The sequence below is a fragment of the Hyla sarda genome, unplaced genomic scaffold (genome assembly GCF_029499605.1).
Source record: "Hyla sarda isolate aHylSar1 unplaced genomic scaffold, aHylSar1.hap1 scaffold_930, whole genome shotgun sequence".
NCBI classification, from domain to species: domain Eukaryota; kingdom Metazoa; phylum Chordata; class Amphibia; order Anura; family Hylidae; genus Hyla; species Hyla sarda.
In genome coordinates, this window is record NW_026610960.1 from 1 (window position 1) to 142,577 (window position 142,577).

At 40.9% G+C, this 142,577-nt stretch overlaps 1 protein-coding gene across 2 annotated transcripts; it reads right to left on the bottom strand.

Annotated features, from left to right (window-relative positions):
• Positions 1-41,345: 41,345 nt before the first annotated feature.
• Positions 41,346-110,911, bottom strand: LOC130350004 (arf-GAP with coiled-coil, ANK repeat and PH domain-containing protein 1-like). 2 transcript variants are annotated; one of them, XM_056554860.1, is made up of 5 exons: positions 110,714-110,911; positions 110,519-110,595; positions 110,333-110,443; positions 108,878-108,927; positions 41,346-42,073 (listed from the first exon to the last, which is right to left on the bottom strand). In XM_056554860.1, the coding sequence occupies exons 1-5, from the start codon at positions 110,882-110,884 to the stop codon at positions 41,967-41,969; spliced, it is 516 nt and encodes a 171-aa protein (XP_056410835.1). In that variant the 5' UTR covers positions 110,885-110,911; the 3' UTR covers positions 41,346-41,966. The 2 variants fall into 2 exon arrangements, with proteins under 2 accessions (XP_056410835.1, XP_056410834.1); XM_056554859.1 differs by having other exon boundaries at positions 110,519-110,628.
• Positions 110,912-142,577: the final 31,666 nt, after the last annotated feature.

The window sequence follows — 142,577 nt, forward strand, 5'->3', positions numbered from 1 at the left end:
CTTCACCCCCAGTCACTATATACAATGTATCCAGAAAGTCTTCACCTCCGGTCACTATATACAATGTATCCAGAAAGTCTTCACCCCCAGTCACTATATACAATGTATCCAGAAAGTCTTCACCCCCGGTCACTATATACAATGTATCCAGAAAGTCTTCACCCCCGGTCACTATATACATTGTATCCAGAAAGTCTTCACCCCCAGTCACTATATACAATGTATCCAGAAAGTCTTCACCCCCGGTCACTATATACATTGTATCCAGAAAGTCTTCACCCCCAGTCACTATATACAATGTATCCAGAAAGTCTTCACCCCCAGGTCACTATATACAATGTATCCAGAAAGTCTTCACCCCCAGTCACTATATACAATGTATCCAGAAAGTCTTCACCCCCGGTCACTATATACAATGTATCCAGAAAGTCTTCACCCCCGGTCACTATATACAATGTATCCAGAAAGTCTTCACCCCCGGTCACTATATACAATGTATCCAGAAAGTCTTCACCCCCGGTCACTATATACAATGTATCCAGAAAGTCTTCACCCCCGGTCACTATATACAATGTATCCAGAAAGTCTTCACCCCCGGTCACTATATACAATGTATCCAGAAAGTCTTCACCCCCAGTCACTATATACAATGTATCCAGAAAGTCTTCATCCCCGGGTCACTATATACAATGTATCCAGAAAGTCTTCTCCCCCGGTCACTATATACAATGTATCCAGAAAGTCTTCACCCCCGATCACTATATACAATGTATCTAGAAAGTCTTCATCCCCAGTCACTATATACAATGTATCCAGAAAGTCTTCACCCCCGGTCACTATATACAATGTATCCAGAAAGTCTTCACCCTCGATCACTATATACAATGTATCCAGAAAGTCTTCACCCCCTGTCACTATATACAATGTATCCAGAAAGTCTTCACCCCCTGTCACTATATACAATGTATCCAGAAAGTCTTCACCCCCGGTCACTATATACAATGTATCCAGAAAGTCTTCACCCCCAGTCACTATATACAATGTATCCAGAAAGTCTTCACCCCCTGTCACTATATACAATGTATCCAGAAAGTCTCACCCCCGGTCACTATATACAATGTATCCAGAAAGTCTTCACCCCCAGTCACTATATACAATGTATCCAGAAAGTCTTCACCCCCGGTCACTATATACAATGTATCCAGAAAGTCTTCACCCCCTGTCACTATATACAATGTATCCAGAAAGTCTTCACACCCGGTCACTATATACAATGTATCCAGAAAGTCTTCACACCCGGTCACTATATACAATGTATCCAGAAAGTCTTCACCCCCGGTCACTATATACATTGTATCCAGAAAGTCTTCACCCCCAGTCACTATATACAATGTATCCAGAAAGTCTTCACCCCCAGTCACTATATACAATGTATCCAGAAAGTCTTCACCCCCGGTCACTATATACAATGTATCCAGAAAGTCTTCACCCCCTGTCACTATATACAATGTATCCAGAAAGTCTTCACCCCCTGTCACTATATACAATGTATCCAGAAAGTCTTCACCCCCCCACAATCACTATATACATTGTATCCAGAAAGTCTTCACCCCCGGTCACTATATACAATGTATCCAGAAAGTCTTCACCCCCGGTCATTATATACAATGTATCCAGAAAGTCTTCACCCCCTGTCACTATATACAATGTATCCGAAAGTCTTCACACCCGGTCACTATATACAATGTATCCAGAAAGTCTTCACCCCGGTCACTATATACATTGTATCCAGAAAGTCTTCACCCCCAGTAACTATATACAATGTATCCAGAAAGTCTTCACCCCCAGTCACTATATACAATGTATCCAGAAAGTCTTCACCCCCCGGTCACTATATACAATGTATCCAGAAAGTCTTCACCCCAGTCACTATATACAATGTATCCAGAAAGTCTTCACCCCCGGTCACTATATACAATGTATCCAGAAAGTCTTCACCCCCGGTCACTATATACAATGTATCCAGAAAGTCTTCACCCCCAGTCACTATATACAATGTATCCAGAAAGTCTTCACCCCCGGTCACTATATACAATGTATCCAGAAAGTCTTCACCCCCAGTCACTATATACAATGTATCCAGAAAGTCTTCACCCCCGGTCACTATATACAATGTATCCAGAAAGTCTTCACCCCCGGTCACTATATACAATGTATCCAGAAAGTCTTCACCCCCGGTCACTATATACAATGTATCCAGAAAGTCTTCACCCCCTGTCACTATATACAATGTATCCAGAAAGTCTTCACCCCCGGTCACTATATACAATGTATCCAGAAAGTCTTCACCCCCAGTCACTATATACAATGTATCCAGAAAGTCTTCACCCCCTGTCACTATATACAATGTATCCAGAAAGTCTCCACCCCCGGTCACTATATACAATGTATCCAGAAAGTCTTCACCCCCAGTCACTATATACAATGTATCCAGAAAGTCTTCACCCCCTGTCACTATATACAATGTATCCAGAAAGTCTTCACCCCCGGTCACTATATACAATGTATCCAGAAAGTCTTCACCCTCGATCACTATATACAATGTATCCAGAAAGTCTTCACCCCCTGTCACTATATACAATGTATCCAGAAAGTCTTCACCCCCTGTCACTATATACAATGTATCCAGAAAGTCTTCACCCCCGGTCACTATATACAATGTATCCAGAAAGTCTTCACCCCCAGTCACTATATACAATGTATCCAGAAAGTCTTCACCCCCTGTCACTATATACAATGTATCCAGAAAGTCTCCACCCCCCGGTCACTATATACAATGTATCCAGAAAGTCTTCACCCCCAGTCACTATATACAATGTATCCAGAAAGTCTTCACCCCCGGTCACTATATACAATGTATCCAGAAAGTCTTCACCCCCTGTCACTATATACAATGTATCCAGAAAGTCTTCACACCCGGTCACTATATACAATGTATCCAGAAAGTCTTCACACCCGGTCACTATATACAATGTATCCAGAAAGTCTTCACCCCCGGTCACTATATACATTGTATCCAGAAAGTCTTCACCCCCAGTCACTATATACAATGTATCCAGAAAGTCTTCACCCCCAGTCACTATATACAATGTATCCAGAAAGTCTTCACCCCCGGTCACTATATACAATGTATCCAGAAAGTCTTCACCCCCTGTCACTATATACAATGTATCCAGAAAGTCTTCACCCCCTGTCACTATATACAATGTATCCAGAAAGTCTTCACCCCCCCACAATCACTATATACATTGTATCCAGAAAGTCTTCACCCCCGGTCACTATATACAATGTATCCAGAAAGTCTTCACCCCCGGTCATTATATACAATGTATCCAGAAAGTCTTCACCCCCTGTCACTATATACAATGTATCCGAAAGTCTTCACACCCGGTCACTATATACAATGTATCCAGAAAGTCTTCACCCCCGGTCACTATATACATTGTATCCAGAAAGTCTTCACCCCCAGTAACTATATACAATGTATCCAGAAAGTCTTCACCCCCAGTCACTATATACAATGTATCCAGAAAGTCTTCACCCCCAGTCACTATATACAATGTATCCAGAAAGTCTTCACCTCCGGTCACTATATACAATGTATCCAGAAAGTCTTCACCCCCAGTCACTATATACAATGTATCCAGAAAGTCTTCACCTCCGGTCACTATATACAATGTATCCAGAAAGTCTTCACCCCCAGTCACTATATACAATGTATCCAGAAAGTCTTCACCCCCGGTCACTATATACATTGTATCCAGAAAGTCTTCACCCCCGGGCACAATATACAATGTATCCAGAAAGTCTTCACCCCCGGTCACTATATACAATGTATCCAGAAAGTCTTCACCCCCGGCCACTATATACAATGTATCCAGAAAGTCTTCACCCCCGGTCACTATATACAATGTATCCAGAAAGTCTTCACCCCCGGTCACTATATACAATGTATCCAGAAAGTCTTCACCCCCGGTCACTATATACAATGTATCCAGAAAGTCTTCACCCCCAGTCACTATATACAATGTATCCAGAAAGTCTTCACCCCCGGTCACTATATACAATGTATCCAGAAAGTCTTCAACCCCAATCACTATAAACAATGTATCCAGAAAGTCTTCACCCCCGGTCACTATATACAATGTATCCAGAAAGTCTTTACCCCCGGTCACTATATACAATGTATCCAGAAAGTCTTCACCCCGATCACTATATACAATGTATCTAGAAACTCTTCATCCCCAGTCACTATATACAATGTATCCAGAAAGTCTTCACCCCCTATCACTATATACAATGTATCCAGAAAGTCTTCACCCCCCGGTCACTATATACAATGTATCCAGAAAGTCTTCACCCCCAGTCACTATATACAATGTATCCAGAAAGTCTTCACCCCCGGTCACTATATACAATGTATCCAGAAAGTCTTCACCCCCGGTCACTATATACAATGTATCCAGAAAGTCTTCACCCCCAGTCACTATATACAATGTATCCAGAAAGTCTTCACCCCCGGTCACTATATACAATGTATCCAGAAAGTCTTCACCCCCAGTCACTATATACAATGTATCCAGAAAGTCTTCACCCCCGGTCACTATATACAATGTATCCAGAAAGTCTTCACCCCCGTCACTATATACAATGTATCCAGAAAGTCTTCACCCCCCGGTCACTATATACAATGTATCCAGAAAGTCTTCACCCCCGGTCACTATATACAATGTATCCAGAAAGTCTTCACCCCAGTCACTATATACAATGTATCCAGAAAGTCTTCACCCCCCGTCACTATATACAATGTATCCAGAAAGTCTTCACCCCCGGTCACTATATACAATGTATCCAGAAAGTCTTCACCCCCGGTCACTATATACAATGTATCCAGAAAGTCTTCACCTCCAATCACTATATACAATGTATCCAGAAAGTCTTCACCCCCCCCAGTCACTATATACAATGTATCCAGAAAGTCTTCACCCCCGGTCACTATATACAATGTATCCAGAAAGTCTTCACCCCCGGTCACTATATACAATGTATCCAGAAAGTCTTCACCCCCTGTCACTATATACAATGTATCCAGAAAGTCTTCACCCCCTGTCACTATATACAATGTATCCAGAAAGTCTTCACCCCCGATCACTATATACAATGTATCCAGAAAGTCTTCACCCCCGGTCACTATATACAATGTATCCAGAAAGTCTTCACCCCCTGTCACTATATACAATGTATCCAGAAAGTCTTCACCCCCTGTCACTATATACAATGTATCCAGAAAGTCTTCACACCCGGTCACTATATACAATGTATCCAGAAAGTCTTCACCCCCGGTCACTATATACATTGTATCCAGAAAGTCTTCACCCCGGTCACTATATACAATGTATCCAGAAAGTCTTCACCCCCGGTCACTATATACAATGTATCCAGAAAGCCTTCACCCCCAATCACTATATACAATGTATCCAGAAAATCTTCACCCCCGGTCACTATATACAATGTATCCAGAAAGTCTTCACCCCCGGTCACTATATACAATGTATCCAGAAAGTCTTCACCCCCGGTCACTATATACAATGTATCCAGAAAGTCTTCACCCCCAGTCACTATATACAATGTATCCAGTAAGTCTTCACCTCCGGTCACTATATACAATGTATCCAGAAAGTCTTCACCCCCAGTCACTATATACAATGTATCCAGAAAGTCTTCACCCCCAGTCACTATATACAATGTATCCAGAAAGTCTTCACCTCCGGTCACTATATACAATGTATCCAGAAAGTCTTCACCCCCAGTCACTATATACAATGTATCCAGAAAGTCTTCACCCCCGGTCACTATATACAATGTATCCAGAAAGTCTTCACCCCCGGTCACTATATACATTGTATCCAGAAAGTCTTCACCCCCAGTCACTATATACAATGTATCCAGAAAGTCTTCACCCCCGGTCACTATATACATTGTATCCAGAAAGTCTTCACCCCCAGTCACTATATACAATGTATCCAGAAAGTCTTCACCCCCAGTCACTATATACAATGTATCCAGAAAGTCTTCACCCCCAGTCACTATATACAATGTATCCAGAAAGTCTTCACCCCCGGTCACTATATACAATGTATCCAGAAAGTCTTCACCCCCGGTCACTATATACAATGTATCCAGAAAGTCTTCACCCCCGGTCACTATATACAATGTATCCAGAAAGTCTTCACCCCCGGTCACTATATACAATGTATCCAGAAAGTCTTCACCCCCGGTCACTATATACAATGTATCCAGAAAGTCTTCACCCCCGGTCACTATATACAATGTATCCAGAAAGTCTTCACCCCCAGTCACTATATACAATGTATCCAGAAAGTCTTCATCCCGGGTCACTATATACAATGTATCCAGAAAGTCTTCTCCCCCGGTCACTATATACAATGTATCCAGAAAGTCTTCACCCCCGATCACTATATACAATGTATCTAGAAACTCTTCATCCCCAGTCACTATATACAATGTATCCAGAAAGTCTTCACCCCCGGTCACTATATACAATGTATCCAGAAAGTCTTCACCCTCGATCACTATATACAATGTATCCAGAAAGTCTTCACCCCCCTGTCACTATATACAATGTATCCAGAAAGTCTTCACCCCCTGTCACTATATACAATGTATCCAGAAAGTCTTCACCCCCGGTCACTATATACAATGTATCCAGAAAGTCTTCACCCCCAGTCACTATATACAATGTATCCAGAAAGTCTTCACCCCCTGTCACTATATACAATGTATCCAGAAAGTCTCCACCCCCCGGTCACTATATACAATGTATCCAGAAAGTCTTCACCCCCAGTCACTATATACAATGTATCCAGAAAGTCTTCACCCCCGGTCACTATATACAATGTATCCAGAAAGTCTTCACCCCCTGTCACTATATACAATGTATCCAGAAAGTCTTCACACCCGGTCACTATATACAATGTATCCAGAAAGTCTTCACACCCGGTCACTATATACAATGTATCCAGAAAGTCTTCACCCCCGGTCACTATATACATTGTATCCAGAAAGTCTTCACCCCCAGTCACTATATACAATGTATCCAGAAAGTCTTCACCCCCAGTCACTATATACAATGTATCCAGAAAGTCTTCACCCCCGGTCACTATATACAATGTATCCAGAAAGTCTTCACCCCCTGTCACTATATACAATGTATCCAGAAAGTCTTCACCCCCTGTCACTATATACAATGTATCCAGAAAGTCTTCACCCCCCCACAATCACTATATACATTGTATCCAGAAAGTCTTCACCCCCGGTCACTATATACAATGTATCCAGAAAGTCTTCACCCCCGGTCATTATATACAATGTATCCAGAAAGTCTTCACCCCCTGTCACTATATACAATGTATCCGAAAGTCTTCACACCCGGTCACTATATACAATGTATCCAGAAAGTCTTCACCCCCGGTCACTATATACATTGTATCCAGAAAGTCTTCACCCCCAGTAACTATATACAATGTATCCAGAAAGTCTTCACCCCCAGTCACTATATACAATGTATCCAGAAAGTCTTCACCTCCGGTCACTATATACAATGTATCCAGAAAGTCTTCACCCCCAGTCACTATATACAATGTATCCAGAAAGTCTTCACCCCCAGTCACTATATACAATGTATCCAGAAAGTCTTCACCTCCGGTCACTATATACAATGTATCCAGAAAGTCTTCACCCCCAGTCACTATATACAATGTATCCAGAAAGTCTTCACCTCCGGTCACTATATACAATGTATCCAGAAAGTCTTCACCCCCAGTCACTATATACAATGTATCCAGAAAGTCTTCACCCCCGGTCACTATATACATTGTATCCAGAAAGTCTTCACCCCCGGGCACAATATACAATGTATCCAGAAAGTCTTCACCCCCCGGTCACTATATACAATGTATCCAGAAAGTCTTCACCCCCGGCCACTATATACAATGTATCCAGAAAGTCTTCACCCCCGGTCACTATATACAATGTATCCAGAAAGTCTTCACCCCCGGTCACTATATACAATGTATCCAGAAAGTCTTCACCCCCGGTCACTATATACAATGTATCCAGAAAGTCTTCACCCCCAGTCACTATATACAATGTATCCAGAAAGTCTTCACCCCCGGTCACTATATACAATGTATCCAGAAAGTCTTCAACCCCAATCACTATAAACAATGTATCCAGAAAGTCTTCACCCCCGGTCACTATATACAATGTATCCAGAAAGTCTTTACCCCCGGTCACTATATACAATGTATCCAGAAAGTCTTCACCCCCGATCACTATATACAATGTATCTAGAAACTCTTCATCCCCAGTCACTATATACAATGTATCCAGAAAGTCTTCACCCCCTATCACTATATACAATGTATCCAGAAAGTCTTCACCCCCCGGTCACTATATACAATGTATCCAGAAAGTCTTCACCCCCAGTCACTATATACAATGTATCCAGAAAGTCTTCACCCCCGGTCACTATATACAATGTATCCAGAAAGTCTTCACCCCCGGTCACTATATACAATGTATCCAGAAAGTCTTCACCCCCAGTCACTATATACAATGTATCCAGAAAGTCTTCACCCCCGGTCACTATATACAATGTATCCAGAAAGTCTTCACCCCCAGTCACTATATACAATGTATCCAGAAAGTCTTCACCCCCGGTCACTATATACAATGTATCCAGAAAGTCTTCACCCCCCGTCACTATATACAATGTATCCAGAAAGTCTTCACCCCCCGGTCACTATATACAATGTATCCAGAAAGTCTTCACCCCCGGTCACTATATACAATGTATCCAGAAAGTCTTCACCCCAGTCACTATATACAATGTATCCAGAAAGTCTTCACCCCCCGTCACTATATACAATGTATCCAGAAAGTCTTCACCCCCGGTCACTATATACAATGTATCCAGAAAGTCTTCACCCCCGGTCACTATATACAATGTATCCAGAAAGTCTTCACCTCCAATCACTATATACAATGTATCCAGAAAGTCTTCACCCCCCCCCAGTCACTATATACAATGTATCCAGAAAGTCTTCACCCCCGGTCACTATATACAATGTATCCAGAAAGTCTTCACCCCCGGTCACTATATACAATGTATCCAGAAAGTCTTCACCCCCTGTCACTATATACAATGTATCCAGAAAGTCTTCACCCCCTGTCACTATATACAATGTATCCAGAAAGTCTTCACCCCCGATCACTATATACAATGTATCCAGAAAGTCTTCACCCCCGGTCACTATATACAATGTATCCAGAAAGTCTTCACCCCCTGTCACTATATACAATGTATCCAGAAAGTCTTCACCCCCTGTCACTATATACAATGTATCCAGAAAGTCTTCACACCCGGTCACTATATACAATGTATCCAGAAAGTCTTCACCCCCGGTCACTATATACATTGTATCCAGAAAGTCTTCACCCCCGGTCACTATATACAATGTATCCAGAAAGTCTTCACCCCCGGTCACTATATACAATGTATCCAGAAAGCCTTCACCCCCAATCACTATATACAATGTATCCAGAAAATCTTCACCCCCGGTCACTATATACAATGTATCCAGAAAGTCTTCACCCCCGGTCACTATATACAATGTATCCAGAAAGTCTTCACCCCCGGTCACTATATACAATGTATCCAGAAAGTCTTCACCCCCAGTCACTATATACAATGTATCCAGAAAGTCTTCACCTCCGGTCACTATATACAATGTATCCAGAAAGTCTTCACCCCCAGTCACTATATACAATGTATCCAGAAAGTCTTCACCCCCAGTCACTATATACAATGTATCCAGAAAGTCTTCACCTCCGGTCACTATATACAATGTATCCAGAAAGTCTTCACCCCCAGTCACTATATACAATGTATCCAGAAAGTCTTCACCCCCGGTCACTATATACAATGTATCCAGAAAGTCTTCACCCCCGGTCACTATATACATTGTATCCAGAAAGTCTTCACCCCCAGTCACTATATACAATGTATCCAGAAAGTCTTCACCCCCGGTCACTATATACATTGTATCCAGAAAGTCTTCACCCCCAGTCACTATATACAATGTATCCAGAAAGTCTTCACCCCCAGTCACTATATACAATGTATCCAGAAAGTCTTCACCCCCAGTCACTATATACAATGTATCCAGAAAGTCTTCACCCCCGGTCACTATATACAATGTATCCAGAAAGTCTTCACCCCCGGTCACTATATACAATGTATCCAGAAAGTCTTCACCCCCGGTCACTATATACAATGTATCCAGAAAGTCTTCACCCCCGGTCACTATATACAATGTATCCAGAAAGTCTTCACCCCCGGTCACTATATACAATGTATCCAGAAAGTCTTCACCCCCGGTCACTATATACAATGTATCCAGAAAGTCTTCACCCCGAGTCACTATATACAATGTATCCAGAAAGTCTTCATCCCGGGTCACTATATACAATGTATCCAGAAAGTCTTCTCCCCCGGTCACTATATACAATGTATCCAGAAAGTCTTCACCCCCGGTCACTATATACAATGTATCCAGAAAGTCTTCACCCCCGGTCACTATATACAATGTATCCAGAAAGTCTTCACCCCCGGTCACTATATACAATGTATCCAGAAAGTCTTCACCCCCGGTCACTATATACAATGTATCCAGAAAGTCTTCACCCCCGATCACTATATACAATGTATCTAGAAACTCTTCATCCCCAGTCACTATATACAATGTATCCAGAAAGTCTTCACCCCCTATCACTATATACAATGTATCCAGAAAGTCTTCACCCCCCGGTCACTATATACAATGTATCCAGAAAGTCTTCACCCCCAGTCACTATATACAATGTATCCAGAAAGTCTTCACCCCCGGTCACTATATACAATGTATCCAGAAAGTCTTCACCCCCGGTCACTATATACAATGTATCCAGAAAGTCTTCACCCCCAGTCACTATATACAATGTATCCAGAAAGTCTTCACCCCCGGTCACTATATACAATGTATCCAGAAAGTCTTCACCCCCGGTCACTATATACAATGTATCCAGAAAGTCTTCACCCCCGGTCACTATATACAATGTATCCAGAAAGTCTTCACCCCCCGTCACTATATACAATGTATCCAGAAAGTCTTCACCCCCCGGTCACTATATACAATGTATCCAGAAAGTCTTCACCCCCGGTCACTATATACAATGTATCCAGAAAGTCTTCACCCCCGATCACTATATACAATATATCCAGAAAGTCTTCACCCCCAGTCACTATATACAATGTATCCAGAAAGTCTTCACCCCTGGTCACTATACACAATGTATCCAGAAAGTCTTCACCCCCGGTCACTATATACAATGTATCCAGAAAGTCTTCACCCCCGGTCACTATATACAATGTATCCAGAAAGTCTTCACCCCCGGTCACTACATACAATGTATCCAGAAAGTCTTCACCTCCAATCACTATATACAATGTATCCAGAAAGTCTTCACCCCCCCCCAGTCACTATATACAATGTATCCAGAAAGTCTTCACCCCCGGTCACTATATACAATGTATCCAGAAAGTCTTCACCCCCGGTCACTATATACAATGTATCCAGAAAGTCTTTACCCCCGGTCACTATATACAATGTATCCAGAAAGTCTTCACCCCCGATCACTATATACAATGTATCTAGAAACTCTTCATCCCCAGTCACTATATACAATGTATCCAGAAAGTCTTCACCCCCCGGTCACTATATACAATGTATCCAGAAAGTCTTCACCCCCAGTCACTATATACAATGTATCCAGAAAGTCTTCACCCCCTATCACTATATACAATGTATCCAGAAAGTCTTCACCCCCGGTCACTATATACAATGTATCCAGAAAGTCTTCACCCCAGTCACTATATACAATGTATCCAGAAAGTCTTCACCCCCAGTCACTATATACAATGTATCCAGAAAGTCTTCACCCCCGGTCCCTATATACAATGTATCCAGAAAGTCTTCACCTCCAATCACTATATACAATGTATCCAGAAAGTCTTCACCCCCCCCAGTCACTATATACAATGTATCCAGAAAGTCTTCACCCCCGGTCACTATATACAATGTATCCAGAAAGTCTTCACCCCCGGTCACTATATACAATGTATCCAGAAAGTCTTTACCCCCGGTCACTATATACAATGTATCCAGAAAGTCTTCACCCCCGATCACTATATACAATGTATCTAGAAACTCTTCATCCCCAGTCACTATATACAATGTATCCAGAAAGTCTTCACCCCCGGTCACTATATACAATGTATCCAGAAAGTCTTCACCCCCCGGTCACTATATACAATGTATCCAGAAAGTCTTCACCCCCCGGTCACTATATACAATGTATCCAGAAAGTCTTCACCCCCAGTCACTATATACAATGTATCCAGAAAGTCTTCACCCCCAGTCACTATATACAATGTATACAGAAAGTCTTCAGCCCCAGTCACTATAAACAATGTATCCAGAAAGTCTTCACCCCCGGTCACTATATACAATGTATCCAGAAAGTCTTCACCTCCAATCACTAATACAATGTATCCAGAAAGTCTTCACCCCCATTCACTATATACAATGTATCCAGAAAGTCTTCACCCCAGTCACTATATACAATGTATCCAGAAAGTCTTCACCCCCAGTCACTATATACAATGTATCCAGAAAGTCTTCACCCCCGATCACTATATACAATGTATCCAGAAAGTCTTCACCCCCTGGTCACTATATACAATGTATCCAGAAAGTCTTCACCCCCGGTCACTATATACAATGTATCCAGAAAGTCTTCACCCCCAGTCACTATATACAATGTATCCAGAAATTCTTCACCCCCAGTCACTATATACAATGTATCCAGAAAGTCTTCACCCCCTGGTCACTATATACAATGTATCCAGAAAGTCTTCACCCCCATCACTATATACAATGTATCCAGAAAGTCTTCACCCCCGGTCACTATATACAATGTATCCAGAAAGTCTTCACCCCCGATCACTATATACAATGTATCCAGAAAGTCTTCACCCCCGGTCACTATATACAATGTATCCAGAAAGTCTTCACCCCCGATCACTATATACAATGTATCCAGAAAGTCTTCACCCCCTGGTCACTATATACAATGTATCCAGAAAGTCTCCACCCCCGGTCACTATATACAATGTATCCAGAAAGTCTTCACCCCCGGTCACTATATACAATGTATCCAGAAAGTCTTCACCCCCAGTCACTATATACAATGTATCCAGAAAGTCTTCACCCCCGGTCACTATATACAATGTATCCAGAAAGTCTTCACCCCCAGTCACTATATACAATGTATCCAGAAAGTCTTCACCCCCGGTCACTATATACAATGTATCCAGAAAGTCTTCACCCCCGGTCACTATATACAATGTATCCAGAAAGTCTTTACCCCCGGTCACTATATACAATGTATCCAGAAAGTCTTCACCCCCGATCACTATATACAATGTATCTAGAAAGTCTTCACCCCCAGTCACTATATACAATGTATCCAGAAAGTCTTCACCCCCTATCACTATATACAATGTATCCAGAAAGTCTTCACACCCGGTCCCTATATACAATGTATCCAGAAAGTCTTCACCCCCGGTCACTATATACAATGTATCCAGAAAGTCTTCACCCCCGGTCCCTATATACAATGTATCCAGAAAGTCTTCACCCCCGGTCACTATATACAATGTATCCAGAAAGTCTTCACCCCCGGACACTATATACAATGTATCCAGAAAGTCTTCACCCCCGGTCACTATATACAATGTATCCAGAAAGTCTTCACCCCCGGTCACTATATACAATGTATCCAGAAAGTCTTCACCCCCGGTCACTATATACAATGTATCCAGAAAGTCTTCACCCCCGGTCACTATATACAATGTATCCAGAAAGTCTTCACCCCCGGTCACTATATACAATGTATCCAGAAAGTCTTCACCCCCGGTCACTATATACAATGTATCCAGAAAGTCTTCACCCCCGGTCACTATATACAATGTATCCAGAAAGTCTTCACCCCCTGGTCACTATATACAATGTATCCAGAAAGTCTCCACCCCCGGTCACTATATACAATGTATCCAGAAAGTCTTCACCCCCGGTCACTATATACAATGTATCCAGAAAGTCTTCACCCCCGGTCACTAAATACAATGTATCCAGAAAGTCTTCACCCCCGGTCACTATATACAATGTATCCAGAAAGTCTTCACCCCCAGTCACTATATACAATGTATCCAGAAAGTCTTCACCCCCGGTCACTATATACAATGTATTCAGAAAGTCTTCACCCCCGGTCACTATATACAATGTATCCAGAAAGTCTTCACCCCCGGTCACTATATACAATGTATCCAGAAAGTCTTCACCCCCGGTCACTATATACAATGTATCCAGAAAGTCTTCACCCCCGATCACTATATACAATGTATCTAGAAACTCTTCATCCCCAGTCACTATATACAATGTATCCAGAAAGTCTTCACCCCCTATCACTATATACAATGTATCCAGAAAGTCTTCACCCCCCGGTCACTATATACAATGTATCCAGAAAGTCTTCACCCCCAGTCACTATATACAATGTATCCAGAAAGTCTTCACCCCCGGTCACTATATACAATGTATCCAGAAAGCCTTCACCCCCGGTCACTATATACAATGTATCCAGAAAGTCTTCACCCCCAGTCACTATATACAATGTATCCAGAAAGTCTTCACCCCCGGTCACTATATACAATGTATCCAGAAAGTCTTCACCCCCGGTCACTATATACAATGTATCCAGAAAGTCTTCACCCCCGGTCACTATATACAATGTATCCAGAAAGTCTTCACCCCCCGTCACTATTTACAATGTATCCAGAAAGTCTTCACCCCCCGGTCACTATATACAATGTATCCAGAAAGTCTTCACCCCCGGTCACTATATACAATGTATCCAGAAAGTCTTCACCCCCGATCACTATATACAATATATCCAGAAAGTCTTCACCCCCAGTCACTATATACAATGTATCCAGAAAGTCTTCACCCCTGGTCACTATACACAATGTATCCAGAAAGTCTTCACCCCCGGTCACTATATACAATGTATCCAGAAAGTCTTCACCCCCGGTCACTATATACAATGTATCCAGAAAGTCTTCACCCCCGGTCACTACATACAATGTATCCAGAAAGTCTTCACCTCCAATCACTATATACAATGTATCCAGAAAGTCTTCACCCCCCCCCCAGTCACTATATACAATGTATCCAGAAAGTCTTCACCCCCGGTCACTATATACAATGTATCCAGAAAGTCTTCACCCCCGGTCACTATATACAATGTATCCAGAAAGTCTTTACCCCCGGTCACTATATACAATGTATCCAGAAAGTCTTCACCCCCGATCACTATATACAATGTATCTAGAAACTCTTCATCCCCAGTCACTATATACAATGTATCCAGAAAGTCTTCACCCCCTATCACTATATACAATGTATCCAGAAGGTCTTCACCCACCGGTCACTATATACAATGTATCCAGAAAGTCTTCACCCCCAGTCACTATATACAATGTATCCAGAAAGTCTTCACCCCCTATCACTATATACAATGTATCCAGAAAGTCTTCACCCCCGGTCACTATATACAATGTATCCAGAAAGTCTTCACCCCAGTCACTATATACAATGTATCCAGAAAGTCTTCACCCCCAGTCACTATATACAATGTATCCAGAAAGTCTTCACCCCCGGTCCCTATATACAATGTATCCAGAAAGTCTTCACCTCCAATCACTATATACAATGTATCCAGAAAGTCTTCACCCCCCCCCAGTCACTATATACAATGTATCCAGAAAGTCTTCACCCCCGGTCACTATATACAATGTATCCAGAAAGTCTTCACCCCCGGTCACTATATACAATGTATCCAGAAAGTCTTTACCCCCGGTCACTATATACAATGTATCCAGAAAGTCTTCACCCCCGATCACTATATACAATGTATCTAGAAACTCTTCATCCCCAGTCACTATATACAATGTATCCAGAAAGTCTTCACCCCCGGTCACTATATACAATGTATCCAGAAAGTCTTCACCCCCCGGTCACTATATACAATGTATCCAGAAAGTCTTCACCCCCCGGTCACTATATACAATGTATCCAGAAAGTCTTCACCCCCAGTCACTATATACAATGTATCCAGAAAGTCTTCACCCCCAGTCACTATATACAATGTATACAGAAAGTCTTCAGCCCCAGTCACTATATACAATGTATCCAGAAAGTCTTCACCCCCAGTCACTATATACAATGTATCCAGAAAGTCTTCACCTCCAATCACTAATACAATGTATCCAGAAAGTCTTCACCCCCAGTCACTATATACAATGTATCCAGAAAGTCTTCACCCCAGTCACTATATACAATGTATCCAGAAAGTCTTCACCCCCAGTCACTATATACAATGTATCCAGAAAGTCTTCACCCCCGATCACTATATACAATGTATCCAGAAAGTCTTCACCCCCTGGTCACTATATACAATGTATCCAGAAAGTCTTCACCCCCGGTCACTATATACAATGTATCCAGAAAGTCTTCACCCCCAGTCACTATATACAATGTATCCAGAAAGTCTTCACCCCCGGTCACTATATACAATGTATCCAGAAAGTCTTCACCCCCGATCACTATATACAATGTATCCAGAAAGTCTTCACCCCCCAGTCACTATATACAATGTATCCAGAAAGTCTTCACCCCCTGGTCACTATATACAATGTATCCAGAAAGTCTTCACCCCCGGTCACTATATACAATGTATCCAGAAAGTCTTCACCCCCGGTCACTATATACAATGTATCCAGAAAGTCTTCACCCCCGGTCACTATATACAATGTATCCAGAAAGTCTTCACCCCAGTCACTATATACAATGTATCCAGAAAGTCTTCACCCCCGGTCACTATATACAATGTATCCAGAAAGTCTTCACCCCCAGTCACTATATACAATGTATCCAGAAAGTCTTCACCCCCGGTCACTATATACAATGTATCCAGAAAGTCTTCACCCCCTATCACTATATACAATGTATCCAGAAAGTCTTCACCCCCGGTCACTATATACAATGTATCCAGAAAGTCTTCACCCCCGGTCACTATATACAATGTATCCAGAAAGTCTTCACCCCCCGGTCACTATATACAATGTATCCAGAAAGTCTTCACCCCCAGTCACTATATACAATGTATCCAGAAAGTCTTCACCCCCGGTCACTATATACAATGTATCCAGAAAGTCTCCACCCCCGGTCACTATATACAATGTATCCAGAAAGTCTTCACCCCCGGTCACTATATACAATGTATCTAGAAACTCTTCATCCCCAGTCACTATATACAATGTATCCAGAAAGTCTTCACCCCCTATCACTATATACAATGTATCCAGAAAGTCTTCACCCCCCGGTCACTATATACAATGTATCCAGAAAGTCTTCACCCCCAGTCACTATATACAATGTATCCAGAAAGTCTTCACCCCCTATCACTATATACAATGTATCCAGAAAGTCTTCACTCCCAGTCACTATATACAATGTATCCAGAAAGTCTTCACCCCAGTCACTATATACAATGTATCCAGAAAGTCTTCACCCCCGGTCACTATATACAATGTATCCAGAAAGTCTTCACCCCAGTCACTATATACAATGTATCCAGAAAGTCTTCACCCCCAGTCACTATATACAATGTATCCAGAAAGTCTTCACCCCCAGTCACTATATACAATGTATCCAGAAAGTCTTCACCCCCAGTCACTATATACAATGTATCCAGAAAGTCTTCACCCCCGGTCCCTATATACATGTATCCAGAAAGTCTTCACCCCCGGTCACTATATACAATGTATTCAGAAAGTCTTCACCCCCGGTCCCTATATACAATGTATCCAGAAAGTCTTCACCCCCGGTCACTATATACAATGTATCCAGAAGTCTTCACCCCCGGTCACTATATACAATGTATCCAGAGAGTCTCACCCCCGGTCACTATATACAATGTATCCAGAAAGTCTTCACCCCTGGTCACTATACACAATGTATCCAGAAAGTCTTCACCCCCGGTCACTATATACAATGTATCCAGAAAGTCTTCACCCCCGGTCACTATATACAATGTATCCAGAAAGTCTTCACCCCGGTCACTCTATACAATGTTTCCAGAAAGTCTTCACCTCCAATCACTATATACAATGTATCGAGAAAGTCTTCACCCCCCCAGTCACTATATACAATGTATCCAGAAAGTCTTCACCCCGGTCACTATATACAATGTATCCAGAAAGTCTTCACCCCCGGTCACTATATACAATGTATCCAGAAAGTCTTCACCCCCGGTCACTATATACAATGTATCCAGAAAGTCTTTACCCCCGGTCACTATATACAATGTATCCAGAAAGTCTTCACCCCCGATCACTATATACAATGTATCTAGAAACTCTTCATCCCCAGTCACTATATACAATGTATTCAGAAAGTCTTCACCCCCTATCACTATATACAATGCATCCAGAAAGTCTTCACCCCCCGGTCACTATATACAATGTATCCAGAAAGTCTTCACCCCCTATCACTATATACAATGTATCCAGAAAGTCTTCACCCCCGGTCACTATATACAATGTATCCAGAAAGTCTTCACCCCAGTCACTATATACAATGTATCCAGAAAGTCTTCACCCCCAGTCACTATATACAATGTATCCAGAAAGTCTTCACCCCCAGTCACTATATACAATGTATCCAGAAAGTCTTCACCCCCAGTCACTATATACAATGTATCCAGAAAGTCTTCACCCCCGATCACTATATACAATGTATCCATAAAGTCTTCACCCCCGGTCCCTATATACAATGTATCCAGAAAGTCTTCACCCCCGGTCACTATATACAATGTATTCAGAAAGTCTTCACCCCCGGTCCCTATATACAATGTATCCAGAAAGTCTTCACCCCCGGTCACTATATACAATGTATCCAGAAAGTCTTCACCCCCGGTCACTATATACAATGTATCCAGAAAGTCTTCACCCCCTGGTCACTATATACAATGTATCCAGAAAGTCTTCACCCCCGGTCACTATATACAATGTATCCAGAAAGTCTTCACCCCCAGTCACTATATACAATGTATCCAGAAAGTCTTCACCCCCGGTCACTATATACAATGTATCCAGAAAGTCTTCACCCCCGATCACTATATACAATGTATCCAGAAAGTCTTCACCCCCAGTCACTATATACAATGTATCCAGAAAGTCTTCACCCCCTGGTCACTATATACAATGTATCCAGAAAGTCTTCACCCCCGGTCATTATATACAATGTATCCAGAAAGTCTCCACCCCCGGTCACTATATACAATGTATCCAGAAAGTCTTCACCCCCGGTCACTATATACAATGTATACAGAAAGTCTTCACCCCCAGTCACTATATACAATGTATCCAGAAAGTCTTCACCCCCGGTCACTATATACAATGTATCCAGAAAGTCTTCTCCCCCAGTCACTATATACAATGTATCCAGAAAGTCTTCAACCCCTGGTCACTATATACAATGTATCCAGAAAGTCTTCACCCCCCAGTCACTATATACAATGTATCCAGAAAGTCTTCACCCCCGATCACTATATGCAATGTATCCAGAAAGTCTTCACCCCCGATCACTATATACAATGTATCCAGAAAGTTTTCACCCCCGATCACTATATGCAATGTATCCAGAAAGTCTTCACCCCCTGGTCACTATATACAATGTATCCAGAAAGTCTTAACCCCCGGTCACTATATACAATGTATCCAGAAAGTCTTCACCCCCCTGGTCACTATATACAATGTATCATGAAAGTCTTCACCCCCATCACTATATACAATGTATCCAGAAAGTCTTCACCCCCGATCACTATATACAATGTATCCAGAAAGTCTTCACCCCCAGTCACTATATACAATGTATCCAGAAAGTCTTCACCCTCGATCCCTATATACAATGTATCCAGAAAGTCTTCACCCCCGGTCACTATATACAATGTATCCAGAAAGTCTTCACCCCCAGTCACTATATACAATGTATCCAGAAAGTCTTCACCCCCGGTCACTATATACAATGTATCCAGAAATTCTTCACCCCCAGTCACTATATACAATGTATCCAGAAAGTCTTCACCCCCTGGTCACTATATACAATGTATCCAGAAAGTCTTCACCCCCATCACTATATACAATGTATCCAGAAAGTCTTCACCCCCGGTCACTATATACAATGTATCCAGAAAGTCTTCACCCCCGATCACTATATACAATGTATCCAGAAAGTCTTCACCCCCGGTCACTATATACAATGTATCCAGAAAGTCTTCACCCCCGATCACTATATAAAATGTATCCAGAAAGTCTTCACCCCCTGGTCACTATATACAATGTATCCAGAAAGTCTCCACCCCCGGTCACTATATACAATGTATCCAGAAAGTCTTCACCCCCGGTCACTATATACAATGTATCCAGAAAGTCTTCACCCCCAGTCACTATATACAATGTATCCAGAAAGTCTTCACCCCCGGTCACTATATACAATGTATCCAGAAAGTCTTCACCCCCGGTCACTATATACAATGTATCCAGAAAGTCTTCACCCCCGGTCACTATATACAATGTATCCAGAAAGTCTTCACCCCCGATCACTATATACAATGTATCTAGAAAGTCTTCACCCCCAGTCACTATATACAATGTATCCAGAAAGTCTTCACCCCCTATCACTATATACAATGTATCCAGAAAGTCTTCACCCCCGGTCCCTATATACAATGTATCCAGAAAGTCTTCACCCCCGGTCACTATATACAATGTATCCAGAAAGTCTTCACCCCCGGTCCCTATATACAATGTATCCAGAAAGTCTTCACCCCCGGTCACTATATACAATGTATCCAGAAAGTCTTCACCCCCGGTCACTATATACAATGTATCCAGAAAGTCTTCACCCCCGGTCACTATATACAATGTATCCAGAAAGTCTTCACCCCCGGTCACTATATACAATGTATCCAGAAAGTCTTCACCCCCGGTCACTATATACAATGTATCCAGAAAGTCTTCACCCCCGGTCACTATATACAATGTATCCAGAAAGTCTTCACCCCCAGTCACTATATACAATGTATCCAGAAAGTCTTCACCCCCGGTCACTATATACAATGTATCCAGAAAGTCTTCACCCCCGGTCACTATATACATTGTATCCAGAAAGTCTTCACCCCCAGTCACTATATACAATGTATCCAGAAAGTCTTCACCCCCGGTCACTATATACATTGTATCCAGAAAGTCTTCACCCCCAGTCACTATATACAATGTATCCAGAAAGTCTTCACCCCCAGTCACTATATACAATGTATCCAGAAAGTCTTCACCCCCAGTCACTATATACAATGTATCCAGAAAGTCTTCACCCCCGGTCACTATATACAATGTATCCAGAAAGTCTTCACCCCCGGTCACTATATACAATGTATCCAGAAAGTCTTCACCCCCGATCACTATATACAATGTATCTAGAAACTCTTCATCCCCAGTCACTATATACAATGTATCCAGAAAGTCTTCACCCCCTATCACTATATACAATGTATCCAGAAAGTCTTCACCCCCCGGTCACTATATACAATGTATCCAGAAAGTCTTCACCCCCAGTCACTATATACAATGTATCCAGAAAGTCTTCACCCCCGGTCACTATATACAATGTATCCAGAAAGCCTTCACCCCCGGTCACTATATACAATGTATCCAGAAAGTCTTCACCCCCAGTCACTATATACAATGTATCCAGAAAGTCTTCACCCCCGGTCACTATATACAATGTATCCCGAAAGTCTTCACCCCCGGTCACTATATACAATGTATCCAGAAAGTCTTCACCCCCGGTCACTATATACAATGTATCCAGAAAGTCTTCACCCCCCGTCACTATATACAATGTATCCAGAAAGTCTTCACCCCCCGGTCACTATATACAATGTATCCAGAAAGTCTTCACCCCCGGTCACTATATACAATGTATCCAGAAAGTCTTCACCCCCGATCACTATATACAATATATCCAGAAAGTCTTCACCCCCAGTCACTATATACAATGTATCCAGAAAGTCTTCACCCCTGGTCACTATACACAATGTATCCAGAAAGTCTTCACCCCCGGTCACTATATACAATGTATCCAGAAAGTCTTCACCCCCGGTCACTATATACAATGTATCCAGAAAGTCTTCACCCCCGGTCACTACATACAATGTATCCAGAAAGTCTTCACCTCCAATCACTATATACAATGTATCCAGAAAGTCTTCACCCCCCCCCAGTCACTATATACAATGTATCCAGAAAGTCTTCACCCCCGGTCACTATATACAATGTATCCAGAAAGTCTTCACCCCCGATCACTATATACAATGTATCTAGAAACTCTTCATCCCCAGTCACTATATACAATGTATCCAGAAAGTCTTCACCCCCTATCACTATATACAATGTATCCAGAAAGTCTTCACCCCCCGGTCACTATATACAATGTATCCAGAAAGTCTTCACCCCCAGTCACTATATACAATGTATCCAGAAAGTCTTCACCCCCTATCACTATATACAATGTATCCAGAAAGTCTTCACCCCCGATCACTTTATACAATATATTCAGAAAGTCTTCACCCCCAGTCACTATATACAATGTATCCAGAAAGTCTTCACCCCTGGTCACTATACACAATGTATCCAGAAAGTCTTCACCCCCGGTCACTATATACAATGTATCCAGAAAGTCTTCACCCCCGGTCACTATATACAATGTATCCAGAAAGTCTTCACCCCCGGTCACTACATACAATGTATCCAGAAAGTCTTCACCTCCAATCACTATATACAATGTATCCAGAAAGTCTTCACCCCCCCCCAGTCACTATATACAATGTATCCAGAAAGTCTTCACCCCCGGTCACTATATACAATGTATCCAGAAAGTCTTCACCCCCGGTCACTATATACAATGTATCCAGAAAGTCTTTACCCCCGGTCACTATATACAATGTATCCAGAAAGTCTTCACCCCCGATCACTATATACAATGTATCTAGAAACTCTTCATCCCCAGTCACTATATACAATGTATCCAGAAAGTCTTCACCCCCTATCACTATATACAATGTATCCAGAAAGTCTTCACCCCCCGGTCACTATATACAATGTATCCAGAAAGTCTTCACCCCCAGTCACTATATACAATGTATCCAGAAAGTCTTCACCCCCTATCACTATATACAATGTATCCAGAAAGTCTTCACCCCCGGTCACTATATACAATGTATCCAGAAAGTCTTCACCCCAGTCACTATATACAATGTATCCAGAAAGTCTTCACCCCCAGTCACTATATACAATGTATCCAGAAAGTCTTCACCCCCCCCCCAGTCACTATATACAATGTATCCAGAAAGTCTTCACCCCCGGTCACTATATACAATGTATCCAGAAAGTCTTCACCCCCGGTCACTATATACAATGTATCCAGAAAGTCTTTACCCCCGGTCACTATATACAATGTATCCAGAAAGTCTTCACCCCCGATCACTATATACAATGTATCTAGAAACTCTTCATCCCCAGTCACTATATACAATGTATCCAGAAAGTCTTCACCCCCGGTCACTATATACAATGTATCCAGAAAGTCTTCACCCCCCGGTCACTATATACAATGTATCCAGAAAGTCTTCACCCCCCGGTCACTATATACAATGTATCCAGAAAGTCTTCACCCCCAGTCACTATATACAATGTATCCAGAAAGTCTTCACCCCCAGTCACTATATACAATGTATACAGAAAGTCTTCAGCCCCAGTCACTATATACAATGTATCCAGAAAGTCTTCACCCCCGGTCACTATATACAATGTATCCAGAAAGTCTTCACCCCCGATCACTATATACAATGTATCCAGAAAGTCTTCACCCCCGGTCACTATATACAATGTATCCAGAAAGTCTTCACCCCCGGTCACTATATACAATGTATCCAGAAAGTCTTCACCTCCAATCACTGATACAATGTATCCAGAAAGTCTTCACCCCCAGTCACTATATACAATGTATCCAGAAAGTCTTCACCCCAGTCACTATATACAATGTATCCAGAAAGTCTTCACCCCCAGTCACTATATACAATGTATCCAGAAAGTCTTCACCCCCGATCACTATATACAATGTATCCAGAAAGTCTTCACCCCCTGGTCACTATATACAATGTATCCAGAAAGTCTTCACCCCCGGTCACTATATACAATGTATCCAGAAAGTCTTCACCCCCAGTCACTATATACAATGTATCCAGAAAGTCTTCACCCCCGGTCACTATATACAATGTATCCAGAAAGTCTTCACCCCCGATCACTATATACAATGTATCCAGAAAGTCTTCACCCCCAGTCACTATATACAATGTATCCAGAAAGTCTTCACCCCCTGGTCACTATATACAATGTATCCAGAAAGTCTTCACCCCCGGTCACTATATACAATGTATCCAGAAAGTCTTCACCCCCGGTCACTATATACAATGTATTCAGAAAGTCTTCACCCCCGGTCACTATATACAATGTATCCAGAAAGTCTTCACCCCAGTCACTATATACAATGTATCCAGAAAGTCTTCACCCCCGGTCACTATATACAATGTATCCAGAAAGTCTTCACCCCCAGTCACTGTATACAATGTATCCAGAAAGTCTTCACCCCCGGTCACTATATACAATGTATCCAGAAAGTCTTCACCCCCTATCACTATATACAATGTATCCAGAAAGTCTTCACCCCCGGTCACTATATACAATGTATCCAGAAAGTCTTCACCCCCGGTCACTATATACAATGTATCCAGAAAGTCTTCACCCCCCGGTCACTATATACAATGTATCCAGAAAGTCTTCACCCCCAGTCACTATATACAATGTATCCAGAAAGTCTTCACCCCCGGTCACTATATACAATGTATCCAGAAAGTCTCCACCCCCGGTCACTATATACAATGTATCCAGAAAGTCTTCACCCCCGGTCACTATATACAATGTATCTAGAAACTCTTCATCCCCAGTCACTATACACAATGTATCCAGAAAGTCTTCACCCCCTATCACTATATACAATGTATCCAGAAAGTCTTCACCCCCCGGTCACTATATACAATGTATCCAGAAAGTCTTCACCCCCAGTCACTATATACAATGTATCCAGAAAGTCTTCACCCCCTATCACTATATACAATGTATCCAGAAAGTCTTCACCCCCGGTCACTATATACAATGTATCCAGAAAGTCTTCACCCCAGTCACTATATACAATGTATCCAGAAAGTCTTCACCCCCAGTCACTATATACAATGTATCCAGAAAGTCTTCACCCCCAGTCACTATATACAATGTATCCAGAAAGTCTTCACCCCCGGTCACTATATACAATGTATCCAGAAAGTCTTCACCCCAGTCACTATATACAATGTATCCAGAAAGTCTTCACCCCCAGTCACTATATACAATGTATCCAGAAAGTCTTCACCCCCGGTCACTATATACAATGTATCCAGAAAGTCTTCACCCCTGGTCACTATACACAATGTATCCAGAAAGTCTTCACCCCCGGTCACTATATACAATGTATCCAGAAAGTCTTCACCCCCGGTCACTATATACAATGTATCCAGAAAGTCTTCACCCCCGGTCACTATATACAATGTTTCCAGAAAGTCTTCACCTCCAATCACTATATACAATGTATCCAGAAAGTCTTCACCCCCCCCAGTCACTATATACAATGTATCCAGAAAGTCTTCACCCCCGGTCACTATATACAATGTATCCAGAAAGTCTTCACCCCCGGTCACTATATACAATGTATCCAGAAATTCTTCACCCCCGGTCACTATATACAATGTATCCAGAAAGTCTTTACCCCCGGTCACTATATACAATGTATCCAGAAAGTCTTCACCCCCGATCACTATATACAATGTATCCAGAAAGTCTTCACCCCCGGTCACTATATACAATGTATCCAGAAAGTCTTCACCCCCTATCACTATATACAATGTATCCAGAAAGTCTTCACCCCCCGGTCACTATATACAATGTATCCAGAAAGTCTTCACCCCCTATCACTATATACAATGTATCCAGAAAGTCTTCACCCCCGGTCACTATATACAATGTATCCAGAAAGTCTTCACCCCAGTCACTATATACAATGTATCCAGAAAGTCTTCACCCCCAGTCACTATATACAATGTATCCAGAAAGTCTTCACCCCCAGTCACTATATACAATGTATCCAGAAAGTCTTCACCCCCAGTCACTATATACAATGTATCCAGAAAGTCTTCACCCCCGATCACTATATACAATGTATCCATAAAGTCTTCACCCCCGGTCCCTATATACAATGTATCCAGAAAGTCTTCACCCCCGGTCACTATATACAATGTATTCAGAAAGTCTTCACCCCCGGTCCCTATATACAATGTATCCAGAAAGTCTTCACCCCCGGTCACTATATACAATGTATCCAGAAAGTCTTCACCCCCGGTCACTATATACAATGTATCCAGAAAGTCTTCACCCCCTGGTCACTATATACAATGTATCCAGAAAGTCTTCACCCCCGGTCACTATATACAATGTATCCAGAAAGTCTTCACCCCCAGTCACTATATACAATGTATCCAGAAAGTCTTCACCCCCGGTCACTATATACAATGTATCCAGAAAGTCTTCACCCCCGATCACTATATACAATGTATCCAGAAAGTCTTCACCCCCAGTCACTATATACAATGTATCCAGAAAGTCTTCACCCCCTGGTCACTATATACAATGTATCCAGAAAGTCTTCACCCCCGGTCACTATATACAATGTATCCAGAAAGTCTTCACCCCCGATCACTATATACAATGTATCCAGAAAGTCTTCACCCCCAGTGACTTCTGTCACATGTTGTTCTGTTGCTCCTTGGATTTCCCATTATTCTGCCCTCAATAATGACAAAGATCACAGAATGTTACAAATAATGAATCATTTATTGAAAATTCCTGCAGTGACAGAAGTATTCATACCCTTTACTATAACGTGACATAAGTATTCATACCCTTTACTATAACACGTGACATAAGTATTCATACCCTTTACTATAACACGTGACATAAGTATTCATACCCTTTACTATAACACGTGACATAAGTATTCATACCCTTTACTATTATATGTGACATAAGTATTCATACCCTTTACTATAACATGTGACATAAGTATTCATACCCTTTACTATAACACGTGACATAAGTAATCATACCCTTTACTATTATATGTGACATAAGTATTCATACCCTTTACTAGAACATGTGCCATAAGTATTCATACCCTTTACTATAACATGTGACATAAGTATTCATACCCTTTACTGTAACACGTGACATAAGTATTCATACCCTTTACTATTATATGTGACATAAGTATTCATACCCTTTACTATAACATGTGACATAAGTATTCATACCCTTTACTATAACACGTGACATAAGTATTCATACCCTTTACTATAACACGTGACATAAGTATTCATACCCTTTACTATAACACGTGACATAAGTATTCATACCCTTTACTATAACGTGACATAAGTATTCATACCCTTTACTATAACACGTGACATAAGTATTCATACCCTTTACTATAACACGTGACATAAGTATTCATACCCTTTACTATAACATGTGACATAAGTATTCATACCCTTTACTATAACACGTGACATAAGTATTCATACCCTTTACTATTATATGTGACATAAGTATTCATACCCTTTACTATAACATGTGACATAAGTATTCATACCCTTTACTATAACACGTGACATAAGTAATCATACCCTTTACTATTATATGTGACATAAGTATTCATACCCTTTACTAGAACATGTGCCATAAGTATTCATACCCTTTACTATAACATGTGACATAAGTATTCATACCCTTTACTGTAACACGTGACATAAGTATTCATACCCTTTACTATTATATGTGACATAAGTATTCATACCCTTTACTATAACATGTGACATAAGTATTCATACCCTTTACTATAACATGTGACATAAGTATTCATACCCTTTACTATAACATGTGACATAAGTATTCATACCCTTTACTATAACATGTGACATAAGTATTCATACCCTTTACTATAACATGTGACATAAGTATTCATACCCTTTACTATAACATGTGACATAATTATTCATACCCTTTACTATAACATGTGACATAAGTATTCATACCCTTTACTATTATACGTGACATAAGTATTCATTCCCTTTACTATAACATGTGACATAAGTATTCATACCCTTTACTAGAACATGTGCCATAAGTATTCATACCCTTTACTGTAACACGTGACATAAGTATTCATACCCTTTACTATTATATGTGACATAAGTATTCATACCCTTTACTATAACGTGACATAAGTATTCATACCCTTTACTATAACATGTGACGTAAGTATTCATACCCTTTACTATAACATGTGACATAAGTATTCATACCCTTTACTATAACATGTGACATAAGTATTCATACCCTTTACTATTATATGTGACATAAGTATTCATACCCTTTACTATAACATGTGACGTAAGTATTCATACACTTTCTTCAGGACTTAGGTGAAGCCCCTTTGGTCCCTGTGTTGGACTGTGGGGACTGTGTTGGACTGTGGGGACTGTGTTGGACTGTGGGGACTGTGTTGGACTGTGTTGGACTGTGGGGACTGTGTTGGACTGTGTTGGACTGTGGGGACTGTGTTGGACTGTGGGGACTGTGTTGGACTGTGGGGACTGTGTTGGACTGTGGGGACTGTGTTGGAATGTGTTGGACTGTGGGGACTGTGTTGGACTGTGGGGACTGTGTTGGACTGTGTTGGACTGTGGGGACTGTGTTGGACTGTGGGGACTGTGTTGGACTGTGGGGACTGTGTTGGATTGTGGGGACTGGGAATGTCGTAGGAAGCCATATTTAGGTCTCCAGAGAGGTTCCATTGGGTTGGGGCTGAGTTGTCCCTCACGTGCTCCGGTGTTGTCTTGGCCGTGTTTAGGGCCATTGTGGTAAGATGAACCTTCACTCCTATCCCACAGCAACATAACAAAATGTCTAGTGAAGGGTCTGAATACTTTCCTAATGCTTTTGAGAGGCCTTTATCCTATCAGGGAATCAGACATTTTGCTTAGGTTAAATATAGTAAAACATGGGAAATCTCCTGGTGGTCCCTGTGGGGCCGAGCTGTATCCGGAGGGTCCCCATATAAGGACCAAGAGACTCCAAAGAACAGGTTTTATTATAAGGACTATGAGAGTTAGAGGTGGGTTCAGGATATGCTGGGTCCTCTGACCGGTCACGGCTGCCCCCATATATACCGTATGATGCAGATTGTTAGTTCTTGGGTTCAGGATATACTGGGTCCTCTGACCGGTCACGGCTGCCCCCATATATACCGTATGATGCAGATTGTTAGTTCTTGGGTTCAGGATATACTGGGTCCTCTGACCGGTCACGTCCGCCCCCATATATACCGTATGACGCAGATTGTTAGTTCTTGGGTTCAGGATATGCTGGGTCCTCTGACCGGTCACGGCTGCCCCCATATATACTGTATGATGCAGATTGTTAGTTCTTGGGTTCAGGATATACTGGGTCCTCTGACCGGTCACGTCCGCCCCCATATATACCGTATGACGCAGATTGTTAGTTCTTGGGTTCAGGATATACTGGGTCCTCTGACCGGTCACGTCCGCCCCATATATACCGTATGACGCAGATTGTTAGTTCTTGGGTTCAGGATATACTGGGTCCTCTGACCGGTCACGGCTGCCCCCATATATACCGTATGATGCAGATTGTTAGTTCTTGGGTTCAGGATATGCTGGGTCCTCTGACCGGTCACGTCCGCCCCCATATATACCGTATGATGCAGATTGTTAGTTCTTGGGTTCAGGATATGCTGGGTCCTCTGACCGGTCACGGCTGCCCCCATATATACCGTATGATGCAGATTGTTAGTTCTTGGGTTCAGGATATGCTGGGTCCTCTGACCGGTCACGGCTGCCCCCATATATACCGTATGACGCAGATTGTTAGTTCTTGGGTTCAGGATATACTGGGTCCTCTGACCGGTCACGTCCGCCCCCATATATACCGTATGACGCAGATTGTTAGTTCTTGGGTTCAGGATATACTGGGTCCTCAGATGGTCACGTCCGCCCCATATATACCGTATGACGCAGATTGTTAGTTCTTGGGTTCAGGATATGCTGGGTCCTCTGACCGGTCACGTCCGCCCCCATATATACCGTATGACGCAGATTGTTAGTTCTTGGGTTCAGGATATGCTGGGTCCTCTGATGGTCACGTCCGCCCCATATATACCGTATGACGCAGATTGTTAGTTCTTGGGTTCAGGATATACTGGGTCCTCAGATGGTCACGTCCGCCCCCATATATACCGTATGACGCAGATTGTTAGTTCTTGGGTTCAGGATATGCTGGGTCCTCTGACCGGTCACGTCCGCCCCCATATATACCGTATGACGCAGATTGTTAGTTCTTGGGTTCAGGATATGCTGGGTCCTCAGATGGTCACGGCTGCCCCCATATATACCGTATGACGCAGATTGTTAGTTCTTGGGTTCAGGATATACTGGGTCCTCTGACCGGTCACGGCTGCCCCCATATATACCGTATGACGCAGATTGTTAGTTCTTGGGTTCAGGATATGCTGGGTCCTCTGACCGGTCACGTCCGCCCCCATATATACCGTATGATGCAGATTGTTAGTTCTTGGGTTCAGGATATGCTGGGTCCTCTGATGGTCACGTCCGCCCCATATATACCGTATGACGCAGATTGTTAGTTCTTGGGTTCAGGATATGCTGGGTCCTCTGACCGGTCACGGCTGCCCCCATATATACCGTATGATGCAGATTGTTAGTTCTTGGGTTCAGGATATGCTGGGTCCTCTGACCGGTCACGGCTGCCCCCATATATACCGTATGACGCAGATTGTTAGTTCTTGGGTTCAGGATATGCTGGGTCCTCTGACCGGTCACGTCCGCCCCCATATATACCGTATGATGCAGATTGTTAGTTCTTGGGTTCAGGATATGCTGGGTCCTCTGACCGGTCACGTCCGCCCCCATATATACCGTATGACGCAGATTGTTAGTTCTTGGGTTCAGGATATGCTGGGTCCTCTGATGGTCACGTCCGCCCCATATATACCGTATGACGCAGATTGTTAGTTCTTGGGTTCAGGATATGCTGGGTCCTCTGACCGGTCACGTCCGCCCCCATATATACCGTATGACGCAGATTGTTAGTTCTTGGGTTCAGGATATGCTGGGTCCTCTGATGGTCACGTCCGCCCCATATATACCGTATGACGCAGATTGTTAGTTCTTGGGTTCAGGATATGCTGGGTCCTCTGACCGGTCACGGCTGCCCCCATATATACCGTATGACGCAGATTGTTAGTTCTTGGGTTCAGGATATGCTGGGTCCTCTGATGGTCACGTCCGCCCCCATATATACCGTATGACGCAGATTGTTAGTTCTTGGGTTCAGGATATACTGGGTCCTCAGATGGTCACGTCCGCCCCCATATATACCGTATGACGCAGATTGTTAGTTCTTGGGTTCAGGATATGCTGGGTCCTCTGACCGGTCACGTCCGCCCCCATATATACCGTATGACGCAGATTGTTAGTTCTTGGGTTCAGGATATGCTGGGTCCTCTGACCGGTCACGTCCGCCCCCATATATACCGTATGACGCAGATTGTTAGTTCTTGGGTTCAGGATATGCTGGGTCCTCTGACCGGTCACGGCTGCCCCCATATATACCGTATGACGCAGATTGTTAGTTCTTGGGTTCAGGATATACTGGGTCCTCTGACCGGTCACGGCTGCCCCCATATATACCGTATGACGCAGATTGTTAGTTCTTGGGTTCAGGATATACTGGGTCCTCTGACCGGTCACGGCTGCCCCCATATATACCGTATGATGCAGATTGTTAGTTCTTGGGTTCAGGATATACTGGGTCCACTGACCGGTCACGTCCGCCCCCATATATACCGTATGATGCAGATTGTTAGTTCTTGGGTTCAGGATATGCTGGGTCCTCTGACTGGTCACGTCCGCCCCCATATATACCGTATGACGCAGATTGTTAGTTCTTGGGTTCAGGATATACTGGGTCCTCTGACCGGTCACGTCCGCTCCATATATACCGTATGACGCAGATTGTTAGTTCTTGGGTTCAGGATATACTGGGTCCTCTGACCGGTCACGGCTGCCCCCATATATACCGTATGACGCAGATTGTTAGTTCTTGGGTTCAGGATATGCTGGGTCCTCTGACCGGTCACGGCTGCCCCCATATATACCGTATGACGCAGATTGTTAGTTCTTGGGTTCAGGATATGCTGGGTCCTCTGACCGGTCACGTCCGCCCCCATATATACCGTATGACGCAGATTGTTAGTTCTTGGGTTCAGGATATGCTGGGTCCTCTGACCGGTCACGGCTGCCCCCCATATATACCGTATGATGCAGATTGTTAGTTCTTGGGTTCAGGATATGCTGGGTCCTCTGACCGGTCACGGCTGCCCCCATATATACCGTATGACGCAGATTGTTAGTTCTTGGGTTCAGGATATGCTGGGTCCTCTGACCGGTCACGTCCGCCCCCATATATACCGTATGACGCAGATTGTTAGTTCTTGGGTTCAGGATATGCTGGGTCCTCTGACCGGTCACGTCCGCCCCCATATATACCGTATGATGCAGATTGTTAGTTCTTGGGTTCAGGATATGCTGGGTCCTCTGACCGGTCACGTCCGCCCCATATATACCGTATGACGCAGATTGTTAGTTCTTGGGTTCAGGATATACTGGGTCCTCAGATGGTCACGTCCGCCCCCATATATACCGTATGACGCAGATTGTTAGTTCTTGGGTTCAGGATATGCTGGGTCCTCTGACCGGTCACGTCCGCCCCCATATATACCGTATGACGCAGATTGTTAGTTCTTGGGTTCAGGATATGCTGGGTCCTCAGATGGTCACGGCTGCCCCCATATATACCGTATGACGCAGATTGTTAGTTCTTGGGTTCAGGATATACTGGGTCCTCTGACCGGTCACGGCTGCCCCCATATATACCGTATGACGCAGATTGTTAGTTCTTGGGTTCAGGATATGCTGGGTCCTCTGATGGTCACGTCCGCCCCATATATACCGTATGACGCAGATTGTTAGTTCTTGGGTTCAGGATATACTGGGTCCTCTGACCGGTCACGTCCGCCCCCATATATACCGTATGACGCAGATTGTTAGTTCTTGGGTTCAGGATATGCTGGGTCCTCTGACCGGTCACGTCCGCCCCCATATATACCGTATGACGCAGATTGTTAGTTCTTGGGTTCAGGATATGCTGGGTCCTCTGATGGTCACGTCCGCCCCATATATACCGTATGACGCAGATTGTTAGTTCTTGGGTTCAGGATATACTGGGTCCTCAGATGGTCACGTCCGCCCCCATATATACCGTATGACGCAGATTGTTAGTTCTTGGGTTTAGGATATGCTGGGTCCTCTGACCGGTCACGTCCGCCCCCATATATACCGTATGACGCAGATTGTTAGTTCTTGGGTTCAGGATATGCTGGGTCCTCTGACCGGTCACGTCCGCCCCCATATATACCGTATGACGCAGATTGTTAGTTCTTGGGTTCAGGATATACTGGGTCCTCAGATGGTCACGTCCGCCCCATATATACCGTATGACGCAGATTGTTAGTTCTTGGGTTCAGGATATACTGGGTCCTCTGACCGGTCACGTCCGCCCCCATATATACCGTATGACGCAGATTGTTAGTTCTTGGGTTCAGGATATACTGGGTCCTCTGACCGGTCACGGCTGCCCCCATATATACCGTATGACGCAGATTGTTAGTTCTTGGGTTCAGGATATACTGGGTCCTCTGACCGGTCACGTCCGCCCCCATATATACCGTATGACGCAGATTGTTAGTTCTTGGGTTCAGGATATGCTGGGTCCTCTGACCGGTCACGGCTGCCCCCATATATACCGTATGATGCAGATTGTTAGTTCTTGGGTTCAGGATATACTGGGTCCTCTGACCGGTCACGTCCGCCCCCATATATACCGTATGATGCAGATTGTTAGTTCTTGGGTTCAGGATATGCTGGGTCCTCTGACTGGTCACGTCCGCCCCCATATATACCGTATGACGCAGATTGTTAGTTCTTGGGTTCAGGATATGCTGGGTCCTCTGACCGGTCACGGCTGCCCCCATATATACCGTATGACGCAGATTGTTAGTTCTTGGGTTCAGGATATGCTGGGTCCTCTGACCGGTCACGTCCGCTCCATATATACCGTATGACGCAGATTGTTAGTTCTTGGGTTCAGGATATACTGGGTCCTCTGACCGGTCACGGCTGCCCCCATATATACCGTATGACGCAGATTGTTAGTTCTTGGGTTCAGGATATGCTGGGTCCTCTGACCGGTCACGGCTGCCCCCATATATACCGTATGACGCAGATTGTTAGTTCTTGGGTTCAGGATATGCTGGGTCCTCTGACCGGTCACGTCCGCCCCCATATATACCGTATGACGCAGATTGTTAGTTCTTGGGTTCAGGATATGCTGGGTCCTCTGACCGGTCACGTCCGCCCCATATATACCGTATGACGCAGATTGTTAGTTCTTGGGTTCAGGATATGCTGGGTCCTCAGATGGTCACGTCCGCCCCCATATATACCGTATGACGCAGATTGTTAGTTCTTGGGTTCAGGATATGCTGGGTCCTCAGATGGTCACGGCTGCCCCCATATATACCGTATGACGCAGATTGTTAGTTCTTGGGTTCAGGATATACTGGGTCCTCTGACCGGTCACGTCCGCCCCATATATACCGTATGACGCAGATTGTTAGTTCTTGGGTTCAGGATATACTGGGTCCTCTGACCGGTCACGTCCGCCCCAATATATACCGTATGACGCAGATTGTTAGTTCTTGGGTTCAGGATATGCTGGGTCCTCAGATGGTCACGGCTGCCCCCATATATACCGTATGACGCAGATTGTTAGTTCTTGGGTTCAGGATATGCTGGGTCCTCAGATGGTCACGTCCGCCCCCATATATACCGTATGACGCAGATTGTTAGTTCTTGGGTTCAGGATATACTGGGTCCTCTGACCGGTCACGGCTGCCCCCATATATACCGTATGACGCAGATTGTTAGTTCTTGGGTTCAGGATATGCTGGGTCCTCTGACCGGTCACGTCCGCCCCCATATATACCGTATGATGCAGATTGTTAGTTCTTGGGTTCAGGATATGCTGGGTCCTCTGACCGGTCACGTCCGCCCCATATATACCGTATGACGCAGATTGTTAGTTCTTGGGTTCAGGATATGCTGGGTCCTCTGATGGTCACGTCCGCCCCATATATACCGTATGACGCAGATTGTTAGTTCTTGGGTTCAGGATATGCTGGGTCCTCTGACCGGTCACGTCCGCCCCCATATATACCGTATGACGCAGATTGTTAGTTCTTGGGTTCAGGATATGCTGGGTCCTCTGACCGGTCACGGCTGCCCCCATATATACCGTATGACGCAGATTGTTAGTTCTTGGGTTCAGGATATGCTGGGTCCTCAGATGGTCACGGCTGCCCCCATATATACCGTATGACGCAGATTGTTAGTTCTTGGGTTCAGGATATACTGGGTCCTCAGATGGTCACGTCCGCCCCATATATACCGTATGACGCAGATTGTTAGTTCTTGGGTTCAGGATATACTGGGTCCTCTGACCGGTCACGGCTGCCCCCATATATACCGTATGACGCAGATTGTTAGTTCTTGGGTTCAGGATATGCTGGGTCCTCTGACCGGTCACGGCTGCCCCCATATATACCGTATGACGCAGATTGTTAGTTCTTGGGTTCAGGATATGCTGGGTCCTCAGATGGTCACGTCCGCCCCCATATATACCGTATGACGCAGATTGTTAGTTCTTGGGTTCAGGATATGCTGGGTCCTCTGACCGGTCACGTCCGCCCCCATATATACCGTATGACGCAGATTGTTAGTTCTTGGGTTCAGGATATGCTGGGTCCTCTGATGGTCACGTCCGCCCCCATATATACCGTATGATGCAGATTGTTAGTTCTTGGGTTCAGGATATGCTGGGTCCTCTGATGGTCACGTCCGCCCCCATATATACCGTATGATGCAGATTGTTAGTTCTTGGGTTCAGGATATGCTGGGTCCTCTGATGGTCACGTCCGCCCCATATATACCGTATGACGCAGATTGTTAGTTCTTGGGTTCAGGATATGCTGGGTCCTCTGACCGGTCACGTCCGCCCCCATATATACCGTATGACGCAGATTGTTAGTTCTTGGGTTCAGGATATACTGGGTCCTCTGATGGTCATGTCCGCCCCCATATATACCGTATGACGCAGATTGTTAGTTCTTGGGTTCAGGATATGCTGGGTCCTCAGATGGTCACGTCCGCCCCCATATATACCGTATGACGCAGATTGTTAGTTCTTGGGTTCAGGATATGCTGGGTCCTCTGACCGGTCACGTCCGCCCCCATATATACCGTATGACGCAGATTGTTAGTTCTTGGGTTCAGGATATGCTGGGTCCTCTGACCGGTCACGGCTGCCCCCATATATACCGTATGACGCAGATTGTTAGTTCTTGGGTTCAGGATATGCTGGGTCCTCTGACCGGTCACGTCCGCCCCATATATACCGTATGACGCAGATTGTTAGTTCTTGGGTTCAGGATATGCTGGGTCCTCTGACCGGTCACGTCCGCCCCATATATACCGTATGACGCAGATTGTTAGTTCTTGGGTTCAGGATATGCTGGGTCCTCAGATGGTCACGGCTGCCCCCATATATACCGTATGACGCAGATTGTTAGTTCTTGGGTTCAGGATATACTGGGTCCTCTGACCGGTCACGTCCGCCCCCATATATACCGTATGACGCAGATTGTTAGTTCTTGAGTTCAGGATATGCTGGGTCCTCAGATGGTCACGTCCGCCCCCATATATACCGTATGATGCAGATTGTTAGTTCTTGGGTTCAGGATATGCTGGGTCCTCTGACCGGTCACGTCCGCCCCCATATATACCGTCAGTGGCGTTGCGACCCGGGTGCGGGGGGTGCGGCCCGCACCGGGTGACACCAACCTAATGGGGTGACACCAAGACGCTCCGCAGCACCCCCCCATCTGTGCCCGACCGGCCTCCCATCCGTCAGCACCCCCCCCCCCCCCCCCCTGCGCTGTGTGTGCGGTGCGCCCGTCCGTCATCACCACCCCCCCCTTTCACCTTCACTCTGCGCCCGTCCGTCATCACCCCCCCCCCCCTCACCTTCACCAGCACTGTGCCCGTCCTCCGCTCCCACGTCTGCGCCGGCCTGACGTCACACCGCATGGCCGCGCAGGAGGACGTGAGTTACGTCACTCGCACGGCGCCCGGTGAGAAGGATCGCTGCGCTGGATGGGTGAGTGTGTATGTCTGTCTCTCTGTCTGTCTGTCTCTATCTATGCTTGTGTGTGACTGTGTGTATGTGACTGTGTGTGTTTGTGTGACTCTCTGAGTGTGTGTGTGACTCTGTGTGTGTGTGACTGTGTGTGACTGTGTGTGTCTGTCTGTGAGTGTGTCTCTCTGACTGTGTGTGTGTGTGTGTTTGTCTCTCTGTGTTGTATGTGTTTTTTGTGTGTGTGTGTGTGTGGGGGGGGGGGGGGGGGTATAACCAGCGATCTATTGTGGGGAGACTTTGACCCATTATGGGGAACCTGCGGCCTAATGTGGGGAAACTACTACCAAATGTGCGGAGTCTATGCTACCTAATGTGGGGAATCTGTGCTACCAAATGTGGGAAGTCTATGCTACCTTATGTGGGGAATCTGTGCTACCTAATGTGGAGGAATTGCTACCTAATGTGGGGAAATTGCTACCTAATGTGGGATAACTGGTACCTACCTAATGTGGGGGAACTGGTACCAAATGTGGGGAATCTATGCTGCCTAATGTGGGGAATAGATGCTACCTAATGTGGGGAAACTGCGACCTACCTAATGTGGGGGCACTGCTGCCTACCTAATGCTCCCCCCCCTGGCAGTAGCACCCTCATCATCCACCAGCAACACCCCCCCAGCAGCACCTCCATCAACATATCCTGATGGTGGATGATGGAGGTGCTCCTGCCAGGAGGATGATCCTGCCGATGGACGATGGGGGTGATACTGCCAGGGGGGATGGCCAGTAGCACCCTCATCATTCTCCAGCAACACCCCCCCAGTAGTAGCACCCCTATCATCCACTAGCAACACCACCAATACCCCCCTCCCGTGGTAATAGCATCAGCTAACGGATGTTGAGGGGTGTTACTTTGGTTGTGGTATTATATTCAGAGGGGGCAGTGTATGGCAACGTTATATTCAGAGGGCGCAGTTTGTGGTAGTATTATATTCAGAGGGTGCAGTTTGTGGTAGTATTATATTCAGAGGGCGCAGTTTGTGGTAGTATTATATTCAGAGGGGGCAGTGTGTGGTAGTATTATATTCAGAGGGCACAGTGGGTGGTAGTATTATATTCAGAGGGCGCAGTTTGTGGTAGTATTATTAGAGATGAGCGAACTCACAGTAAATTCGATTCGTCACTAACTTCTCGGCTCGGCAGTTGATGACTTATCCTGCGTAAATTAGTTCAGCCTTCAGGTACTCCGGTGGGCTGAAAAAGGTGGATACAGTCCTAGGAAAGAGTCTCCTAGGTCTGTATCCACCTTTTTCAGCCCACCGGAGCACCTGAGAGCTGAACTAATTTATGCAGGATAAGTCATCAACTGCCGAGCAGAGAAGTTTGTGACGAGTTGAATTTACTGTAGTTTGCTCATCTCTAAGTATTATATTCAGAGGGTGCAGTGGGTGGTAGTATTATATTCCGAGGGTACAGTATGTGGCGGTATTATATTCAGGGGTACAGTATGTGGCAGATTTATATTCAGGGGTACAGTATGTGGCAGATTTATATTCAGAGGGTACAGTATGTGGCAGATTTATTTTCAGAGGGCGCAGTTTGTGGTAGTATTATATTCAGAGGGTATAGTGTGTGGCGGTATTATATTCAGGGGTACAGTATGTGGCAGATTTATATTCAGAGGGTACAGTATGTGTTGGTATTATATTCAGAATGTACAGTGTGTGGTAGTATTATATTCAGTGGGTACAGTGTGTGGCGGTATATTCAGGGGTACAGTATGTGGCAGATTTATATTCAGAGTGTACAGTATGTGTTGGTATTATATTCAGAATGTACAGTGTGTGGTAGTATTATATTCAGTGGGTATGGTGTATGGAAGGTTTATAATGAAAGAGTATAGTGTATAGTAGTATTATATTTAGAGGATACAGTGTCTGGCAGGTTTATAATAATTATTGTTTTCATATAGAGGATGAGAATGCGCTGACATAGTGAGGAGACGTCTGGGCGTCACATTCTACAGACAGAAGTTTTAGCTGGACCAGGCGGTATGTACCATCTGAATTAGATAAGGGAAGACTATAGAGAAGACGTTACCTGTAGTCACTGATATCATTGTGTACTCTCCTCTCTATGTCCTATCAGAGCTGTAGTCACTTGTCAGTTCTACAGTTATGGTCAGTGAAACTACAACTCCCAGCATAACCTCACCACTGCTCAAAGGGGTACTCTACTGGAAAAAAAAATTTTTAATCAGCTGGTGCTACAAAGTTAAACAGATTTGTAAATTACTTCTATTTAAAAATCTTAATCCTTCCAGTACGTATTAGCAGCTGTATAAGCGATTCACAGGAAGTTATTTTCTTTTTTAATTTATTTTCTGTCTGACCACAGTGCTCTGTGCTGACACCTCTGTCCATGTCAAGAAATGTCCATAGTAGGAGCAAATCCCCATAGCAAACCTATCCTGCTCTGGACAGTTCCTGACATGGACAGAGGTGTCAGCAAATAGCACTGTGGTCAGACTGGAAAGAACTACACAACTTCCTGTGGAGCATACACCAGCTTATAAGTACTGTAAGTATTAAGATTTTAAATAGAAGTAATTTAAAAATCTGTTTAACTTTCTGGCACCAGTTGATATAAAAGTAAATGTTTTCCAGTGGAGTACCCCTTTAAGTAATTCTGGGAGCTGTATATTTCAATGGTGAAAACTTCTTTAACACTTTCCTATTCTGTGGCAACTGGTATATCTGATTATTATACTGGAATTTCTCACAATGCGCTACAACAGTGGTGTCTGTCACAACAGGCTAAAAACTTACTGGGGGGAGGGGGTAGGTATGGGGGTGACACCATTTTCTACCGCACCGGGTGACACCAACCCTAGCAACGCCACTGTATACCGTATGACGCAGATTGTTAGTTCTTGGGTTCAGGATATGCTGGGTCCTCTGACCGGTCACGGCTGCCCCCATATATACCGTATGACGCAGATTGTTAGTTCTTGGGTTCAGGATATGCTGGGTCCTCTGACCGGTCACGTCCGCCCCATAAATACCGTATGACGCAGATTGTTAGTTCTTGGGTTCAGGATATACTGGGTCCTCAGATGATCACGGCTGCCCCCATATATACCGTATGACGCAGATTGTTAGTTCTTGGGTTCAGGATATACTGGGTCCTCAGATGATCACGTCCGCCCCCATATATACCGTATGACGCAGATTGTTAGTTCTTGGGTTCAGGATATACTGGGTCCTCTGACCGGTCACGTCCGCCCCCATATATACCGTATGACGCAGATTGTTAGTTCTTGGGTTCAGGATATGCTGGGTCCTCTGATGGTCACGTCCGCCCCCATATATACCGTATGACGCAGATTGTTAGTTCTTGGGTTCAGGATATACTGGGTCCTCAGATGATCACGGCTGCCCCCATATACACTGTATGATGCAGATTGTTTGCTTTTTCTTTGCAGGTTGGCTCCGTGATCTGACCGGAGACTTCTCCTTGTCTTTTCTCATCTCCGGCTCCTTCTTTCTTCTTGGAGCCCTCATCATCCTCACATTACCTGGAATCTGTTGCAAGAGAAGGACTGTCCGCTTAGAATTCAGGACACCAAGGGAGTCTCTTAATGGTGGACCACCAACAGCAGCCAGACATGGCGGGACTCTGGATAATGGCTGCTGTGAGTGCAGGGTAGAGCAGCCTTTGCCAGATACTCCTGTGGTATTAGACTATAGGACAGGGCTGGAGGTGCCATCTTGTTATCATTGGTCTCCACTAGAAGAAAGGGTGAAGGTCCTCACTGGTGAGGACAGGAGGAAACCTCAGGAGGCCAAGGCTGACACATTGGGAGAACTGCTGGACTATCAGCGCTCGGCCCCCGTCATCTCGCTGCAGATCTCCTCCACTGCGGATCTATGATGGCCTCAATAAAATGTCTATTTCTTAGTAAAGTCTCTGGTGCTTCCTTCACTCTGTCAGAGAGTACTCAGCCGGGGGTCACAGCTTCTCCGGGATAACTTCTCTGGAGCATCAGAAGCCATCAAAGAGAAGTCCCGAAATATATCCTGATAGGTCTCATCCCCTGTGTGGGAAAAGGAGGAGAAGGAGAGGAGTAATAATAATAATGTAGTAATAGTGAGGAGTATTATAAATGTAGTTATAGTGAGGAGTAATAATAATGTAGTTATAGTGAGGAGTAATAATAATGTAGTTATAGTGAGGAGTAATAATCATGTAGTAACAGCGAGAAGTAATAATGATGTAGTAATAGTGAGGAGTAATAATGTAGTAATCGTGAGGAGTAATAATAATGCAGTTATAGTGAGGAGTAATAATAATGTAGTTATAGTGAGGAGTGGTAATAATGCAGTTATAGTGAGGAGTAATAATCATGTAGTTATAGTGAGGAGTAATAATAATGCAGTTATAGTGAGGAGTAATAATCATGTAGTTATAGTGAGGAGTAATAATAATGTAGTTTTAGTGAGGAGTAATGATCATGTAGTAATAGTGAGGAGTAATAATAATGCAGTTATAGTGAGGAGTAATAATAATGTAGTTATAGTGAGGAGTAATAATAATGTAGTAATAGTGAGGAGTAATAATAATGTAGTTATAGTGAGGAGTAATAATAAAGTAGTAATAGTGAGGAGTAATAATAATGTAGTAATAGTGAGGAGTAATAATAATGAAGTAATAGTGAGGAGTAATAATAATGTAGTTATAGTGAGGAGTAATAATATTGTGGTAATAGTGAGGCGTAATAATATTGTAGTAATAGTGAGGAGTAATAATAATGTAGTATTAGTGAGGAGTAATAATAATGTAGTTATAATGAGGAGTAATAATTATGTAGCAATAGTTAGGAGTGATAATAATGTAGTTATAGTGAGGAGTAATAATGTAGTAATCGTGAGGAGTAATAATAATGCAGTTATAGTGAGGAGTAATAATAATGTAGTTATAGTGAGGAGTGGTAATAATGCAGTTATAGTGAGGAGTAATAATCATGTAGTTATAGTGAGGAGTAATAATAATGCAGTTATAGTGAGGAGTAATAATCATGTAGTTATAGTGAGGAGTAATAATAATGTAGTTTTAGTGAGGAGTAATGATCATGTAGTAATAGTGAGGAGTAATAATAATGCAGTTATAGTGAGGAGTAATAATAATGTAGTTATAGTGAGGAGTAATAATAATGTAGTAATAGTGAGGAGTAATAATAATGTAGTTATAGTGAGGAGTAATAATAAAGTAGTAATAGTGATGAGTAATAATAATGTAGTAATAGTGAGGAGTAATAATAATGTAGTAATAGTGAGGAGTAATAATAATGTAGTTATAGTGAGGAGTAATAATATTGTGGTAATAGTGAGGCGTAATAATATTGTAGTGATAGTGAGGAGTAATAATAATGTAGTATTAGTGAGGAGTAATAATAATGTAGTTATAATGAGGAGTAATAATTATGTAGCAATAGTTAGGAGTGATAATAATGTAGTTATAGTGAGGAGTAATAATGTAGTAATAGTGAGGAGTAATAATAATGTTGTTAAAGTGAGGAGTAATAATAATGTAGTAATAGTGAGGAGTAATAATAATGTAGTAAGAGTTAGGAGTAATAATAATGTAGTAATAGTTAGGAGTAAAAATAATGTAGTTATAGTGAGGAGTAATAATGTAGTAATAGTGAGGAGTAATAATAATGTAGTAATAGTGAGGAGTAATAATAATGTAGTAATAGTGAGGAGTAGTAATAATAATGTAGTTATAGTGAGGAGTAATAATAATAATGTAATTATAGTGAGGAGTAGTAATAATTATGTAATAATAGTGAGGAGTAATAATAATGTAGTTATAGTGAGGAGTAATAATAATGTAGTAATAGTGAGTAGTAATTATAATGTAGTTATAGTGAGGAGTAATAATAATGTAGTTATAGTGAGGAGTCATAATAATGTAGTAATAGTGAGGAGAAATAATAATGTAGTTATAGTGAGGAGTAATAATAATGTAGTTATAGTGAGGAGTAATAATAATGTAGTAATAGTGAGTAGTAATAATAATGTAGTTATAGTGAGGAGTAATAATAATAATGTAATTATAGTGAGGAGTAGTAATAATTATGTAATTATAGTGAGGAGTAATTATAATGTAGTTATAGTGAGGAGTAATAATAATGTAGTTATAGTGAGGAGTAATAATAATGTAGTAATAGTGAGGAGAAATAATAATGTAGTAATAGTGAGGAGTAATAATAATGTAGTAATAGTGAGGAGTAATAATAATGTAGTAATAGTGAGGAGTAGTAATAATAATGTAGTTATAGTAAGGAGTAATAATAATAATGTAATTATAGTGAGGAGTAGTAATAATTATGTAATTATAGTGAGGAGTAATAATAATGTAGTTATAGTGAGGAGTAATAATAATGTAGTAATAGTGAGGAGTAATAATAATGTAGTAATAGTGAGGAGTAATAATAATGTAGTTATAGTGAGGAGTCATAATAATCTACTTATAGCGAGGAGTCATAATAATGTAGTTATAGTAAGGAGTAATAATAATGTAGTTATAGTGAGGAGTAATGATCATGTAGTTATAGTGAGGAGTAATAATAATGTAGTTATAGTGAGGAGTAATAATAATGTAGTTATAGTGAGGAGTAATAATAATGTAGTTATAGTGAGGAGTGGTAATAATGTAGTTATAGTGAGGAGTAATAATAATGTAGTTATAGTAAGGAGTCATAATAATGTAGTTATAGTGAGGAGTAATAATAATGTAGTTATAGTGAGGAGTGGTAATAATGTAGTAATAGTGAGCAATAATAGTATTGTAGTTATAGTGAGGAGTCATAATAATGTAGTTATAGTGAGGAGTAATAATAATGTAGTTATAGTGAGGAGTAATAATAATGCAGTTATAGTGAGGAGTAATAATAATGTAGTTATAGTGAGGAGTAATGATCATGTAGTTATAGTGAGGAGTAATAATAATGTAGTTATAGGGAGGAGTAATAATAATGTAGTTATAGTGAGGAGTAATATTAATGTAGTAATAGTGAGGAGTAAAAATAATGTAGTCATAGTGAGGAGAAATAATAATGCAGGTATAGTGAGGAGTAATAATAATGCAGAAATAGTGAGGAGTAATAATAATGTAGTTATAGTGAGGAGTAATAATAATGTGGTTATAGTGAGGAGTAATAATAATGTAGTTTTAGTGAGGAGTAATGATCATGTAGTTATAGTGAGGAGTAATAATAATGTAGTTATAGTGAGGAGTAATAATAATGTAGTTATAGTAAGGAGTCATAATAATGTAGTTATAGTGAGGAGTAATAATAATGTAGTTATAGTGAGGAGTGGTAATAATGTAGTAATAGTGAGCAATAATAGTATTGTAGTTATAGTGAGGAGTCATAATAATGTACTTATAGCGAGGAGTCATAATAATGTAGTTATAGTGAGGAGTAATAATAATGTAGTTATAGTGAGGAGTAATAATAATGCAGTTATAGTGAGGAGTAATAATAATGTAGTTATAGTGAGGAGTAATGATCATGTAGTTATAGTGAGGAGTAATAATAATGTAGTTATAGTGAGGAGTAATAATAATGCAGGTAGAGTGAGGAGTAATATTAATGTAGTAATAGTGAGGAGTAATAATAATGTAGTCATAGTGAGGAGTAATAATAATGCAGTAATAGTGAGGAGTAATAATAATGTAGTTATAGTGAGGAGTAATAATAATGTGGTTATAGTGAGGAGTAATAATAATGTAGTTATAGTGAGGAGTAATAATATTGTAGTTATAGTGAGGAGTAATAATAATGTAGTTATAATGAGGAGAAATAATAATGTAGTTATAGTGAGGAGTAATAATATTGTAGTTATAGTGAGGAATAATAATAATGCAGTTATAGTGAGGAGTAATAATAATGCAGGTATAGTGAGGAGTAATAATAATGCAGTAATAGTGAGGAGTAATAATAATGTAGTTATGGTGAGGAGTAATAATAATGTAGTTATTGTGAGGAGTAATAATAATGTAGTTATAGTGAGGAGTAATAATAATGTAGTTATAGTGAGGAGTAATGATCATGTAGTAATAGTGAGGAGCAATAATAATGCAGTTATAGTGAGGAGTAATAATAATGTAGTTATAGTGAGGAGTAATTATAATGTAGTTATAGTGAGGAGTAATACTAATGTAGTTATAGTGAGGAGTAATAATAATGCAGTTATAGTGAGGAGTAATAATAATGTAGTTACAGTGAGGAGTAATAATAATGCAGTAATAGTGAGGAGTAATAATAATGTAGTTATAGTGAGGAGTAATAATAATGTAGTTATAGTGAGGAGTAATAATAATGTAGTTATAGTGAGAAGTAATAATATTGTAGTAATAGTGAGGAGTAATAATGTAGTAATAGTGAGGAGTAATAATAATGTAGTAACAGTGAGGAGTAATAATAATGTAGTTATAGTGAGGAGTAATAATCATGTAGTTATAGTGAGGAGTAATAATAATGTAGTTATAGTGAGGAGTAATAATGTAGTTATAGTGAGGAGTAATAATATAGTTATAGTGAGGAGTAATAATACTGTAGTAATAGTGAGGAGTAATAATCATGTAATTATAGTGAGGAGTAGTAATAATAATGCAATTATAGTGAGGAGTAATAATAATGTAATTATAGTGAGGAGTAATAATAATGTAATTATAGTGAGAAGTAATAATATTGTAGTTATAGTGAAGAGTAATAATAATGTAGTAATAGTGAGGAGAAATAATAATGTAGTTGTAGTGAGGAGTAATAATAATGAAGTAATAGTGAGGAGTAATAATAATGTAGTTATAGTGAGGAGTAATAATAATGTAGTAATAGTGAGGAGAAATAATAATGTAGTCATAGTGAGGAGTAATAATAATGTAGTAATAGTGAGGAGTAATAATATTGTGGTAATATTGAGGAGTAATAATAATGTAATTATAGTGAGGAGTAGTAATAATAATCTAATTATAGTGAGGAGTAATAATAATGTAGTTATAGTAAGGAGTAATAATAATGTAGTAATAGTGAGGAGAAATAATAATGTAGTTATAGTGAGGAGTAATAATAATGTAGTTATAGTGAAAAGTAATAATAATGCAGTTATAGTGAGGGGTAATAATAATGCAGTTATAGTGAGGAGTAATAATGTAGTAATAGTGAGGAGAAATAATAATGTAGTTATAGTGAGGAGTAATAATAATGTAGTTATAGTGAGGAGTAATAATAATGTAGTAATAGTGAGAAGTAATAATAATGTAGTTATAGTGAGGAGTCATAATAATGTAGTTATAGTGAGGAGTAATAATAATGTAGTTATAGTGAGGAGTAATAATAATGTAGTTATAGTGAGGAGTAGTAATAATAATCTAATTATAGTGAGGAGTAATGATAATGTAGTTATAGTAAGGAGTAATAATAATGTAGTAATAGTGAGGAGAAATAATAATGTAGTTATAGTGAGGAGTAATAATAATGTAGTTATAGTGAAAAGTAATAATAATGCAGTTATAGTGAGGGGTAATAATAATGCAGTTATAGTGAGGAGTAATAATGTAGTAATAGTGAGGAGAAATAATAATGTAGTTATAGTGAGGAGTAATAATAATGTAGTTATAGTGAGGAGTAATAATAATGTAGTAATAGTGAGGAGTAATAATAATGTAGTTATAGTGAGGAGTCATAATAATGTAGTTATAGTGAGGAGTAATAATAATGTAGTTATAGTGAGGAGTAATAATAATGTAGTAATAGTGAGGAGTAATAATAATGTAGTTATAGTGAGGAGTCATAAAAATATAGTTATAGTGAGGAGTAATAATAATGTAGTTATAGTGAGGAGTAATAATAATGTAGTTATAGTGAGGAGTAATAATAATGTAGTAATAGTGAGGAGTAATAATAATGATGTTATAGTGAGGGGTAATACTAATGCAGTTATAGTGAGGAGAAATAATAATGTAGTTACAGTGAGGAGTAATAATAATGTAGTAATAGTGAGGAGTCATAATAATGTAGTTATAGTGAGGAGTAATAATAATGCAGTTATAGTGAGGAGTAATAATAATGCAGGTATAGTGAGGAATAATAATAATGCAGTAATAGTGAGGAGTAATAATAATGTAGTTATAGTAAGGAGTGGTAATAATGTAGTAATAGTGATGAATAATAGTATTGTAGTTATAGTTAGGAGTAATAATAATGTAGTTATAGTGAGGAGTAATAATAATATAGTTATAGTGAGGAGTAATAATAATGTAGTTATAGTGAGGAGTAATAATAATGTAGTTATAGTGAGGAGTAATAATAATGTAGTAATAGTGAGGAGTAATAATAATGATGTTATAGTGAGGGGTAATACTAATGCAGTTATAGTGAGGAGAAATAATAATGTAGTTACAGTGAGGAGTAATAATAATGTAGTAATAGTGAGGAGTCATAATAATGTAGTTATAGTGAGGAGTAATAATAATGCAGTTATAGTGAGGAGTAATAATAATGCAGGTAGAGTGAGGAATAATAATAATGCAGTAATAGTGAGGAGTAATAATAATGTAGTTATAGTAAGGAGTGGTAATAATGTAGTAATAGTGATGAATAATAGTATTGTAGTTATAGTGAGGAGTAATAATAATGTAGTTATAGTGAGGAGTAATAATAATGCAGTTATAGTGAGGGGTAATACTAATGCAGGTATAGTGAGGAGTAATAATAATGTAGTTATAGTGAGGAGTAATAATAATGAAGTTATAGTGAGGAGTAATAATAATGTAGTTATAGTGAGGAGTAATAATAATGAAGTTATAGTGAGGAGTAATAATAATGTAGTTAAAGTGAGGAGTAATAATAATGTAGTTATAGTGAGGAGTAATGATCATGTAGTTATAGTGAGGAGTAATAATAATGTAGTTATAGTGAGGAGTAATAATAATGCAGGTATAGTGAGGAGTAATAATAATGCAGTAATAGTGAGGAGTAAAAATAATGTAGTTATAGTAAGGAGTGGTAATAATGTAGTAATAGTGATGAATAATAGTATTGTAGTTATAGTGAGGAGTAATAATAATGTAGTTATAGTGAGGAGTAATAATAATGTAGTTATAGTGAGGAGTAATAATAATGTAGTTATAGTGAGGAGTAATAATGTAGTTATAGTGAGGAGTAATAATATAGTTATAGTGAGGAGTAATAATACTGTAGTAATAGTGAGGAGTAATAATCATGTAATTATAGTGAGGAGTAGTAATAATAATGTAATTATAGTGAGGAGTAATAATAATGTACTTATAGTGAGGAGTAATAATAATGTAATTATAGTGAGAAGTAATAATATTGTAGTTATAGTGAAGAGTAATAATAATGTAGTAATAGTGAGGAGAAATAATAATGTAGTTGTAGTGAGGAGTAATAATAATGAAGTAATAGTGAGGAGTAATAATAATGTAGTTACAGTGAGGAGTAATAATAATGTAGTAATAGTGAGGAGAAATAATAATGTAGTCATAGTGAGGAGTAATAATAATGTAGTAAAAGTGAGGAGTAATAATATTGTGGTAATATTGAGGAGTAATAATAATGTAATTATAGTGAGGAGTAGTAATAATAATCTAATTATAGTGAGGAGTAATAATAATGTAGTTATAGTAAGGAGTAATAATAATGTAGTAATAGTGAGGAGAAATAATAATGTAGTTATAGTGAGGAGTAATAATAATGTAGTTATAGTGAAAAGTAATAATAATGCAGTTATAGTGAGGGGTAATAATAATGCAGTTATAGTGAGGAGTAATAATGTAGTAATAGTGAGGAGAAATAATAATGTAGTTATAGTGAGGAGTAATAATAATAATGTAGTAATAGTGAGGAGTAATAATAATGTAGTTATAGTGAGGAGTCATAATAATGTAGTTATAGTGAGGAGTCATAATAATGTAGTTATAGTGAGGAGTAATAATAATGTAGTTATAGTGAGGAGTAATAATAATGTAGTAATAGTGAGGAGTAATAATAATGTAGTTATAGTGAGGAGTCATAATAATATAGTTATAGTGAGGAGTAATAATAATGTAGTTATAGTGAGGAGTAATAATAATGTAGTTATAGTGAGGAGTAATAATAATGTAGTAATAGTGAGGAGTAATAATAATGATGTTATAGTGAGGGGTAATACTAATGCAGTTATAGTGAGGAGAAATAATAATGTAGTTACAGTGAGGAGTAATAATAATGTAGTAATAGTGAGGAGTCATAATAATGTAGTTATAGTGAGGAGTAATAATAATGCAGTTATAGTGAGGAGTAATAATAATGCAGGTATAGTGAGGAATAATAATAATGCAGTAATAGTGAGGAGTAATAATAATGTAGTTATAGTAAGGAGTGGTAATAATGTAGTAATAGTGATGAATAATAGTATTGTAGTTATAGTGAGGAGTAATAATAATGTAGTTATAGTGAGGAGTAATAATAATATAGTTATAGTGAGGAGTAATAATAATGTAGTTATAGTGAGGAGTAATAATAATGTAGTTATAGTGAGGAGTAATAATAATGTAGTAATAGTGAGGAGTAATAATAATGATGTTATAGTGAGGGGTAATACTAATGCAGTTATAGTGAGGAGAAATAATAATGTAGTTACAGTGAGGAGTAATAATAATGTAGTAATATTGAGGAGTCATAATAATGTAATTATAGTGAGGAGTAATAATAATGCAGTTATAGTGAGGAGTAATAATAATGCAGGTAGAGTGAGGAATAATAATAATGCAGTAATAGTGAGGAGTAATAATAATGTAGTTATAGTAAGGAGTGGTAATAATGTAGTAATAGTCATGAATAATAGTATTGTAGTTATAGTGAGGAGTAATAATAATGTAGTTATAGTGAGGAGTAATAATAATGCAGTTATAGTGAGGGGTAATACTAATGCAGGTATAGTGAGGAGTAATAATAATGTAGTTATAGTGAGGAGTAATAATAATGAAGTTATAGTGAGGAGTAATAATAATGTAGTTATAGTGAGGAGTAATAATAATGCAGGTATAGTGAGGAGTAATAATAATGCAGTAATAGTGAGGAGTAAAAATAATGTAGTTATAGTAAGGAGTGGTAATAATGTAGTAATAGTGATGAATAATAGTATTGTAGTTATAGTGAGGAGTAATAATAATGTAGTTATAGTGAGGAGTAATAATAATGTAGTTATAGTGAGGAGTAATAATAATGTAGTAATAGTGAGGAGTAATAATAATGTAGTTATAGTGAGGAGTCATAATAATGTAGTTATAGTGAGGAGTCATAATAATGTAGTTATAGTGAGGAGTAATAATAATGTAGTTATAGTGAGGAGTAATAATAATGAAGTTATAGTGAGGAGTAATAATAATGAAGTTATAGTGAGGGGTAATACTAATGTAGTTATAGTGAGGAGTAATAATAATGCAGGTATAGTGAGGAGTAATAATAATGTAGTTATAGTGAGGAGAAATAATAATGTAGTTACAGTGAGGAGTAATAATAATGTAGTAATAGTGAGGAGTCATAATAATGTAGTTCTAGTGAGGAGTAATAATAATGTAGTTATATTGAGGAGTAATAATAATGCAGGTATAGTGAGGAATAATAATAATGCAGTAATAGTGAGGAGTAATAATAATGTAGTTATAGTAAGGAGTGGTAATAATGTAGTAATAGTGATGAATAATAGTATTGTAGTTATAGTGAGGAGTAATAATAATGTAGTTATAGTGAGGAGTAACAATAATGCAGTTATAGTGAGGGGTAATACTAATGCAGGTATAGTGAGGAGTAATAATAATGTAGTTATAGTGAGGAGTAATAATAATGAAGTTATAGTGAGGGGTAATACTAATGCAGTTATAGTGAGGAGAAATAATAATGTAGTTACAGTGAGGAGTAATAATAATGTAGTAATAGTGAGGAGTCATAATAATGTAGTTATAGTAATAATAATGTAGTTATAGTGAGGAGTAATAATAATGTAGTAATAGTGAGGAGTAATAATAATGTAGTTATAGTGAGGAGTAATAATAATGTAGTTATAGTGAGGAGTAAAAATAATGTAGTTATGGTAAGGAGTGGTAATAATGTAGTAATAGTGATGAATAATAGTATTGTAGTTATAGTGAGGAGTAATAATAATGTAGTTATAGTGAGGAGTAATAATAATGTAGTTATAGTGAGGAGTAATAATAATGTAGTAATAGTGAGGAGTAATAATAATGTAGTTATAGTGAGGAGTCATAATAATGTAGTTATAGTGAGGAGTCATAATAATGTAGTTATAGTGAGGAGTAGTAATTATGTAGTAATAGTTAGGAGTAGTAATAATGTAGTTATAGTGAGGAGTAAATATAATTTAGTTATAGTGAGGAGTAATAATAATGTAGTTATAGTGAGGAGTAATAATAATGCAGTTATAGTGAGGAGTAATAATAATGCAGGTATAATGAGGAGTAATAATAATGCAGTAATAGTGAGGAGTAATAATAATTTAGTTATAGTGAGGATTAATAATAATGTAGTTACAGTAAGAAGTAATAATATTGTAGTTATAGTGAAGAGTAATAATAATGCAGTTATAGTGAGGAGTAATTATAATGTAGTAATAGTGAGGAGAAATAATAATGTAGTTGTAGTGAGGAGTAATAATAATGTAGTAATAGTGAGGAGTAATAATAATGTAGTTATAGTGAGGGGTAATAATAATGTAGTTATAGTGAGGAGTAGTAATAATGTAGTAATAGTAAGGAGTAATAATAATGTAGTTATAGTGAGGAGTAATAATAATGTAATTATAGTGAGGAGTAGTAATAATAATGTAATTATAGTGAGAAGTAATAATATTGTAGTTATAGTGAAGAGTAATAATAATGTATTAATAGTGAGGAGAAATAATAATGTAGTTGTAGTGAGGAGTAATAATAATGAAGTAATAGTGAGGAGTAATAATAATGTAGTTATAGTAAGGAGTAATAATAATGTAGTAATAGTGAGGAGAAATAATAATGTAGTTATAGTGAGGAGTAATAATAATGTAGTAATAGTGAGGAGTAATAATATTGTGGTAATATTGAGGCGTAATAATATTGTAGTAATAGTGAGGAGTAATAATAATGTAGTAATAGTGAGGAGTAATAATAATGTAGTTATAGTGAGGAGTAGTAATAATAATGTAATTATAGTGAGGAGTAGTAATAATAATCTAATTATAGTGAGGAGTAGTAATAATAATCTAATTATAGTGAAGACTAATAATAATGTAGTTATAGTGAGGAGTAATGATAATGTAGTTATAGTAAGGAGTAATAATAATGTAGTAATAGTGAGGAGAAATAATAATGTAGTTATAGTGAGGAGTAATAATAATGTAGTACTAGTGAGGAGTAATAATATTGTGGTAATATTGAGGCGTAATAATATTGTAGTAATAGTGAGGAGTAATAATAATGTAGTAATAGTGAGGAGTAATAATAATGTAGTTATAGTGAGGAGTAGTAATAATAATGTAATTATAGTGAGGAGTAGTAATAATAATCTAATTATAGTGAGGAGTAGTAATAATAATCTAATTATAGTGAAGACTAATAATAATGTAGTTATAGTGAGGGGTAATAATAATGCAGTTATAGTGAGGAGTAATAATGTAGTAATAGTGAGGAGAAATAATAATGTAGTTATAGTGAGGAGTAATAATAATGTAGTTATAGTGAGGAGTAATAATAATGTAGTAATAGTGAGGAGTAATAATAATGTAGTTATAGTGAGGAGTCATAATAATGTAGTTATAGTGAGGAGTAATAATAATGTAGTTATAGTGAGGAGTAATAATAATGTAGTAATAGTGAGGAGTAATAATAATGTAGTTATAGTGAGGAGTCATAATAATGTAGTTATAGTGAGGAGTAATAATAATGTAGTTATAGTGAGGAGTAATAATAATGTAGTTATAGTGAGGAGTAATAATAATGTAGTAATAGTGAGGAGTAATAATAATGTAGTTATAGGGAGGAGTCATAATAATGTAGTTATAGTGAGGAGTCATAATAATGTAGTTATAGCGAGGAGTAATAATAATGTAGTTATAGTGAGGAATAATAATAATGTAGTTATAGTAAGGAGTGGTAATAATGTAGTTATAGTGAGGAGTAATAATCATGTAGTTATAGTGAGGAGTAATAATCATGTAGTAATAGTGAGGAGTAATAATCATGTAGTAATAGTGAGGAGTAATAATAATGTAGTTATAGTGAGGAGTAATAATAATGTAGTTATAGTGAGGAGTAATAATCATGTAGTAATAGTGAGGAGTAATAATAATGTAGTTATAGTGAGGAGTAATAATCATGTAGTAATAGTGAGGAGTAATAATAATGTAGTTATAGTGAGGAGTAATAATTATGTAGTAATAGTGAGGAGTAATAATAATGTAGTTATAGTGAGGAGTAATAATCATGTAGTAATAGTGAGGAGTAATAATCATGGAGTAATAGTGAGGAGAAATAATAATGTAGTTATAGTGAGGAGTAATAATAATGTAGTAATAGTGAGGAGTAATAATCATGTAGTAATAGTGAGGAGTAATAATCATGTAGTTATAGTGAGGAGTAATAATCATATAGTAATAGTGAGGAGTTATAATCATGTAGTAATAGTGAGGAGTAATTATAATGTAGTTATAGTGAGGAGTAATAATCATGTAGTAATAGTGAGGAGTGGTAATAATGCAGTTATAGTGAGGAGTAATAATCATGTAGTAATAGTGAGGAGTGGTAATAATGCAGTTATAGTGAGGAGTAATAATCATGTAGTTATAGTGAAGAGTAATAATCATGTAGTAATAGTGAGGACTAATAATCATGTAGTAATAGTGAGGAGTAATAATCATGTAGTTACAGTGAGGAGTAATAATCATGTAGTTATAGTGAGGAGTAATAATAATGTAGTTATAGTGAGGAGTAATAATCATGTAGTAATAGTGAGGAGTGGTAATAATGCAGTTATAGTGAGGAGTAATAATCATGTAGTAATAGTGAGGAGTGGTAATAATGCAGTTATAGTGAGGAGTAATAATCATGTAGTTATAGTGAGGAGTAATAATCATGTAGTAATAGTGAGGACTAATAATCATGTAGTAATAGTGAGGAGTAATAATCATGTAGTTACAGTGAGGAGTAATAATCATGTAGTTATAGTGAGGAGTAATAATATTGTAGTTATAGTGAGGAGTAATAATCATGTAGTTATAGTGAGGAGTAATAATCATGTAGTAATAGTGAGGAGTAATAATCATGTAGTAATAGTGAGGAGTGGTAATAATGCAGTTATAGTGAGGAGTAATAATCATGTAGTTATAGTGAGGAGTAATAATAATGTAGTTATAGTGAGGAGTAATGATCATGTAGTAATAGTGAGGAGTAATAATAATGTAGTTATAGTGAGGAGTAATAATCATGTAGTAATAGTGAGGAGTAATAATCATGTAGTAATAGTGAGGAGTAATAATAATGTAGTTATAGTGAGGAGTAATGATCATGTAGTAATAGTGAGGAGTAATAATAATGTAGTAATAGTGAGGAGTAATAATCATGTAGTAATAGTGAGGAGTAATAATCATGTAGTAATAGTGAGGAGTAATAATAATGTAGTTATAGTGAGGAGTAATAATCATGTAGTAATAGTGAGGAGTAATAATCATGTAGTTATAGTGAGGAGTAATAATCATGTAGTAATAGTGAGGAGTAATAATCATGTAGTAATAGTGAGGAGTAATAATCATGTAGTAATAGTGAGTAGTAATAATAATGTAGTTATAGTGAGGAGTAATAATAATGTAGTTATAGTGAGGAGTAATAATCATGTAGTAATAGTGAGGAGTAATAATCATGTAGTAATAGTGAGGAGTAATAATCATGTAGTAATAGTGAGTAGTAATAATAATGTAGTAACAGTGAGGAGTAATAATAATGTAGTTATAGTGAGGAGTAATAATAATGTAGTTATAGTGAGGAGTAATGATCATGTAGTAATAGTGAGGAGTAATAATCATGTAGTAATAGTGAGGAGTAATAATCATGTAGTTATAGTGAGGAGTAATAATCATGTAGTAATAGTGAGGAGTAATAATCATGTAGTAATAGTGAGGAGTAATAATCATGTAGTTATAGTGAGGAGTAATAATAATGTAGTTATAGTGAGGAGTAATAATCATGTAGTAATAGTGAGGAGTAATAATCATGTAGTTATAGTGAGGAGTAATAATCATGTAGTTATAGTGAGGAGTAATAATAATGTAGTTATAGTGAGGAGTAATAATAATGTAGTTATAGTGAGGAGTAATAATAATGTAGTTATAGTGAGGAGTTATAATAATGTAGTTATAGTGAGTAGTAATAAGCATGTAGTAATAGTGAGGAGTAATAATCATGTAGTAATAGTGAGGAGTAATAATCATGTAGTTATAGTGAGGAGTAATAATCATGTAGTAATAGTGAGGAGTAATAATCATGTAGTTATAGTGAGGAGTAATAATCATGTAGTTATAGTGAGGAGTAATAATAATGTAGTTATAGTGAGGAGTAATAATAATGTAGTTATAGTGAGGAGTAATAAGCATGTAGTAATAGTGAGGAGTAATAATCATGTAGTAATAGTGAGGAGTAATAATCATGTAGTAATAGTGAGGAGTAATAATAATGTAGTTATAGTGAGGAGTAATAATAATGTAGTTATAGTGAGGAGTAATAAGCATGTAGTAATAGTGAGGAGTAATAATCATGTAGTAATAGTGAGGAGTAATAATAATGCAGTTATAGTGAGGAGTAATAATCATGTAGTAATAGTGAGGAGTAATAATTATGTAGTAATAGTGAGGAGTAATAATCATGTAGTTATAGTGAGGAGTAATAATTATGAAATAATAATTATGTGGCAGTAGTGAGGAGTAATAAAGTAGTAATAATGAGGAGTAATTATGAAGTAATAATTATGTGACAATAGTATGGAGATCTGCTAGAGATATAATCATGTTAGATCTGTACTGAGGGATCTGACCATGTGATACTTGTATGGATCACAACCCAATCTCCCATAGGGTACCCAGGGGAAACGCCCCTCAGGTACAAATTCCCTCTACTAGGGATTCCCTTTAAAGGGGATCTTCTCATAGTATAGGAGCGATGGGATCTACTCATAGTACAGGAGCGATGGGATCTGCTCATAGTATAGAAGTGATGGGATCTGCTCATAGTACAGGAGCGATGGGATCTGCTCATAGCACAGGAGCGATGGGATCTGCTCATAGCACAGGAGCGATGGGATCTGCTCATAGTACAGGAGCGATGGGATCTGCTCATAGCACAGGAGCGATGGGATCTGCTCATAGTTCAGGAGCGATGGGATCTACTCGTAGTACAGGAGCGATGGGATCTGCTCATAGTGCAGGAGCGATGTGATCTGCTCATAGTACAGGAGCGATGGGATCTGCTCATAGCACAGGAGCGATGGGATCTGCTCATAGTACAGGAGCGATGGGATCTGCTCATAGCACAGGAGCGATGGGATCTGCTCATAGTTCAGGAGCGATTGGGTCTGCTCATAGTACAGGAGTGATGGATCTGCTCATGGAACAGGATTGATGGGATCTGCTCACAGTACAGGAGCGATGGGATCTGCTCATAGTACAGGATCGATGGAGGTATCTGGGGATCTGCTCATAGTACAGGATCGATGGAGGTATCTGGGGATCTGCTCATAGTACAGGATCGATGGAGGTATCATGGGATCTGCTCATAGTACAGGATCGATGGAGATATCTGGGGATCTGCTCATAGTACAGGATCGATGGAGGTTTCTGGGGATCCATAGTACAGGATCGATGGAGGTATCTGGGGATCTGCTCATAGTACAGGATCGATGGAGGTATCTGGGGATCTGCTCATAGTACAGGATCGATGGAGATATCTGGGGATCTGCTCATAGTACAGGATCGATGGAGGTTTCTGGGGATCCATAGTACAGGATCGATGGAGGTATCTGGGGATCTGCTCATAGTACAGGATCGATGGAGGTATCTGGGGATCTGCTCATAGTACAGGATCGATGGAGGTATCTGGGGATCTGCTCATAGGACAGGATCGAGGGAGATATCTGGGGATCTGCTCATAGTACAGGATCAATGGAGGTATCTGGGAATCTGCTTATAGTACAGGATCGATTTAGGTATCTGGGGATCTGCTCATAGTACAGGATCGATGGAGGTATCTGGGGATCTGCTCATAGTACAGGATCGATGGAGGTATCTGGGGATCTGCTCATAGTACAGGATCGATGGAGGTATCTGGGGATCTGCTCATAGTACAGGATCGATGGAGGTATCTGGGGATCTGCTCATAGTACAGGATCAATGGAGCTATCTGGGGATCTGCTCATAGCACAGGATCGATGGAGGTATCTGGGGATCTGCTCATAGTACAGGATCAATGGAGCTATCTGGGGATCTGCTCATAGTACAGGATAGATGGAGGTATCTGGGGATCTGCTCATAGTACAGGATCGATGGAGGTATCTGGTGATCTGCTCATAGTACAGGATCGATGGAGGTATCTGGGGATCTGCTCATAGTACAGGATCAATGGAGCTATCTGGGGATCTGCTCATAGTACAGGATAGACGGAAGTATCTGGGGATCTGCTCATAGTACAGGATCGATGGAGGGATCTGATCATGTTATATACAGTGAATATTGAGTGATCTTATATATTAGTATGGAGGGATCTGATCATGTTATATACAGTTAGTATGGAGGGATCTGCTCATGTTATATACAGTGAGTATTAAGTGATCTTATATATTAGTTTGGAGGGATCTGATCATGTTATATACAGTAAGTATTGAGTGATCTTATATATTAGTATGGAGGGATCTGATCATGTTATATACAGTGAGTATTGGGTGATCTTATATATTAGTATGGAGGGATCTGATCATGTTATATACAGTGAGTATTGGGTGATCTTATATATTAGTATGGAGGGATCTGATGATGTTATATACAGTGAGTATTGGGTGATCTTATATATTAGTATGGAGGGATCTGATCATGTTATATACAGTTAGTATTGAGTGATCTTATATATTAGTAGGGAGGGATCTGATCATGTTATATACAGTTAGTATTGAGTGATCTTATACATTAGTATGGAGGGATCTGATCATGTTATATACAGTGAGTATTGAGTGATCTTATATATTAGTATGGAGGGATCTGATCATGTTATATACAGTTAGTATTGGGTAATCTTATATATTAGAATGGAAGGATCTGATCATGTTATGTACAGTGAGTATTGGGTGATCTTATATATTAGTATGGAGGGATCTGATCATGTTATGTACAGTGAGTATTGGGTGATCTTATATATTAGTATGGAGGGATCTGATCATGTTATATACAGTGAGTATTGAGTGATCTTATATATTAGTATGGAGGGATCTGATCATGTTATATACAGTGAGTATTGGGTGATCTTATATATTAGTATGGAGGCATCTGATCATGTTATATACAGTGAGTATTGGGTGATCTTTTATATATTAGTATGGAGGGATCTGATCATGTTATATACAGTGAGTATTGGTTGATCTTATATTAGTAGGGAGGGATCTGATCATGTTATATACAGTTAGTATTGGGTGATCTTATATATTAGTATGGAGGGATCTGATCATGTTATATACAGTTAGTATTGGGTGATCTTTTATATTAGTATGGAGGGATCTGATCATGTTATATACAGTGAGTATTGGGTGATCTTTTATATTAGTATGGAGGGATCTGATCATGTTATATACAGTGAGTATTGAGTGATCTTCTATATTAGTATGGAGGGATCTGATCATGTTATATACAGTGAGTATTGAGTGATCTTTTATATTAGTATGGAGGGATCTGATCATGTTATATACAGTGAGTATTGGGTGATCTTATATATTAGTATGGAGGGATCTGATCATGTTATATACAGTAAGTATTGAGTGATCTTATATATTAGTAGGGAGGGATCTGATCATGTTATATACAGTGAGTATTGGGTGATCTTATATATTAGTATGGAGGGATCTGATCATGTTATATACAGTGAGTATTGAGTGATCTTATATATTAGTATGGAGGGATTTGATCATGTTATATACAGTGAGTATTGGGTGATCTTATATATTAGTATGGAGGGATCTGATCATGTTATATACAGTTAGTATTGAGTGATCTTATATATTAGTATGGAGGGATCTGATCATGTTATATACAGTGAGTATTGGGTGATCTTATATATTAGTATGGAGGGATCTGATCATGTTATATACAGTGAGTATTGGGTGATCTTTTATATATTAGTATGGAGGGATCTGATCATGTTATATACAGTGAGTATTGGTTGATCTTATATTAGTAGGGAGGGATCTGATCATGTTATATACAGTTAGTATTGGGTGATCTTATATATTAGTATGGAGGGATCTGATCATGTTATATACAGTTAGTATTGGGTGATCTTTTATATTAGTATGGAGGGATCTGATCATGTTATATACAGTGAGTATTGGGTGATCTTTTATATTAGTATGGAGGGATCTGATCATGTTATATACAGTGAGTATTGAGTGATCTTCTATATTAGTATGGAGGGATCTGATCATGTTATATACAGTGAGTATTGAGTGATCTTTTATATTAGTATGGAGGGATCTGATCATGTTATATACAGTGAGTATTGGGTGATCTTATATATTAGTATGGAGGGATCTGGTCATGTTATATACAGTGAGTATTGAGTGATCTTATATATTAGTATGGAGGGATCTGATCATGTTATATACAGTAAGTATTGAGTGAGCTTATATATTAGTATGGAGGGATCTGATCATGTTATATACAGTGAGTATTGAGTCATCTTATATATTAGTATGGAGGGATCTGATTATGTTATATACAGTGAGTATTGGGTGATCTTATATTAGTATGGAGGGATCTGATCATGGTATATACAGTTAGTATTGGGTGATCTTATATATTAGTATTGAGGGATCTGATCATGTTATATACAGTTAGTATTGGGTGATCTTATATTAGTAGGGAGGGATCTGATCATGTTATATACAGTGAGTATTGGGTGATCTTATATTAGTAGGGAGGGATCTGATCATGTTATATACAGTTAGTATTGGGTGATCTTATATATTAGTATGGAGGGATCTGGTCATGTTATATACAGTGAGTATTGGGTGATCTTTTATATATTAGTATGGAGGGATCTGATCATGTTATATACAGTGAGTATTGAGTGATCTTATATATTAGTATGGAGGGATCTGATCATGTTATATACAGTGAGTATTGAGTGATCTTATATATTAGTATGGAGGATCTGATCATGTTATATACAGTTAGTATTGGGTGATCTTATATATTAGTATGGAGGGATCTGATCATGTTATATACAGTGAGTATTGAGTGATCTTATATATTAGTATGGAGGATCTGATCATGTTATATACAGTTAGTATTGGGTGATCTTATATATTAGTATGGAGGGATCTGATCATGTTATATACAGTAAGTATTGGGTGATCTTATATATTAGTATGGAGGGATCTGATCATGTTATATACAGTTAGTATTGGGTGATCTTATATATTCTTATGGAGGGATCTGATCATGTTATATACAGTAAGTATTGAGTGATCTTATATATTAGTATGGAGGGATCTGATCATGTTATATACAGTGAGTATAGAGTGATCTTATATATGAGTATGGAGGGATCTGATCATGTTATATACAGTGAGTATAGAGTGATCTTATATATTAGTATGGAGGGATCTGATCATGTTATATACAGTGAGTATAGAGTGATCTTATATATTAGTATGGAGGGATCTGATCATGTTATATACAGTGAGTATAGAGTGATCTTATATATTAGTATGGAGGGATCTGATCATGTTATATACAGTGAGTATAGAGTGATCTTATATATTAGTATGGAGGGATCTGATCATGTTATATACAGAAAGTATTGAGTGATCTTTTATATTAGTATGGAGGGATCTGATCATGTTATATACAGTGAGTATTGAGTGATCTTATATATTAGTATGGAGGGATCTGATCATGTTATATACAGTGAGTATTGAGTGATCTTATATATTAGTATGGAGGGATCTGATCATGTTATATAAGTTAGTATGGAGGGATCTGATCATGTTATATACAGTGAGTATTGAGTGATCTTATATATTAGTAGGGAGGGATCTGATCATGTTATATACAGTGAGTATTGGGTGATCTTATATATTAGTATGGAGGGATCTAATCATGTTATATACAGTGAGTATTGAGTGATCTTATATATTAGTATGGAGGGATCTGATCATGTTATATACAGTGAGTATTGAGTGATCTTTTATATTAGTATGGAGGGATCTGATCATGTTATATACAGTGAGTATTGGGTGATCTTATATATTAGTATGGAGGGATCTGATCATGTTATATACAGTGAGTATTGGGTGATCTTATATATTAGTATGGAGGGATCTGATCATGTTATATACAGTGAGTATTGAGTGATCTTATATATTAGTATGGAGGGATCTAATCATGTTATATACAGTGAGTATTGAGTGATCTTATATATTAGTATGTAGGGATCTGATCATGTTATATACAGTGAGTATTGAGTGATCTTATATATTAGTATGGAGGGATCTGGTCATGTTATATACAGTTAGTATTGAGTGATCTTATATATTAGTATGGAGGGATCTGGTCATGTTATATACAGTGAGTATTGAGTGATCTTATATATTAGTATGGAGGGATCTGATCATGTTATATACAGTAAGTATTAGGTGATGTTATATATTAGTATGGAGGGATCTGATCATGTTATATACAGTGAGTATTGAGTGATCTTATATATTAGTATGGAGGGATCTGATCATGTTATATACAGTAAGTATTGAGTGATCTTATATATTAGTATGGAGGGATCTGATCATGTTATATACAGTTAGTATTGTGTGATCTTATATATTAGTATGGAGGGATCTGATCATGTTATATACAGTTAGTATTGGGTGATCTTATATATTAGTATGGAGGGATCTGATCATGTTATATACAGTGAGTATTGAGTGATCTTATATATTAGTATGGAGGATCTGATCATATTATATATAGTTAGTATTGGGTGATCTTATATATTAGTATGGAGGGATCTGATCATGTTATATACAGTGAGTATTGGGTGATCTTATATATTAGTATGGAGGGATCTGATCATGTTATATACAGTTAGTATTGAGTGATCTTATATATTAGTATGGAGGGATCTGATCATGTTATATACAGAAAGTATTGGGTGATCTTATATATTAGTATGGAGGGATCTGATCATGTTATATACAGTTAGTATTGAGTGATCTTATATATTAGTATGGAGGGATCTGATCATATTATATACAGTGAGTATTGGGTGATCTTATATATTAGTATGGAGGGATTTGATCATGTTATATACAGTTAGTATTGGGTGATCTTATATATTAGTATGGAGGGATCTGATGATGTTATATACAGTGAGTATTGGGTGATCTTATATATTAGTATGGAGGGATCTGATCATGTTATATACAGTGAGTATTGGGTGATCTTATATATTAGTATGGAGGGATCTGATCATGTTATATACGGTTAGTATTGGGTGATCTTATATATTAGTATGGAGGGATCTGATCATGTTATATACAGTTAGTATTGGGTGATCTTTTATATTAGTATGGAGGGATCTGATCATGTTATATACAGTGAGTATTGGGTGATCTTTTATATTAGTATGGAGGGATCTGATCATGTTATATACAGTGAGTATTGAGTGATCTTCTATATTAGTATGGAGGGATCTGATCATGTTATATACAGTGAGTATTGAGTGATCTTTTATATTAGTATGGAGGGATCTGATCATGTTATATACAGTTAGTATTGAGTGATCTTATATATTTGTATGGAGGGATCTGATCATGTTATATACAGTGAGTATTGGGTGATCTTATATATTAGTATGGAGGGATCTGATCATGTTATATACAGTTAGTATTGGGTGATCTTATATTAGTATGGAGGGATCTGATCATGTTATATACAGTTAGTATTGGGTGATCTTATATATTCGTATGGAGGGATCTAATCATGTTATATACAGTGAGTATAGAGTGATCTTATATATTAGTATGGAGGGATCAGATCATGTTATATACAGTTAGTATGGAGGGATCTGATCATGTTATATACAGTAAGTATTGAGTGATCTTTTATATTAGTATGGAGGGATCTGATCATGTTATATACAGTGAGTATTGAGTGATCTTATATATTAGTATGGAGGGATCTGATCATGTTATATAAGTTAGTATGGAGGGATCTGATTATGTTATATACAGTGAGTATTGGGTGATGTTATATATTAGTAGGGAGGGATCTGATCATGTTATATACATTGAGTATTGGGTGATCTTATATATTAGTATGGAGGGATCTGATCATGTTATATACAGTGAGTATTGAGTGATCTTATATATTAGTATGGAGGGATCTGATCATGTTATATACAGTGAGTATTGAGTGATCTCATATATTAGTATGGAGGGATCTGATCATGTTATATACAGTGAGTATTGAGTGATCTTATATATTAGTATGGAGGGATCTGATCATGTTATATACAGTGAGTATTGGGTGATCTTATATATTAGTATGGAGGGATCTGATCATGTTATATACAGTGAGTATTGGGTGATCTTATATATTAGTATGGAGGGATCTAATCATGTTATATACAGTGAGTATTGAGTGATCTTATATATTAGTATGTAGGGATCTGATCATGTTATATACAGTGAGTATTGAGTGATCTTATATATTAGTATGGAGGGATCTGGTCATGTTATATACAGTTAGTATTGAGTGATCTTATATATTAGTATGGAGGGATCTGGTCATGTTATATACAGTGAGTATTGAGTGATCTTATATATTAGTATGGAGGGATCTGATCATGTTATATACAGTAAGTATTAGGTGATGTTATATATTAGTATGGAGGGATCTGATCATGTTATATACAGTGAGTATTGAGTGATCTTATATATTAGTATGGAGGGATCTGATCATGTTATATACAGTGAGTATTGAGTGATCTTATATATTAGTATGGAGGGATCTGATCATGTTATATACAGTGAGTATTGAGTGATCTTATATATTAGTATGGAGGGATCTGATCATGTTATATACAGTAAGTATTGGGTGATCTTATATATTAGTATGGAGGGATCTGATCATGTTATATACAGTGAGTATTGAGTGATCTTTTATATTAGTATGGAGGGATTTGATAATGTTATATACAGTTAGTATTAGGTGATCTTATATTAGTATGGAGGGATCTGATCATGTTATATACAGTTAGTATTGAGTGATCTTATATATTCGTATGGAGGGATCTGATCATGTTATATACAGTAAGTATTGAGTGATCTTATATATTAGTATGGAGGGATCTGATCATGTTATATACAGTTAGTATTGGGTGATCTTATATATTCGTATGGAGGGATCTGATCATGTTATATACAGTAAGTATTGAGTGATCTTATATATTAGTATGGAGGGATCTGATCATGTTATATACAGTGAGTATTGAGTGATCTTATATATTAGTATGGAGGGATCTGATCATGTTATATACAGTTAGTATGGAGGGATCTGATCATGTTATATACAGTGAGTATTGGGTGATCTTATATATTAGTATGGAGGGATCTGATCATGTTATATACAGTTAGTATGGAGGGATCTGATCATGTTATATACAGTGAGTATTGGGTGATCTTATATATTAGTATGGAGGGATCTGATCATGTTATATACAGCAAGTATTGAGTAATCTTATATATTAGTATGGAGGGATCTGATCATGTTATATACAGTTATTCTGGAGGGATCAGATCATGTTATATACAGTTAGTATGGAGGGATCTGATCATGTTATATACAGTGAGTATTGGGTGATCTTTTATATTAGTATGGAGGGATCTGATCATGTTATATACAGTGAGTATTGAGTGATCTTATATATTAGTATGGAGGGATCTGATCATGTTATATACAGTTAATCTGGAGGGATCTGATCACGTTATATACAGTGAGTATTGGGTGATCTTAGATATTGCTATGGAGGGATCTGATCATGTTATATACAGTGAGTATTGGGTGATCTTATATATTAGTATGGAGGGATCTGATCATGTTATATACAGTGAGTATTGAGTAATCTTATATATTAGGATGGAGGGATCTGATCATGTTATATACAGTGAGTATTGGGTGATCTTAGATATTGCTATGGAGGGATCTGATCATGTTATATACAGTGAGTATTGAGTGATCTTATATATTAGTATGGAGGGATCTGATCATGTTATATACAGTTAGTATTGGGTGATCCTATATATTACTATGGAGGGATCTGATCATGTTATATACAGTAAGTATTGGGTGATCTTATATATTCGTATGGAGGGATCTGATCATGTTATATACAGTGAGTATTGGGTGATCTTATATATTAGTATGGAGGATCTGATCATGTTATATACAGTGAGTATTGGGTGATCTTATATATTAGTATGGAGGGATCTGATCATGTTATATACAGTTAGTATTGGGTGATGTTATATATTAGTCTGGAGGGATCTGATCACGTTATATACAGTTAGTATTGAGTGATCTTATATATTAGTATGGAGGGATCTGATCATGTTATATACAGTAAGTATTGGGTGATCTTATATATTAGTATGGAGGGATCTGATCATGTTATATACAGTGAGTATTGAGTAATCTTATATATTAGGATGGAGGGATCTGATCATGTTATATACAGTTAGTATTGGGTGATGTTATATATTAGTCTGGAGGGATCTGATCACGTTATATACAGTGAGTATTGAGTGATCTTATATATTAGTATGGAGGGATCTGATCATGTTATATACAGTGAGTATTGAGTGATCTTATATATTAGGATGGAGGGATCTGATCATGTTATATACAGTGAGTATTGAGTAATCTTATATATTAGTATGGAGGGATCTGATCATGTTATATACAGTGAGTATTGGGTGATCTTATATATTAGTATGGAGGAATCTGATCATGTTATATACAGTAAGTATTGGGTGATCTTATATATTAGTCTGGAGGGATCTGATCACGTTATATACAGTTAGTATTGAGTGATTTTATATATTAGTATGGAGGGATCTGATCATGTTATATACAGTGAGTATTGGGTGATCTTATATATTAGTATGGAGGAATCTGATCATGTTATATACAGTAAGTATTGGGTGATCTTATATATTAGTCTGGAGGGATCTGATCACGTTATATACAGTTAGTATTGAGTGATCTTATATATTAGTATGGAGGGATCTGATCATGTTATATACAGTAAGTATTGGGTCATCTTATATATTAGTATGGAGGGATCTGATCATGTTATATACAGTGAGTATTGAGTAATCTTATATATTAGGATGGAGGGATCTGATCATGTTATATACAGTTAGTATTGGGTGATGTTATATATTAGTCTGGAGGGATCTGATCACGTTATATACAGTGAGTATTGAGTGATCTTATATATTAGTATGGAGGGATCTGATCATGTTATATACAGTGAGTATTGAGTGATCTTATATATTAGGATGGAGGGATCTGATCATGTTATATACAGTGAGTATTGAGTAATCTTATATATTAGTATGGAGGGATCTGATTATGTTATATACAGTGAGTATTGGGTGATCTTATATATTAGTATGGAGGGATCTGATCATGTTATATACAGTAAGTATTGAGTGATCTTATATATTAGTATGGAGGGATCTGATCATGTTATATACAGTTAGTATTGGGTTATCTTTTATATTAGTATGGAGGGATCTGATCATGTTATATACAGTTAGTATTGAGTGATCTTATATATTAGTATGGAGGGATCTGATCATGTTATATACAGTTAATATGGAGGGATCTGATCATGTTATATACAGTTAGTATTGGGTGATCTTATATATTAGTATGGAGGGATCTGATCATGTTATATACAGTGAGTATTGGGTGATCTTATATATTAGTATGGAGGGATCTGATCATGTTATATACAATGAGTATTGAGTGATCTTATATATTAGTATGGAGTGATCTGATCATGTTATATACAGTTAGTATTGAGTGATCTTATATATTAGGATGGAGGGATGTGATCATGTTATATACAGTGAGTATTCAGTGATCTTATATATTAGTATGGAGGGATCTGATCATGTTATATACAGTGAGTATTGAGTGATCCTATGCATTAGTATGGAGGGATCTGATAATGTTATATACAGTTAGTATTGAGTGATCTTATATATTAGTATGGAGGGATCTGATCATGTTATATACAGTAAGTATTGGGTGATCTTATATATTAGTATGTAGGGATCTGATCATGTTATATACAGTGAGTATTGGGTGATCTTATATATTCGTATGGAGGGATCTGATCATGTTATACACAGTGAGTATTGAGTGATCTTATATATTAGTATGGAGGGATCTGGTCATGTTATATACAGTTAGTATTGGGTGATCTTATATATTAGTATGGAGGGATCTGATCATGTTATATACAGTGAGTGTTGAGTGAGCTTATATATTAGTATGGAGGGATCTGATCATGTTATATACAGTAAGTATTGAGTGATCTTATATATTAGTATGGAGGGATCTGATCATGTTATATACAGTAAGTATTGAGTGATCTTATATATTAGTATGGAGGGATCTGATCAAGTTATATACAGTGAGTATTGAGTGATCTAATATATTAGTATTGAGGGATCTGATCATGTTATATACAGTTAGTATTGAGTGATCTTATATATTAGTATGGAGGGATCTGATCATGTTATATACAGTGAGTATTGAGTGATCTTATATATTAGTATGGAGGGATCTGATCATGTTATATACAGTGAGTATTGGGTGATCTTTTATATATTTGTATGGAGGGATCTGGTCATGTTATATACAGTGAGTATTGGGTGATCTTATATATTAGTAGGGAGGGATTTGATCATGTTATATACAGTGAGTATTGAGTGATCTTTTATATTAGTATGGAGGGATCTGATCATGTTATATACAGTGAGTATTGGGTGATCTTATATATTAGTAGGGAGGGATTTGATCATGTTATTTACAGTTAGTTTTGAGTGATCTTATATATTAGTATGGAGGGATCTGATCATGTTATATACAATGAGTATTGAGTGATCTTTTATATTAGTATGGAGGGATCTGATCATGTTATATACAGTGAGTATTGAGTGATCTTTTATATTAGTATGGAGGGATCTGGTCATGTTATATACAGTGAGTATTGGGTGATCTTTTATATATTAGTATGGAGGGATCTGATCATGTTATATACAGTGAGTATTGAGTGATCTTATATATTAGTATGGAGGGATCTGATCATGTTATATACAGTGAGTATTGAGTGATATTTTATATTAGTATGGAGGGATCTGATCATGTTATATACAGTGAGTATTGGGTGATCTTATATATTAGTATGGAGGATCTGATCATGTTATATACAGTTAGTATTGGGTGATCTTATATATTAGTATGGAGGGATCTGATCATGTTATATACAGTGAGTATTGAGTGATCTTATATATTAGTATGGAGGATCTGATCATGTTATATACAGTTAGTATTGGGTGATCTTATATATTAGTATGGAGGGATCTGATCATGTTATATACAGTAAGTATTGGGTGATCTTATATATTAGTATGGAGGGATCTGATCATGTTATATACAGTTAGTATTGGGTGATCTTATATATTCTTATGGAGGGATCTGATCATGTTATATACAGTAAGTATTGAGTGATCTTATATATTAGTATGGAGGGATCTGATCATGTTATATACAGTGAGTATTGAGTGATCTTATATATTAGTATGGAGGGATCTGATCATGTTATATAAGTTAGTATGGAGGGATCTGATCATGTTATATACAGTGAGTATTGGGTGATGTTATATATTAGTAGGGAGGGATCTGATCATGTTATATACAGTGAGTATTGGGTGATCTTATATATTAGTATGGAGGGATCTGATCATGTTATATACAGTGAGTATTGGGTGATCTTATATATTTGTATGGAGGGATCTAATCATGTTATATACAGAAAGTATTGAGTGATCTTATATATTAGTATGGAGGGATCTGATCATGTTATATACAGTGAGTATTGAGTGATCTTTTATATTAGTATGGAGGGATCTGATCATGTTATATACAGTGAGTATTGGGTGATCTTATATATTAGTATGGAGGGATCTGATCATGTTATATACAGTGAGTATTGGGTGATCTTATATATTAGTATGGAGGGATCTGATCATGTTATATACAGTGAGTATTGGGTGATCTTATATATTAGTTGTCACGATGCCGGCTGGCAGGTGGTGGATCCTCTGTGCCAGAGAGGGATTGGCGTGGACCGTGCTAGAGGATCGGTTCTAAGTCACTACTGGTTTTCACCAGAGCCCGCCGCAAAGCGGGATGGTCTTGCTGCGGCGGTAGTGACCAGGTCGTATCCCCTAGCAACGGCTCAACCTCTCTGGCTGCTGAAGATAGGCGCGGTACAAGGGAGTAGACAGAAGCAAGGTCGGACGTAGCAGAAGGTCGGGGCAGGCAGCAAGGATCGTAGTCAGGGGCAACGGCAGAAGGTCTGGAATCACAGGCAAGGAACACACAAGGAACGCTTTCACTGGCACTAGGGCAACAAGATCCGGCGAGGGAGTGAAGGGGAAGTGAGGTGATATAGGGAAGTGCACAGGTGTAAACACTAATTGGAACCACTGCACCAATCAGCGGTGCAGTGGCCCTTTAAATCGCAAAGACCCGGCGCGCGCGCGCCCTAGGGAGCGGGGCCGCGCGCGCCGGGACAGAACTGACGGGGAGCGAGTCAGGTACGGGAGCCGGGGTGCGCATCGCGAGCGGGCGCTACCCGCATCGCGAATCGCATCCCGGCCGGAGGTGGTAACGCAGCGCCCCGGGTCCGTGGAACCGACCGGGGCGCTGCAGTGAGGGAAGTGTAGCGAGCGCTCCGGGGAGGAGCGGGGACCCGGAGCGCTCGGCGTAACAGTACCCCCCCCCTTGGGTCTCCCCCTCTTCTTGGGGCCTGAGAACCTGAGGATCAGACTTTTGTCCAGGATATTGTCCTCAGGTTCCCAGGACCTCTCTTCTGGACCACAACCCTCCCAATCCACTAAAAAAAAAGTTTTTCCTCTGACCTTTTTAGAGGCTAAGATTTCTTTAACAGAGAAGATGTCCGAGGAGCCGGAAACAGGAGTGGGAGGAACAGATTTAGGAGAAAAACGGTTGAGGATGAGAGGTTTAAGAAGAGAGACGTGAAAGGCATTAGGGATACGAAGAGAAGGAGGAAGAAGAAGTTTGTAAGAGACAGGATTAATTTGACATAAAACTTTAAAAGGACCAAGATAGCGTGGTCCCAACTTATAGCTCGGGACACGGAAACGGACATATTTAGCGGAGAGCCATACCTTGTCTCCAGGGGAAAAAATGGGAGGAGCTCTTCTTTTCTTATCTGCGAATCTCTTCATGCGAGAAGAAGCCTGTAAGAGAGAATTTTGGGTCTCTTTCCATATGGTGGAAAGATCACGAGAAATTTCATCCACAGCGGGCAGACCAGAGGGCAAGGGGGTAGGGAGGGGGGGAAGAGGGTGACGGCCGTACACCACGAAAAACGGAGATTTGGAGGAAGATTCAGAGATTCTGAAATTATACGAGAATTCGGCCCAAGGTAGAAGATCTGCCCAGTCATCCTGGCGGGAGGAAACAAAATGTCGTAAATAGTCACCCAAGATCTGGTTAATTCTCTCTACTTGTCCATTGGATTGAGGATGGTATGCAGAAGAAAAATTTAATTTAATCTTGAGTTGTTTACAGAGAGCCCTCCAGAATTTAGACACAAATTGGACGCCTCTATCCGAGACGATCTGTGTAGGCAACCCGTGAAGACGAAAAATGTGTACAAAAAATTGTTTAGCCAACTGAGGCGCTGAAGGAAGACCAGGAAGAGGGATGAAATGTGCCATTTTGGAGAATCGATCAACGACCACCCAAATAACAGTGTTGCCATGGGATGGGGGTAAGTCAGTAATAAAATCCATACCAATCAGAGACCAAGGTTGTTCGGGGACAGGAAGAGGATGAAGAAAACCAGCGGGCTTCTGGCGAGGAGTCTTATCCCGGGCACAGATAGTGCAGGCTCGCACAAAGTCCACCACATCAGTCTCTAGAGTCGGCCACCAATAGAAGCGAGAGATGAGTTGCACAGATTTCTTAATGCCCGCATGACCTGCGAGATGGGAGGAGTGACCCCATTTGAGGATCCCAAGGCGTTGGCGTGGAGAAACAAAGGTCTTTCCTGGAGGAGTTTGCCTGATGGAGGCTGGAGAAGAGGAAATCAGGCAGTCAGGAGGAATGATGTGTTGAGGAGAGAGTTCAATTTCAGAGGCATCTGAGGAACGAGAGAGAGCATCGGCCCTAATGTTCTTATCAGCAGGTCGAAAGTGAATTTCAAAATTAAATCGGGCAAAGAACAGAGACCACCTGGCCTGACGAGGATTCAGCCGTTGGGCAGACTGGAGGTAGGAGAGGTTCTTGTGATCGGTGTAAATAATAACTGGAAATCTTGATCCCTCCAGCAGATGCCTCCATTCCTCAAGTGCTAATTTAATGGCTAGAAGCTCTCGATCCCCGATGGAGTAGTTCCTCTCCGCCGGAGAGAAGGTCCTGGAAAAAAAACCACAAGTAACAGCATGCCCGGAAGAGTTTTTTTGTAGAAGGACAGCTCCAGCTCCCACTGAGGAGGCATCAACCTCCAATAGGAAGGGTTTAGATGGGTCAGGTCTGGAGAGCACGGGAGCCGAAGAAAAGGCAGACTTGAGTCGTTTAAAGGCGTCTTCCGCTTGAGGAGGCCAAGACTTGGGATCGGCATTTTTTTTTGTTAAAGCCACAATAGGAGCCACAATGGTAGAAAAATGTGGAATAAATTGCCTGTAATAATTGGCGAACCCCAAAAAACGTTGGATGGCACGGAGTCCGGAGGGGCGTGGCCAATCTAAGACGGCAGAGAGTTTATCTGGGTCCATTTGTAGTCCCTGGCCAGAGACCAAGTATCCTAGAAAAGGAAGAGATTGGCATTCAAACAGACATTTCTCTATTTTGGCATAGAGTTGATTATCACGAAGTCTCTGAAGAACCATACGGACATGCTGGCGGTGTTCTTCAAGATTGGCAGAAAAAATCAGGATATCGTCCAGATATACAACAACACAGGAGTATAGGAGATCACGAAAAATTTCATTAACAAAGTCTTGGAAGACGGCAGGGGCGTTGCATAGACCAAAGGGCATGACCAGATACTCAAAGTGTCCATCTCTGGTGTTGAATGCCGTTTTCCATTCATCCCCCTCTCTGATGCGGATGAGATTATAAGCACCTCTTAAGTCCAGTTTGGTAAAAATATGGGCACCTTGGAGACGATCAAAGAGTTCAGAGATGAGGGGTAGGGGGTAGCGGTTCTTAACCGTGATTTTATTAAGACCGCGGTAGTCAATGCAAGGACGTAGAGAGCCATCTTTTTTGGACACAAAGAAAAATCCGGCTCCGGCAGGAGAGGAGGATTTACGGATAAAGCCCTTTTTTAAATTTTCTTGGACGTATTCAGACATGGCAAGAGTCTCTGGGACGGACAGAGGATAGATTCTGCCCCGGGGTGGAGTAGTGCCCGGGAGGAGGTCAATGGGACAATCATAAGGCCTGTGAGGAGGTAGAGTCTCAGCTTGTTTTTTGCAAAAAACGTCCGCAAAGTCCATATAGGCCTTAGGGAGACCGGTTACATGAGGAAGCACAGGGACACGGCAAGGTTTACTGGGAACCGGTTTTAAGCAGTCCTTGAAACAAGAGGGCCCCCAACTCTTGATCTCCCCAGTGGACCAATCCAGGATTGGGGAATGGAGTTGAAGCCAGGGAAGTCCAAGAAGGATTTCAGAAGTGCAATTGGGGAGGACCAACAGTTCAATCCTCTCGTGATGAGATCCGATGCACATTAGAAGGGGCTCCGTGCGGAAACGTATAGTACAGTCCAATCTTTCATTGTTTACACAATTGATGTAGAGGGGTCTGGCGAGACTGGTCACCGGGATGTTGAACCTGTTGACGAGTGAGGCCAAGATAAAATTTCCTGCAGATCCAGAGTCCAAGAAGGCCACAGCAGAGAAGGAGAAGGCAGAGACAGACATCCGCACAGGCACAGTAAGACGTGGAGAAGCAGAGTAGACATCAAGGACTGTCTCACCATTGTGCGGAGTCAGCGGACGTCTTTCCAGGCGGGGAGGACGGATAGGACAATCCTTCAGGAAGTGTTCGGTACTAGCACAGTACAGGCAGAGATTCTCCATGCGGCGTCGTGTCCTCTCTTGGGGTGTCAGGCGAGACCGGTCGACCTGCATAGCCTCCACGGCGGGAGGCACAGGAACAGGTTGCAGGGGACCAGAGGAGAGAGGAGCCGGGGAGAAGAAACGCCTCGTGCGAACAGAGTCCATATCCTGGCGGAGCTCCTGACGCCGTTCGGAAAAACGCATGTCAATGCGAGTGGCAAGATGGATGAGTTCATGTAGGTTAGCAGGGATTTCTCGTGCGGCCAGAACATCTTTAATGTTGCTGGATAGGCCTTTTTTAAAGGTCGCGCAGAGTGCCTCATTATTCCAGGATAATTCTGAAGCAAGGGTACGGAACTGTACGGCATACTCGCCAACGGAAGAATTACCCTGGACCAGGTTCAACAGGGCAGTCTCAGCAGAAGAGGCTCGGGCAGGTTCCTCAAAGACACTTCGAATTTCCGAGAAGAAGGAGTGTACAGAGGCAGTGACGGGGTCATTGCGGTCCCAGAGCGGTGTGGCCCAAGCCAGGGCTTTTCCAGACAGCAGGCTGACTACGAAAGCCACCTTAGACCTTTCAGTGGGGAACTGGTCCGACATCATCTCCAAGTGTAATGAACATTGGGAAAGAAAGCCACGGCAAAACTTAGAGTCCCCATCAAATTTATCCGGCAAGGATAGTCGTATTCCAGAAGCGGCCACTCGCTGCGGAGGAGGTACAGGAGCTGGCGGAGGAGATGATTGCTGGAGCTGTGGTAGTAACTGTTGTAGCATAACAGTCAGTTGAGACAGCTGTTGGCCTTGTTGCGCAATCTGTTGTGACTGCTGGGCGACCACCGTGGTGAGGTCAGCGACAACTGGCAGAGGAACTTCAGCGGGATCCATGGCCGGATCTACTGTCACGATGCCGGCTGGCAGGTGGTGGATCCTCTGTGCCAGAGAGGGATTGGCGTGGACCGTGCTAGAGGATCGGTTCTAAGTCACTACTGGTTTTCACCAGAGCCCGCCGCAAAGCGGGATGGTCTTGCTGCGGCGGTAGTGACCAGGTCGTATCCCCTAGCAACGGCTCAACCTCTCTGGCTGCTGAAGATAGGCGCGGTACAAGGGAGTAGACAGAAGCAAGGTCGGACGTAGCAGAAGGTCGGGGCAGGCAGCAAGGATCGTAGTCAGGGGCAACGGCAGAAGGTCTGGAATCACAGGCAAGGAACACACAAGGAACGCTTTCACTGGCACTAGGGCAACAAGATCCGGCGAGGGAGTGAAGGGGAAGTGAGGTGATATAGGGAAGTGCACAGGTGTAAACACTAATTGGAACCACTGCACCAATCAGCGGTGCAGTGGCCCTTTAAATCGCAAAGACCCGGCGCGCGCGCGCCCTAGGGAGCGGGGCCGCGCGCGCCGGGACAGAACTGACGGGGAGCGAGTCAGGTACGGGAGCCGGGGTGCGCATCGCGAGCGGGCGCTACCCGCATCGCGAATCGCATCCCGGCCGGAGGTGGTAACGCAGCGCCCCGGGTCCGTGGAACCGACCGGGGCGCTGCAGTGAGGGAAGTGTAGCGAGCGCTCCGGGGAGGAGCGGGGACCCGGAGCGCTCGGCGTAACATTAGTATGGAGGGATCTAATCATGTTATATACAGTGAGTATTGAGTGATCTTATATATTAGTATGGAGGGATCTGATTATGTTATATACAGTGAGTATTGGGTGATCTCATATATTTTTCTCATATATTTTTATGGAGGGATCTGATCATGTTATATACAGTGAGTATTGGGTGATCTTATATTAGTATGGAGGGATCTGATCATGGTATATACAGTAAGTATTGGGTGATCTTATATATTAGTATTGAGGGATCTGATCATGTTATATACAGTGAGTATTGGGTGATCTTATATTAGTAGGGAGGGATCTGATCATGTTATATACAGTGAGTATTGGGTGATCTTATATTAGTAGGGAGGGATCTGATCATGTTTTATACAGTTAGTATTGGGTGATCTTATATATTAGTATGGAGGGATCTGATCATGTTATATACAGTGAGTATTGGGTGATCTTTTATATATTAGTATGGAGGGATCTGATCATGTTATATACAGTGAGTATTGAGTGATCTTATATATTAGTATGGAGGTATCTGATCATGTTATATACAGTGAGTATTGAATGATATTTTATATTAGTATGGAGGGATCTGATCATGTTATATACAGTGAGTATTGAGTGATCTTATATATTAGTATGGAGGATCTGATCATGTTATATACAGTTAGTATTGGGTGATCTTATATATTAGTATGGAGGGATCTGATCATGTTATATACAGTAAGTATTGGGTGATCTTATATATTAGTATGGAGGGATCTGATCATGTTATATACAGTTAGTATTGGGTGATCTTATATATTCTTATGGAGGGATCTGATCATGTTATATACAGTAAGTATTGAGTGATCTTATATATTAGTATGGAGGGATCTGATCATGTTATATACAGTGAGTATTGAGTGATCTTATATATTAGTATGGAGGGATCTGATCATGTTATATAAGTTAGTATGGAGGGATCTGATCATGTTATATACAGTGAGTATTGGGTGATGTTATATATTAGTAGGGAGGGATCTGATCATGTTATATACAGTGAGTATTGGGTGATCTTATATATTAGTATGGAGGGATCTGATCATGTTATATACAGTGAGTATTGGGTGATCTTATATATTTGTATGGAGGGATCTAATCATGTTATATACAGAAAGTATTGAGTGATCTTATATATTAGTATGGAGGGATCTGATCATGTTATATACAGTGAGTATTGAGTGATCTTTTATATTAGTATGGAGGGATCTGATCATGTTATATAAGTTAGTATGGAGGGATCTGATCATGTTATATACAGTGAGTATTGGGTGATGTTATATATTAGTAGGGAGGGATCTGATCATGTTATATACAGTGAGTATTGGGTGATCTTATATATTAGTATGGAGGGATCTAATCATGTTATATACAGTGAGTATTGAGTGATCTTATATATTAGTATGTAGGGATCTGATCATGTTATATACAGTGAGTATTGAGTGATCTTATATATTAGTATGGAGGGATCTGGTCATGTTATATACAGTTACTATTGAGTGATCTTATATATTAGTATGGAGGGATCTGGTCATGTTATATACAGTGAGTATTGAGTGATCTTATATATTAGTATGGAGGGATCTGATCATGTTATATACAGTAAGTATTAGGTGATGTTATATATTAGTATGGAGGGATCTGATCATGTTATATACAGTGAGTATTGAGTGATCTTATATATTAGTATGGAGGGATCTGATCATGTTATATACAGTAAGTATTGAGTGATCTTATATATTAGTATGGAGGGATCTGATCATGTTATATACAGTTAGTATTGTGTGATCTTATATATTAGTATGGAGGGATCTGATCATGTTATATACAGTGAGTATTGAGTGATCTTATATATTAGTATGGAGGGATCTGATCATGTTATATACAGTTAGTATTGGGTGATCTTATATATTAGTATGGAGGGATCTGATCATGTTATATACAGTGAGTATTGAGTGATCTTATATATTAGTATGGAGGATCTGATCATATTATATACAGTTAGTATTGGGTGATCTTATATATTAGTATGGAGGGATCTGATCATGTTATATACAGTGAGTATTGGGTGATCTTATATATTAGTATGGAGGGATCTGATCATGTTATATACAGTTAGTATTGAGTGATCTTATATATTAGTATGGAGGGATCTGATCATGTTATATACAGAAAGTATTGGGTGATCTTATATATTAGTATGGAGGGATCTGATCATGTTATATACAGTTAGTATTGAGTGATCTTATATATTAGTATGGAGGGATCTGATCATATTATATACAGTGAGTATTGGGTGATCTTATATATTAGTATGGAGGGATTTGATCATGTTATATACAGTTAGTATTGGGTGATCTTATATATTAGTATGGAGGGATCTGATGATGTTATATACAGTGAGTATTGGGTGATCTTATATATTAGTATGGAGGGATCTGATCATGTTATATACAGTTAGTATTGGGTGATCTTATATATTAGTATGGAGGGATCTGATCATGTTATATACAGTGAGTATTGGGTGATCTTATATATTAGTATGGAGGGATCTGATCATGTTATATACGGTTAGTATTGGGTGATCTTATATATTAGTATGGAGGGATCTGATCATGTTATATACAGTTAGTATTGGGTGATCTTTTATATTAGTATGGAGGGATCTGATCATGTTATATACAGTGAGTATTGGGTGATCTTTTATATTAGTATGGAGGGATCTGATCATGTTATATACAGTGAGTATTGAGTGATCTTCTATATTAGTATGGAGGGATCTGATCATGTTATATACAGTGAGTATTGGGTGATCTTTTATATTAGTATGGAGGGATCTGATCATGTTATATACAGTGAGTATTGAGTGATCTTATATATTAGTATGGAGGGATCTGGTCATGTTATATACAGTGAGTATTGAGTGATCTTTTATATTAGTATGGAGGGATCTGATCATGTTATATACAGTTAGTATTGAGTGATCTTATATATTTGTATGGAGGGATCTGATCATGTTATATACAGTGAGTATTGGGTGATCTTATATTAGTATGGAGGGATCTGATCATGTTATATACAGTTAGTATTGGGTGATCTTATATATTCGTATGGAGGGATCTGATCATGTTATATACAGTGAGTATAGAGTGATCTTATATATTAGTATGGAGGGATCAGATCATGTTATATACAGTTAGTATGGAGGGATCTGATCATGTTATATACAGTAAGTATTGAGTGATCTTTTATATTAGTATGGAGGGATCTGATCATGTTATATACAGTGAGTATTGAGTGATCTTATATATTAGTATGGAGGGATCTGATCATGTTATATAAGTTAGTATGGAGGGATCTGATTATGTTATATACAGTGAGTATTGGGTGATGTTATATATTAGTAGGGAGGGATCTGATCATGTTATATACATTGAGTATTGGGTGATCTTATATATTAGTATGGAGGGATCTGATCATGTTATATACAGTGAGTATTGAGTGATCTTATATATTAGTATGGAGGGATCTGATCATGTTATATACAGTGAGTATTGAGTGATCTCATATATTAGTATGGAGGGATCTGATCATGTTATATACAGTGAGTATTGAGTGATCTTATATATTAGTATGGAGGGATCTGATCATGTTATATACAGTGAGTATTGGGTGATCTTATATATTAGTATGGAGGGATCTGATCATGTTATATACAGTGAGTATTGGGTGATCTTATATATTAGTATGGAGGGATCTAATCATTTTATATACAGTGAGTATTGAGTGATCTTATATATTAGTATGTAGGGATCTGATCATGTTATATACAGTGAGTATTGAGTGATCTTATATATTAGTATGGAGGGATCTGGTCATGTTATATACAGTTAGTATTGAGTGATCTTATATATTAGTATGGAGGGATCTGGTCATGTTATATACAGTGAGTATTGAGTGATCTTATATATTAGTATGGAGGGATCTGATCATGTTATATACAGTGAGTATTGAGTGATCTTATATATTAGTATGGAGGGATCTGATCATGTTATATACAGTGAGTATTGAGTGATCTTATATATTAGTATGGAGGGATCTGATCATGTTATATACAGTGAGTATTGAGTGATCTTATATATTAGTATGGAGGGATCTGATCATGTTATATACAGTAAGTATTGGGTGATCTTATATATTAGTATGGAGGGATCTGATCATGTTATATACAGTGAGTATTGAGTGATCTTTTATATTAGTATGGAGGGATTTGATCATGTTATATACAGTTAGTATTAGGTGATCTTATATTAGTATGGAGGGATCTGATCATGTTATATACAGTTAGTATTGGGTGATCTTATATATTCGTATGGAGGGATCTGATCATGTTATATACAGTAAGTATTGAGTGATCTTATATATTAGTATGAAGGGATCTGATCATGTTATATACAGTAAGTATTGAGTGATCTTATATATTAGTATGGAGGGATCTGATCATGTTATATACAGTTAGTATTGGGTGATCTTATATATTCGTATGGAGGGATCTGATCATGTTATATACAGTAAGTATTGAGTGATCTTATATATTAGTATGGAGGGATCTGATCATGTTATATACAGTGAGTATTGAGTGATCTTATATATTAGTATGGAGGGATCTGATCATGTTATATACAGTTAGTATGGAGGGATCTGATCATGTTATATACAGTGAGTATTGGGTGATCTTATATATTAGTATGGAGGGATCTGATCACGTTATATACAGTGAGTATTGGGTGATCTTATATATTAGTATGGAGGGATCTGATCATGTTATATACAGTTAGTATTGAGTGATCTTATATATTAGTATGGAGGGATCTGATCATGTTATATACAGTTAGTATTGAGTGATCTTATATATTAGGATGGAGGGATCTGATCATGTTATATACAGTGAGTATTCAGTGATCTTATATATTAGTATGGAGGGATCTGATCATGTTATATACAGTGAGTATTGAGTGATCTTATATATTAGTATGGAGGGATCTGATCATGTTATATACAGTTAGTATTGAGTGATCTTATATATTAGTATGGAGGGATCTGATCATGTTATATACAGTGAGTATTGAGTGATCTTATATATTAGTATGGAGGATCTGATCATGTTATATACAGTTAGTATTGGGTGATCTTATATATTAGTATGGAGGGATCTGATCATGTTATATACAGTTAGTATTGAGTGATCTTATATATTAGTATGGAGGGATCTGATCATGTTATATACAGTTATTATTGGGTGATCTTATATATTAGTATTGAGGGATCTGATCATGTTATATACAGTGAGTATTGGGTGATCTTTTATATATTTGTATGGAGGGATCTGATCATGTTATATACAGTGAGTATTGGGTGATCTTATATATTAGTATGGAGGGATCTGATCATGTTATATACAGCAAGTATTGAGTGATCTTATATATTAGTATGGAGGGATCTGATCATGTTATATACAGTTATTCTGGAGGGATCAGATCATGTTATATACAGTGAGTATTGGGTGATCTTTTATATTAGTATGGAGGGATCTGATCATGTTATATACAGTGAGTATTGAGTGATCTTATATATTAGTATGGAGGGATCTGATCATGTTAGATACAGTTATTCTGGAGGGATCTGATCACGTTATATACAGTGAGTATTGGGTGATCTTAGATATTGCTATGGAGGGATCTGATCATGTTATATACAGTGAGTATTGAGTGATCTTATATATTAGTATGGAGGGATCTGATCATGTTATATACAGTGAGTATTGGGTGATCTTATATATTAGTATGGAGGGATCTGATCATGTTATATACAGTGAGTATTGAGTAATCTTATATATTAGGATGGAGGGATCTGATCATGTTATATACAGTGAGTATTGAGTAATCTTATATATTAGTATGGAGGGATCTGATTATGTTATATACAGTGAGTATTGGGTGATCTTAGATATTGCTATGGAGGGATCTGATCATGTTATATACAGTGAGTATTGAGTGATCTTATATATTAGTATGGAGGGATCTGATCATGTTATATACAGTTAGTATTGGGTGATCCTATATATTACTATGGAGGGATCTGATCATGTTATATACAGTAAGTATTGGGTGATCTTATATATTCGTATGGAGGGATCTGATCATGTTATATACAGTTAGTATTGGGTGATGTTATATATTAGTCTGGAGGGATCTGATCACGTTATATACAGTTAGTATTGAGTGATCTTATATATTACTATGGAGGGATCTGATTATGTTATATACAGTAAGTATTGGGTGATCTTATATATTAGTATGGAGGGATCTGATCATGTTATATACAGTGAGTATTGAGTAATCTTATATATTAGGATGGAGGGATCTGATCATGTTATATACAGTTAGTATTGGGTGATGTTATATATTAGTCTGGAGGGATCTGATCACGTTATATACAGTGAGTATTGAGTGATCTTATATATTAGTATGGAGGGATCTGATCATGTTATATACAGTGAGTATTGAGTGATCTTATATATTAGGATGGAGGGATCTGATCATGTTATATACAGTGAGTATAGAGTAATCTTATATATTAGTATGGAGGGATCTGATTATGTTATATACAGTGAGTATTGGGTGATCTTATATATTAGTATGGAGGGATCTGATCATGTTATATACAGTTAGTATTGAGTGATCTTATATATTAGTATGGAGGGATCTGATCATGTTATATACAGTTAGTATTGAGTGATCTTATATATTAGTATGGAGGGATCTGATCATGTTATATACAGTTAATATGGAGGGATCTGATCATGTTATATACAGTTAGTATTGGGTGATCTTATATATTAGTATGGAGGGATCTGATCATGTTATATACAGTGAGTATTGGGTGATCTTATATATTAGTATGGAGGGATCTGATCATGTTATATACAGTGAGTATTGGGTGATCTTATATATTAGTATGGAGGAATCTGATCATGTTATATACAGTGAGTATTGAGTGATCTTATATATTAGTATGGAGGGATCTGATCATGTTATATACAGTTAGTATTGAGTGATCTTATATATTAGTATGGAGGGATCTGATCATGTTATATACAATGAGTATTGAGTGATCTTATATATTAGTATGGAGGGATCTGATCATGTTATATACAGTTAGTATTGAGTGATCTTATATATTAGGATGGAGGGATCTGATCATGTTATATACAGTGAGTATTCAGTGATCTTATATATTAGTATGGAGGGATCTGATCATGTTATATACAGTGAGTATTGAGTGATCTTATATATTAGTATGGAGGGATCTGATCATGTTATATACAGTTAGTATTGAGTGATCTTATATATTAGTATGGAGGGATCTGATCATGTTATATACAGTAAGTATTGGGTGATCTTATATATTAGTATGGAGGGATCTGATCATGTTATATACAGTGAGTATTGGGTGATCTTATATATTCGTATGGAGGGATCTGATCATGTTATATACAGTGAGTATTGAGTGATCTTATATATTAGTATGGAGGGATCTGGTCATGTTATATACAGTTAGTATTGGGTGATCTTATATATTAGTATGGAGGGATCTGATCATGTTATATACAGTGAGTATTGAGTGAGCTTATATATTAGTATGGAGGGATCTGATCATGTTATATACAGTAAGTATTGAGTGATCTTATATATTAGTATGGAGGGATCTGATCATGTTATATACAGTAAGTATTGAGTGATCTTATATATTAGTATGGAGGGATCTGATCATGTTATATACAGTGAGTATTGAGTGATCTAATATATTAGTATTGAGGGATCTGATCATGTTATATACAGTTAGTATTGAGTGATCTTATATATTAGTATGGAGGGATCTGATCATGTTATATACAGTGAGTATTGAGTGATCATATATATTAGTATGGAGGATCTGATCATGTTATATACAGTTAGTATTGGGTGATCTTATATATTAGTATGGAGGGATCTGATCATGTTATATACAGTAAGTATTGGGTGATCTTATATATTAGTATGGAGGGATCTGATCATGTTATATACAGTTAGTATTGGGTGATCTTATATATTCTTATGGAGGGATCTGATCATGTTATATACAGTAAGTATTGAGTGATCTTATATATTAGTATGGAGGTATCTGATCATGTTATATACAGTGAGTATAGAGTGATCTTATATATTAGTATGGAGGGATCTGATCATGTTATATAAGTTAGTATGGAGGGATCTGATCATGTTATATACAGTGAGTATTGGGTGATGTTATATATTAGTAGGGAGGGATCTGATCATGTTATATACAGTGAGTATTGGGTGATCTTATATATTAGTATGGAGGGATCTGATCATGTTATATACAGTGAGTATTGGGTGATCTTATATATTTGTATGGAGGGATCTAATCATGTTATATACAGTGAGTATTGAGTGATCTTATATATTAGTATGGAGGGATCTGATCATGTTATATACAGTGAGTATTGAGTGATCTTTTATATTAGTATGGAGGGATCTGATCATGTTATATACAGTGAGTATTGGGTGATCTTATATATTAGTATGGAGGGATCTGATCATGTTATATACAGTGAGTATTGGGTGATCTTATATATTATTATGGAGGGATCTGATCATGTTATATACAGTGAGTATTGGGTGATCTTATATATTAGTATGGAGGGATCTAATCATGTTATATACAGTGAGTATTGAGTGATCTTATATATTAGTATGGAGGGATCTGTGTCACGATGCCGGCTGGCAGGTAGTGGATCCTCTGTGCCAGAGAGGGATTGGCGTGGACCGTGCTAGAGGATCGGTTCTAAGTCACTACTGGTTTTCACCAGAGCCCGCCGCAAAGCGGGATGGTCTTGCTGCGGCGGTAGTGACCAGGTCGTATCCCCTAGCAACGGCTCTACCTCTCTGGCTGCTGAAGATAGGCGCGGTACAAGGGAGTAGACAGAAGCAAGGTCGGACGTAGCAGAAGGTCGGGGCAGGCAGCAAGGATCGTAGTCAGGGGCAACGGCAGGAGGTCTGGAACACAGGCTAGGAACACACAAGGAAACGCTTTCACTGGCACTAAGGCAACAAGATCCGGCGAGGGAGTGAAGGGGAAGTGAGGTGATATAGGGAAGTGCACAGGTGTAAACACTAATTGGGACCACTGCGCCAATCAGCGGCGCAGTGGCCCTTTAAATCGCAAAGACCCGGCGCGCGCGCGCCCTAGGGAGCGGGGCCGCGCGCGCCGGGACAGAACTGACGGAGAGCGAGTCAGGTACGGGAGCCGGGGTGCGCATCGCGAGCGGGCGCTACCCGCATCGCGAATCGCATCCCGGCCAGAGGCGGTATCGCAGCGCCCCGGGTCCGTGGAACCGACCGGAGCGCTGCAGTGAGAGGAGTGTAGCGAGCGCTCCGGGGAGGAGCGGGGACCCGGAGCGCTCGGCGTAACAGTACCCCCCCCCTTGGGTCTCCCCCTCTTCTTGGAGCCTGAGAACCTGAGGACCAGACTTTTGTCCAGGATATTGTCCTCAGGTTCCCAGGACCTCTCTTCTGGACCACAACCCTCCCAATCCACTAAAAAGAAGGTTTTCCCTCTGACCTTTTTAGATGCTAAAATTTCTTTGACGGAGAAGATGTCCGAGGAGCCGGAGACAGGAGTGGGGGGAACGGATTTGGGAGAGAAACGGTTAATGATAAGTGGTTTAAGAAGAGAAACATGAAAGGCATTAGGAATACGAAGAGAAGGAGGAAGAAGAAGTTTGTAAGAGACAGGATTAATCTGGCGCAAAATCTTGAAAGGACCAAGATAGCGTGGTCCCAACTTATAGCTAGGGACACGGAAGCGGACATATTTGGCGGAGAGCCATACCTTGTCTCCAGGGGAAAAAATGGGAGGAGCTCTTCTTTTCTTATCCGCGAATCTCTTCATGCGTGAAGAAGCCTGTAAGAGAGAATTTTGGGTCTCTCTCCATATGATGGAAAGATCACGAGAAATTTCATCCACAGCGGGCAGACCAGAGGGCAAGGGGGTAGGGAGGGGGGGAAGAGGGTGACGGCCGTACACCACGAAAAACGGGGATTTGGAGGAAGATTCAGAGATTCTGAAATTATACGAGAATTCGGCCCAAGGTAGAAGATCTGCCCAGTCATCCTGGCGGGAGGAAACAAAATGTCGTAAATAGTCACCCAAGATCTGGTTAATTCTCTCTACTTGTCCATTGGATTGAGGATGGTATGCAGAAGAAAAATTTAATTTAATCTTGAGTTGTTTACAGAGAGCCCTCCAGAATTTAGACACAAATTGGACGCCTCTATCCGAGACGATCTGCGTAGGCAACCCGTGAAGACGAAAAATGTGTACAAAAAATTGTTTAGCCAACTGAGGCGCTGAAGGAAGACCAGGAAGAGGGATGAAATGTGCCATTTTGGAGAATCGATCAACGACCACCCAAATAACAGTGTTGCCATGGGATGGGGGTAAGTCAGTAATAAAATCCATACCAATCAGAGACCAAGGCTGTTCGGGGACAGGCAGAGGAAGAAGAAAACCAGCGGGCTTCTGGCGAGGAGTCTTATCCCGGGCACAGATAGTGCAGGCTCGCACAAAGTCCACCACATCAGTCTCTAGAGTCGGCCACCAATAGAAGCGAGAGATGAGTTGCACAGATTTCTTGATGCCCGCATGACCTGCGAGATGGGAGGAGTGACCCCATTTGAGGATTCCGAGGCGTTGGCGTGGAGAAACAAAGGTCTTTCCTGGAGGAGTTTGCCTGATGGAGGCTGGAGAAGTGGAAATCAGGCAGTCAGGAGGAATGATGTGTTGAGGAGAGAGTTCAATTTCAGAAGCATCTGAGGAACGAGAGAGAGCATCGGCCCTAATGTTCTTATCAGCAGGCCGAAAGTGAATTTCAAAATTAAATCGGGCAAAGAACAGAGACCACCTGGCCTGACGAGGATTCAGCCGTTGGGCAGACTCGAGGTATGAGAGGTTCTTGTGATCGGTGTAAATAATAACTGGAAATCTTGATCCCTCCAGCAGATGCCTCCATTCCTCAAGTGCTAATTTAATGGCTAGAAGCTCTCGATCCCCGATGGAGTAGTTCCTCTCCGCCGGAGAGAAGGTCCTAGAAAAAAAACCACAAGTAACAGCATGCCCGGAAGAGTTTTTTTGTAGAAGGACAGCTCCAGCTCCCACTGAGGAGGCATCAACCTCCAATAGGAAGGGTTTAGATGGGTCAGGTCTGGAGAGCACGGGAGCCGAAGAGAAGGCAGACTTGAGTCGTTTAAAGGCGTCTTCCGCTTGAGGAGGCCAAGACTTGGGATCGGCATTTTTTTTGGTTAAAGCCACAATAGGAGCCACAATGGTAGAAAAATGTGGAATAAATTGCCTGTAATAATTGGCGAACCCCAAAAAACGTTGGATGGCACGGAGTCCGGAGGGGCGTGGCCAATCTAAGACGGCAGAGAGTTTATCTGGATCCATTTGTAGTCCCTGGCCAGAGACCAAGTATCCTAGAAAAGGAAGAGATTGGCATTCAAACAGACATTTCTCAATTTTAGCATAGAGTTGATTGTCACGAAGTCTCTGAAGAACCATACGGACATGCTGGCGGTGTTCTTCTAGATTGGCCGAAAAAATTAGGATATCATCAAGATATACAACAACACAGGAGTATAACAGATCACGAAAAATTTCATTAACAAAGTCTTGGAAGACAGCAGGGGCGTTGCACAGGCCAAAGGGCATGACCAGATACTCAAAGTGTCCATCTCTGGTGTTAAATGCTGTTTTCCACTCATCCCCCTCTCTGATGCGGATGAGGTTATAGGCGCCTCTTAAGTCCAATTTAGTAAAGATGTGGGCACCTTGGAGGCGATCAAAGAGTTCAGAGATGAGGGGTAAGGGGTAGCGGTTCTTAACCGTGATTTTATTAAGTCCGCGGTAGTCAATGCAAGGACGTAGAGAGCCATCTTTTTTGGACACAAAGAAAAATCCGGCTCCGGCAGGAGAGGAGGATTTACGGATAAAGCCCTTTTTTAGATTCTCCTGGACGTATTCAGACATGGCAAGAGTCTCTGGGGCAGAGAGAGGATAAATTCTGCCCCGGGGTGGAGTAGTGCCCGGGAGGAGGTCGATAGGACAATCATAAGGCCTGTGAGGAGGTAGAGTCTCCGCTTGTTTTTTGCAGAAAACATCCGCGAAGTCCATATAGGCCTTAGGGAGACCGGTTACTGGAGGAAGCACAGAGTTACGGCAAGGGTTACTGGGAACCGGTTTTAGACAGTCCTTGGAACAAGAGGGCCCCCAACTCTTGATCTCCCCAGTGGACCAATCCAGGGTTGGGGAATGAAGTTGAAGCCAGGGAAGTCCAAGGAGAATTTCCGAGGTGCAATTGGGGAGGACCAAAAGTTCAATCCTCTCGTGATGAGATCCGATGCTCATTAGAAGGGGCTCCGTGCGGAAACGTATGGAACAGTCCAATCTTTCATTGTTTATACAATTGATGTAAAGGGGTCTGGTGAGACTGGTCACTGGGATGTTGAACCTGTTGACGAGAGAGGCCAAAATAAAATTTCCTGCAGATCCAGAGTCCAAGAAGGCCACAGAAGAGAAGGAGAAGGCAGAGGCAGACATCCGCACAGGCACAGTAAGACGTGGAGAAGCAGAGTGGACATCAAGGATTGTCTCACCTTTGTGCGGAGTCAGGGTACGTCTTTCCAGGCGGGGAGGGCGGATAGGACAATCCCTCAGGAAGTGTTCGGTACTAGCACAGTACAGGCAGAGGTTCTCCATGCGGCGTCGTGTCCTCTCTTGAGATGTCAGGCGAGACCGGTCGACCTGCATAGCCTCCACGGCGGGAGGCACAGGAACAGATTGCAGGGAACCAGAGGAGAGAGGAGCCGAGGAGAAGAAACGCCTCGTGCGAACAGAGTCCATATCTTGGCGGAGCTCCTGACGCCTTTCGGAAAAACGCATGTCAATGCGAGTGGCTAGGTGAATAAGTTCATGAAGATTAGCAGGCATTTCTCGTGCGGCCAGAACATCTTTAATGTTGCTGGATAGGCCTTTTTTAAAGGTCGCGCAGAGGGCCTCATTGTTCCAGGATAATTCAGAAGCAAAAGTACGGAATTGTACGGCATACTCGCCAACGGAAGAATTACCCTGGACCAGGTTCAACAGGGCAGTCTCAGCAGAAGAGGCTCGGGCAGGTTCCTCAAAGACACTTCGAATTTCCGAGAAGAAGGAGTGTACAGAGGCAGTGACGGGGTCATTGCGGTCCCAGAGCGGTGTGGCCCAAGCCAGGGCTTTTCCAGACAGCAGGCTGACTACGAAAGCCACCTTAGACCTTTCAGTGGGGAACTGGTCCGACATCATCTCCAAGTGTAATGAACATTGGGAAAGGAAGCCACGGCAAAGCTTAGAGTCCCCATCAAATTTATCCGGCAAGGATAGTCGTAGTCCAGAAGCGGCCACTCGCTGCGGAGGAGGTACAGGAGCTGGCGGAGGAGATGGTTGCTGGAGCTGTGGTAGTAACTGTTGTAGCATAACAGTCAGTTGAGACAGCTGTTGGCCTTGTTGCGCAATCTGTTGTGACTGCTGGGCGACCACCGTGGTGAGGTCAGCGACAACTGGCAGAGGAACTTCAGCGGGATCCATGGCCGGATCTACTGTCACGATGCCGGCTGGCAGGTAGTGGATCCTCTGTGCCAGAGAGGGATTGGCGTGGACCGTGCTAGAGGATCGGTTCTAAGTCACTACTGGTTTTCACCAGAGCCCGCCGCAAAGCGGGATGGTCTTGCTGCGGCGGTAGTGACCAGGTCGTATCCCCTAGCAACGGCTCTACCTCTCTGGCTGCTGAAGATAGGCGCGGTACAAGGGAGTAGACAGAAGCAAGGTCGGACGTAGCAGAAGGTCGGGGCAGGCAGCAAGGATCGTAGTCAGGGGCAACGGCAGGAGGTCTGGAACACAGGCTAGGAACACACAAGGAAACGCTTTCACTGGCACTAAGGCAACAAGATCCGGCGAGGGAGTGAAGGGGAAGTGAGGTGATATAGGGAAGTGCACAGGTGTAAACACTAATTGGGACCACTGCGCCAATCAGCGGCGCAGTGGCCCTTTAAATCGCAAAGACCCGGCGCGCGCGCGCCCTAGGGAGCGGGGCCGCGCGCGCCGGGACAGAACTGACGGAGAGCGAGTCAGGTACGGGAGCCGGGGTGCGCATCGCGAGCGGGCGCTACCCGCATCGCGAATCGCATCCCGGCCAGAGGCGGTATCGCAGCGCCCCGGGTCCGTGGAACCGACCGGAGCGCTGCAGTGAGAGGAGTGTAGCGAGCGCTCCGGGGAGGAGCGGGGACCCGGAGCGCTCGGCGTAACAATCTGATTATGTTATATACAGTGAGTATTGGGTGATCTCATATATTTTTCTCATATATTTTTATGGAGGGATCTGATCATGTTATATACAGTGAGTATTGGGTGATCTTATATTAGTATGGAGGGATCTGATCATGTTATATACAGTTAGTATTGGGTGATCTTATATATTAGTATTGAGGGATCTGATCATGTTATATACAGTTAGTATTGAGTGATCTTATATATTAGTATGGAGGGATCTGATCATGTTATATACAGTTAGTATTGGGTGATCTTATATATTAGTATTGAGGGATCTGATCATGTTATATACAGTGAGTATTGGGTGATCTTATATTAGTAGGGAGGGATCTGATCATGTTATATACAGTGAGTATTGGGTGATCTTATATTAGTAGGGAGGGATCTGATCATGTTATATACAGTTAGTATTGGGTGATCTTATATATTAGTATGGAGGGATCTGGTCATGTTATATACAGTGAGTATTGGGTGATCTTTTATATATTAGTATGGAGGGATCTGATCATGTTATATACAGTGAGTATTGAGTGATCTTATATATTAGTATGGAGGTATCTGATCATGTTATATACAGTGAGTATTGAGTGATATTTTATATTAGTATGGAGGGATCTGATCATGTTATATACAGTGAGTATTGAGTGATCTTATATATTAGTATGGAGGATCTGATCATGTTATATACAGTTAGTATTGGGTGATCTTATATATTAGTATGGAGGGATCTGATCATGTTATATACAGTGAGTATTGAGTGATCTTATATATTAGTATGGAGGATCTGATCATGTTATATACAGTTAGTATTGGGTGATCTTATATATTAGTATGGAGGGATCTGATCATGTTATATACAGTAAGTATTGGGTGATCTTATATATTAGTATGGAGGGATCTGATCATGTTATATACAGTTAGTATTGGGTGATCTTATATATTCTTATGGAGGGATTTGATCATGTTATATACAGTAAGTATTGAGTGATCTTATATATTAGTATGGAGGGATCTGATCATGTTATATACAGTGAGTATAGAGTGATCTTATATATTAGTATGGAGGGATCAGATCATGTTATATACAGTTAGTATGGAGGGATCTGATCATGTTATATACAGAAAGTATTGAGTGATCTTTTATATTAGTATGGAGGGATCTGATCATGTTATATACAGTGAGTATTGAGTGATCTTATATATTAGTATGGAGGGATCTGATCATGTTATATAAGTTAGTATGGAGGGATCTGATCATGTTATATACAGTGAGTATTGGGTGATGTTATATATTAGTAGGGAGGGATCTGATCATATATATACAGTGAGTATTGGGTGATCTTATATATTAGTGTGGAGGGATCTGATCATGTTATATACAGTGAGTATTGGGTGATCTTATATATTAGTATGGAGGGATCTAATCATGTTATATACAGTGAGTATTGAGTGATCTTATATATTAGTATGGAGGGATCTGATCATGTTATATACAGTGAGTATTGAGTGATCTTTTATATTAGTATGGAGGGATCTGATCATGTTATATACAGTGAGTATTGGGTGATCTTATATATTAGTATGGAGGGATCTGATCATGTTATATACAGTGAGTATTGGGTGATCTTATATATTAGTATGGAGGGATCTAATCATGTTATATACAGTGAGTATTGAGTGATCTTATATATTAGTATGTAGGGATCTGATCATGTTATATACAGTGAGTATTGAGTGATCTTATATATTAGTATGGAGGGATCTGGTCATGTTATATACAGTTAGTATTGAGTGATCTTATATATTAGTATGGAGGGATCTGGTCATGTTATATACAGTGAGTATTGAGTGATCTTATATATTAGTATGGAGGGATCTGATCATGTTATATACAGTAAGTATTAGGTGATGTTATATATTAGTATGGAGGGATCTGATCATGTTATATACAGTGAGTATTGAGTGATCTTATATATTAGTATGGAGGGATCTGATCATGTTATATACAGTGAGTATTGAGTGATCTTTTATATTAGTATGGAGGGATCTGATCATGTTATATACAGTGAGTATTGGGTGATCTTATATATTAGTATGGAGGGATCTGATCATGTTATATACAGTGAGTATTGGGTGATCTTATATATTAGTATGGAGGGATCTAATCATGTTATATACAGTGAGTATTGAGTGATCTTATATATTAGTATGTAGGGATCTGATCATGTTATATACAGTGAGTATTGAGTGATCTTATACATTAGTATGGAGGGATCTGGTCATGTTATATACAGTTAGTATTGAGTGATCTTATATATTAATATGGAGGGATCTGGTCATGTTATATACAGTGAGTATTGAGTGATCTTATATATTAGTATGGAGGGATCTGATCATGTTATATACAGTAAGTATTAGGTGATGTTATATATTAGTATGGAGGGATCTGATCATGTTATATACAGTGAGTATTGAGTGATCTTATATATTAGTATGGAGGGATCTGATCATGTTATATACAGTAAGTATTGAGTGATCTTATATATTAGTATGGAGGGATATGATCATGTTATATACAGTTAGTATTGTGTGATCTTATATATTAGTATGGAGGGATCTGATCATGTTATATACAGTGAGTATTGAGTGATCTTATATATTAGTATGGAGGGATCTGATCATGTTATATACAGTTAGTATTGGGTGATCTTATATATTAGTATGGAGGGATCTGATCATGTTATATACAGTGAGTATTGAGTGATCTTATATATTAGTATGGAGGATCTGATCATATTATATACAGTTAGTATTGGGTGATCTTATATATTAGTATGGAGGGATCTGATCATGTTATATACAGTGAGTATTGGGTGATCTTATATATTAGTATGGAGGGATCTGATCATGTTATATACAGTTAGTATTGAGTGATCTTATATATTAGTATGGAGGGATCTGATCATGTTATATACAGAAAGTATTGGCTGATCTTATATATTAGTATGGAGGGATCTGATCATGTTATATACAGTTAGTATTGAGTGATCTTATATATTAGTATGGAGGGATCTGATCATATTATATACAGTGAGTATTGGGTGATCCTATATATTAGTATGGAGGGATTTGATCATGTTATATACAGTTAGTATTGGGTGATCTTATATATTAGTATAGAGGGATCTGATGATGTTATATACAGTGAGTATTGGGTGATCTTATATATTAGTATGGAGGGATCTGATCATGCTATATACAGTGAGTATTGGGTGATCTTATATATTAGTATGGAGGGATCTGATCATGTTATATACGGTTAGTATTGGGTGATCTTATATATTAGTATGGAGGGATCTGATCATGTTATATACAGTTAGTATTGGGTGATCTTTTATATTAGTATGGAGGGATCTGATCATGTTATATACAGTGAGTATTGGGTGATCTTTTATATTAGTATGGAGGGATCTGATCATGTTATATACAGTGAGTATTGAGTGATCTTCTATATTAGTATGGAGGGATCTGATCATGTTATATACAGTGAGTATTGAGTGATCTTTTATATTAGTATGGAGGGATCTGATCATGTTATATACAGTTAGTATTGAGTGATCTTATATATTTGTATGGAGGGATCTGATCATGTTATATACAGTGAGTATTGGGTGATCTTATATTAGTATGGAGGGATCTGATCATGTTATATACAGTTAGTATTGGGTGATCTTATATATTCGTATGGAGGGATCTGATCATGTTATATACAGTGAGTATAGAGTGATCTTATATATTAGTATGGAGGGATCAGATCATGTTATATACAGTTAGTATGGAGGGATCTGATCATGTTATATACAGTAAGTATTGAGTGATCTTTTATATTAGTATGGAGGGATCTGATCATGTTATATACAGTGAGTATTGAGTGATCTTATATATTAGTATGGAGGGATCTGATCATGTTATATAAGTTAGTATGGAGGGATCTGATTATGTTATATACAGTGAGTATTGGGTGATGTTATATATTAGTATGGAGGGATCTGATCATGTTATATACATTGAGTATTGGGTGATCTTATATATTAGTATGGAGGGATCTGATCATGTTATATACAGTGAGTATTGAGTGATCTTATATATTAGTATGGAGGGATCTGATCATGTTATATACAGTGAGTATTGAGTGATCTCATATATTAGTATGGAGGGATCTGATCATGTTATATACAGTGAGTATTGAGTGATCTTATATATTAGTATGGAGGGATCTGATCATGTTATATACAGTGAGTATTGGGTGATCTTATATATTAGTATGGAGGGATCTGATCATGTTATATACAGTGAGTATTGGGTGATCTTATATATTAGTATGGAGGGATCTAATCATGTTATATACAGTGAGTATTGAGTGATCTTATATATTAGTATGTAGGGATCTGATCATGTTATATACAGTGAGTATTGAGTGATCCTATATATTAGTATGGAGGGATCTGGTCATGTTATATACAGTTAGTATTGAGTGATCTTATATATTAGTATGGAGGGATCTGGTCATGTTATATACAGTGAGTATTGAGTGATCTTATATATTAGTATGGAGGGATCTGATCATGTTATATACAGTAAGTATTAGGTGATGTTATATATTAGTATGGAGGGATCTGATCATGTTATATACAGTGAGTATTGAGTGATCTTATATATTAGTATGGAGGGATCTGATCATGTTATATACAGTGAGTATTGAGTGATCTTATATATTAGTATGGAGGGATCTGATCATGTTATATACAGTGAGTATTGAGTGATCCTATATATTAGTATGGAGGGATCTGGTCATGTTATATACAGTTAGTATTGAGTGATCTTATATATTAGTATGGAGGGATCTGGTCATGTTATATACAGTGAGTATTGAGTGATCTTATATATTAGTATGGAGGGATCTGATCATGTTATATACAGTAAGTATTAGGTGATGTTATATATTAGTATGGAGGGATCTGATCATGTTATATACAGTGAGTATTGAGTGATCTTATATATTAGTATGGAGGGATCTGATCATGTTATATACAGTGAGTATTGAGTGATCTTATATATTAGTATGGAGGGATCTGATCATGTTATATACAGTGAGTATTGAGTGATCTTATATATTAGTATGGAGGGATCTGATAATGTTATATACAGTAAGTATTGGGTGATCTTATATATTAGTATGGAGGGATCTGATCATGTTATATACAGTGAGTATTGAGTGATCTTTTATATTAGTATGGAGGAATTTGATCATGTTATATACAGTTAGTATTAGGTGATCTTATATTAGTATGGAGGGATCTGATCATGTTATATACAGTTAGTATTGGGTGATCTTATATATTCGTATGGAGGGATCTGATCATGTTATATACAGTAAGTATTGAGTGATCTTATATATTAGTATGGAGGGATCTGATCATGTTATATACAGTTAGTATTGGGTGATCTTATATATTCGTATGGAGGGATCTGATCATGTTATATACAGTAAGTATTGAGTGATCTTATATATTAGTATGGAGGGATCTGATCATGTTATATACAGTGAGTATTGAGTGATCTTATATATTAGTATGGAGGGATCTGATCATGTTATATACAGTTAGTATGGAGGGATCTGATCATGTTATATACAGTGAGTATTGGGTGATCTTATATATTAGTATGGAGGGATCTGATCACGTTATATACAGTGAGTATTGGGTGATCTTATATATTAGTATGGAGGGATCTGATCATGTTATATACAGTTAGTATTGAGTGATCTTATATATTAGTATGGAGGGATCTGATCATGTTATATACAGTTATTATTGGGTGATCTTATATATTAGTATTGAGGGATCTGATCATGTTATATACAGTGAGTATTGGGTGATCTTTTATATATTTGTATGGAGGGATCTGATCATGTTATATACAGTGAGTATTGGGTGATCTTATATATTAGTATGGAGGGATCTGATCATGTTATATACAGCAAGTATTGAGTGATCTTATATATTAGTATGGAGGGATCTGATCATGTTATATACAGTTATTCTGGAGGGATCAGATCATGTTATATACAGTTAGTATGGAGGGATCTGATCATGTTATATACAGTGAGTATTGGGTGATCTTTTATATTAGTATGGAGGGATCTGATCATGTTATATACAGTGAGTATTGAGTGATCTTATATATTAGTATGGAGGGATCTGATCATGTTATATACAGTGAGTATTGGGTGATCTTATATATTAGTATGGAGGGATCTGATCATGTTATATACAGTGAGTATTGAGTAATCTTATATATTAGGATGGAGGGATCTGATCATGTTATATACAGTGAGTATTGAGTAATCTTATATATTAGTATGGAGGGATCTGATTATGTTATATACAGTGAGTATTGGGTGATCTTAGATATTGCTATGGAGGGATCTGATCATGTTATATACAGTGAGTATTGAGTGATCTTATATATTAGTATGGAGGGATTTGATCATGTTATATACAGTTAGTATTTGGTGATCCTATATATTACTATGGAGGGATCTGATCATGTTATATACAGTAAGTATTGGGTGATCTTATATATTCGTATGGAGGGATCTGATCATGTTATATACAGTGAGTATTGGGTGATCTTATATATTAGTATGGAGGATCTGATCATGTTATATACAGTTAGTATTGGGTGATGTTATATATTAGTCTGGAGGGATCTGATCACGTTATATACAGTTAGTATTGAGTGATCTTATATATTACTATGGAGGGATCTGATCATGTTATATACAGTAAGTATTGGGTGATCTTATATATTAGTATGGAGGGATCTGATCATGTTATATACAGTGAGTATTGAGTAATCTTATATATTAGGATGGAGGGATCTGATCATGTTATATACAGTTAGTATTGGGTGATGTTATATATTAGTCTGGAGGGATCTGATCACGTTATATACAGTGAGTATTGAGTGATCTTATATATTAGTATGTAGGGATCTGATCATGTTATATACAGTGAGTATTGAGTGATCTTATATATTAGTATGGAGGGATCTGGTCATGTTATATACAGTTAGTATTGAGTGATCTTATATATTAGTATGGAGGGATCTGGTCATGTTATATACAGTGAGTATTGAGTGATCTTATATATTAGTATGGAGGGATCTGATCATGTTATATACAGTAAGTATTAGGTGATGTTATATATTAGTATGGAGGGATCTGATCATGTTATATACAGTGAGTATTGAGTGATCTTATATATTAGTATGGAGGGATCTGATCATGTTATATACAGTGAGTATTGAGTGATCTTATATATTAGTATGGAGGGATCTGATCATGTTATATACAGTGAGTATTGAGTGATCTTATATATTAGTATGGAGGGATCTGATCATGTTATATACAGTAAGTATTGGGTGATCTTATATATTAGTATGGAGGGATCTGATCATGTTATATACAGTGAGTATTGAGTGATCTTTTATATTAGTATGGAGGGATTTGATCATGTTATATACAGTTAGTATTAGATGATTTTATATTAGTATGGAGGGATCTGATCATGTTATATACAGTTAGTATTGGGTGATCTTATATATTCGTATGGAGGGATCTGATCATGTTATATACAGTAAGTATTGAGTGATCTTATATATTAGTATGAAGGGATCTGATCATGTTATATACAGTAAGTATTGAGTGATCTTATATATTAGTATGGAGGGATCTGATCATGTTATATACAGTTAGTATTGGGTGATCTTATATATTCGTATGGAGGGATCTGATCATGTTATATACAGTAAGTATTGAGTGATCTTATATATTAGTATGGAGGGATCTGATCATGTTATATACAGTGAGTATTGAGTGATCTTATATATTAGTATGGAGGGATCTGATCATGTTATATACAGTTAGTATGGAGGGATCTGATCATGTTATATACAGTGAGTATTGGGTGATCTTATATATTAGAATGGAGGGATCTGATCACGTTATATACAGTGAGTATTGGGTGATCTTATATATTAGTATGGAGGGATCTGATCATGTTATATACAGTTAGTATTGAGTGATCTTATATATTAGTATGGAGGGATCTGATCATGTTATATACAGTTATTATTGGGTGATCTTATATATTAGTATTGAGGGATCTGATCATGTTATATACAGTGAATATTGGGTGATCTTTTATATATTTGTATGGAGGGATCTGATCATGTTATATACAGTGAGTATTGGGTGATCTTATATATTAGTATGGAGGGATCTGATCATGTTATATACAGCAAGTATTGAGTGATCTTATATATTAGTATGGAGGGATCTGATCATGTTATATACAGTTATTCTGGAGGGATCAGATCATGTTATATACAGTTAGTATGGAGGGATCTGATCATGTTATATACAGTGAGTATTGGGTGATCTTTTATATTAGTATGGAGGGATCTGATCATGTTATATACAGTGAGTATTGAGTGATCTTATATATTAGTATGGAGGGATCTGATCATGTTATATACAGTTATTCTGGAGGGATCTGATCACGTTATATACAGTGAGTATTGGGTGATCTTAGATATTGCTATGGAGGGATCTGATCATGTTATATACAGTGAGTATTGAGTGATCTTATATATTAGTATGGAGGGATCTGATCATGTTATATACAGTGAGTATTGGGTGATCTTATATATTAGTATGGAGGGATCTGATCATGTTATATACAGTGAGTATTGAGTAATCTTATATATTAGGATGGAGGGATCTGATCATGTTATATACAGTGAGTATTGAGTAATCTTATATATTAGTATGGAGGGATCTGATTATGTTATATACAGTGAGTATTGGGTGATCTTAGATATTGCTATGGAGGGATCTGATCATGTTATATACAGTGAGTATTGAGTGATCTTATATATTAGTATGGAGGGATCTGATCATGTTATATACAGTTAGTATTGGGTGATCCTATATATTACTATGGAGGGATCTGATCATGTTATATACAGTAAGTATTGGGTGATCTTATATATTCGTATGGAGGGATCTGATCATGTTATATACAGTGAGTATTGGGTGATCTTATATATTAGTATGGAGGATCTGATCATGTTATATACAGTTAGTATTGGGTGATGTTATATATTAGTCTGGAGGGATCTGATCACGTTATATACAGTTAGTATTGAGTGATCTTATATATTACTATGGAGGGATCTGATCATGTTATATACAGTAAGTATTGGGTGATCTTATATATTAGTATGGAGGGATCTGATCATGTTATATACAGTGAGTATTGAGTAATCTTATATATTAGTCTGGAGGGATCTGATCATGTTATATACAGTTAGTATTGGGTGATGTTATATATTAGTCTGGAGGGATCTGATCACGTTATATACAGTGAGTATTGAGTGATCTTATATATTAGTATGGAGGGATCTTATCATGTTATATACAGTGAGTATTGAGTGATCTTATATATTAGGATGGAGGGATCTGATCATGTTATATACAGTGAGTATTGAGTAATCTTATATATAAGTATGGAGGGATCTGATTATGTTATATACAGTGAGTATTGGGTGATCTTATATATTAGTATGGAGGGATCTGATCATGTTATATACAGTTAGTATTGAGTGATCTTATATATTAGTATGGAGGGATCTGATCATGTTATATACAGTTAGTATTGAGTGATCTTATATATTAGTATGGAGGGATCTGATCATGTTATATACAGTTAATATGGAGGGATCTGATCATGTTATATACAGTTAGTATTGGGTGATCTTATATATTAGTATGGAGGGATCTGATCATGTTATATACAGTGAGTATTGGGTGATCTTATATATTAGTATGGAGGGATCTGATCATGTTATATACAGTGAGTATTGGGTGATCTTATATATTAGTATGGAGGAATCTGATCATGTTATATACAGTGAGTATTGAGTGATCTTATATATTAGTATGGAGGGATCTGATCATGTTATATACAGTTAGTATTGAGTGATCTTATATATTAGTATGGAGGGATCTGATCATGTTATATACAATGAGTATTGAGTGATCTTATATATTAGTATGGAGGGATCTGATCATGTTATATACAGTGAGTATTCAGTGATCTTATATATTAGTATGGAGGGATCTGATCATGTTATATACAGTGAGTATTGAGTGATCTTATATATTAGTATGGAGGGATCTGATCATGTTATATACAGTTAGTATTGAGTGATCTTATATATTAGTATGGAGGGATCTGATCATGTTATATACAGTAAGTATTGGGTGATCTTATATATTAGTATGGAGGGATCTGATCATGTTATATACAGTGAGTATTGGGTGATCTTATATATTCGTATGGAGGGATCTGATCATGTTATATACAGTGAGTATTGAGTGATCTTATATATTAGTATGGAGGGATCTGGTCATGTTATATACAGTTAGTATTGGGTGATCTTATATATTAGTATGGAGGGATCTGATCATGTTATATACAGTGAGTATTGAGTGATCTTCTATATTAGTATGGAGGAATCTGATCATGTTATATACAGTGAGTATTGAGTGATCTTATATATTAGTATGGAGGGATCTGATCATGTTATATACAGTTAGTATTGAGTGATCTTATATATTAGTATGGAGGGATCTGATCATGTTATATACAGTAAGTATTGAGTGATCTTATATATTAGTATGGAGGGATCTGATCATGTTATATACAGTGAGTATTGAGTGATCTAATATATTAGTATTGAGGGATCTGATCATGTTATATACAGTTAGTATTGAGTGATCTTATATATTAGTATGGAGGGATCTGATCATGTTATATACAGTGAGTATTGAGTGATCATATATATTAGTATGGAGGGATCTGATCATGTTATATACAGTTAGTATTGAGTGATCTAATATATTAGTATTGAGGGATCTGATCATGTTATATACAGTGAGTATTGGGTGATCTTTTATATATTTGTATGGAGGGATCTGATCATGTTATATACAGTGAGTATTGGGTGATCTTATATATTAGTATGGAGGGATCTGATCATGTTATATACAGTAAGTATTGGGTGATCTTATATATTAGTATGGAGGGATCTGATCATGTTATATACAGTTAGTATTGAGTGATCTTATATATTAGTATTGAGGGATCTGATCATGTTATATACAGTGAGTATTGGGTGATCTTATATATTAGTATGGAGGGATCTGATCATGTTATATACAGTGAGTATTAAGTGATCTTATATATTAGTATGGATGGATCTGATCATGTTATATACAGTGAGTATTGAGTGATCTTATACATAAGTATGGAGGGATCTGATCATGTTATATACAGTTAGTTTTGGGTGATCTTATATATTAGTATGAAGGGATCTGATCATGTTATATACAGTAAGTATTGAGTGATCTTTTATATTAGTATGGAGGGATCTGATCATGTTATATACAGTGAGTATTGGGTGATCTTATATTAGCATGGAGGGATCTGATCATGTTATATACAGTTAGTATTGGGTGATCTCATATATTTTTATGGAGGGATCTGATCATGTTATATACAGTGAGTATTGGGTGATCTTATATATTAGTATGGAGGGATCTGATCATGTTATATACAGTGAGTATTGAGTGATCTGATATATTAGTATGGAGGGATCTGATCATGTTATATACAGTAAGTATTGAATGATCTTATATTTTAGTATGGAGGGATCTGATCATGTTATATACAGTGAGTATTGAGTGATCTTATATATTAGTATGGAGGGATCTGATCATGTTATATACAGTTAGTATTGGGTGATCTTATATATTAGTATGGAGGGATCTGATCATGTTATATACAGTGAGTATTGGGTGATCTTATATATTAGTATGGAGGGATCTGATCATGTTATATACAGTGAGTATTGGGTGATCTTATATATTAGTATGGAGAGATCTGATCATGTTATATACAGTGAGTATTCAGTGATCTTATATATTAGTATGGAGGGATCTGATCATGTTATATACAGTGAGTATTGGGTGATCTTATATATTCGTATGGAGGGATCTGATCATGTTATATACAGTGAGTATTGAGTGATCTTATATATTAGTATGGAGGGATCTGGTCATGTTATATACAGTTAGTATTGGGTGATCTTATATATTAGTATGGAGGGATCTGATCATGTTATATACAGTGAGTATTGAGTGAGCTTATATATTAGTATGGAGGGATCTGATCATGTTATATACAGTAAGTATTGAGTGATCTTATATATTAGTATGGAGGGATCTGATCATGTTATATACAGTAAGTATTGAGTGATCTTATATATTAGTATGGAGGGATCTGATCATGTTATATACAGTGAGTATTGAGTGAGCTTATATATTAGTATGGAGGGATCTGATCATGTTATATACAGTGAGTATTGGGTGATCTTTTATATATTTGTATGGAGGGATCTGATCATGTTATATACAGTGAGTATTGGGTGATCTTATATATTAGTATGGAGGGATCTGATCATGTTATATACAGTAAGTATTGGGTGATCTTATATATTAGTATGGAGGGATCTGATCATGTTATATACAGTTAGTATTGAGTGATCTTATATATTAGTATTGAGGGATCTGATCATGTTATATACAGTGAGTATTGGGTGATCTTTTATATATTTGTATGGAGGGATCTGATCATGTTATATACAGTGAGTATTAAGTGATCTTATATATTAGTATGGAGGGATCTGATCATGTTATATACAGTTAGTATTGAGTGATCTTATACATAAGTATGGAGGGATCTGATCATGTTATATACAGTTAGTATTGGGTGATCTTATATATTAGTATGGAGGGATCTGATCATGTTATATACAGTAAGTATTGAGTGATCTTTTATATTAGTATGGAGGGATCTGATCATGTTATATACAGTGAGTATTGGGTGATCTTATATTAGCATGGAGGAATCTGATCATGTTATATACAGTTAGTATTGGGTGATCTCATATATTTTTATGGAGGGATCTGATCATGTTATATACAGTGAGTATTGGGTGATCTTATATATTAGTATGGAGGGATCTGATCATGTTATATACAGTGAGTATTGAGTCATCTGATATATTAGTATGGAGGGATCTGATCATGTTATATACAGTAAGTATTGAATGATCTTATATATTAGTATGGAGGGATCTGATCATGTTATATACAGTAAGTATTGAGTGATCTTTTATATTAGTATGGAGGGATCTGATCATGTTATATACAGTAAGTATTGAGTGATCTTATATATTAGTATGGAGGGATCTGATCATGTTATATACAGTGAGTATTGAGTGATCTTATATATTAGTATGGAGGGATCTGATCATGTTATATACAGTTAGTATTGGGTGATCTTATATATTAGTATGGGGGGATCTGATCATGTTATATACAGTGAGTATTGGGTGATCTTATATATTAGTATGGAGAGATCTGATCATGTTATATACAGTGAGTATTCAGTGATCTTATATATTAGTATGGAGGGATCTGATCATGTTATATACAGTTAGTATTGGGTGATCTTATATATTAGTATGGAGGGATCTGATCATGTTATATACAGTGAGTATTGAGTGATCTTATATATTAGTATGGAGGGATCTGATCATGTTATATACAGTTAGTATTGAGTGATCTTATATATTAGTATGGAGGGATCTGATCATGTTATATACAGTGAGTATTGAGTGATCTTATATATTAGTATGGAGGGATCTGATCATGTTATATACAGTAAGTATTGGGTGATCTTATATATTAGTATGGAGGGATCTGATCATGTTATATACAGTGAGTATTGGGTGATCTTATATATTCGTATGGAGGGATCTGATCATGTTATATACAGTGAGTATTGAGTGATCTTATATATTAGTATGGAGGGATCTGGTCATGTTATATACAGTTAGTATTGGGTGATCTTATATATTAGTATGGAGGGATCTGATCATGTTATATACAGTGAGTATTGAGTGATCTTCTATATTAGTATGGAGGAATCTGATCATGTTATATACAGTGAGTATTGAGTGATCTTATATATTAGTATGGATGGATCTGATCATGTTATATACAGTTAGTATTGAGTGATCTTATATATTAGTATGGAGGGATCTGATCATGTTATATACAGTAAGTATTGAGTGATCTTATATATTAGTATGGAGGGATCTGATCATGTTATATACAGTGAGTATTGAGTGATCTAATATATTAGTATTGAGGGATCTGATCATGTTATATACAGTTAGTATTGAGTGATCTTATATATTAGTATGGAGGGATCTGATCATGTTATATACAGTGAGTATTGAGTGATCATATATATTAGTATGGAGGGATCTGATCATGTTATATACAGTTAGTATTGAGTGATCTAATATATTAGTATTGAGGGATCTGATCATGTTATATACAGTGAGTATTGGGTGATCTTTTATATATTTGTATGGAGGGATCTGATCATGTTATATACAGTGAGTATTGGGTGATCTTATATATTAGTATGGAGGGATCTGATCATGTTATATACAGTAAGTATTGGGTGATCTTATATATTAGTATGGAGGGATCTGATCATGTTATATACAGTTAGTATTGAGTGATCTTATATATTAGTATTGAGGGATCTGATCATGTTATATACAGTGAGTATTGGGTGATCTTATATATTAGTATGGAGGGATCTGATCATGTTATATACAGTGAGTATTAAGTGATCTTATATATTAGTATGGATGGATCTGATCATGTTATATACAGTGAGTATTGAGTGATCTTATACATAAGTATGGAGGGATCTGATCATGTTATATACAGTTAGTTTTGGGTGATCTTATATATTAGTATGAAGGGATCTGATCATGTTATATACAGTAAGTATTGAGTGATCTTTTATATTAGTATGGAGGGATCTGATCATGTTATATACAGTGAGTATTGGGTGATCTTATATTAGCATGGAGGGATCTGATCATGTTATATACAGTTAGTATTGGGTGATCTCATATATTTTTATGGAGGGATCTGATCATGTTATATACAGTGAGTATTGGGTGATCTTATATATTAGTATGGAGGGATCTGATCATGTTATATACAGTGAGTATTGAGTGATCTGATATATTAGTATGGAGGGATCTGATCATGTTATATACAGTAAGTATTGAATGATCTTATATTTTAGTATGGAGGGATCTGATCATGTTATATACAGTGAGTATTGAGTGATCTTATATATTAGTATGGAGGGATCTGATCATGTTATATACAGTTAGTATTGGGTGATCTTATATATTAGTATGGAGGGATCTGATCATGTTATATACAGTGAGTATTGGGTGATCTTATATATTAGTATGGAGGGATCTGATCATGTTATATACAGTGAGTATTGGGTGATCTTATATATTAGTATGGAGAGATCTGATCATGTTATATACAGTGAGTATTCAGTGATCTTATATATTAGTATGGAGGGATCTGATCATGTTATATACAGTGAGTATTGGGTGATCTTATATATTCGTATGGAGGGATCTGATCATGTTATATACAGTGAGTATTGAGTGATCTTATATATTAGTATGGAGGGATCTGGTCATGTTATATACAGTTAGTATTGGGTGATCTTATATATTAGTATGGAGGGATCTGATCATGTTATATACAGTGAGTATTGAGTGAGCTTATATATTAGTATGGAGGGATCTGATCATGTTATATACAGTAAGTATTGAGTGATCTTATATATTAGTATGGAGGGATCTGATCATGTTATATACAGTAAGTATTGAGTGATCTTATATATTAGTATGGAGGGATCTGATCATGTTATATACAGTGAGTATTGAGTGAGCTTATATATTAGTATGGAGGGATCTGATCATGTTATATACAGTGAGTATTGGGTGATCTTTTATATATTTGTATGGAGGGATCTGATCATGTTATATACAGTGAGTATTGGGTGATCTTATATATTAGTATGGAGGGATCTGATCATGTTATATACAGTAAGTATTGGGTGATCTTATATATTAGTATGGAGGGATCTGATCATGTTATATACAGTTAGTATTGAGTGATCTTATATATTAGTATTGAGGGATCTGATCATGTTATATACAGTGAGTATTGGGTGATCTTTTATATATTTGTATGGAGGGATCTGATCATGTTATATACAGTGAGTATTAAGTGATCTTATATATTAGTATGGAGGGATCTGATCATGTTATATACAGTTAGTATTGAGTGATCTTATACATAAGTATGGAGGGATCTGATCATGTTATATACAGTTAGTATTGGGTGATCTTATATATTAGTATGGAGGGATCTGATCATGTTATATACAGTAAGTATTGAGTGATCTTTTATATTAGTATGGAGGGATCTGATCATGTTATATACAGTGAGTATTGGGTGATCTTATATTAGCATGGAGGAATCTGATCATGTTATATACAGTTAGTATTGGGTGATCTCATATATTTTTATGGAGGGATCTGATCATGTTATATACAGTGAGTATTGGGTGATCTTATATATTAGTATGGAGGGATCTGATCATGTTATATACAGTGAGTATTGAGTCATCTGATATATTAGTATGGAGGGATCTGATCATGTTATATACAGTAAGTATTGAATGATCTTATATATTAGTATGGAGGGATCTGATCATGTTATATACAGTAAGTATTGAGTGATCTTTTATATTAGTATGGAGGGATCTGATCATGTTATATACAGTAAGTATTGAGTGATCTTATATATTAGTATGGAGGGATCTGATCATGTTATATACAGTGAGTATTGAGTGATCTTATATATTAGTATGGAGGGATCTGATCATGTTATATACAGTTAGTATTGGGTGATCTTATATATTAGTATGGGGGGATCTGATCATGTTATATACAGTGAGTATTGGGTGATCTTATATATTAGTATGGAGAGATCTGATCATGTTATATACAGTGAGTATTCAGTGATCTTATATATTAGTATGGAGGGATCTGATCATGTTATATACAGTTAGTATTGGGTGATCTTTTATATTCGTATGGAGGGATCTGATCATGTTATATACAGTGAGTATTGGGTGATCTTATATATTAGTATGGAGGGATCTGATCATGTTATATACAGTGAGTATTGAGTGATCTTATATATTAGTATGTAGGGATCTGATCATGTTATATACAGTGAGTATTGAGTGATCTTATATATTAGTATGGAGGGATCTGATCATGTTATATACAGTTAGTATTGGGTGATCTTATATATTAGTATGGAGGGATCTGATCATGTTATATACAGTTAGTATTGAGTGATCTTATATATTAGTATGGAGGGATCTGATCATGTTATATACAGTGAGTATTGAGTGATCTTATATATTAGTATGGAGGGATCTGATCATGTTATATACAGTGAGTATTGGGTGATCTTATATATTAGTATGGAGGGATCAGATCATGTTATATACAGTGAGTATTGAGTGATCTTATATATTAGTATGGAGGGATCTGATCATGTTATATACAGTTAGTCTGGAGTGATCTGATCATGTTATATACAGTGAGTATTGGGTGATCTTATATATTAGTATGGAGGGATCTGATCATGTTATATACAGTAAGTATTGAGTGATCTTATATATTAGTATGAAGGGATCTGTTCATGTATGGATCTGTATGGAAGAAAGGGATCTGCTCTAGTTATGTCTCTATAGAGGATTATGAGATCTAGTCCTGGTATATAGAGTGATCAGGGGTCTGGAGATACGACTGATTACACGTTCAAAAGCAGCTCACCTGATTGTCCAAGTGCAATGTCCGCCTCCCTCATCTTCACCAATCGTAGCCTAAGATGGACAGTGAAATATTATTTGTTGTTACAGCCCCGCCCCCTGTATGACATCACTGATATAATATAATAGTTATATAATGACATGTGATCACAGCCCCGCCCCCTGTATGACATCACTGATATAATTTAATAGTAATATAATGACATGTGATCACAGCCCCGCCCCCTGTATGACATCACTGATATAATATAATAGTAATATAATGACATGTGATCACAGTCCCGCCCCTTGTATGACATCACTGATATAATATAATAGTAATATAATAACATGTGATCACAGCCCCGCCCCCTGTATAACATCACTGATATAATATAATAGTAATATAATGACATGTGATCACAGCCCCGCCCCCTGTGTGACATCACTGATATAATTTAATTGTAATATAATGGCATGTGATTTCAGCCCCGCCCCCTGTATGACATCACTGATATAATATAATAGTAATATAATGACATGTGATCACAGCCCCGCCCCCTGTATGACATCACTGATATAATATAATGACATGTGATCACAGCCCCGCCCCCTGTATGACATCACTGATATAATATAATGACATGTGATCACAACTCCGCCTCCTGTATGACATCACTGATATAATATAATGACATGTGATCACAGCCCCGCCCCCTGTATGACATCACTGATATAATATAATAGTAATATAATGACATGTGATCACAGTCCCGCCTCCTGTATGACATCACTGATATAATATATTAGTAATATAACGACATGTGATCACAGCCCCACCCCCTGTATGACATCACTGATATAATATAATGGTAATATAATGACATGTGATCACAGCCCCACCCCCTGTATGACATCACTGATATAATATAATGGTAATATATTGACATGTGATCACAGCCCCGCCCTCTGTCTGACATCACCGATATAATATAATAGTAATATAATGACAAGTGATCACAGCCCCGCCCCCTGTATGACATCACTGATATAATATAATAGTAATATAAGGACATGTGATCACAGCCCCGCCCCCTGTATAACATCACTGATATAATAGTAATATAATGATATGTGATCACAGTCCCACCCCCTGTATGACATCACTGATATAATATAATAGTAATATAATGACATGTGATCACAGCCCCGCCCCCTCTATGACATCACTGATATAATATAATAGTAATATAATGGCATGTGATCACAGCCCCGCCCCCTGTATGACATCACTGATATAATATAATAGTAATAAAATGATATGTGATCACAACCCCGCCTCCTGTATGACATCACTGATATAATATAATGACATGTGATCACATCCCCGCCCCCTGTATGACATCACTGATATAATATAATAGTAATATAATGATATGTGATCACAACCCCGCCCCCTGTATGATATAATAGTACTCACAATGTGACTATGTCAGCATTCGCAGCTTCTATGGCAATGGAGAGGACATCTTTCCCGGCACTGTCCAGGGCATTGCTATCGGCTCCTCGCTTCAGGAACAGACAGGCCAGCCTATGTGAGAAGCGGCAGATGTGAGCAGAGGAAGCGCTGACCACAAAGTGACACAGATGGTGACATAGCTCTTACCCTGTGTACCCCTGGAGGGTGGCATGATGGAGGGGTCCTCGCCCATCCCGGTCCACCTGGTTTACATTGGCCCCATTCTGTAGAAGAAATTCACAGGCAACAAGAGAATCCTGGAGGGAGCAGAAGAAGTGACAGAATGTGAGGAGAGAGAGAAGATGGCAGACATTCAGAGACATAGAAGGGGATATGCCTTACAGAGAGAACGGCCTGTATAAGGGGGGTGCGCCCATCCTCCTCACTGTGCACCCAGTTCACATCTGCGCCATGTGCCAGGGCATCAGCCATGGTCGGCAGATAGCGGTGTTCTGCTGCTCGGTATAACAAGGCTCCTGGATGGAGGTTTGCCACATCATGCCCATCACCCATTCCAGACTTTGCACCTGTTAAAGAGAGGGAAAAACCTTTCCAGCTGGGAGACGAACATTCAGGGTAGCAAACAGGGCAGCCATAGGACCGAACAGTAGAGGAGCCTAAACAGCCACGATGCCAAACTCCTCTATTACCAGCATCGAATGTCAGGCTGAGATGTGAAGGCTGAGAAGAGATAGGTTAAGAGAAGGATGGAAGAAATAGAAGAGAGAAGAAAAGATGAGGAGACCTGGAGGCAATAGGACATGAGGAAGATGGGGAGACCTGGAGAAGATAGGACATGAGGAAGATGGGGAGACCTGGAGGAGATAGGACATGAGGAAGATGGAGAGACAAGGAGAAGATAGGACATGAGGAAGATGGAGAGACCTGGAGGACATAGGACATGAGGAAGATGGAGAGACCAGGAGAAGATAGGACATGAGGAAGATGGAGAGACCTGGAGGAGATAGGACATGAGGAAGATGGAGAGACCTGGAGAAGATAGGACATGAGGAAGATGGAGAGACCTGGAGAAGATATGACTTGAGGAAGATGGAGAGACCAGAAGAAGATAGGACATGAGGAAGATGGGGAGACCTGGAGGAGATAGGACATGAGGAAGATGGAGAGACCAGGAGAAGATAGGACATGAGGAAGATGGAGAGACCTGGAGGAGATAGGACATGAGGAAGATGGAGAGACCTGGAGAAGATAGGACATGAGGAAGATGAGGAGATCTGGAGAAGATAGAACATGAGGAAGATGGAGAGACCAGGAGAAGATAGGACATGAGGAAGATGAGAAGACCTGGAGAAGATAGGACATGAGGAAGATGGAGAGACCTGGAGGAGATAGGACATGAGGAAGATGGAGAGACCTGGAGGAGATAGGACATGAGGAAGATGGAGAGACCTGGAGACGATAGGACATGAGGAAAAGAGGGAGGCCTGGAGGAGATAGGACATGAGGAAGTTGGAGAGACCAGGAGAAGATAGGACATGAGGAAGATGGGGAGACCTGGAGGAGTTAGGACATGAGGAAGATGAGGAGACCTGGAGAAGATAGGACATGAGGAAGATGAAGAGACCTTGAGGAGATAGGACATGAGAAACATGAAGAGACCTTGAGGAGATAGAACATGAGGAAGATGGAGAGACCAGGAGAAGATAGGACATGAGGAAGATGGAGAGACCTGGAGGAGATAGGATATGAGGAAGATGGAGAGACCTGGAGACGATAGGACATGAGGAAACGGGGGAGACCTGGAGAAGATAGGACTTGAGGAAAATGGAGAGACCTGGAGAATATAGGACATGAGGAAGATGGAGAGACCTGGAGAAGATAGGACATGAGGAAGATGAGGAGACCTGGAGAAGATAGGACATGAGGAAGATGGAGAGACCTGGAGAAGATACGACATGAGGAAGATGGAGAAACCAGGAGAAGATACGACATGAGGAAGATGGGGAGATCTGAAGGAGATAGGACATGAGGAAGATGGAGAGACTAGAAGAAGATAGGACATGAGGAAGATGGGGAGACCTGGAGGAGATAGGACATGAGGATGATGGAGAGACCTGGAGGAGATAGGACATGAGGAAGATGGAGAGACCTGGAGAAGATACGACATGAGGAAGATGGGGAGACTTGGAGAAGATAGGACATGAGGAAGATGGAGAGACCAGGAGGAGATGGGACATGAGGAAGATGGGGAGACCTGGAGAAGATAGGACATGAGGAAGATGGAGAGACCTGGAGGAGATAGGACCTGAGGAAGTTGGAGAGACCTGGAGAAGATAGGACATGAGGAAGATGGGGAGACCTGGAGAAGATAGGACATGAGGAAGATGGAGAGACCTGGAGGAGATAGAACCTGAGGAAGATGGAGAGACCTGGAGAAGATACGACATGAGGAAGATGGAGAGACCAGGAGGAGATAGGACATGAGGAAGATGGGGAGACCTGGAGAAGATAGGACATGAGGAAGATGGGGAGACCTGGAGGAGATAGGACATGAGGAAGATGGAGAGACCAGGAGAGGATAGGACATGAGGAAGATGAGGAGACCTGGAGAAGATAGGACATGAGGAAGATGGGGAGACCTGGAGAAGATAGGACATGAGGAAGATGACGAGACCTTGAGGAGATAGGACATGAGGAAGATGGAGAGACCAGGAGAAGATAGGATATGAGGAAGATGAAGAGACCTTGAGGAGATAGGACATGAGGAAGATGGAGAGACCTGGTGAAGATAGGACATGAGGAAGATGGGGAGACCTTTAGGAGATAGGACATGAGGAAGATGGAGAGACCTGGAGGAGATAGGACATGAGGAAGATGGAGAGACCTTGAGGAGATAGGACATGAGGAAGATGGAGAGACCTTGAGGAGATAGGACATGAGGAAGATGGGGAGACCTGGAGAAGATAGGACATGAGGAAGATGGAGAGACCTGGAGGAGATAGGACCTGAGGAAGATGGAGAGACCTGGAGAAGATAGGACATGAGGAAGATGGGGAGACTTGGAGAAGATAGGACATGAGGAAGATGAGGAGACCTGAAGAAGATAGGACATGAGTAAGATGGGGAGACCTGGAGGAGATAGGACATGAGGAAGATGGCGAGACCTGGAGAAGATAGGACATGAGGAAGATGGAGAGACCTGGAGAAGAAAGGACATGAGGAAGATGGGGAGACCGGGAGAAGATAGGACATGAGGAAGATGGAGAGACCTGGAGAAGATAGGACATGAGGAAGATGGAGAGACCTGGAGAAGATAGGACATGAGGAAGATGGAGAGACCTGGAGAAGATAGGACATGAGGAAGATGGGGAGACCGGGAGGAGAAAGGACAGGAGGAAGATGAGGAGACCTGGAGGAGTTAGGACATGAGGAAGATGAGGAGACTTGGAGAAGATAGGACATGAGGAAGATGAGGAGACCTGGAGAAGATAGGACATGAGGAAGATGGGGAGACCTGGAGGAGATAGGACATGAGGAAGATGGAGAGACCAGGAGAGGATAGGACATGAGGAAGATGAGGAGACCTGGAGAAGATAGGACATGAGGAAGATGGGGAGACCTGGAGAAGATAGGACATGAGGAAGATGACGAGACCTTGAGGAGATAGGACATGAGGAAGATGGAGAGACCAGGAGAAGATAGGATATGAGGAAGATGAAGAGACCTTGAGGAGATAGGACATGAGGAAGATGGAGAGACCTGGTGAAGATAGGACATGAGGAAGATGGGGAGACCTTTAGGAGATAGGACATGAGGAAGATGGAGAGACCTGGAGGAGATAGGACATGAGGAAGATGGAGAGACCTTGAGGAGATAGGACATGAGGAAGATGGAGAGACCTTGAGGAGATAGGACATGAGGAAGATGGAGAGACCAGAAGAAGATAGGACATGAGGAAAAGGGGGAGACCTGGAGGAGATAGGACTTGAGGAAGATGGAGAGACCAGGAGAAGATAGGACATGAGGAAGATGGGGAGACCTGGAGGAGTTAGGACAGGAGGAAGATGAGGAGACCTGGAGAAGATAGGACATGAGGAAGATGGGGAGACCTGGAGAAGATAGGACATGAGGAAGATGGAGAGACCAGAAGAAGATAAGACATGAGGAAGATGAAGAGACCTGGAGAAGATAGGACATATGGAAGATGGAGAGACCAGGAGGAGATAGGACATGAGGAAGATGAAGAGACCTGGAGAAGATAGGACATGTGGAAGATGGAGAGACCAGGAGGAGATAGGACATGAGGACGATTGAGAGACCTGGAGGAGATAGGACATGATAAAGATGAAGAGACCTTGAGGAGATAGGACATGAGGAAGATGGAGAGACCTGGTGAAGATAGGACATGAGGAAGATGGGGAGACCTTTAGGAGATAGGACATGAGGAAGATGGAGAGACCTGGAGGAGATAGGATATGAGGAAGATGGAGAGACCTGGAGAAGATAGGACATGAGGATAAGGGGGAGACCTGTAGGAGATAGGACATGAGGAAGAAGGAGAGACCAGGAGAAGATAGGACATGAGGAAGATGGGGAGACCTGGAGGAGTTAGGACAGGAGGAAGATGAGGAGACCTGGAGAAGATAGGACATGAGGAAGATGGGGAGACCTGGAGAAGATAGGACATGAGGAAGATGAAGAGACCTGGAGAAGATAGGACATGTGGAAGATGGAGAGACCAGGAGGAGATAGGACATGAGGAAGATGGAGAGACCTGGAGAAGATAGGACATGAGGAAGATGAAGAGACCTGGAGAAGATAGGACATGTGGAAGATGGAGAGACCAGGAGGAGATAGGACATGAGGACGATTGAGAGACCTGGAGGAGATAGGACATGATAAGGATGAAGAGACCTTGAGGAGATAGGACATGAGGAAGATGGAGAGACCTGGTGAAGATAGGACATGAGGAAGATGGGGAGACCATTAGGAGATAGGACATGAGGAAGATGGAGAGACCTGGAGGAGATAGGACATGAGGAAGATGGAGAGACCTTGAGGAGATAGGACATGAGGAAGATGGAGAGACCTTGAGGAGATAGGACATGAGGAAGATGGAGAGACCTGGAGAAGATAGGACATGAGGAAAAGGGGGAGACCTGGAGGAGATAGGACTTGAGGAAGATGGAGAGACCAGGAGAAGATAGGACATGAGGAAGATGGGGAGACCTGGAGGAGTTAGGACAGGAGGAAGATGAGGAGACCTGGAGAAGATAGGACATGAGGAAGATGGGGAGACCTGGAGAAGATAGGACATGAGGAAGATGAAGAGACCTTGAGGAGTTACAACATGAGGAAGATGGAGAGACCAGGAGGAGATAGGACATGAGAAAGATGGAGAGACCAGGAGGAGATAGAACATGAGGAAGATGGAGAGACCAGGAGAAGATAGGACATGAGGAAGATGGGGAGACCTGGAGGAGTTAGGACAGGAGGAAGATGAGGAGACCTGGAGAAGATAGGACATGAGGAAGATGGGGAGACCTGGAGAAGATAGGACATGAGGAAGATGAAGAGACCAGGAGAAGATAGGACATGAGGAAGATGGAGAGACCTGGAGAAGATAGGACATGAGGAAGATGGAGAGACCTGGAGACGATAGGACATGAGGAAGATGGAGAGACCTGGAGAAGATAGGACATGAGGAAGATGGAGAGACCTGGTGAAGATAGGACATGAGGAAGATGGGGAGACCTGGAGAAGATAGGACATGAGGAAGATGGAGAGACCAGGAAAAGATAGGACTTGAGAAAGATGGAGAGACCTGGAGGAGATAGGACTTGAGGAAGATGGAGAGACCAGGAGAAGATAGGACTTGAGGAAGATGGAGAGACCTGGAGATGATAGGACATGAGGAAGATGGAGAGACCAGGAGAAGATAGGACATGAGGAAGATGGAGAGACCTGGAGAAGATAGGACATGAGGAAGATGGGGAGACCTGGAGAAGATAGGACATGAGGAAGATGGAGAGACCAGGAGAAGATAGGACTTGAGGAAGATGGAGAGACCTGAAGACGATAGGACATGAGGAAGATGGAGAGACCAGGAGAAGATAGGACATGAGGAAGATGGAGAGACCTGGAGACGATAGGACATGAGGAAGATGGAGAGACCTGGAGAAGATAGGACATGAGGAAGATGGGGAGACCTGGAGAAGATAGGACATGAGGAAAATGGGGAGACCTGGAGAAGATAGGACATGAGGATAAGGGGGAGACCTGTAGGAGATAGGACATGAGGAAGAAGGAGAGACCAGGAGAAGACAGGACATGAGGAAGATGGGGAGACCTTGAGGAGTTAGGACAGGAGGAAGATGAGGAGACCTGGAGAAGATAGGACATGAGGAAGATGGGGAGACCTGGAGAAGATAGGACATGAGGAAGATGAAGAGACCTGGAGAAGATAGGACATGTGGAAGATGGAGAGACCAGGAGGAGATAGGACATGAGGAAGATGGAGAGACCTGGAGAAGATAGGACATGAGGAAGATGAAGAGACCTGGAGAAGATAGGACATGCGGAAGATGGAGAGACCAGGAGGAGATAGGACATGAGGACGATTGAGAGACCTGGAGAAGATAGGACATGATAAAGATGAAGAGACCTTGAGGAGATAGGACATGAGGACGATGGAGAGACCTGGAGGAGATAGGACATGATAAAGATGAAGAGACCTTGAGGAGATAGGACATGAGGAAGATGGAGAGACCTGGAGGAGATAGGACATGAGGAAGATGGAGAGACCTGGAGAAGATAGAACATGAGGAAGATGGAGAGACCTGGAGAAGATAGGACATGAGGAAGATGGAGAGACCTGGAGAAGATAGGACATGAGGAAGATGGGGAGACCTGGAGAAGATAGGACATGAGGAAGATGGAGAGACCTGGAGAAGATAGGACATGAGGAAAAGGGGGAGACCTGGAGGAGATAGGACTTGAGGAAGATGGAGAGACCAGGAGAAGATAGGACATGAGGAAGATGGGGAGACCTGGAGGAGTTAGGACAGGAGGAAGATGGAGAGACCAGGAGAAGATAGGACATGAGGAAGATGGGGAGACCTGGAGAAGATAGGACATGAGGAAGATGAAGAGACCTTGAGGAGTTAGAACATGAGGAAGATGGAGAGACCAGGAGGAGATAGGACATGAGGAAGATGGAGAGACCAGGAGGAGATAGGACATGAGGAAGATGGAGAGACCAGGAGAAGATAGGACATGAGAAAGATGGGGAGACCTGGAGGAGTTAGGACAGGAGGAAGATGAGGAGACCTGGAGAAGATAGGACATGAGGAAGATGGGGAGACCTGGAGAAGATAGGACATGAGGTAGATGAAGAGACCTTGAGGAGTTAAAACATGAGGAAGATGGAGAGACCAGGAGGAGATAGGACATGAGGAAGATGGAGAGACCTGGAGAAGATAGGACATGAGGAAGATGGAGAGACCTGGAGAAGATAGGACATGAGGAAGATGGAGAGACCTGGAGACGATAGGACATGAGGAAGATGGAGAGACCTGGAGAAGATAGGACATGAGGAAGATGGGGAGACCTGGAGAAGATAGGACATGAGGAAGATGGAGAGACCAGGAAAAGATAGGACTTGAGGAAGATAGAGAGACCTGGAGGAGATAGGACTTGAGGAAGATGGAGAGACCAGGAGAAGATAGGACTTGAGGAAGATGGAGAGACCTGGAGACGATAGGACATGAGGAAGATGGAGAGACCAGGAGAAGATAGGACATGAGGAAGATGGAGAGACCTGGAGAAGATAGGACATGAGGAAGATGGGGAGACCTGGAGAAGATAGGACATGAGGAAGATGGAGAGACCAGGAGAAGATAGGACTTGAGGAAGATGGAGAGACCTGGAGACGATAGGACATGAGGAAGATGGAGAGACCAGGAGAAGATAGGACTTGAGGAAGATGGAGAGACCTGGAGACGATAGGACATGAGGAAGATGGAGAGACCTGGAGAAGATAGGACATGAGGAAGATGGGGAGACCTGGAGAAGATAGGACATGAGGAAGATGGGGAGACCTGGAGGAGATAGGACATGAGGAAGATGGAGAGACCAGGAGAAGATAGGACATGAGGAAGATGGAGAGACCAGGAGAGGATAGGACATGAGGAAGATGAGGAGACCTGGAGAAGATAGGACATGAGGAAGATGGGGAGACCTGGAGAAGATAGGACATGAGGAAGATGGGGAGACCTGGAGGAGATAGGACATGAGGAAGATGGGGAGACCTGGAGAAGATAGGACATGAGGAAGATGGGGAGACCTGGAGGAGATAGGACATGAGGAAGATGGAGAGACCAGGAGAAGATAGGACATGAGGAAGATGGAGAGACCTGGAGGAGATAGAACCTGAGGAAGATGGAGAGACCTGGAGAAGATACGACATGAGGAAGATGGAGAGACCAGGAGGAGATAGGACATGAGGAAGATGGGGAGACCTGGAGAAGATAGGACATGAGGAAGATGGGGAGACCTGGAGGAGATAGGACATGAGGAAGATGGAGAGACCAGGAGAGGATAGGACATGAGGAAGATGAGGAGACCTGGAGAAGATAGGACATGAGGAAGATGGGGAGACCTGGAGAAGATAGGACATGAGGAAGATGACGAGACCTTGAGGAGATAGGACATGAGGAAGATGGAGAGACCAGGAGAAGATAGGATATGAGGAAGATGAAGAGACCTTGAGGAGATAGGACATGAGGAAGATGGAGAGACCTGGTGAAGATAGGACATGAGGAAGATGGGGAGACCTTTAGGAGATAGGACATGAGGAAGATGGAGAGACCTGGAGGAGATAGGACATGAGGAAGATGGAGAGACCTTGAGGAGATAGGACATGAGGAAGATGGAGAGACCTTGAGGAGATAGGACATGAGGAAGATGGGGAGACCTGGAGAAGATAGGACATGAGGAAGATGGAGAGACCTGGAGGAGATAGGACCTGAGGAAGATGGAGAGACCTGGAGAAGATAGGACATGAGGAAGATGGGGAGACTTGGAGAAGATAGGACATGAGGAAGATGAGGAGACCTGAAGAAGATAGGACATGAGTAAGATGGGGAGACCTGGAGGAGATAGGACATGAGGAAGATGGCGAGACCTGGAGAAGATAGGACATGAGGAAGATGGAGAGACCTGGAGAAGAAAGGACATGAGGAAGATGGGGAGACCGGGAGAAGATAGGACATGAGGAAGATGGAGAGACCTGGAGAAGATAGGACATGAGGAAGATGGAGAGACCTGGAGAAGATAGGACATGAGGAAGATGGAGAGACCTGGAGAAGATAGGACATGAGGAAGATGGGGAGACCGGGAGGAGAAAGGACAGGAGGAAGATGAGGAGACCTGGAGGAGTTAGGACATGAGGAAGATGAGGAGACTTGGAGAAGATAGGACATGAGGAAGATGAGGAGACCTGGAGAAGATAGGACATGAGGAAGATGGGGAGACCTGGAGGAGATAGGACATGAGGAAGATGGAGAGACCAGGAGAGGATAGGACATGAGGAAGATGAGGAGACCTGGAGAAGATAGGACATGAGGAAGATGGGGAGACCTGGAGAAGATAGGACATGAGGAAGATGACGAGACCTTGAGGAGATAGGACATGAGGAAGATGGAGAGACCAGGAGAAGATAGGATATGAGGAAGATGAAGAGACCTTGAGGAGATAGGACATGAGGAAGATGGAGAGACCTGGTGAAGATAGGACATGAGGAAGATGGGGAGACCTTTAGGAGATAGGACATGAGGAAGATGGAGAGACCTGGAGGAGATAGGACATGAGGAAGATGGAGAGACCTTGAGGAGATAGGACATGAGGAAGATGGAGAGACCTTGAGGAGATAGGACATGAGGAAGATGGAGAGACCAGAAGAAGATAGGACATGAGGAAAAGGGGGAGACCTGGAGGAGATAGGACTTGAGGAAGATGGAGAGACCAGGAGAAGATAGGACATGAGGAAGATGGGGAGACCTGGAGGAGTTAGGACAGGAGGAAGATGAGGAGACCTGGAGAAGATAGGACATGAGGAAGATGGGGAGACCTGGAGAAGATAGGACATGAGGAAGATGGAGAGACCAGAAGAAGATAAGACATGAGGAAGATGAAGAGACCTGGAGAAGATAGGACATATGGAAGATGGAGAGACCAGGAGGAGATAGGACATGAGGAAGATGAAGAGACCTGGAGAAGATAGGACATGTGGAAGATGGAGAGACCAGGAGGAGATAGGACATGAGGACGATTGAGAGACCTGGAGGAGATAGGACATGATAAAGATGAAGAGACCTTGAGGAGATAGGACATGAGGAAGATGGAGAGACCTGGTGAAGATAGGACATGAGGAAGATGGGGAGACCTTTAGGAGATAGGACATGAGGAAGATGGAGAGACCTGGAGGAGATAGGATATGAGGAAGATGGAGAGACCTGGAGAAGATAGGACATGAGGATAAGGGGGAGACCTGTAGGAGATAGGACATGAGGAAGAAGGAGAGACCAGGAGAAGATAGGACATGAGGAAGATGGGGAGACCTGGAGGAGTTAGGACAGGAGGAAGATGAGGAGACCTGGAGAAGATAGGACATGAGGAAGATGGGGAGACCTGGAGAAGATAGGACATGAGGAAGATGAAGAGACCTGGAGAAGATAGGACATGTGGAAGATGGAGAGACCAGGAGGAGATAGGACATGAGGAAGATGGAGAGACCTGGAGAAGATAGGACATGAGGAAGATGAAGAGACCTGGAGAAGATAGGACATGTGGAAGATGGAGAGACCAGGAGGAGATAGGACATGAGGACGATTGAGAGACCTGGAGGAGATAGGACATGATAAGGATGAAGAGACCTTGAGGAGATAGGACATGAGGAAGATGGAGAGACCTGGTGAAGATAGGACATGAGGAAGATGGGGAGACCATTAGGAGATAGGACATGAGGAAGATGGAGAGACCTGGAGGAGATAGGACATGAGGAAGATGGAGAGACCTTGAGGAGATAGGACATGAGGAAGATGGAGAGACCTTGAGGAGATAGGACATGAGGAAGATGGAGAGACCTGGAGAAGATAGGACATGAGGAAAAGGGGGAGACCTGGAGGAGATAGGACTTGAGGAAGATGGAGAGACCAGGAGAAGATAGGACATGAGGAAGATGGGGAGACCTGGAGGAGTTAGGACAGGAGGAAGATGAGGAGACCTGGAGAAGATAGGACATGAGGAAGATGGGGAGACCTGGAGAAGATAGGACATGAGGAAGATGAAGAGACCTTGAGGAGTTACAACATGAGGAAGATGGAGAGACCAGGAGGAGATAGGACATGAGAAAGATGGAGAGACCAGGAGGAGATAGAACATGAGGAAGATGGAGAGACCAGGAGAAGATAGGACATGAGGAAGATGGGGAGACCTGGAGGAGTTAGGACAGGAGGAAGATGAGGAGACCTGGAGAAGATAGGACATGAGGAAGATGGGGAGACCTGGAGAAGATAGGACATGAGGAAGATGAAGAGACCAGGAGAAGATAGGACATGAGGAAGATGGAGAGACCTGGAGAAGATAGGACATGAGGAAGATGGAGAGACCTGGAGACGATAGGACATGAGGAAGATGGAGAGACCTGGAGAAGATAGGACATGAGGAAGATGGAGAGACCTGGTGAAGATAGGACATGAGGAAGATGGGGAGACCTGGAGAAGATAGGACATGAGGAAGATGGAGAGACCAGGAAAAGATAGGACTTGAGAAAGATGGAGAGACCTGGAGGAGATAGGACTTGAGGAAGATGGAGAGACCAGGAGAAGATAGGACTTGAGGAAGATGGAGAGACCTGGAGATGATAGGACATGAGGAAGATGGAGAGACCAGGAGAAGATAGGACATGAGGAAGATGGAGAGACCTGGAGAAGATAGGACATGAGGAAGATGGGGAGACCTGGAGAAGATAGGACATGAGGAAGATGGAGAGACCAGGAGAAGATAGGACTTGAGGAAGATGGAGAGACCTGAAGACGATAGGACATGAGGAAGATGGAGAGACCAGGAGAAGATAGGACATGAGGAAGATGGAGAGACCTGGAGACGATAGGACATGAGGAAGATGGAGAGACCTGGAGAAGATAGGACATGAGGAAGATGGGGAGACCTGGAGAAGATAGGACATGAGGAAAATGGGGAGACCTGGAGAAGATAGGACATGAGGATAAGGGGGAGACCTGTAGGAGATAGGACATGAGGAAGAAGGAGAGACCAGGAGAAGACAGGACATGAGGAAGATGGGGAGACCTTGAGGAGTTAGGACAGGAGGAAGATGAGGAGACCTGGAGAAGATAGGACATGAGGAAGATGGGGAGACCTGGAGAAGATAGGACATGAGGAAGATGAAGAGACCTGGAGAAGATAGGACATGTGGAAGATGGAGAGACCAGGAGGAGATAGGACATGAGGAAGATGGAGAGACCTGGAGAAGATAGGACATGAGGAAGATGAAGAGACCTGGAGAAGATAGGACATGCGGAAGATGGAGAGACCAGGAGGAGATAGGACATGAGGACGATTGAGAGACCTGGAGAAGATAGGACATGATAAAGATGAAGAGACCTTGAGGAGATAGGACATGAGGACGATGGAGAGACCTGGAGGAGATAGGACATGATAAAGATGAAGAGACCTTGAGGAGATAGGACATGAGGAAGATGGAGAGACCTGGAGGAGATAGGACATGAGGAAGATGGAGAGACCTGGAGAAGATAGAACATGAGGAAGATGGAGAGACCTGGAGAAGATAGGACATGAGGAAGATGGAGAGACCTGGAGAAGATAGGACATGAGGAAGATGGGGAGACCTGGAGAAGATAGGACATGAGGAAGATGGAGAGACCTGGAGAAGATAGGACATGAGGAAAAGGGGGAGACCTGGAGGAGATAGGACTTGAGGAAGATGGAGAGACCAGGAGAAGATAGGACATGAGGAAGATGGGGAGACCTGGAGGAGTTAGGACAGGAGGAAGATGGAGAGACCAGGAGAAGATAGGACATGAGGAAGATGGGGAGACCTGGAGAAGATAGGACATGAGGAAGATGAAGAGACCTTGAGGAGTTAGAACATGAGGAAGATGGAGAGACCAGGAGGAGATAGGACATGAGGAAGATGGAGAGACCAGGAGGAGATAGGACATGAGGAAGATGGAGAGACCAGGAGAAGATAGGACATGAGAAAGATGGGGAGACCTGGAGGAGTTAGGACAGGAGGAAGATGAGGAGACCTGGAGAAGATAGGACATGAGGAAGATGGGGAGACCTGGAGAAGATAGGACATGAGGTAGATGAAGAGACCTTGAGGAGTTAAAACATGAGGAAGATGGAGAGACCAGGAGGAGATAGGACATGAGGAAGATGGAGAGACCTGGAGAAGATAGGACATGAGGAAGATGGAGAGACCTGGAGAAGATAGGACATGAGGAAGATGGAGAGACCTGGAGACGATAGGACATGAGGAAGATGGAGAGACCTGGAGAAGATAGGACATGAGGAAGATGGGGAGACCTGGAGAAGATAGGACATGAGGAAGATGGAGAGACCAGGAAAAGATAGGACTTGAGGAAGATAGAGAGACCTGGAGGAGATAGGACTTGAGGAAGATGGAGAGACCAGGAGAAGATAGGACTTGAGGAAGATGGAGAGACCTGGAGACGATAGGACATGAGGAAGATGGAGAGACCAGGAGAAGATAGGACATGAGGAAGATGGAGAGACCTGGAGAAGATAGGACATGAGGAAGATGGGGAGACCTGGAGAAGATAGGACATGAGGAAGATGGAGAGACCAGGAGAAGATAGGACTTGAGGAAGATGGAGAGACCTGGAGACGATAGGACATGAGGAAGATGGAGAGACCAGGAGAAGATAGGACTTGAGGAAGATGGAGAGACCTGGAGACGATAGGACATGAGGAAGATGGAGAGACCTGGAGAAGATAGGACATGAGGAAGATGGGGAGACCTGGAGAAGATAGGACATGAGGAAGATGGGGAGACCTGGAGGAGATAGGACATGAGGAAGATGGAGAGACCAGGAGAAGATAGGACATGAGGAAGATGAGAAGACCTGGAGAAGATAGGACATGAGGAAGATGGAGAGACCTGGAGGAGATAGGACATGAGGAAGATGGAGAGACCTGGAGGAGATAGGACATGAGGAAGATGGAGAGACCTGGAGACGATAGGACATGAGGAAAAGGGGGAGGCCTGGAGGAGATAGGACATGAGGAAGATGGAGAGACCAGGAGAAGATAGGACATGAGGAAGATGGGGAGACCTGGAGGAGTTAGGACATGAGGAAGATGAGGAGACCTGGAGAAGATAGGACATGAGGAAGATGAAGAGACCTTGAGGAGATAGGTCATGAGAAACATGAAGAGACCTTGAGGAGATAGGACATGAGGAAGATGGAGAGACCAGGAGAAGATAGGACATGAGGAAGATGGAGAGACCTGGAGGAGATAGGACATGAGGAAGATGGAGAGACCTGGAGACGATAGGACATGAGGAAGATGGAGAGATCTGGAGAAGATAGGACTTGAGGAAAATGGAGAGACCTGGAGAAGATAGGACATGAGGAAGATGAAGAGACCTGGAGAAGATAGGACATGAGGAAGATGAAGAGACCTGGAGAAGATAGGACATGAGGAAGATGGAGAGACCTGGAGAAGATACGACATGAGGAAGATGGAGAAACCAGGAGAAGATACGACATGAGGAAGATCGGGAGATCTGAAGGAGATAGGACATGAGGAAGATGGAGAGACTAGAAGAAGATAGGACATGAGGAAGATGGGGAGAACTGGAGGAGATAGGACATGAGAATGATGGAGAGACCTGGAGGAAATAGGACATGAGGAAGATGGAGAGAAATGGAGAAGATACGACATGAGGAAGATGGAGAGACCAGGAGGAGATAGGACATGAGGAAGATGGGGAGACCTGGAGTAGATAGGACATGAGGAAGATGGAGAGACCTGGAGGAGATAGGACCTGAGGAAGATGGAGAGACCTGGAGAAGATAGGACATGAGGAAGATGGGGAGACTTAGAGAAGATAGGACATGAGGAAGATGAGGAGACCTGAAGAAGATAGGACATGAGTAAGATGGGGAGACCTGGAGGAGATAGGACATGAGGAAGATGGAGAGACCTGGAGAAGATAGGACATGAGGAAGATGGAGAGACCTGGAGAAGAAAGGACATGAGGAAGATGGGGAGACCGGGAGAAGATAGGACATGAGGAAGATGGAGAGACCTGGAGAAGATAGGACATGAGGAAGATGGAGAGACCTGGAGAAGATAGGACATGAGGAAGATGGAGAGACCTGGAGAAGATAGGACATGAGGAAGATGGGGAGACCGGGAGGAGATAGGACATGAGGAAGATGGGGAGACCTGGAGGAGTTAGGACATGAGGAAGATGAGGAGACTTGGAGAAGATAGGACGTGAGGAAGATGAGGAGACCTGGAGAAGATAGGACATGAGGAAGATGGGGAGACCTGGAGGAGATAGGACATGAGGAAGATGGAGAGACCAGGAGAGGATAGGACATGAGGAAGATGAGGAGACCTGAAGAAGATAGGACATGAGGAAGATGGGGAGACCTGGAGAAGATAGGACATGAGGAAGATGACGAGACCTTGAGGAGATAGGACATGAGGAAGATGGAGAGACCAGGAGAAGATAGGATATGAGGAATATGGGGAGACCTGGAGGAGATAGGACATGAGGAAGATGGTGAGACCTGGAGACGATAGGACATGAGGAAAAGGGGGAGACCTGGAGAAGATAGGACTTGAGGAAGATGGAGAGACCTGGAGAAGATAGGACATGAGGAAGATGGGGAGACCTGGAGAAGATAGGACATGAGGAAGATGGAGAGACCTGGAGAAGATAGGACATGAGGAAGATGGGGAGACCAGGAGAAGATAGGACATGAGGAAGATGGGGAGACCTTTAGGAGATAGGACATGAGGAAGATGGAGAGACCTGGAGGAGATAGGACATGAGGAAGATGGAGAGACCTTGAGGAGATAGGACCTGAGAAAGATGAAGAGACCTTGAGGAGAAAGGACATGAGGAAGATGGTGAGACCTGGAGACGATAGGACATGAGGAAAAGGGGGAGACCTGGAGAAGATAGGACTTGAGGAAGATGGAGAGACCTGGAGAAGATAGGACATGAGGAAGATGGGGAGACCTGGAGAAGATAGGACATGAGGAAGATGGAGAGACCAGGAGAAGATAGGACATGAGGAAGATGGAGAGACCTGGAGGAGATTGGACATGAGGAAGATGGAGAGACCTGGAGGAGAAAGGACATGAGGAAGATGGAGAGACCTGGAGACGATAGGACATGAGAAAAGGGGGAGACCTGGAGGAGATAGGACATGAGGAAGATGGAGAGACCAGGAGAAGATAGGACATGAGGAAGATGGGGAGACCTGGAGGAGTTAGGATATGAGGAAGATGAGGAGACCTGGAGAAGATAGGACATGAGGAAGATGGGGAGACCTGGAGAAGATAGGACATGAGGAAGATGAAGAGACATTGAGGAGATAGGACATGAGAAAGACAAAGAGACCTTGAGGAGATAGGACATGAGGAAGATGGAGAGACCAGGAGAAGATAGGACATGAGGAAGATGGGGAGACCTGGAGGAGATAGGACTTGAGGAAGATGGAGAGACCTGGAGAAGATAGGACATGAGGAAGATGGGGAGACCTGGAGAAGATAGGACATGAGGAAGATGGGGAGACCAGGAGAAGATAGGACATGAGGAAGATGGAGAGACCTGGAGAAGATAGGACATGAGGAAGATGGGGAGACCTTGAGGAGATAGGACATGAGGAAGATGGAGAGACCTGGAGAAGATAGGACATGAGGAAGATGGGGAGTCCTGGAGACGATAGGACATGAGAAAAGGGGGAGACCTGGAGCAGATAGGACATGAGGAAGATGGAGAGACCAGGAGAAGATAGGACATGAGGAAGATGGAGAGACCTTGAGGAGATAGGACATGAGGAAGATGGAGAGACCAGGAGAAGACAGGACATGAGGAAATGGAGAGACCTGGAGGAGATAGGACATGAGGAAGATGGAGAGACCTGGAGACGATAGGACATGAGGAAAAGGGGGAGACCTGGAAAAGAAAGGACTTGAGGAAGATGGAGAGACCTGGAGAAGATAGGACATGAGGAAGATGGAGAGACCTGGAGAAGATAGGACATGAGGAAGATGGAGAGACCAGAAGAAGATAAGACATGAGGAAGATGAAGAGACCTGGAGAAGATAGGACATATGGAAGATGGAGAGACCAGGAGGAGATAGGACATGAGGAAGATGAAGAGACCTGGAGAAGATAGGACATGTGGAATATGGAGAGACCAGGAGGAGATAGGACATGAGGACGATTGAGAGACCTGGAGGAGATAGGACATGATAAAGATGAAGAGACCTTGAGGAGATAGGACATGAGGAAGATGGAGAGACCTGGTGAAGATAGGACATGAGGAAGATGGGGAGACCTTTAGGAGATAGGACATGAGGAAGATGGAGAGACCTGGAGGAGATATGATATGAGGAAGATGGAGAGACCTGGAGAAGATAGGACATGAGGATAAGGGGGAGACCTGTAGGAGATAGGACATGAGGAAGAAGGAGAGACCAGGAGAAGATAGGACATGAGGAAGATGGGGAGACCTGGAGGAGTTAGGACAGGAGGAAGATTAGGAGACCTGGAGAAGATAGGACATGAGGAAGATGGGGAGACCTGGAGAAGATAGGACATGAGGAAGATGAAGAGACCTGGAGAAGATAGGACATGTGGAAGATGGAGAGACCAGGAGGAGATAGGACATGAGGAAGATGGAGAGACCTGGAGAAGATAGGACATGAGGAAGATGAAGAGACCTGGAGAAGATAGGACATGTGGAAGATGGAGAGACCAGGAGGAGATAGGACATGAGGACGATTGAGAGACCTGGAGGAGATAGGACATGATAAAGATGAAGAGACCTTGAGGAGATAGGACATGAGGAAGATGGAGAGACCTGGTGAAGATAGGACATGAGGAAGATGGGGAGACCTTTAGGAGATAGGACATGAGGAAGATGGAGAGACCTGGAGGAGATAGGACATGAGGAAGATGGAGAGACCTTGAGGAGATAGGACATGAGGAAGATGGAGAGACCTTGAGGAGATAGGACATGAGGAAGATGGAAAGACCTGGAGAAGATAGGACATGAGGAAAAGGGGGAGCCCTGGAGGAGATAGGACTTGAGGAAGATGGAGAGACCAGGAGAAGATAGGACATGAGGAAGATGGGGAGACCTGGAGGAGTTAGGACAGGAGGAAGATGAGGAGACCTGGAGAAGATAGGACATGAGGAAGATGGGGAGACCTGGAGAAGATAGGACATGAGGAAGATGAAGAGACCTTGAGGAGTTAGAACATGAGGAAGATGGAGAGACCAGGAGGAGATAGGACATGAGAAAGATGGAGAGACCAGGAGGAGATAGAACATGAGGAAGATGGAGAGACCAGGAGAAGATAGGACATGAGGAAGATGGGGAGACCTGGAGGAGTTAGGACAGGAGGAAGATGAGGAGACCTGGAGAAGATAGGACATGAGGAAGATGGGGAGACCTGGAGAAGATAGGACATGAGGAAGATGGAGAGACCAGGAGAAGATAGGACATGAGGAAGATGGAGAGACCTGGAGAAGATAGGACATGAGGAAGATGAAGAGACCAGGAGAAGATAGGACATGAGGAAGATGGAGAGACCTGGAGAAGATAGGACATGAGGAAGATGGAGAGACCTGGAGACGATAGGACATGAGGAAGATGGAGAGACCTGGAGAAGATAGGACATGAGGAAGATGGAGAGACCTGGAGACGATAGGACATGAGGAAGATGGAGAGACCAGGAGAAGATAGGACATGAGGAAGATGGAGAGACCTGGAGAAGATAGGACATGAGGAAGATGGAGAGACCAGGAGAAGATAGGACTTGAGGAAGATGGAGAGACCTGGAGACGATAGGACATGAGGAAGATGGAAAGACCAGGAGAAGATAGGACTTGAGGAAGATGGAGAGACCTGGAGACGATAGGACATGAGGAAGATGGAGAGACCTGGAGAAGATAGGACATGAGGAAGATGGGGAGACCTGGAGAAGATAGGACATGAGGATAAGGGGGAGACCTGTAGGAGATAGGACATGAGGAAGAAGGAGAGACCAGGAGAAGACAGGACATGAGGAAGATGGGGAGACCTGGAGGAGTTAGGACAGGAGGAAGATGAGCAGACCTGGAGAAGATAGGACATGAGGAAGATGAAGAGACCTGGAGAAGATAGGACATGTGGAAGATGGAGAGACCAGGAGGAGATAGGACATGAGGAAGATGGAGAGACCTGGAGAAGATAGGACATGAGGAAGATGAAGAGACCTGGAGAAGATAGGACATGCGGAAGATGGAGAGAGCAGGAGGAGATAGGACATGAGGACGATTGAGAGACCTGGAGGAGATAGGACATGATAAAGATGAAGAGACCTTGAGGAGATAGGACATGAGGAAGATGGAGAGACCTGGAGGAGATAGGACATGAGGAAGATGGAGAGACCTGGAGAAGATAGGACATGAGGAAGATGGGGAGACCTGGAGAAGATAGGACATGAGGAAGATGGAGAGACCTGGAGAAGATAGGACATGAGGAAAAGGGGGAGACCTGGAGGAGATAGGACTTGAGGAAGATGGAGAGACCAGGAGAAGATAGGACATGAGGAAGATGGGGAGACCTGGAGGAGTTAGGACAGGAGGAAGATGAGGAGACTTGGAGAAGATAGGACATGAGGAAGATGGGGAGACCTGGAGAAGATAGGACATGAGGAAGATGAAGAGACCTTGAGGAGTTAGAACATGAGGAAGATGGAGAGACCAGGAGGAGATAGGACATGAGGAAGATGGTGAGACCAGTAGGAGATAGGACATGAGGAAGATGGAGAGACCAGGAGAAGATAGGACATGAGGAAGATGGGGAGACCTGGAGGAGTTAGGACAGGAGGAAGATGAGGAGACCTGGAGAAGATAGGACATGAGGAAGATGGGGAGACCTGGAGAAGATAGGACATGAGGAAGATGAAGAGACCTTGAGGAGTTAGAACATGAGGAAGATGGAGAGACCAGGAGGAGATAGGACATGAGGAAGATGGAGAGACCTGGAGAAGATAGGACATGAGGAAGATGGAGAGACCTGGAGAAGATAGGACATGAGGAAGATGGAGAGACCTGGAGAAGATAGGACATGAGGAAGATGGAGAGACCTGGAGACGATAGGACATGAGGAAGATGGAGAGACCTGGAGAAGATAGGACATGAGGAAGATGGAGAGACCTGGAGAAGATAGGACATGAGGAAGATGGGGAGACCTGGAGAAGATAGGACATGAGGAAGGTGGAGAGACCAGGAAAAGATAGGACTTGAGGAAGATGGAGAGACCTGGAGGAGATAGGACTTGAGGAAGATGGAGAGACCAGGAGAAGATAGGACTTGAGGAAGATGGAGAGACCTGGAGACGATAGGACATGAGGAAGATGGAGAGACCAGGAGAAGATAGGACATGAGGAAGATGGAGAGACCTGGAGAAGATAGGACATGAGGAAGATGGGGAGACCTGGAGAAGATAGGACATGAGGAAGATGGAGAGACCAGGAGAAGATAGGACTTGAGGAAGATGGAGAGACCTGGAGACGATAGGACATGAGGAAGATGGAGAGACCAGGAGAAGATAGGACTTGAGGAAGATGGAGAGACCTGGAGACGATAGGACATGAGGAAGATGGGGAGACCTGGAGAAGATAGGACATGAGGAAGATGGAGAGACCAGGAGAAGATAGGACTTGAGGAAGATGGAGAGACCTGGAGGAGATAGGACTTGAGGAAGATGGAGAGACCAGGAGAAGATAGGACTTGAGGAAGATGGAGAGACCTGGAGACGATAGGACATGAGGAAGATGGAGAGACCAGGAGAAGATAGGACATGAGGAAGATGGAGAGACCTGGAGACGATAGGACATGAGGAAGATGGAGAGACCTGGAGAAGATAGGACATATGGAAGATGGAGAGACCTGGAGACGATAGGACATGAGGAAGATGGAGAGACCTGGAGACGATAGGACATGAGGAAGATGGAGAGACCTGGAGAAGATAGGACATGAGGAAGATGGGGAGACCTGGAGAAGATAGGACATGAGGAAGATGGAGAGTCCAGGAGAAGATAGGACTTGAGGAAGATGGAGAGACCTGGAGACGATAGGACATGAGGAAGATGGAGAGACCTGGAGAAGAAAGGACATGAGGAAGATGGGGAGACCTGGATAAGATAGGACATGAGGAAGATGGAGAGACCTGGAGAAGATAGGACATGAGGAAGATGGAGAGACCTGGAGAAGATAGGACATGAGGAAGATGGAGAGACCTGGAGAAGATAGGACATGAGGAAGATGGGGAGACCTGGAGAAGATACAACATGGGGAAGATGGAGAGACCTGGAGAAGATAGGACATGAGGAAGATGGGGAGACCTGGAGAAGATACAACATGGGGAAGATGGAGAGACCTGGAGAAGATAGGACATGAGGAAGATGGAGAGACCTGGAGAAGATAGGGCATGAGGAAGATGGAGAGACCTGGAGAAGATAGGACATGAGGAAGATGGGGAGACCTGGAGAAGATAGGACATGAGGAAGATGGAGAGACCTGGAGAAGATAGGACATGAGGAAGATGGAGAGACCAGGAGAAGATAGGACATGAGGAAGATGGAGAGACCTGGAGACGATAGGACATGAGGAAGATGGGGAGACCTGGAGAAGATAGGACATGAGGAAGATGGGGAGACCTGGAGAAGATAGGACATGAGGAAGATGAAGAGACCTGGAGAAGATAGGACATGTGGAAGATGGAGAGACCAGGAGGAGATAGGACATGAGGAAGATGGAGAGACCTGGAGAAGATAGGACATGAGGAAGATGGAGAGACCAGGAGAAGACAGGACATGAGGAAGATGGGGAGACCTTGAGGAGTTAGGACAGGAGGAAGATGAGGAGACCTGGAGAAGATAGGACATGAGGAAGATGGGGAGACCTGGAGAAGATAGGACATGAGGAAGATGAAGAGACCTTGAGGAGATAGGACATGAGGACGATGGAGAGACCTGGAGGAGATAGGACATGATAAAGATGAAGAGACCTTGAGGAGATAGGACATGAGGAAGATGGAGAGACCTGGAGGAGATAGGACATGAGGAAGATGGAGAGACCTGGAGAAGATAGAACATGAGGAAGATGGAGAGACCTGGAGAAGATAGGACATGAGGAAGATGGAGAGACCTGGAGAAGATAGGACATGAGGAAGATGGGGAGACCTGGAGAAGATAGGACATGAGGAAGATGGAGAGACCTGGAGAAGATAGGACATGAGGAAAAGGGGGAGACCTGGAGGAGATAGGACTTGAGGAAGATGGAGAGACCAGGAGAAGATAGGACATGAGGAAGATGGGGAGACCTGGAGGAGTTAGGACAGGAGGAAGATGGAGAGACCAGGAGAAGATAGGACATGAGGAAGATGGGGAGACCTGGAGAAGATAGGACATGAGGAAGATGAAGAGACCTTGAGGAGTTAGAACATGAGGAAGATGGAGAGACCAGGAGGAGATAGGACATGAGGAAGATGGAGAGACCAGGAGGAGATAGGACATGAGGAAGATGGAGAGACCAGGAGAAGATAGGACATGAGAAAGATGGGGAGACCTGGAGGAGTTAGGACAGGAGGAAGATGAGGAGACCTGGAGAAGATAGGACATGAGGAAGATGGGGAGACCTGGAGAAGATAGGACATGAGGTAGATGAAGAGACCTTGAGGAGTTAAAACATGAGGAAGATGGAGAGACCAGGAGGAGATAGGACATGAGGAAGATGGAGAGACCTGGAGAAGATAGGACATGAGGAAGATGGAGAGACCTGGAGAAGATAGGACATGAGGAAGATGGAGAGACCTGGAGACGATAGGACATGAGGAAGATGGAGAGACCTGGAGAAGATAGGACATGAGGAAGATGGGGAGACCTGGAGAAGATAGGACATGAGGAAGATGGAGAGACCAGGAAAAGATAGGACTTGAGGAAGATAGAGAGACCTGGAGGAGATAGGACTTGAGGAAGATGGAGAGACCAGGAGAAGATAGGACTTGAGGAAGATGGAGAGACCTGGAGACGATAGGACATGAGGAAGATGGAGAGACCAGGAGAAGATAGGACATGAGGAAGATGGAGAGACCTGGAGAAGATAGGACATGAGGAAGATGGGGAGACCTGGAGAAGATAGGACATGAGGAAGATGGAGAGACCAGGAGAAGATAGGACTTGAGGAAGATGGAGAGACCTGGAGACGATAGGACATGAGGAAGATGGAGAGACCAGGAGAAGATAGGACTTGAGGAAGATGGAGAGACCTGGAGACGATAGGACATGAGGAAGATGGAGAGACCTGGAGAAGATAGGACATGAGGAAGATGGGGAGACCTGGAGGAGATAGGACATGAGAAAGATGGAGAGACCAGGAGAAGATAGGACATGAGGAAGATGAGAAGACCTGGAGAAGATAGGACATGAGGAAGATGGAGAGACCTGGAGGAGATAGGACATGAGGAAGATGGAGAGACCTGGAGGAGATAGGACATGAGGAAGATGGAGAGACCTGGAGACGATAGGACATGAGGAAAAGGGGGAGGCCTGGAGGAGATAGGACATGAGGAAGATGGAGAGACCAGGAGAAGATAGGACATGAGGAAGATGGGGAGACCTGGAGGAGTTAGGACATGAGGAAGATGAGGAGACCTGGAGAAGATAGGACATGAGGAAGATGAAGAGACCTTGAGGAGATAGGTCATGAGAAACATGAAGAGACCTTGAGGAGATAGGACATGAGGAAGATGGAGAGACCATGAGAAGATAGGACATGAGGAAGATGGAGAGACCTGGAGGAGATAGGACATGAGGAAGATGGAGAGACCTGGAGACGATAGGACATGAGGAAGATGGAGAGACCTGGAGAAGATAGGACTTGAGGAAAATGGAGAGACCTGGAGAAGATAGGACATGAGGAAGATGAAGAGACCTGGAGAAGATAGGACATGAGGAAGATGAAGAGACCTGGAGAAGATAGGACATGAGGAAGATGGAGAGACCTGGAGAAGATACGACATGAGGAAGATGGAGAAACCAGGAGAAGATACGACATGAGGAAGATCGGGAGATCTGAAGGAGATAGGACATGAGGAAGATGGAGAGACTAGAAGAAGATAGGACATGAGGAAGATGGGGAGAACTGGAGGAGATAGGACATGAGAATGATGGAGAGACCTGGAGGAAATAGGACATGAGGAAGATGGAGAGAAATGGAGAAGATACGACATGAGGAAGATGGAGAGACCAGGAGGAGATAGGACATGAGGAAGATGGGGAGACCTGGAGTAGATAGGACATGAGGAAGATGGAGAGACCTGGAGGAGATAGGACATGAGGAAGATGGAGAGACCTGGAGAAGATAGGACATGAGGAAGATGGGGAGACTTAGAGAAGATAGGACATGAGGAAGATGAGGAGACCTGAAGAAGATAGGACATGAGTAAGATTGGGAGACCTGGAGGAAATAGGACATGAGGAAGATGGAGAGACCTGGAGAAGATAGGACATGAGGAAGATGGAGAGACCTGGAGAAGAAAGGACATGAGGAAGATGGGGAGACCGGGAGAAGATAGGACATGAGGAAGATGGAGAGACCTGGAGAAGATAGGACATGAGGAAGATGGAGAGACCTGGAGAAGATAGGACATGAGGAAGATGGAGAGACCTGGAGAAGATAGGACATGAGGAAGATGGGGAGACCGGGAGGAGATAGGACATGAGGAAGATGGGGAGACCTGGAGGAGTTAGGACATGAGGAAGATGAGGAGACTTGGAGAAGATAGGACGTGAGGAAGATGAGGAGACCTGGAGAAGATAGGACATGAGGAAGATGGGGAGACCTGGAGGAGATAGGACATGAGGAAGATGGAGAGACCAGGAGAGGATAGGACATGAGGAAGATGAGGAGACCTGAAGAAGATAGGACATGAGGAAGATGGGGAGACCTGGAGAAGATAGGACATGAGGAAGATGACGAGACCTTGAGGAGATAGGACATGAGGAAGATGGAGAGACCAGGAGAAGATAGGATATGAGGAATATGGGGAGACCTGGAGGAGATAGGACATGAGGAAGATGGTGAGACCTGGAGACGATAGGACATGAGGAAAAGGGGGAGACCTGGAGAAGATAGGACTTGAGGAAGATGGAGAGACCTGGAGAAGATAGGACATGAGGAAGATGGGGAGACCTGGAGAAGATAGGACATGAGGAAGATGGAGAGACCTGGAGAAGATAGGACATGAGGAAGATGGGGAGACCAGGAGAAGATAGGACATGAGGAAGATGGGGAGACCTTTAGGAGATAGGACATGAGGAAGATGGAGAGACCTGGAGGAGATAGGACATGAGGAAGATGGAGAGACCTTGAGGAGATAGGACCTGAGAAAGATGAAGAGACCTTGAGGAGAAAGGACATGAGGAAGATGGTGAGACCTGGAGACGATAGGACATGAGGAAAAGGGGGAGACCTGGAGAAGATAGGACTTGAGGAAGATGGAGAGACCTGGAGAAGATAGGACATGAGGAAGATGGGGAGACCTGGAGAAGATAGGACATGAGGAAGATGGAGAGACCAGGAGAAGATAGGACATGAGGAAGATGGAGAGACCTGGAGGAGATTGGACATGAGGAAGATGGAGAGACCTGGAGGAGAAAGGACATGAGGAAGATGGAGAGACCTGGAGACGATAGGACATGAGAAAAGGGGGAGACCTGGAGGAGATAGGACATGAGGAAGATGGAGAGACCAGGAGAAGATAGGACATGAGGAAGATGGGGAGACCTGGAGGAGTTAGGATATGAGGAAGATGAGGAGACCTGGAGAAGATAGGACATGAGGAAGATGGGGAGACCTGGAGAAGATAGGACATGAGGAAGATGAAGAGACATTGAGGAGATAGGACATGAGAAAGACAAAGAGACCTTGAGGAGATAGGACATGAGGAAGATGGAGAGACCAGGAGAAGATAGGACATGAGGAAGATGGGGAGACCTGGAGGAGATAGGACTTGAGGAAGATGGAGAGACCTGGAGAAGATAGGACATGAGGAAGATGGGGAGACCTGGAGAAGATAGGACATGAGGAAGATGGGGAGACCAGGAGAAGATAGGACATGAGGAAGATGGAGAGACCTGGAGAAGATAGGACATGAGGAAGATGGGGAGACCTTGAGGAGATAGGACATGAGGAAGATGGAGAGACCTGGAGAAGATAGGACATGAGGAAGATGGGGAGTCCTGGAGACGATAGGACATGAGAAAAGGGGGAGACCTGGAGCAGATAGGACATGAGGAAGATGGAGAGACCAGGAGAAGATAGGACATGAGGAAGATGGAGAGACCTTGAGGAGATAGGACATGAGGAAGATGGAGAGACCAGGAGAAGACAGGACATGAGGAAATGGAGAGACCTGGAGGAGATAGGACATGAGGAAGATGGAGAGACCTGGAGACGATAGGACATGAGGAAAAGGGGGAGACCTGGAAAAGAAAGGACTTGAGGAAGATGGAGAGACCTGGAGAAGATAGGACATGAGGAAGATGGAGAGACCTGGAGAAGATAGGACATGAGGAAGATGGAGAGACCAGAAGAAGATAAGACATGAGGAAGATGAAGAGACCTGGAGAAGATAGGACATATGGAAGATGGAGAGACCAGGAGGAGATAGGACATGAGGAAGATGAAGAGACCTGGAGAAGATAGGACATGTGGAATATGGAGAGACCAGGAGGAGATAGGACATGAGGACGATTGAGAGACCTGGAGGAGATAGGACATGATAAAGATGAAGAGACCTTGAGGAGATAGGACATGAGGAAGATGGAGAGACCTGGTGAAGATAGGACATGAGGAAGATGGGGAGACCTTTAGGAGATAGGACATGAGGAAGATGGAGAGACCTGGAGGAGATAGGATATGAGGAAGATGGAGAGACCTGGAGAAGATAGGACATGAGGATAAGGGGGAGACCTGTAGGAGATAGGACATGAGGAAGAAGGAGAGACCAGGAGAAGATAGGACATGAGGAAGATGGGGAGACCTGGAGGAGTTAGGACAGGAGGAAGATTAGGAGACCTGGAGAAGATAGGACATGAGGAAGATGGGGAGACCTGGAGAAGATAGGACATGAGGAAGATGAAGAGACCTGGAGAAGATAGGACATGTGGAAGATGGAGAGACCAGGAGGAGATAGGACATGAGGAAGATGGAGAGACCTGGAGAAGATAGGACATGAGGAAGATGAAGAGACCTGGAGAAGATAGGACATGTGGAAGATGGAGAGACCAGGAGGAGATAGGACATGAGGACGATTGAGAGACCTGGAGGAGATAGGACATGATAAAGATGAAGAGACCTTGAGGAGATAGGACATGAGGAAGATGGAGAGACCTGGTGAAGATAGGACATGAGGAAGATGGGGAGACCTTTAGGAGATAGGACATGAGGAAGATGGAGAGACCTGGAGGAGATAGGACATGAGGAAGATGGAGAGACCTTGAGGAGATAGGACATGAGGAAGATGGAGAGACCTTGAGGAGATAGGACATGAGGAAGATGGAAAGACCTGTAGAAGATAGGACATGAGGAAAAGGGGGAGCCCTGGAGGAGATAGGACTTGAGGAAGATGGAGAGACCAGGAGAAGATAGGACATGAGGAAGATGGGGAGACCTGGAGGAGTTAGGACAGGAGGAAGATGAGGAGACCTGGAGAAGATAGGACATGAGGAAGATGGGGAGACCTGGAGAAGATAGGACATGAGGAAGATGAAGAGACCTTGAGGAGTTAGAACATGAGGAAGATGGAGAGACCAGGAGGAGATAGGACATGAGAAAGATGGAGAGACCAGGAGGAGATAGAACATGAGGAAGATGGAGAGACCAGGAGAAGATAGGACATGAGGAAGATGGGGAGACCTGGAGGAGTTAGGACAGGAGGAAGATGAGGAGACCTGGAGAAGATAGGACACGAGGAAGATGGGGAGACCTGGAGAAGATAGGACATGAGGAAGATGGAGAGACCAGGAGAAGATAGGACATGAGGAAGATGGAGAGACCTGGAGAAGATAGGACATGAGGAAGATGAAGAGACCAGGAGAAGATAGGACATGAGGAAGATGGAGAGACCTGGAGAAGATAGGACATGAGGAAGATGGAGAGACCTGGAGACGATAGGACATGAGGAAGATGGAGAGACCTGGAGAAGATAGGACATGAGGAAGATGGAGAGACCTGGTGAAGATAGGACATGAGGAAGATGGGGAGACCTGGAGAAGATAGGACATGAGGAAGATGGAGAGACCAGGAAAAGATAGGACTTGAGGAAGATGGAGAGACCTGGAGGAGATTGGACTTGAGGAAGATGGAGAGACCAGGAGAAGATAGGACTTGAGGAAGATGGAGAGACCTGGAGACGATAGGACATGAGGAAGATGGAGAGACCAGGAGAAGATAGGACATGAGGAAGATGGAGAGACCTGGAGAAGATAGGACATGAGGAAGATGGAGAGACCAGGAGAAGATAGGACTTGAGGAAGATGGAGAGACCTGGAGACGATAGGACATGAGGAAGATGGAAAGACCAGGAGAAGATAGGACTTGAGGAAGATGGAGAGACCTGGAGACGATAGGACATGAGGAAGATGGAGAGACCTGGAGAAGATAGGACATGAGGAAGATGGGGAGACCTGGAGAAGATAGGACATGAGGATAAGGGGGAGACCTGTAGGAGATAGGACATGAGGAAGAAGGAGAGACCAGGAGAAGACAGGACATGAGGAAGATGGGGAGACCTGGAGGAGTTAGGACAGGAGGAAGATGAGCAGACCTGGAGAAGATAGGACATGAGGAAGATGAAGAGACCTGGAGAAGATAGGACATGTGGAAGATGGAGAGACCAGGAGGAGATAGGACATGAGGAAGATGGAGAGACCTGGAGAAGATAGGACATGAGGAAGATGAAGAGACCTGGAGAAGATAGGACATGCGGAAGATGGAGAGAGCAGGAGGAGATAGGACATGAGGACGATTGAGAGACCTGGAGGAGATAGGACATGATAAAGATGAAGAGACCTTGAGGAGATAGGACATGAGGAAGATGGAGAGACCTGGAGGAGATAGGACATGAGGAAGATGGAGAGACCTGGAGAAGATAGGACATGAGGAAGATGGGGAGACCTGGAGAAGATAGGACATGAGGAAGATGGAGAGACCTGGAGAAGATAGGACATGAGGAAAAGGGGGAGACCTGGAGGAGATAGGACTTGAGGAAGATGGAGAGACCAGGAGAAGATAGGACATGAGGAAGATGGGGAGACCTGGAGGAGTTAGGACAGGAGGAAGATGAGGAGACTTGGAGAAGATAGGACATGAGGAAGATGGGGAGACCTGGAGAAGATAGGACATGAGGAAGATGAAGAGACCTTGAGGAGTTAGAACATGAGGAAGATGGAGAGACCAGGAGGAGATAGGACATGAGGAAGATGGTTAGACCAGGAGGAGATAGGACATGAGGAAGATGGAGAGACCAGGAGAAGATAGGACATGAGGAAGATGGGGAGACCTGGAGAAGATAGGACATGAGGAAGATGAAGAGACCTTGAGGAGTTAGAACATGAGGAAGATGGAGAGACCAGGAGGAGATAGGACATGAGGAAGATGGAGAGACCTGGAGAAGATAGGACATGAGGAAGATGGAGAGACCTGGAGAAGATAGGACATGAGGAAGATGGAGAGACCTGGAGAAGAAAGGACATGAGGAAGATGGAGAGACCTGGAGACGATAGGACATGAGGAAGATGGAGAGACCTGGAGAAGATAGGACATGAGGAAGATGGAGAGACCTGGAGAAGATAGGACATGAGGAAGATGGGGAGACCTGGAGAAGATAGGACATGAGGAAGGTGGAGAGACCAGGAAAAGATAGTACTTGAGGAAGATGGAGAGACCTGGAGGAGATAGGACTTGAGGAAGATGGAGAGACCAGGAGAAGATAGGACTTGAGGAAGATGGAGAGACCTGGAGACGATAGGACATGAGGAAGATGGAGAGACCAGGAGAAGATAGGACATGAGGAAGATGGAGAGACCTGGAGAAGATAGGACATGAGGAAGATGGGGAGACCTGGAGAAGATAGGACATGAGGAAGATGGAGAGACCAGGAGAAGATAGGACTTGAGGAAGATGGAGAGACCTGGAGACGATAGGACATGAGGAAGATGGAGAGACCAGGAGAAGATAGGACTTGAGGAAGATGGAGAGACCTGGAGACGATAGGACATGAGGAAGATGGGGAGACCTGGAGAAGATAGGACATGAGGAAGATGGAGAGACCAGGAGAAGATAGGACTTGAGGAAGATGGAGAGACCTGGAGGAGATAGGACTTGAGGAAGATGGAGAGACCAGGAGAAGATAGGACTTGAGGAAGATGGAGAGACCTGGAGACGATAGGACATGAGGAAGATGGAGAGACCAGGAGAAGATAGGACATGAGGAAGATGGAGAGACCTGGAGACGATAGGACATGAGGAAGATGGAGAGACCTGGAGAAGATAGGACATATGGAAGATGGAGAGACCTGGAGACGATAGGACATGAGGAAGATGGAGAGACCTGGAGACGATAGGACATGAGGAAGATGGAGAGACCTGGAGAAGATAGGACATGAGGAAGATGGGGAGACCTGGAGAAGATAGGACATGAGGAAGATGGAGAGTCCAGGAGAAGATAGGACTTGAGGAAGATGGAGAGACCTGGAGACGATAGGACATGAGGAAGATGGAGAGACCTGGAGAAGAAAGGACATGAGGAAGATGGGGAGACCTGGAGAAGATAGGACATGAGGAAGATGGAGAGACCTGGAGAAGATAGGACATGAGGAAGATGGAGAGACCTGGAGAAGATAGGACATGAGGAAGATGGAGAGACCTGGAGAAGATAGGACATGAGGAAGATGGGGAGACCTGGAGAAGATACAACATGGGGAAGATGGAGAGACCTGGAGAAGATAGGACATGAGGAAGATGGAGAGACCTGGAGAAGATAGGGCATGAGGAAGATGGAGAGACCTGGAGAAGATAGGACATGAGGAAGATGGGGAGACCTGGAGAAGATAGGACATGAGGAAGATGGAGAGACCTGGAGAAGATAGGACATGAGGAAGATGGAGAGACCAGGAGAAGATAGGACATGAGGAAGATGGAGAGACCTGGAGACGATAGGACATGAGGAAGATGGGGAGACCTGGAGAAGATAGGACATGAGGAAGATGGGGAGACCTGGAGAAGATAGGACATGAGGAAGATGGAGAGACCTGGAGAAGATAGGACATGAGGAAGATGGAGAGACCTGGAGAAGATAGGACATGAGGAAGATGGAGAGACCTGGATAAGGTTAAAAAAAAGTGTAATATAAAGAAATCTAGGATGTAGGATAATAGAAAACTGGAGGGAACGGAAGGAGCTCCGACACGGGAAACCTGGAGACACCTGGGAGAGACAGGAGAAATAATATGCCTGTGCACACTTTTTCGGCATTCCTCGGGAGTATGACGTTACTCATGTGATGACATTTCCTTACACAGTTGAATAATTGAAGCACACAGTCCCTTTTGTTGCAGCCTCTTGACACTGAGGACAAAGCATGACCCTACCCAAGAGTTGGCAAACAGCTGAATGATAACATTTTAGTCAATGTCTATGGACTTCAGGATCAGCCAAGAAACCTGAGGAGCTTCCAGACATCTAAGGAAACTGATGTCATTATTATACGCAGTAAAGACTATGGAGTGGTAGAAAAAGACTTGGTGTGCACCCGTAATCCAACATCATAGGCTATCCTTATGGGTGGGCAGTGTGCTCCTGATTATACATGCC

Excerpts from the sequence above, each read along its gene's own strand:
- LOC130350004 (XM_056554859.1), bottom strand. The coding sequence starts at position 110,884 with ATGGGTGATGGGCATGATGTGGCAAACCTCCATCCAGGAGCCTTGTTA. Across the intron at positions 110,629-110,713 it reads TTATACAGGCCGTTCTCTCT|GATTCTCTTGTTGCCTGTGA; the intron begins GTAAGGCATATC and ends TGCTCCCTCCAG. Across the intron at positions 42,074-108,877 it reads CATTGCACTTGGACAATCAG|GGGATGAGACCTATCAGGAT; the intron begins GTGAGCTGCTTT and ends TTTCCCACACAG.